This window comes from Xenopus tropicalis, chromosome 6 (assembly GCF_000004195.4).
Source record: "Xenopus tropicalis strain Nigerian chromosome 6, UCB_Xtro_10.0, whole genome shotgun sequence".
Classification (NCBI taxonomy): Eukaryota; Metazoa; Chordata; class Amphibia; order Anura; family Pipidae; genus Xenopus; species Xenopus tropicalis.
This window is the reverse complement of record NC_030682.2, coordinates 99,139,476-99,283,654: the sequence shown is the minus strand read 5'-3', so window position 1 is coordinate 99,283,654 and position 144,179 is coordinate 99,139,476. Positions and strand designations below refer to the sequence as shown.

Genomic DNA, 144,179 nt, shown 5'->3' with positions numbered 1-144,179 from the left:
CTACTTTAATCATCAGATTTCTTATTCTAGGAATTCCTTCTTCACTGCTTTTTAAGAAACTTATGAGGACATCAAAATAAAGGGATAAACATGTATGTCAGAAAAGAAACATGTATGTCAGAAAGAAATTTAAAAATGGTATTTAGAAGGAAAGGTGAAATAAAAACAGTAAATTAATAATGATAAATTAAAATAAAAACAGATACAAAGAAGTAACACTAAGAACACTAATACAGGTATGGGCAGGGTCGGACTGGGCCGCTGGGACACCGGTAAAAATCCCGGTGGGCCCCGGCGGCCCAGACCCAACCCTAGCGGCGCTCCCCCTGCCCGACCGATCCAGCCCCGACGCGTTAAATTACGCGCGCTCGGGGAAGGACGTCGGGTGGGGGGCCCTGCAAGGGGGGTTAGGGGGGCCACTCTGGTGGGGAGGCTATGGGTGCGGGCCATATGGGCGGGTTATGGGCGCGGGCCCCGGTGGGCCCTTCACCCCCCAGTCCGACTGTAGGTATGGGATCCCTTATTCGGAAACCCATTATCCAGAAAGCTCTGAATTACGGAAAGCCCATCTCCCATAGACTCCAATAGCTCAGACAGTTTTAAAATTGATAGATACAGTCAGAGCAAAAGATGGGATGTCAAGCTGACTATCAGGAGGACTCCTGTATAATATGCTTCCTATGGGTTATAGCCTTTGTAAACACTAGCTAGGGCTGTAGTAGTTATACATTTTGCTTAATTTAGGTCCTTTAGAGATATAATAAATGGGAAAAGTATGGATTCATTAAAATTAGCCTAGTGCTACATATTTGTGATCGTATTAGGTCTTACAGGTATACAGAGGCCTTATAAAGCTAACAATCCTCTTATCAATATCTCAGCTTCTAGTTGCCAGAGAACCATGGTCTTGTCCAACAATTAACCAGTATTTTGATTATTCATACTGAAAAGAGACCGTAATTTTGATAAATACAAATTTTTCGGGGTAAATTTCCTAAAAATATCAGAAAAATCGAGTACATGGCGAAAACCCATTAGATTTTTTTCCAAAATTGCTTAGGAAATGTGCCCCTTAGTTTTTTACATGTAATTCGGAAAGAGTAGTACACGCCTTAAATAGTTGCTGTGGGAATGTCTACAAAGGGCAAACATCACATAGGGATACAGAAGTGTAAAGTGTCCATCATGGAAGACCTATAATTACTGGGGCTTGGATAAGTGAGTTTATTTCCTTCTCATATATGGCCCCAGAAGTCCAAGTGGGTTTCAGATGATGGCCTTGTTTATACCACACAAAAGTAGGACTTGAAGACATTTCACCTAATAAAACCAACAAGGAAAATGAAAAACACTAAAATAGACTTCTGAGTGTCACTGTATCTAATTAAGTGACTGTTCTCTCTAATGACTAGAACTATGGAACTATAAATGTACAGAGATAAATATATTCAAAACTCTACATGAATCCCAGACACTTGCAATAAGTCAGATATTTGCAAGAGGCAAAAAGAAAAATATAGACTTATACAGATGGCCTGTCCCTCCTAATGAATAACAATTTCTAGTCCAGCAACAGGAAAGTGGTGAAGTCAATCATATTATAATTTAATATATACTTTGGAGACTCGTTCCTCCTTGCTTTCAGGAATAAGTGTATCTCATGGGTTTTCCATCAAAAACCTCTAGGAATGAAACAGTTTGATTGCTCTCTGAGGGACAAAGCTATGGCCCATCACTTCTGCCTAAAACGGTTTGTAAACTATTGCTAAATTCAGGTTTTTCCTCTGTCCGAATTCTTATAAAAATGCATGTATCAATCCCTAGTTTGTAAAGAACGCTTAAAGTTTGGTTTTGAAATCTGCAGTCCAGTTCAGTCCAGTTATTCTTAATGGAGTAAATTGACAGATGCTTTAACTTGCATGAATTACGAACCATTACAATTATTATTTGATTATTATTTTTAAACTAAAACCAGGACAATTTCTAAATGGCAAGATAATGGAATCATATCATTGTAATAAAATAATATAATTATAATAAAATATGTGACAAAGACTGCCCCTCAACTCAAGTCACTGAAGTATAAAGTGACTTTTGTTAGTTAAGTGACTTTGGTTAGGTTCAGTGATGTCAACCAACTATCTATCTAATCAGCAGTCATTTAGTATTTATAGTCAATAATGAGATTTATAAAACAGGGAGGTTCAGCTATAGATTAACACATTTTCATTGCATTTTTTAATTTCCAATAAAATTTTTTGCATATAGCCAAAAAGAGAAACGATCAAAGTTCGAGTGAGTAGAGCTAAAGGGAGCCAAAGAGCCCTTTACAATGCAATAATGCATGCAGTGTAAAGCCTTCTGAAAACTGAAGGTATTCACACGCCTCATGCTAGACCAGAGGCGGGCCAAGTCGCCCCAACCGCTGCCCACGCATGCAAGTGTGCACATGCGGGGACACCAGTAGCGGAGGGAGCACTTGCGCAATGCACGCAGATGCTGTAAGAGATCCCGGACTAGGGGTAGCAACAGAGGTACCTGCCTAGAGTCCCTTCACAGTTGTGCCCTAGGCAGGTGCCTCTTCTGCCTACCCCTAGTTCCAGCCCTGTGATAGACATGGAGCACTACATTAAAATAAAAATCAGAGGTTTTAACAAAAGGAAATATGGGCAGAGACATGCAAATTACTCCTTAATGTCCCTATGCACCCAGAACCACTGATTTAAAAGCAAATATACAGCCTAATCATTTAGAATCATAATCCATACATATTAGCCAGTAATGGCATGCTAATAATCATTGTTACAGTTATTAATACTGGAATGAAATGTATGACAAATAGAAAACAATGATGGGATTAACTTCCCCTTGAAGGTGTGTGAAATAGAAAACAATGATGGGATTACCTTTCCCTTGAAAGAGTACAACAAACGTATGTATGACAAATTTGTATTCAGATTCAACTAACCCACACAGGCTTTTGGCAACAAATTTCTCTAGATTAGAGATAAGAAAATTCTTTGGCCTGTACAATTTTGTGGTAAAGTTCACAATTTTTAAATGTGGTCTGTTTTACACAATTCCATCTGTAATCTGTCCCTTGCCTTCCACATCTGCTGCTTCTATGGACTCTGGAGAGACAGTAGCATGCACTACAGTGCATAATTAGTGGAAAATGAAAATGGAGTTTTGGTCAACCTGATATGGAGAAATGTTGGCCTGAATAACTGGAAGAAAGGATATCTAGATGGTGCAATATTGATGGAGATGTCACTGTCATGTTTGGAAAAAATTGGCAACATGAGAGCTTCTCTAACAACATAGAGCAAGGTATATGCTACTGCAGAGCTACAAATGCCATAACCACACTGTAATTTCACCTTCCCATTGACTCATACATGATACATTTTGTAAAGTTTTCTGCAAACTTTATTGAGAATCGAAATAGGTTCACTCATTACAATTCTACATCACCACTTTACAAATATTTCCTAACTTTAAAAAAATGTACAACAATGATATTTTTGCAGGCCCTCTCAATTCAAAAACATTCACATGCACCCTAAAAAAAGTAAGGCCCCACCATGAACACTTTGCTGGTTAGCTATTGTATTCTGATTGGATTTCCACATAGTGACTCACTGAAGGGTTTTTTCAAGAGATGTGGATGATTATAGGACAGGAAACAAAAAAGCATTGAATAGATAACGTAGAATCAACAAGTAGTGTTAGAAACCACAGTACAGCAACAAGTGCACCAGTGGAACAAAAATATAATATATTATCCAGAATGCTTGAGACCTGGGGGCCAATTCACTAAAGTGCAATAATGCTAAATAACGACCGATAAGTCACAGTAATTTTGCATGCGTTAAAATGCATATCGCATGCGCTAAATCGCGCGCTACTGCAATGCGTTATTTTTAACGCATTGCGTTAATTCTCGCATAGATATAATACTAACGCATGATTCACAAACATATATGAAGCGTTAAATGCACTAAATATCGCATTAGTCTGTGCGAAGATTAACACCTACTTGGGGCAGGCGGTACTTAAAGAAAATTGCGGTTTGTGAGCTTTTGCCAACACAACATGGAGTTTGCAGTGGGATTTATTCAAGTATGTGTTGGCCCTAGAGTGATGCAGCCTCCAGTTTTCAGGGAAATGGTCATTTTCAGAACAGTAGTTTTCCGAAAGTAATGGTTACGTGTGTAAAATCATGCGCTAATATAGCATACGGCGAAATATATCACGCGCGACAGGAAATAACGCACGTGGGGGAAAATAACGCAAGAAAACCGCTCATCGTGAGTTAAATAACGCAAACAGCATCGCGTCTAAATTATGACACGTGTCCTTTTAGTGAATCGTGTGTTAAGTCGCAAAAAATAAGAAGCGATAAAACTTTTAACACATGCTATAAATAGCGCTCATTTTAACACAATTTAGTGAATCTGGTGTTTTCTGGACAAGTGATCTTTTTTTAATTTGGATCTTTATACTATGTCTACTAAAAATAATTTTAACATTAAAAAAACCCAATAAGATTGTTTTGCCTTCAATAAGAATTATTTATATCTTGATTGGCAACAAATACAAGGTACTATTTTATTACAGAAAAAAAGGAAATAAAAAAAATTGAATAATTTCATTATGTTGGAGTCTATGGGAGATGGCCTTCCCATAACTAGGAGTTTTCTGGATAATGGGGTTCTAGTTCCTATACCTATATTAATATACAGGTAAGGGATCCTGTATCTGAAAACCAGTTATCCAAAATGCTGCATTACAGGAAGGACATCTCCAATAGCCTCAATTTTTATTGATGAGTGAATCTGTCCCATTTGGCTTTGTTGAAAATTTAGCAAAACTTTTTGGAAAAATTCGCAAAATGGCAAAATATTGATAAAATGTGGAAAATGGTGGACGTCAAAAAAATTGTTGTGTGCCACAAAAAAATTTGTTGTGTACAACAAAAATTTTGCCTGCACCAAGTTTTTTTTGATGTGTGGGATTTTTGGCTGCATGAATCGCAGGCAGCTAGAAATTCCGCACGTCAGAATAACTTATCACACATTTAATTTTTTTTACATGCATCATTCTTTGCCACAAGCAACAATTTTTTTTTCAAGAATTTTTTTTTGATGCGTGGCGAATTTTTCCGCTACAAATTTTTGCGGCCATTTTGTGAAACAATTCACAAACGATGAAACGTGGAAATTCATTGCAAATCCATGCAATTATTGTAATAATAGAAAAGTACCTTGTACCTGATCCTAACCAAGCTGCATGAATTCCTATAAGTGGCAAAACATTCCTAAACATTGGGTTTATTTAATGCTTAAAAGAAAACTGTTGCGAGAAAACATGTTTTTTTCAAAACCCATCAGTTAATAGAGCTTCTCAAGCAGAATCCTGCATTGAAATCTGTTTTTCAAAAACACAAACAGATTTTTTTATATTTAATTTTGAAATGTTACATGGGGCTAGCCATATTCTTCATTCCCCAGGGTGCCACAACCATGTGACCTGTGCTCTGATAAACTTCAGTCACACTTTACTGCTGAGCTGCAAGTTGAAATGATATCATCCCCCTCCCAGCAGCCAATCAGCAGAACAATGGGAATGGAGCAAGATAGCAAATGCAAACTCAATGGGAATGGAAAAAAGCAATTCCAAGGATTTTAAAATTATGAGATAAGAATAGTTAGCTGAGAACAAACACATTTGCAAAAGATTCAAAGGAGATGTTTCTTTGCCTTAAGCTGGCCATACACGCACCGATAATATCGTACGAAACCTCGTTTCGTACGATATTCGGTGCGTGTATGGCATGTCGGCGAGTCGACTGATATCGCAGGAAGCTGCTGAAATCGGTCGACTCGCCGATCGGCCAGGTTAGAAAATTTTGATCGGGCGCCATAGAAGGCGCCTGACCAAAATCTGCTGTCAGGGCTGAATCGGCAGAAGGAGGTAGAAATCCTATTGTTTCTACCTCCTTATCTGCTGTTTCAGCCCTGTATGGTGTGGTGGATCTGACGATCGTCAGATCGCCACGTGTGTGGCCAGTTTTAGTGTGGTTTTTTCCCATGCGCTGCCACCAGCAGGCACTACAAAACTGTTCCCTTTGTACTGTAATGGTCTTGAGATTTAATCCATATTTATCAAGTGATTGCATGTCTCTTGGATTTAAATATTGTTTTTTATATATTCTACAATATGAAGAGTCCCTATACTGTAATTGTTAATGTAGATACTCCCTAATGACAAATATAGCCCCTAAATGATTAATGTTCACTTGCCAACTCTACTTATTATAAAAATTCAGTTTTAGGGAAGCAACTGGAATGAAACAGGTTATATATAAAATCCAAGTAATGACTATGTAATCTGTAAAATGGCCCTTTTATTTATAATTAGCAAGCCGTCTTAGCGTATTATTATTATTCATATGAGCACACATCTTCCATTCAAAGTACAGTGCAGCTGATTTACATTTACTTTTCCTGAGATGTTTTTTTTTGTTCTCCATCTAGAAAGTATAACAATACATCTCCCACTTCTCACTCAGATCTGTATTAAATTGAATATATATTGACTGAGCGCTTACAAAGTCATTATAAGGATTCACAGAAATAGAAGCGGTTGCTAGGATTCTCTAAGCAACAGTGTGGAACATTACCCAATCTGTTGTTAACTGAATCCCGAAGCAATGTTCCACGGATATTTCCCAAAGCGAGTGCCAACCACACTTTAGTTAAAGGGGTACTTTTTACATCGCTGCACACATTAACACCACTAATCAAAAGCATATAAAACCAAAGACATTAACAAGCACACACGGGCCGCGTTTTCTTGTAAATTTCTTTTGAACCCAAGCTTAATTACTTCTCATTTCTATTGGTGGTACAGCCGGTTTTCTTTTTCTTCTTTTACTATATTGTTCAGTGTGCCAAATTATGTAAGTACCTAACAACTAAACAATAATAAAGAAAAACATCTGAAATATGTTTTGATCATAAACTAAATTTAAATGAACATTAATTTACATTAATATAACGTAAATCACTTACTGAAACATTTTCTACATCATCCCAAGTGGTGTAAAAAAACAAAAAGAGAAAGATGTGCAACTGATACGTTTCCATGTAGAAAGGAATTATCAATAAACCTGAGCAGTAGAGTAGTGTTAGTGACATCTTGTGGTAGAAGAAAAATTTGACACTCATTTTCCCCGTATCTCTCGAGGAGCAAAAACTGTCGCAAATGTTGAATGAAGACATTATTTATATATGAACAAAGAGTTCTGGGTATTTGCTAACCGCTGCCATTATCCACTTGCATATCTCATAGATATTTATTCTGTTGCTCAGTTATACTGGAAAGCATTTATCTTCTCTACAACAAGAAGGATTTTTTCCCAAGTATCTTTAACATGAAATGATTGCTATGCAGGTTGCTATAGAGCCTGCTCATAACAAAATGTAAAAGTCAGCCAAATGGTGTCAAGGCAGGAAGCAAGGTGCAAGCTGACTATTATTTTTAAAATTGTAAAATTAGTGAACATATTTAACTACTAAAATAAATTGAAAATATTCACACCCTGCTATGATCGTGAACTCTTTTCTTATTAAAATTTACATAATTAAAAAGTATTTCATTATCTCAATTATATACAATAACCATTCACTTATGGTCCCCAACACTCCTTCAAATAATAACGTGCCCTGACATGTCTGAATCTCATACACATTATCCAAAGGTACATTATAAACACAAAATCAGCTAATAAATTATTGTGGCAATTTCCAGTTGCTGGCCTTTAGGTCTTGGATTTATCAGAAAGCTTGATTGCAAAAGATTGATTGCAAAATAAATATCTACTAAAGACATGATAGAGAAAAACTGTCAGGATTGAATCAACTATAGGAAGTGTCAGGACCCTGCTACACAGCCAAGGGGACACAATAGAGTTTCAGAGGCCATTGGTCGTAGTGTATTCAGTAGAGACCAAGATGGAGACTGAGCTAAGAAACAAAGAGGTAGGCAGGTGATTGTCAAACAGAAAGAAGCTTAATTGCAACAACACAAAAAGGCTGGTATTGGCACAGGTAGGGTTAACTGAAAGCAATTAAATAGAATCACAGTCAGGTAATAAGACAAGGCTGAGGAAAAGTACTGACATAAGGATTAATAAACAGGCACGCTGGCTTACTGGCTAAGCAGGGAAAAGTACAGTTCAGCACACAGGAGGTTTCCCTGTACACAGTCCAGAGTCCAAGCAAAGCACCCCAATTCCCTGCAAAATGCCTCCTGTCTAGTGGGCATGTGCTTAACCTCAGTGCATGAAGACTTCAAGGAGCCACATTAGTTTAGTAATGTCATGACCAAGTGCTGGTGAGATCCCCACAGCTAGAAGGGTGGGCATCAGGGTGGGCATCTTATGTAAATCATTATTAGGGCAGTGTCTAAGAGTGAATACAGGAGACGTGCTTAATGGCAGGAGTGCCAGGTATAGATGCCAATTCAGGAGACAAAAGGAGATCATATAAACTGGCTGAAAATCAAGGGTAGACAGCATATAAGCATGATCGAGTTTGAGAAGAAACAGGCAGCAGCCAGACAAGGTCAGCAACAGATCTTGTAATAGTAAAGTTTAACCAAGACATTCTCCTAATATAGTTTAAATATGAATCCTTTCTCCTTTAGCCCAAAGTGTACTGAGATTGCAGCATAACAAATACGCTAAATAGTTAAAAACATGTGGACACCTACCTTCTCAACATCTCATTCCATATCTAAGGGCATTAATATAAAGTTGGTCATTTGCTGCTTAAACATGTTTCACCCTCTAGTCTTCTGGGAAGGCTTTCAAGTGGATGCTGGGACATTGTTGGTGGGATTTGCTCCCATTCAAACTAATGTTGGGCGATTAGGTCTGGTTTGCATTGGCATTCCAATTGCTCCCACAGGTGTTCAGCTTGGTTGAGGTGAGGTCCCTGTGTAGGTCAGTCAAGTTTTACACTTTTGTTTCTTCTAACCAATTCTGTAAGAACCTTAGTTTGTGCACTGGGCTATTATAAAACAGGGAAGGGCCTTTCCCAAGCTGTAAGGCCTGAGGCGTGTGGTCTGGCTGCTTTGCTGGTGCTGTGCCTGAGCCCAATTCTTACAAATTATATACAGTAAAGAGAGGAGTGCTCCAATGCAATATATACTGCTAAGTGATACTCTATTGAGCTGACATGTTTTGGGCTACATGGCACAGTAATGTCAGGAATGTCATTGTATGATATAGTGGCACCTGTGTTGCAATAACTTTATATAATTGAAAGGGCTATCCACATACTTTTGGCCATATAGTATTTTACACTGTTACAAAAGTCAAACTTCAAGTGGTGAACATATAATTAGTTCCATTGTTTATTGGCATTAAACACAAGCTTGTGTGATTGATTGAAGTTTTTCAAGAAATGTTTAGACATATGATTCAGCAACACAAAAAGAAAGATGTATACAGGCTTTACTGGCACAATTTTGAATCAATATAATTAACACAATGGCCTTGTATGAATATGGTAGCCAAAGAAGATGCAAAAAGGTACAACCAGCTGGCTGACAGCCATGCAAGCTCATTCATTCTCATGTAGCAACCACTGTAGAAAGGCCACAATGAAACTATAAGGCACAAATCAGGGTATATATAATAAAATAGAATGAAAAAAAAGTGAAATGTTGCACAAAACATTATTGTTATTTTTTGCAAATTTATATTTCTGCACAGCTTTTATCATATTCTACTAAAGGTTTTCAGTAGCAAGAAATAGGTTAATATGAGATGGACCTGTTCACACTTAATAAAGGCATTTAGTAAGGAAAGGCTAACACTGTAGGCAGTATGGAAAACATGGAGCACACTTAGGGCTCTGGCACACGGGGAGATTAGTCACCCGCGACAAAACTCCCTGTTCGCGGGCGACTAATCTCCCCGAGTTGCCTTCCCCTGCCATCCAACCGGCAAAAATGTAAGTCGCCGGCGGGATGGCACACGCGGCGGCGCGATTTCCCGAAATCGCTGAAAAAGACTCGCAAGGCTTTGCGTGAAATTGCGCCGCTGCGTGTGCCATCCCACCGGCGACTTACATTTTTGCCGGTGGGATGGCAGGGGAAGGCAACTCGGGGAGATTAGTCGCCCGCGAACAGGGAGTTTTGTCGCGGACAACTAATCTCCCCGTGTGCCAGAGCCCTTAAAGGGATTCTATCAAGTGAACAATGACTCCAGATCCTAAATACATTATACAGTGAGAGATAGGGGTAGGGAAGCCACAAATACAGTAAATACAGTGAGAGACAATGGGAACTTTAGCAAATCCATTATACAATAAGAAGCAATGAATCCTGACACCACAGACTCCCTTGCCTTTCCAAAAAGTAGATTACCCGAAGGATGGATAAGGTTTTAACATTATACAGCTTAGGTTGAAATAAACTCAGAAATCATTTGCATTCCTAAAAATGCTCCTATCTCACCTAGTGGTAGATATGTGAATAGCATCGAAGCAGGAGAGAGCCGCTATCTTGCTCCCTTCCCATTGCTCTGCTGATCGGCTGCTCGGAGTGGGTAATATCACTCCAACTTGCAGCTCAGCAGTAAAGTGTGACTGAGGTTTATCAGAAAACAGGTCACATGGCTGTGGCACCCTGCGAAAAGAAGAATATGGCTAGCCATGTGTAAAATTTCAATTTTGGCATATAAAAAAATCTGTTTGTGTTTTTGAAAAATGGATTGCCTGCCCACATACCAAAAAAATACACCTAAAAAATACATTTGTTTGTCCAAGAATAACATTTGAAATGGTAGAATAAATTATTTGCAATGTACACAGTACATTAGTAATAAAAACTGCACCATAAAAATCCCTTAATATTAGTATGTATAGTGAGAAGACATGCTTTAAAGGTTCAAATGGAGGCATTTACAAAGCCTGGTTATCTCAGTATTGTTCTAGCTTTAAAGCACTGTTGATTAGCTATTATGTTGAGCAAACTGTGCAATTCAATTAACATAATAACAAAGAAATTCAACCAAGAAAGTTAAATGCTGAAAGAGTACTTCTCGGTGAGGGCTCTGGCACACGGGGGAGATTATTCACCCGCGACAAAACTCCCTGTTCGTAGGCGACTAATCTCCCTGAGTTGCCATGACCCGCCATCCCGCCGGCGAACATGTAAGTCGCCGGCGGGATGGCACACGCGGCTGCGCGATTTCCCGAAAAAAGCTACTGAAATAATCTTGTTCAATTCAAATACTGGTGTCCAACTGGACCATGGGTTAAAAATTATGATGCACAAGAACCCTGATGCTGCTTTTTGAATTTATTGTTAAAGTAGGTCAAACATACGAGTGAGAAGCATAACTATAATACACACATTCTATTTTGGCAAACCAAAAGAAAGAAAAAATAATTAGACCTCATTTAAAAAAATTAGAGAATTCATAATTTCAACAAAAAATAGGCAAATGCAGTACAACAGTAAGTCAATGAAAAATAAACTAAATAGCAGTGATGAGCAAATTTTTTCACCAGGCGTGGATTCACCAATGACGAAATGTGGATATTTGCTGCAAATCCATGCCTGGCGAAAAAATGTGCTCATCACTGCTATTTAATATTTAAATTTGTTGCAGTTGCATTAAATTGGACACGGTCGCAGCAAAATGGGCGCAGTTGTGGCAAAAAAAGATGCGTGACAAAAAAAAGACACGGGTGACAAAAAAGGGGATTTTGCCATTTCACAACATTTTCTGATGTTTCTTCATTTTACGGCAAAGCAAAACAAGACAAAGGCCCAGTCTGGGTAGCCACAAGCTTTCAGTGCTCCTCTGAGATGTTTTTGTTCCTTGTCCTTGGACTCTGTATCAGTTGTTACACTTTCTGCCCTGTGATGTAGAGTTCTAATGACACCCAGTTTGTGTTCCAGCGGATAGTGGGAATCGAACAACAGATATTGATCCGTGTGAGTGGCTTTTCTGTATACTTCTGTTTTCAAGTTACCCCCCTCTTGGATGGATATCGAACAGTCCAAAAAAGCAAGTTTGTTCTCATGGACATCCTCCCTTGTGAACTTGATGTTATTGTCCACTGAATTAATGTGTTCTGAAAAGGCCGCCACTTCGTTGGATCTGATTTTAACCCACGTGTCATCTACATACCTGAACCAGTGACTTGGTGTAGTTCCATTGAATGTAAGTAGGGCCTTCCTTTCCACTTCCTCCATATACATGTTTGCTACAATGGGAGAAACTGGTGAACCCATTGCACAGCCATGTTTTTGCCTGTAAAATTGGTCTTGTATTTGAAGTATGTGGTGTTAAGGCACAAATCTAGCAATAAACATACTTGGTTAAGACTGAGTTTCATTCTGCTGCTGAGGGGGTTATCTTGCTGCAGTCAATTTCTTACAGTCTCAATAGCCTCTGTTGTAGGTATACATGTGACCAGTGCATTAACATCATTTGATACCATAGTTTCTTCTGCCTCTAGTTTAACTCCTTGAATCTTTGTGACAAACTCTTTGGCATTTTGGATATGATGCATTGTTTAACCTACCAATGGGGCTAAGATGTTGGCCAAGTATTTTGCAATGCTGTAAGTCACTGAATTGATGCTGCTGACAATATGAATATATACTGTATATACATACATATGCTGAGGACTTCCCATACCAGTCAGTTGAACTGAAGAAGCTGCTCGGATGAGTAGTGAAATGTCTTCAATGATTACCAAACAAGTCCAGTTGCTTTAGATTTATTTATACTAGATAGTATAATATTGCCTTTGGAAATGTAAAAAGTGGCTATCAGAATGAAATAAATAGGTACAAGGTTAGACAAACAAAGTTAAAACATTATATATTATTTGGCAACATTCAAGATGAATTGTTGGAAATACAGTAAGTGAATATGTCCTAGAGCCTGAATAAGAAGAAAAAGAAGTGTGTCTAGCATTCACACAAGTCTCAGAACAATGAAATATATTTAGTTCTCATGGAGATGTCAGCCTGTTTTACCTAGGTCAGGGGAAAATCACTTATTATTTGTGAGTACTAAAGACAGTTTTCTCTCCAGGGCAACTTCTTCATGCCACCCTTGTCCCAAGTCATTTCTTTACTGATATCTTTTTAATGAAAATATGTGCAATTTCGTGTACTGCAAGGAAAATGACACAATATGAAAGAGTTGTGGTATGAAAAGCCTTTATTTTAAAAGCTTTGAAGGTCCATAAAGGCTGAAAAGTCATGAAGGCTCTTAACTAAGTGGCTACCTTACAAAGGTTCTCTTACAGTATATTCCTAAATGTAAGCAATAGAGGTAACTTAATTATAGGAAGAGCAATTAAAGGCAAGCAGCGTGGATTACAGTCACAGTATCGTATATCAAGTTGATAATGCACCAAAGAGATATGGCAGAAATACCCCATAACTGGATCTACCATCAAAATCATTCATAAAGCACTATTGGAAGGCAGACTTAAGACATTTTTTTGACAGTGCATTATACTTTTTTGCATTAAAAGCTTAAGATAATCTGTTACTTTAGGAAAAAAGGTGGACAAAATGGATTTTCCTAGTTTAAAGTGTGAGAAGGGGAAAAGGGCAATTTATATATGGTTATTGCTCATTTTTAAGAAAGACTAAGTAGGTTTTGATAGCAACCAAGGAGAAACCTAAGAATATGTTATTGTAGACTAAATACCAGCAGCAATTATTTAAACTGAATTAAATATACTGTATATATGAATGACTTACTCCAGGAAATTCTAAAACACTTGTTGGGCTCCATTAGTTGCTTGACTTATGAATTTCCTTGATAGTTGGACACTGGGGAACACTGTTACTGTACACAGAGGTCATCCATACCAGGTGGACCCACCAAAGTCCATACAAATAAATTGATTTGAAAACATTTGGTATTCATTTTTTTCTGTTCCAGCACCTGAATGTCACACCCCCTACCTCCACTTACATTTTTATGGGGTCATTTATGAGCATCCATACGTAGTGAACACAGGAGGCAGGCTGGGGGGGGGGTGCAGTTATTGGTACCATTATTTTGAGAAGCTTACATTATTCTGCCCTCCGCTAATTGTGCTAATCTAGCACATATACCAGTAATTATAAAAACAGTCTATCTATGGCAGAGCATCATTTCCCAGTGGTTTCAAGTAGCAGTTGAGGAATCTATATAGGTTCAAGACAATGGGGCTGATTTACTAATCCAAGAATCCGAATGGGAAAAAATCGGATTGGAAATGAACATTTTGCAACTTTTTCGGATATTTTCGTCGCCGTCGCGACTTTTTCGTAGCCGTTACTACTAGCGCGAATTGTCGCGACTTTTTCGTAGCCGTTACAACTTGCGCGAATTGTCGCGACTTTTTCGTATTGAGCGCTAGTAAACGGCGGGCAAAGCTTTCCAATTAGTCATGAAAAAGTCGCGACGCTGACGAAAAAATCATAAAATACCGATCATTACGAAAAAAACGCATTCGGACACTTTCGATCCGTTCGTGGATTAGTAAATCGGCCCCAATGTATATCTGTTTTTGTATAGTAAAATGAAGTACATCAAATTATTAACCCTGAAAGAACTCAAAATAGCTTTATAACAAAAAATGTTACCACTTTCATGTGTTTAACCTGATTATATTTCTGTCCCACAAACATTAAGTTGCAACATCCACAGGAAAATGATATGTATGTATGTATAACTTTATTTATAAAGCACCACAAGGGTACGCAGCACTGTACAATCTTACAGAATACAAAATTACACGCAGGGAGGACAAGTGTTATAATAAATAAATACAATAAATATATATAAAGGCACAGGAAGTAAGTGCCATGTGGTATGAGACACAGTAGGAAGGAGGTCCCTGCCCGTAGAGCTTACAATCTAAGTGGTTGGGTAACATACAGGCACAAACTGGAAGGTAAGAGTGCACCAGGTATGGGCATTTGCCCTTAAGCGCAGGACTGGGCAAAATAATGTTTTAGTGCTCCAGAAGGTAACAGCTGAGCTTTTTCGATATCTAGGATATGTTTGAGCACCCTAGGCAATTTCAACACATTATATAAAAATACAGAAAATAATATAAACTGCAAACCTTTGCATTAACCAATCAGCCACATTTGCTGTTGTTAATTACTTTAAAACCTTATAATTATGTATAAATATAAAAGAGGATCATATAATAACCTCTCTAATGCTTTATTTACCAGTAGGTCCTTCCAACGCACACGAGGGCACCCACTCCATTTAGAACAAGGGAGGTTCCGTTTAAATATTTGGAAAGGATTTTTTACAGTGAGAGCTGTGAAGTTCTGGAATTCCCTCCCCGAATCAGTTGTGCTGGCTGATACATTATATAACTTTAAGAAGGGGTTGTATGACTTTTTAGCAAGTGAGGGAATACAGGGTTATGGGAGATAGCTCTCAGTACAAGTTGATCCAGGGACGGGTCCGATTGCCATTTGAAGTCAGGAAGGAATTTTTTTCCCCTCTGCAGCAAATTAGAGAGGCTACAGATGGGGTTTTTTTTGCCTTCCTCTGGATTAACTAGCAGTTAGGTAAGTTATTTATAGGCATTATGGTTGAAAGTGCTGGATGTATGTCTTTTTTCAACCTAACTTACTATGTTTCTATGTTACTGAGTCCTTTACTAACAATGGGTAGGCCCAAGTGCTGGAGGGCTGAAGAGTGTAAAATTGCATTCCTTAGAACCCCATAGAGTCCCACATTTGGGTCGAGCTATAGTACAGCGCAAGCCACACTGTGTTTAAGATTGAAGTCTCCAAAAATTAAGTCCCTAAAGCTTAATAATATGTTGCAGTGCTTCTGGAATTTTAGCATATCTCATCTTATAAACTGTTATCCATTTGTCAGTATAGCCAAAATACATTTTTAACACTCATCTCTAATGTGTCACTGAACTGTGCCATGCAATGTGTAGAGATGCAGGAGTTCTAGTTCATCAGCATCTGCAGAGCCACAGGTTGTAGATCTTCAGCATACTGTTTCACTTATTAAAGAAAAAAATAGCAATCTGTTCAAATTATTTGTAGTCTCCTGTGTTTTTATGTAACGGAAAACTGTGAAGGCTGAAAATAATACGTTTGTTCAGTGTGTAAATCTGAATAACTGTAGCTTATAGTATATATTTTTGTTTAAAAAATGTATCATTTGAAATTATTTATATACAAAACCCATTTTTTGAGAACCGTAAGAGTACATTAATGATTAAGGGGTATTATTTCCTGGAATTAGCTGAATTAAATGAGGTGATCATGGCTCCAATTGAATGTAGAAAAACGGCTATCTGCGTGCTGTAAAAGTACTTCTGCCCAGCTTTTCATTAGTCTTTTTCTGATCTTCCCACCTTAAAATGTGCCAGAGAACCTCTGAGACACATTAAAAGCTTTAGCACTTTTTATCATGCAGGTTTAATTAAGCTACCCATATTTTTTTTAATTTTTACCACCCATCTAGAGAATAAAGTTATCACTTTGTACTTCATATATTAATTGGACTTTAAAAATAACAGTCCAATTTAAATACCCACAAATTGAACTATTAAAACCAATATTTCTAACATATTTTAATTTATTCACATAGCTTTATTCAAATTGTAGAAATGTTCCAGTCATGGATAATTAAATTCACAAACCAAACAGTGAGTAATATGTAACATCTAAAGCCTTCAATCAAGAAACTACATGCATAAATATTTGTTTTTGTTATTTTCTAATCTATCTAATTTTATATATATATATATATATATATATATATACATATATATATATATATATATACATAAATATATAAATATATAAATACATATATATATATATATATATTTATTTATGTATGGTACATATATACAATTAGATATATTAGATTAGGTAGATATAGAAGCTAAATTTGTTAGCAAAATCATAAAGGTGATGAGAAGATGCATTGAAAGACTATATTGCTGGATCCAGATGGCGGGCAATTCAAATAACCAGGAGAATAAAGAACAAGACTACAGAACTGGGAAACAAACTAGGCAAGAGCAAGTAACATGTCTTCATAAGTGTTATATCAAGCTGATATGTCAAGGGTCAGTACTAGATGAACAATATGACAAAAACAAGCAATATGTAGGAAACAGGACAGGAATGCTCATTGTGCCCAGCAGTATCACTATGGTATAATCTACAGTACAGGTATGGGACCCATTATCCAGAATGCTCGGGATCTGGGGTTTTCCAGATAAGGGATCTTTCTGTAATTTGGATCTCCACACCTTAAGTCTACTAAAAGATTATTTAAACATTAAATAAACCCAATAGGCTTGTTTTGCTTCCAATAAGGATTAATTATATCTTAGTTGGGATCAAGTACAAGGTACCGTTTTATTATTACAGAGAAAAAGTTAGAATGATTTGATTATAATGGAGTCAATGGGAGATGGCCTTCCCATAATTTGGAACTTTCTGGATAAGTGATCCCATATCTGTACCTACTTTACAAACTATGCTATATAACCTGTACGAATCTTGCTAAGGATTTCACTTTCAGTGCCAATGTTTTCATTCTTATGGCATACCCTATAGTTTGACTTTTACCCTTTTGGGTTTAAAATATCCAATTCCATCCCTTTATTGGGCTCATTAGTGCAAAACAGGGTACAATGTACAGTGTAAGCAAAGTTACATGAAGAGCCCATCCTGCAACACTATGAAGGTTTTGCTCCAAAATTGTAGATTTCTTGGCCTCTTGGCTCCATGTGCTCTTAGGCAGTAACTTATGGCAGAGGCAGATGCCTACATATACAGTATGCTTATTAGTTGTGTCATGTTTAATCGTTTAAATGTTTAATTTGTTCATAAATGACTTAGGGGAGGGTATTATGAGTAATGTATCAGTGTTTGCAGATGACACAAAACTCTGCAGACCAGTCAATTCTATCCAGGATGTGACATCCCTGCAGCAGGATCTTGACCAACTGGCAATCTGGGCAGCTAAGTGGCAGATGAGATTTAATGTGGATAAATGTAAGGTCATGCACCTGGGATGTAAAAATATGCAAACCCCGTATACCCTAAATGGGACTGCACTAGGCAAATCCATAATGGAGAAGGACCTTGGAGTCCTTGTAGATAATAAACTTGGCTGTAGCAAGCAATGCCAGGCAGCAGCTGCAAGGGCAAACAAGGTTTTGAGCTGTATTAAAAGGGGCATAGATTCACGGGAGGAGGGGGTTATTCTTCCCCTTTACAGAGCGCTGGTAAGGCCCCATCTAGAATATGCTGTTCAGTTTTGGTCTCCAGTGCTCAAACGGGACATTATTGAGTTAGAGAGGGTCCAGAGAAGGGCAACTAAGCTGGTAAAGGGTATGGAAAGTCTCAGTTATGAAGAAAGACTGGCCAAGTTGGGTCTGTTTACACTGGAGAAGAGGCGCTTAAGAGGTGACATGATAACTATGTATAAATATATAAAGGAATCATATAATAACCTTTCTAATGTTTTATTTACCAGTAGGTCCTTCCAACGGACACGAGGGCACCCACTCCGTTTAGAAGGGAGATTCCATTTAAACATTCGGAAAGGATTTTTTACTGTGAGAGCTGTGAGGTTGTGGAATTCCCTCCCCGAATCAGTCGTGCTGGCTGATACATTATATAACTTTAAGAAGGGGCTGGATGGATTCTTAGCAAGTGAGGGAATACAGGGTTATGGGAGATAGCTCTTAGTACTAGTTGATCCAGGGACTGGTCCGATTGCCATCTTGGAGTCAGGAAGGAATTTTTTCCCCTCTGCGGCAAATTAGAGAGGCTTCAGATGGGGTTTTTTGCCTTCCTCTGGATCAACTAGTAGTTAGGCAGGTTATATATAGGCATTATGGTTGAACTTAATGGACGTATGTCTTTTTTCAACCCAACTTACTATGTTACTATGTTACTATGTTACTATGTTGGTATGGTCATGAAAGTATTGCTTTAAGGTGGAACTTGGGTTTCTTTAACGTTTTAACACACTAAATTGCCCAGGTAATGCAATCAGTTATTTACATTATATTAAAATATCCCCCATATGTAAAAAAAAAAGGTTTATCAACACTCAAATTCTACTTTTTGTCCCGATTTGAGTATTTTTGGAGCTAAAATTCCCAAATTGGAATTATAGTTTAAAAAACTTGAATGTTTGATATTTACTAATCACAAAAAATCTTAATTCTTGTATGTAACTTCATGTAGAAGTCAATGGGAGTCGTGCTAAGTAAGATTTATGCAGTTTTTCAGTTTGAGCTTTTCAAAGTTTTTGAGGGTTTGTAGACCCATTATAACTGATGGGTTTAACTGATGGTTTAAATAAATAAGCAAACTTTCAAGTTTGGTAAAATTTTAAATATATTTGAACTGAAAAAAAACCTCTGAAATTCACAAATTCAAAAATCTGTGCACATACATTAACCTATAGTAACCATTAAACGGGTGACCAGTAAATGTCTACTGATGTTTGGTTGCTATTCGTGATAAGACCAGTAGCAGACTTTGCACACTTTTTTACATTTCCCTTATGTCATTAAAATTGACATATTACGTGAAAAATAATATTGTGCCAATGAATTGTACTCATCTAAATATAGGCTGATTTATTGAAAATTTATTTGAAAACCCCTCTAGTGCTGCCCATCTGTTCAACTTCCTGCTGCCTCCTTTCCCAGGCTGAGCACGGGGGCTAGTGGCACTCAGCACAATGCACTGTAGGATAGGAACCAATCAGCAGCTAGGCTGACCTGATAGGAAGCTGAAACCGGGCTTTGTTTGTGTGACTGCAGTGCCATGCTTGGCTATTTCCTTACTACTGTGCTTCTAGCAGGGACAGTTAGGACACACTCACCCCTCATTTCAAACACAGACAGGGACCTGATATTCATGGGGTGATCCAATAAAGGGGCCATTTTTACAGATAGTATTAATTTTTAGACCAAACTAAAACCCGCACCATATATTATTCATAGTTGCCTACAAGTATAGAGTTTCTTCCTTTATCCCATATGTCTCCTTTAATTAAATTTGGTTTGCCCCACTAAGTTGTAATAAGCATTATAACACACATTGGTTTTAAAGTGCATTCCTTTCTTTACCTTATTAAATGTCATCAGTTCTCTTGAACTTTTTCAGGGTGGTTACACCCCAATCGGGCACCGTGCCAATGGGGGCCCCCGTGCTGCATTGACAAACAGCAGCTTTTACCCCTCCCTTCCCTTCCACAGACATTGAAGTTCATTTCTCCCCTGCTGAGTTATTTTTTTTTTTTAAAAAACTGTGCACAGACTTATCTACACGAGAGGAGAACTCCTTCACAGGGGGCTGTGCTGCAATGTGATTGGACAGTTTGCACAGAGTATTAACTTTGAACCTCTGCGCTCACCGTTCTAAGGCACGAGAGTTCTCCTCTCGTGTAGATAAGATAAGCTGTATGTAAGTAGCAGTCTGTGCACAGTTTTTTTTTGTTTTTTTTTTTTAAATAACTCAGTGGGGGAGAAATGAGCTTCAATGTCTGTGGAAGGGAAGGGAGGGCGGAGTAAAAGCTGCTGTTTGTCAATGCAGTGCAGGGCCCCTTATTTGGCATTCTCATCTGAGGATTGGTTCTATTAGTGGGTAAGGACAATGGCACCCATAGCTCCATTTCCACCTTAACTGCAGGAAAATGCAGGAGCAGGAATTTTCCAGTGATTATGCGATATTGCTGCTTATAGTGCCTTGTATGAGCCATTTCCCATTCTCCTTGATTAAAAGCAGCACAATTCAGCGGGAACAGCCCCCTAAGTTTGCTCATAGCCTGTACAGAGAGAGATACCATAAAACTATGGCAGCATAGGGATTCCCCTGTACTAAGCACAATTCAGCAGGAACAGCCCCCTAAGTTTGCTCATAGCCTGTACAGAGAGAGATACCATAAAACTATGGCAGCATAGGGATTCCCCTGTACTAAGCACAATTCAGCAGGAACAGCCCCCTAAGTTTGCTCATAGCCTGTACAGAGAGAGATACCATAAAACTATGGCAGCATAGGGATTCCCCTGTACTAAGCACAATTCAGCCGCAACAGCACCCTAAGTTTGCTTATAGCCTGTACAGAGAGATACCATAAAACTATGGCAGCATAGGGATTCCCCTGTACTAAGCACAATTCAGCAGGAACAGCCCCCTAAGTTTGCTTATAGCCTGTACAGAGAGAAACCATAAAACTATTGCAGCATAGGGATTCCCCTGTACTAAGTACAATTCAGCAGGAACAGCCCCCTACGTTTGCGTCATATGATGGCTACATGAAAGCTGGTCAGTACTGCTCTGTTCTGCTAGTGTTGGGTGAGTCTGAGAATGGGAGTACACTGCAGGGCAAACTGTATTCTTTCCATGCGCATGGCAAAAACATTTTTTGCCACACCAGAGCTTTTTGTCCATATTTACCTTTTTCTAAATGTTGCGAGGTGTGCCAGTATTAAGCACAATTCAGCAGGAACAGCCTGAAAAACTATAAAACTATGGCAGCAAAGGGATTCCCCAGCATGGGTTCCAGATCAGCTACTGTGTATAGTTCATAGATGGTGTCACTGGTTAGCCAATACATTCTCAAAATCTTATTTTCAGACAGGTCATGCAAAGTCAGCATGCGAGATCTGCAGACTGATCCTTATAGTAGAAAGTGTCTTTAGATTGTGATCCTTATAGTAGAAAGTGTCTTTTCATTATTCATTTTTCATCATAATACTGTAAGAAATGGTGTTTGTTTCTTTTTTTGTGTTAAATTTCCACTGAATAGTATTCCAGCATTGTAATGTTATTATCTGCTGTACGTTAATAAAAGCCAAGCCCAAACCATGACAGACAGCCTCCAATTATTCCTTCTTTGCAGTTTGTATTTTGCATTCAGGAGGTGGTTTCACCAGGCATCTGGGAAAACCCAGACTCATCTATGAGACTGCCAGATGTATTGGTATTGTGCATGGTAATGTTACGTTTCTGTGCAACTGCTCATGCATAAAAAACCCAAATTATTGATGAATAGTTCTTCTGCTCCATTGCTTTTAAAGACAATTTGAAAGTCTGCAGTATGTCTCCCACTGAATACAAGTTATTTTAGAATGGATTTCCACATTTTTCCCAAAAAAAAGTGTCCAGACACTTTTGATCATAAAGCAGTGGTTACCAAAATGGAGGCTAGCAAGGGCCTTGTGAGAAAAAAATGAATGAGACTAGAAATAGGGCAGAATTATCAAAGAATAGGGCTGATAAGGGCAGAACAGAGCAGGAGAATTAAGGACTGATAGTGAGAGGAGAATGAAAGAACAAGATGAAGTTGCAGGAGACAGACAGGACAGGAGGGGATTGGGCAAATTTCAGGGCAAATAGGGACAGGATTGAATTCCAAAGGTCAAAATACAGGTCAGGAAATAAGATACTCAGGATCAGGAAACACAGGCTTCTCAGGTTCAGAATCAAATTTGGTTTAGATACACAGTGTCAGGTACTCAGGTCAGGGTTTATTGGTAGGGACTAGAGCCGGGACAACCAAAGCTAATCACAAAGTGCTCAGGCCAATGTCCAAGCAAGAGGTGGGAACAAGGGAAAGAGTTTATATAGCCAGGTATTAGCTGTGATTTGCTGGTGCTAATAAGCCATTGAAGCTGCGGAAATTTACCGTAATACACCACAAGAGAAAGGAAGGTGGAATGACTTATATTATCAGAAAACTCTTGTCTAACATTCGACCATGGCCATTTACCCAATACATTAAAGTAATAATATTTTAAAAACAATCCATGAGAATCTGAAATTTAACTATTCAGTGTTTAATATTATTTATATAATAGTAATATAGGCAGTATATTACACTATGAATTTATTTGCATATTTCACAGATTTAAGTCTTGCTTTAAGTGATACTGACACGAAAAAAACAACTTTTCAAATTATGAATCTACATAAAAAGTTCCCTATAGGTCATGTTGAACTTTTTACACTGTTAAGGTCCCCATACACTGGCCGATAATAGCTGCCGATATCGGGCCCTTGGACCGACTCGGCAGCTTATCGGCCCGTGTAGGGGCAGAAACGAGCGGACTGGCCGACCGATATCTGGCCTGAAATTGGCCAGATATCGATCGGCCAGGTTAAAAGATTCAGTCGGATGCGGTCCCCGAACCGACTGCCCCATTGTCGCCTACATAATCCGGTCATTTGGCCCCAGGGCCAAACGATCGGATTATTTTTTTTTTTAACTTCAAGCTCTCCGGTATCACCCACCCGTAGGTGGAGATATCAGGGCAAGATCCGCTCGCCAAGCAAGCGGATCTTACCGTGTATGGGGACCTTTAGGGTTGGTTTTGTAAGGAATTGTTGCTTGAAGTTCCAAAACCTGACTGTTTTGCCGACCTGACTGTCCCTTCTCAGCCTGTCAGTTATACCTTCTAATGCTAACGGCCTACTGTTGCACAAATATGGCTGCCCCCTCACAGAAGAACATGGGGGATCAGATAAGGAATGGAAAAGCATCAGCAAATACTTTTATGGCAAAATTATAAAGCTCATGTAAAGACAATGTTATGAAAGAGGTTTCATTTCTGGTGTCAGTATCTCTTTAAAGGTACCATCATTTTGTTTGATACAAAATAACTGCTTTTTCAGTTAGACATAATACATACACTACACAAATGACAAACCGTGCAATTGTTTTTTCCATTGGCAGTTAAGTTGCTTCGGGTTTGCAAAACATGGAAACCCTGCGCAAAGGAAAAATTATTCACATTGCACATCCTTTTTCCATAAACAGCATTTACAGGTATAGGATCTATTATCCAGACTGCTCAAGACCTGGCGTTTTTGGAATAAGAGATATTCTGTAATTTATATCTTTATACCTTAAACCTGCTGAAAATGACTTAAACGTTAAATAAACCCAACAGAATTGGTGTGCCCCCCATATGGATTAATACAGTTTAGTTACCATTAACTACAAGGTACTGTTTTATTACTACAGAGATTAGGAATTCATTTAAAAAAATAGAATGATTTGCTTATAATGGAGTCTATGGGAGATTCCCATCAGTCTGAGCTTTCTGGATAAAGGGTTTCCATATAAGGGATCCCAAACCTGAATTACTTTCCCAAATGTGTGTATAATATTACTTGTACTTGTGCGGTTGCCCCCTTAGTTAGTATTCCTTATTGTCCCCAAAATGTACTATTAAAGAGTGGTAAGAAGTGACCAGCACTGTGCTCAGAGGTTGCACCATATAAACTGCTCATACAGTTTCATCTGTGTTTTGAAGAAAGTGCAAAAACTTTTAATATTTCCTGCTTTAAATTATTAGTAAAAAATACATTTAGATAAGATAGTAAAAGAAATGGTTGACAAAATTGTAAAATAATAGAATCCATTATTTCATAAGGAGAAAGAATATTATCTACAGCAGAGAAATGGGCTAAATGACAATTTGCTCCCAATTTTATATTTATATCCAATTCCATTTCTATGCATGCAGCATTCTGAACAAAGCAAATGTTCCATATAGTACAAAGTAATTCCATATTCTTAAATAATCTCTTGTTTAGATGTAAATAACCCTCATTGTGGATAAAGCTGCTCATTTTACACTCATTAGTGTCAGATATATGAATAGATAAAAACATAGGTCATTTACAGGAGGTTATTTCTCATGCAAAATACCCTGTGGTAACTGTCATTCAGAGAGGGTTTGTGTACGCCTTCAGTCATCTATTAGCAGGGCTTCAGGTCATAACCTTTTGTGGCATTTGAAATTCTGAAACCTCTTATTATCTCAATATTTACATATCTTTTCTTTTTCTACAAAAAAAAACTGTTCTTTGATATAAATGCAGGATATGTTGTACAAGTCCCTGGCCTTTTGACTGCAAAGCATAATTAGAAATTCTGTGGCTGCGCTGAAGGAAGAGAAAATTAAAATATATTTGTTAGAGAAATTCGTGCCTAATAGGATACTACCTAACCTACTGAAAGAAAAGCTGTCCAACGGAACAAGGATGTAATTTGAGATCACACAAATGGCAGTGCAAGTTTTTAGCCTATTATTTATAGGTGCCAGTTACAAGGTCTACCTTTTAGCACCTTGAACTTTTTTTATGTATTTTTTCCCTTATCAGGGGAAAAATTCAGGTCTATGCCAGACTTGATTTAATGGCCCCAGCAGGGTTCTAAATGGTGGAAATTTACTGGAAGTTGTAAGAACATTATTGAATTATTGCATCAGCACGTTCTAGGAAGGTATCACCAATCATGCACTTTCTGATCTTCAATAACATGGAAACATCCTTCACTCGTATTGCAGAATCAATAATGGGATTTTTTTTTTTTTTTGGTCCAGATTTGGAAATGAAGTCACATCACAGCATCCCACAAGCATAAACTGCATTATATCAGACATAATAGATTGATCTGTTGATTTATTTTGTTTCTTTCCTTCAAGTGTGATAATATTAAGATGGTTTCTCAGTGGCATACGTGTCAATCCAACAGCTACACAAGTTTTATGTTCAAATAAACCAGTGCCCAGCCTGGTGGTATATTCTAAGGGCTCAGTAAGGAGAAGGTTGAACTCAACATATCACCAATGATGCAGCAATGCTTGATTAAACTAAGAAATACATCAAAGTTATTGCACACTTGATAAATGAATGAAACAATCATTATAAGCACGTGTAAAAATAGATAATGCAAGAATCGCTGAAAAAGTCACTTGGATTGCACGGACTATAATTGTATCTCAATTTGTTTTATTGTGCATTAAGCTATAAACATCTAAACCTAAAATTATCCACCACAAATTATTTTGTCCACAAACCGGATTGGACTTATTTATTGTTTGTTTTCTTTACGATGAGAACCAACTGATCCAACAGTACAATGAAGACATTTATAGACATTAACCCTCAATGTTTTATTGAAGTCCTTTGTTACAGAGGATTGTATCAGCGCCATGATAATTCTCTTACCTTGTGCTGGAAGCAACATTTCGTAAGATGAATTCAGTTCATGTAGATGCATGGGGGCAGATTTATCAAAATGTGAATTCAGAGCTAAATACATAAAAACTCACCCACATTCTATTCATTCCTATGGGATTTTCAGATGCATATTTATCAAATGGTGAACGCTTACTTTCATCCACTGATAAATACACTTCTACAAATCCCATAGGATGTGGGTGAGTTTTTATATATTAAGGTATAAACTCACATTTTGATAAATCTGTCCCTATATGTTTATAAAAATGATACTTTTAACACAGAATAATATTCTTATTTTTCATCAAAGTTGCAAGGCAATTTTATGTGCTCTTGAATTATTCCTGCTTTACTAATCCACGAATCCGATTCCCGAATGGGAAAAAATCGGATTGGAAAGTAACATTTTGCGGCTTTTTCGTATTTTTTGCGATTTTTTTCGTCGCCGTCGTGACTTTTTCGTGAATTGTTGCTACTTTTTCGAAACCATTACGACTTGCGCGAATTGTCTTGACTTTTTCGTAGCCGTTATGACTTGCGCGAATTGTCGCGACTTTTTCGTATTGAGCGCTAGTAAACGGCGGGCAAACCTTTCCGGTTTTTTCGCAACGGCTACGGAAAAGTCGCGACAATTCGCGCAAGTCGTAACGGCTACTAAAAAGTCGCAACAATTTACGAAAAAGTTGCGACGGCGATGAAAAAATCGCAAAATACAGATCATTACGAAAAAAAACACATTCGGACGCTTTCGATCCATTCGTGGATTAGTAAATCGGCCCCCTGGGGTCCAATTACCACTGGCTTTAGTGCAATACCACCTTAAGGAGATAAATTTAAATTTCAGCACTTTCTTCCAAAATGGATCTTTAAAGAATTTAGAAAAAATATACCTGATGAAAGGACCTCAGGAAGCCAAAACGCGCAAAAATTTCCTGTGCAGTTTTGTATTAAAGATAAAATAATTTTCTTAATAATTTTCTTAATGAAATATTTGCTAGGAGTCATTGTTTTGGGCTACCAAAAAATTATATCATTTCTTCCTCTACTGATTTATAATAAAAAAAAAAGCCTAAAAATATTAAAGGGATTTTGTCATGATTTTTATGGTGTATGTTTTTATTTTTAAATTACACTGTATACATTGCAAATAATTCATTCATGCAAATAATTTTAAATTTTAGCCTAAAACCAATAAATGTATTTTTTAATTTGTAATACTGTCGTGTAGGCAGCCATATCAGTGCATTGTGTCTGATCTTTGTGTCTGCACTTCACAATGCAATTGCTTTCAGATAAGCTATTTTCACTATTGAGTGCTATTCTTATATCTACCAATAGATGGGGCATGGGAGCATTTTTAACAATGCATGTGTCAGGGAGCTTCAATCTTGTTACCTTCCCATTGTTCTGGTGGGGGGCTAGGGGGAAGGAAGGGTAGGGGACATCACTCCAACTTGCAGGGCAGCAGTAACATGTGACTGAAGTTTATTGGAGCACTGGTCACATGGCTGAGGGCACCTGGGAAACTAAGAACTTGTCTAGCCCCGCATCAAATTTTAAAATAAAATACAACAAAAAAACTGTTTCCTCTATTGAAAAATGGATTTAAGTGCGGGATTCTGCTGGAGGAGTGCTATTAAACTGAAAAAACTGTTTTCCCATGACAGAATCCATTTAACTAAACTATTTTGGATTAAATTCCAAAATAGAATTTTATTCTATACACTGTGATAGATTTTTTTCTGGCCCAAATAAATTGCTAAATAATTTTCTGTTTGTGCAAAATCTATTTACATAAAATCCTCTGCCTTATGGAAATATTTATGCCAATTACTTTGTTTTTACTTTAAAATATCAATTTATTAGCAACACAATAAACCTATAATGACAAAAAACATTGAAATATTTATTTATTTATAATAATAGTAACATTTTTGCTAGAGATAGTCAAAGAGAGTTTGTTCTTTCGGGTAGTAGCGCTGAGTACAATACAGTCGAGTACAACCAACTACATACAGAATAGCAGAGAGGACGAAATCAATCAATTATAGGCAAAAATAGGTAAAAAAAAAGACCCTTCTTCAGACAGGCCAGCCTAAAATCAAGCCTAACTATTCATCGGTTTTATAGATGGCCATAAATTTTCCCCCTTTGTTATAACAAGAATTTTAATAATTGCCATTTGCTCTGTTACAAATGAATAACAGCATCTGAATTGAGCACTCAAATTTAACGTGAAAGCAATGTATTTATATTACAACCTTTCCTGAGGAATAGACATATAAGTTTAAGTGCAGGAAAGAGCCTTCTCCAGCCACAGAAAATCATGCGGTTATAAAAAAGCACATAGAAACAACTTTATTTAGCAGACATAACCATAAACTCTATCCATTAGGATTTCTTTTCTGTTTCTGATTTCAGTTCAGTGAACTGGACATGTTTTCTTATTTTTTATTTTTTTTTTTGGAAATATCCTCAAGCACATAATTTAAGAGAAAAAGACATTACATGTGAATGTTGGTGGATATCCAGAAAACAGTGATATAAATCTACCAAACTATTTATAATATGGGTTCTCTTCTTATTTTATTGCTGAATTATTTCACTTTTAGGAACTAAACTGTATTTAACCCTGTACCAAAGTATAGTAGGAGATGGCAAGTATATATATATATATATCCTGATGACGATCCTGTGGTGATCGAAACGCGTAGATGGTATGCTGAAATAAATCACTGACCTGATTGATGCTGTAGCTGTGAGTGCTTTCTACTGTTGAGTTTGATGCATTATTTTTGTCAGCACCCAGCCTGTGCCCGATACTGGTGAGTGCCGATTCTTTACAAGACTATATATATATATATACACATATATAATATATATAAAGTCAAGCTGTGTGTCCACACTCTAAACCAGTTTAACAGATGGGTGCTTAAGTCAAAATATGTAAATACCTATGAACTGGTCCTTGATAAAGGTCCCAGGAGGGACCGAAATGTTGGAACGCACGGTGAATGAATAAATAGAAGAATTGCTGTGAAATGGTGTGTATATATATATATATATATATACTGTATATATAATGCTTCAGGAAATGACCGCTGTATGTCCCCTAAAATATAGCTGAATAGCTGTTTCACAAACAGATACCAGAATAAAATTGTACAGCCATAATACGCACAGACAGGTAGGATTCCATCATTATGCGCATATTTTGAATCCCCATGTCTATGACCTGGGGCCTACTGCTACCCTGAATATGATGGTAGCTCCAGGATTCGATTAGCCAGTTACATCAATAGGGGCACCAAACTTGTACTATACTCAGAGAATCACACAATAGTGGCATTTTAACAGCAGAAATAACACACTCTCCACTATAAAAAATTTAGATGCAACATGAGTCGAATTAATTAATAATTGCTTGCACCCATGTTCATTATTTTGTATCAGACACCAGTGGCGTTACTTCAGGAGCCAGGTCCTCTGGAAATTTTTCCTGCCTACAACCCCGTCTCCAGCCCCCTGGAGCCCACCAAAGTCACAGAGCCTGCCACCTTCATAGTTATGCAGGGCCGGATTTCTGTTCTGGGCGCCCCGAGGCCGCCCCTGTACGTCGCCCCCCCTCCACCCGTGCGCATGCGCAAACGCGCCCCCCGGCCCCAACGCCCCCCCCCCCGTGCGCATGTGCAAACGCGCGATAAACCCCCCCCCAAATTTAAAAATTTTCTTGCGGCGGGGCGGCATGCCGCCCCTAAACTTCTGCTGCCCTAGGCCCGGGCCTTTGTGGCCTCTCCACAAATCCGGGCCTGTAGTTATGCCATTGTTAGACACAATTGTGGTGAATGCAATGTCACTGGAATTATGGGGGAAAACCATATCAATTTATACCCAGAATTGCACTTGGCACACTGCATTTGTGAAAGTAAAGGAGCCATGTATGTATCTACACATAGGGGCACATTTACTAATCCACGAACGTCCAAAAAGCGTCCGAATGCGTTTTTTTTTTAATGATCGGTATTTTGTGATTTTTTCGTAAATTGTGGCGACTTTTTCGTAGCCGTTACGACTTGCGCAAATTGTCGCGACTTTTTCGTAGCCGTCGCGCCGAGTACAAAAGTTTCGGATTCATTCAAGCTTCGGTATCGTGACTTTCCTTGGGCCAGGTTGGAGCTGCAGAGTGCCATTGAGTCCTATGGGAGGCTTCCAAAATCATGCAAAGTCTGAAAGGTTTGCCCGCCGTTTACGAGTGCTCAATACGAAAAAGTCGCAACAATATATGAGCAAATCATAACGGCTAGGAAAAAGTCGCGACAAGTCGCGCAAGTCGTAACGGCTACGAAAAAGTCGTAACGGCAATGAAAAAATCGCAAAAAATACGAAAAAGTCGCAAAATGTTCGTTTCCAATCCGAATTTTTCCCATTCGGATTCATGGATTAGTAAATGTACCCCATATTGTATACTATATGCAGAGCTGTACAAATACAGGTATGGGACCTGTTATCCAGAATGCTTGGAACCTGGAGTTTTCAGGATTAGGGATCTTTCTGTAATTTGAAACTCCCTAAGTTAAATCTTTTAAAAAAGAATTTCAACATGGATTAAACCAGATAGGATTGTTGTGCCTACAGTAAGGATTATTATCTCAGTTGGAATCTTGTACAGGTACTGTTTTATTATTACAGAGAAAAAGGAAATTATTTTAAAAAAATTGCAATTATCCCATTAAAATGGACTCTATGGAAGATGGCCTTCCTGTAATGCATACCTTTCTAGATCACAGGTCTCTGGATAACTGATCCTGTACTTGTACAGTTATAGGACCTCGTATCCTGAATGCTCAAGACCCGGGGTTTTCCGGATAAGTGGTCTGTCCATAATTTGGCTCACAATATTTTTAATCTACTAAATAATCATTTCAACATAAAATAAACTCAATAGGATTGTTTTACCTTCAATATGGATTCTTGCAGCTAAGTTACCATCAAGTACAAAGAACTGTTTTATTATTACTGAGAAAAAGGAAAGCATTTTTAAAAATTTGAATTATTTGCTTATAATGGAGTCTATGGGAGATTCTAAGCTTTCAGGATAACAGGTTTCTAGATAGAGGATTCCATCCTGCACCTAATTAATTAAATCAACAGTGCAATAAAGAATATAATACATTCGTTCAAATATTAGACACAGGAAGAAGGTAGTTCCTTGCTCTGCAGAACTTGCAACATAACAGAGAAAAGGGGAAGGGAAATGGTACATTGAGGAGTTAAATGCCAAGAGGGGAGGCAAAACAGAATTGAAAACTTAATACACAAATGTCTGTGTCTAAACAATAGACTAGGTAACAGTATCTGCAGAGCTCAAGATGGAGAAAATTGTATCTAGACATTTAAGTGATGGCTGACCAAGTCGCACCATAACACTCAGTTTAAATAGTGTATGAGACCATTTTCATGTGAAATGCTGAGATATGTTTTGACAGATGGCACCTATACATGGCATGTCCAAAGAAACCAAATGCAGCCTATGTGACCAGGTAGGATAAGCCTAGTTTATCTTTTTGGGCTGGTTTCCTAGTTATGAAAAGATACAGAAATGTTTGGTGGGAAATCAAGTACAGAAAAAGTACAAAAGTACAAAATGGTGCTTTAATGGAATTGTATCTTTGCCAAAGCATTTGATACCGTTCCCCACAAACGACTGCTTTCTAAGCTAAGGTCTATTGGTCTTAGTGAAGTCGTTTGCACATGGATAGAAAACTGGCTACAGGATCGGGTACAGAGGGTGGTTGTTAATGGCACATTCTCTACTTGGAATAAGGTTCTCAGTGGGGTCCCTCAGGGTTCTGTACTGGGTCCACTTTTGTTTAATTTGTTCATAAATGACTTAGGGGAGGGTATTATGAGTAATGTATCAGTGTTTGCAGATGACACAAAACTCTGCAGACCAGTCAATTCTATCCAGGATGTGACATCCTTGCAGCAGGATCTTGACCAACTGGCAATCTGGGCAGCTATGTGTCCAACGGACACGAGGGCACCCACTCCGTTTAGAAGAAGGGAGGTTCCATTTAAATATTCGGAAAGGATTTTTTACAGTGAGAGCTGTGCAGTTGTGGAATTCCCTCCCCGAATCAGTCGTGCTGGCTGATACATTATATAACTTTAAGAAGGGGCTGGATGGATTCTTAGCAAGTGAGGGAATACAGGGTTATGGGAGATAGCTCTTAGTACTAGTTGATCCAGGGACTGGTCCGATTGCCATCTTGGAGTCAGGAAGGAATTTTTTCCCCTCTGCGGCAAATTAGAGAGGCTTCAAATGGGGTTTTTTGCCTTCCTCTGGATCAACTAGTAGTTAGGCAGGTTATATATAGGCATTATGGTTGAACTTGATGGACGTATGTCTTTTTTCAACCCAACTTACTATGTTACTATGTTACTATCTGTACCACCGGTATTCAGGCATATAAAATTCTTTGACATGTCAAGGTAATGCAAACATTTTGCATTAATAAAACTAAAGTCAATTACCAGAGCACCTGACCTTGATCAAAATGCCCAATGTGTCGGTACATCAGGACTTAATTAAATACAGACAAGATTTGCTTAATAATATGGGCACCAAGGTATTTCTTATACTTGGTGATTGTAGTGGATCTGTAAGACAGGCAGGCAATAAACATCTATCCCTTTGCTCAGAGCAACTGCCTTTTGCAGATGCTAAGAATTACTTCCTCAAATGAAGCAGATACAGATCTCGCTAAATTTATAAACTGGTTGGAAAAGTTTGACATGCTGAATTAGATTATACCATATAATGCATCACTAAGTAATTGATACATACATTATATGCAAAGAGATCCAGGTTAACTCAACTGTAAATTTTGCGCATCATTGTCTGACTTAGCCTTTAGTTCATTGCCAATTGATCCAATTCTTGAAGGAGCTTTGCCGGTTTATTAGCTGAATAAAAGCTCAGCTTGTTATAGCTTGGTGATTTTAGGAAACACGGCAATGTGCAAGTACTTTATGAGTCTCTGTAAATCATTTGGAGGAAAATATTTTTTGAAGTTTTACTTTTATTCAAATTTGTTTTATGAGAGGCAATTGCTCATGCTTAAATACATTAAAACAATTGCAATAAGAAGGCCTGTGGATTTTAAAGCACTTTTCACAGTACTAATTTAGTAAGGATGTTTGCATGCGAATGTAATTTAAACTTGGATGTCACATTATCGGAGATAGTCACCATTTGTCTGAATGTCAGTCCTGGTGGGAATATGATTTTATCACAAGGTCTACAATTATTCTGTACATTAATCAAAATAATATTAAATACTTGGGAGGTATCGGTACTGGGACTCAAGCGGTTACCAACTACAGTTCCCAGTATCTTCTCCCAGCTTACTCTGAGAATGCTGGAAGAGTCTAGAGACAGCTAAAATGGCGAAAATTGACTATGATTATATTTATACAGTATAATTGTGTTTCTAAAATACAACTTCTAATCATAGTAGTAAATAGTAAAAAAGAACAACAATTTAGGAAACAAGAAAAACTTTATAAAGAACTGAAAATATAAACAATATGCTAAATTCAGTACAGGTATGGCACCTATTATCCAGAATGCTAGGGACCTGGTTTTCCTGATAATTTGGAACACTATACTTTAAGCCTACTAAAAAAAACATTTAAGCAATAATTAAGTCAAATATGATTGTTTTAATCCATTATATTTTAGGATTATGTACAAACTACTGGTTTATTATTACAGAAAATCATTTTTAAAAAGTGAAATTATTTGATTAAAATGGAGTCATAATTCTGAACTTTCTGGGTAATGGATCCTATACCTGTATAGTAAACAAGTGTGATTAACAATGTTATTTTCATTATATTTGCTTTTGTTGCTATTGAAATGGTGCCATTTTTACATTGATGAGCTTCCCTTAGATGTAATATTGCATGAGAAATACCAGTTTGATCCTGTTCACTAACAGGTGCATTTTGGCAAATGCCAGAGGGGCTGGTATAACAGGCTATAGTCATTATTTAGTAAGCTTGAGGGGGCTGTTTTGGCCCCTGACTATTTGAAATGCCAGGGCCTATTTTGAATCCCCAGTTCATTAATATAAATAGCAGCCAAACACAAATGTACTTTTATTACTGCAGCAGCCCAGAAGATTAGCACTATTGATAAAGTCCTGTTGGTTACAGTGCGTGGACAACCTTGAGTGCGACCCAGATATCTACAGCACATACTGTATCATAGAAGATATGTCATTTTTAACAGTCATAGTGAAGTAATTAAATGAAATGTGTGTGTTTTTCCACTTCATGTTGCATTTCTTCATGTTGTCTGCATGTGTTTTTGTATATTATTATTATTATTAACATTTATTTATAAAGCACCAACATATTCTGCAGCGCTGTACAATAAGTATAGGTATGGGATCCATTATCCAGAAAGCTCCAAATTACGGGAGGGCCATTTCTCATAGACAAGAAGATATGGGATCTATTTTCCATGATGCTTAGGACCTTGGGCTTTCTGGATAAGGGGTCTTTTCATGATTTGGATCACCATACCTTAAGTCTACTAAAAAATCATTAAAACATGAATGACACTGGAATTAGACAACTTGCTATCTACAAAAATCCCCAGATCCTTCTCAATCAAGGATACCCCCCTCAACACACTACCATTTAGTGAATAACTCACATTTATATTATTTCTACTAAAGTGCATAACTTTGCACTTGTCAACGTTGAACCTCATTTTCCAGTTTGCTGCCCAGTTTTCCAACTTCAGCAAATCGCTCTGCAAAGCGGCAGCATCCTGCATGGAACTTATAGTTTTGCACAATTTAGTGTCGTCAGCAAAAATAGAAACAGTACTGTCTATGCCCCCCTCCAGGTCATTAATAAAAAAAGGACCAAGGTACTCCACTAACAACACTGCCCCAATTAGAAAATGTTCCATTTACCACCACTCTTTGTAATCTATTCTTCAGCCAGTTCTCTATCCAATTACAGATATTATGTTCTATTAGTCTGGAAATATCTGTTAGGCATTAAACCATGCTGGCACAAACTTATAGTACTGTGATTTGCAATGTATTCAAGAACCCTATCCTTTATTAGGGATGTAGCGAACCTCAAAAAAAAACTTTGCGAACCCGTTCGCGAACTTACGCCAAAAAGTGCGAATATTCGCGAACTTTGCGAACCCCATAGACTTCAATGGGAAGGTGAACTTTAAAACCTAGAAAAGCCATTTCTGGCCAGAAAACTGATTTTAAAGTTGTTTAAAGGGTGCCACGACCTGGACAGTGGCATGCAGGAGGGGGATCAAGGGCAAAAATTTCTCTGAAAAATACTTTGTTGACACAGCGTTGTGTAAAACCGCAAAGGCAGCTGGCAGACCTAGCGGATATACGCAACGCTTTTTGCTATTTAGCACTATTAGCACCATGGAAACGGGATTTGCTGAAAAACGTCATGTGTGGCTTGTGCAGCGTTTTTAGGCCGAGAAAAAACGCAGCGGAAAAACGCGAACCCAAATTGCGAACATAAGCGAAAAGTTCGCGAACTTGCGAACACCTGATGTTCGCGCGAATTAGTTCACCGGCGAACAGTTCGCCACATCTCTATCCTTTATTAACCCTTCCAAAAGCTTTCCTACTACTGATTTCAGACTAACAGGCCTATAGTTTTCATGAGAACAGGATCCCTTTTTGAATAACGGCACCACATTAGCAATCCGCCAGTCTCTTGACACCATGTCAGACCTCAACGAGTCCTGAAAAATTAAGTGAAGTGGTTTGGCGAGAGCTAAGCTCGCTTAATACCCTGGGATGAATCCCATCTGGTCCTGGACCTTTGTTTACCTTTACAGGTTCAAGTCTCTTTAGAATTCCCTCCCGAGTGACCCATGCGTCAGTAGCTAAATTACTAGAACTGGGCATATTAAAAGGGAGGCCTTCATTAGCTGGCTCCTCAGATGTATAGACAGATGAAAAATAAGAGTCAACCAAATGACCCCCCTGTGGTAATAAGGTTGCCACCCCTTCTTGCTTCATTTATTACTATTTACATATTTCAAAAATAATTGTGGATCCCTTTTACTCCTAGCTGCAATATCCCTTTCCATCTCTACCTAATCTTGCCTCATAGTTTTTTGCATGCTTTATTTGCTTCCTTGTACCTGATGAAAGTTTCTGCTATCCCAGCTAACTTGAATGCTTTAAAAGCAACTTCAACGCTAACACTTTCATTCAATCATAAAGGTTTTGCTTTTTTATCCCTCTCCTTGCTTACAAGGGGAATATACTGACCTGTATACTTGCTAAGCAATGTTTTAAAGATGCTCCATTTTCCTTCTGTGTTTAATCCTGTGAAAAGCCTTTCCCAGTTGATACATTGCAGAGATGCACTCCTAGTAGGTTCTTGAACTGCCTGCAATAAAAAGTTGTCATTTAGCATATCTACAAACCTACTAGCTTTTCCTGACTTAGCCACCCCATTACTCCAGTCAATGTCAGGATAATTAATGTCCCCCATGATAACAACTTGACCTAGTTGTGAAGCTTCCTCCATTTGCAATAGTATCTGGCATCCCCCTCACCTATACGGGGTGGTTTATAGTATACACCAATTATAATTTTCTTTGTAACCTTCAGCCCTGCTGAGTAGGAGTTGAGGCCCCCTGACTGCTTTTGTTGCAAACCTGGACCCATGTCATTTATGACTCCTTGATTAATTTGGTCAGTGTTGTTTAATTGATTGTTGGTTTATGAATTTTAAGTAATTTTACGTTTATCATGTTTATTCTAAATTACATTAAATTCATTTTCTCTTATATGGGATGACCTCCTACATTTGACCATACCTTAAGAAATGTTATTCTGATTGGATAGATGGGTAGGGTAACTATTTTTTTTATGAGCAAATGTCTGTAATACAGTTTCTTCTTTGATACATTTTATTTTTTTATTACCTGCCAAGATAGCACAAATACCCACTTTCTCAGAAACTCAGGAAGTTATAGAAATCTAGAAAATCATGAAAGGTCAGAGATATCAACCTCCAAAAATTGCTCTCTAGCAGAACAAAAGAAGGACAGAAAGCTCTCTGTACTGATCTTACTTTGATGGCAAAAATATGGGGAAGGTATAACAAATAGATAATCTTCCAGGTTCTCATGCGCCAGGCAGATGTATGGCACCTCTTGTAGGTATAACAAAGAAGAGAACACTGCCATTAGCCAAAACATAATGCAGAAAAAGGGCAAGCACACATGAAGGCACCACACAGGGTTGCCTTAAAATGTGACCCTATTGAAAACTGGGCAAGATCCTTCAATAACATCCATCACACCATAACATCACTGTAAAAAAATAGCATAATGCACATAACACATATACCTTCAGAAACACCATGCTAATTGAAGACTGCTGCTTTTTGAAGACCCAACTGTAAACCCTAACCATACAACAAATGCTTGGACCCCAAAATGCTGCAGCTCAGAGATGCAATGCAGATAGCAGAAAGGACAAACCATCCCTGGCCACCAACAGGAAAATCCACTACACCAAAATTTCCCAGCTATATCAGACAAAGATTTATTTCTTTTGAAGAAGGATCTGTTCAGTTGAAAAAATAGGGTGCTAAATGCTGGAGGTGTCTGTTTTTATAGAGATCTATTTGGTTTCTATTTTCCAAATAATCTTCCTTTACTGAAGGTATTGATAAACATGTCCTAGTTTAGTTGGATTGTGTGTTTATAATTGTGTGTTTGGCTTTGTGTGCTCCTATTCTGGGAATGGATTTATATGAACCTTGAAAAGAATGTATGCATTTTGGTTCGGTTAGCTTTCTCTTTAAAATTGCTTATTTGAATAAGATGACATTTGGCTTAACTGAATCACTAAACTATTTTCAGTCTTATTATTTACAGAAATAAGTATGTGAGTACTTAGAACTGAAATCAAATCTAGCAGTTTTCACATATCAGTGAATTTCCTCAGACTTGGGGCAATTTGATTTCTTCCAAAGAATGCACCACTTATGACATTCTATGCACAGGAATTATTTAATGGAATATGTATGATGTGATATATAAGAATTAGTATGTATTGTGTGCCTTCTTATGGAAATGACCTATATTACTTCAGCACGAATCATTATTTATAGGGATAGTTACTTACCACTCTAAGGACAGTATGCATCTACTTCAAAATCCAATTCACAGTGTGTGGTTTATTAGTTTAAATACAGTTTCTGAAGGTGGACACAATAACAGAAACACTATATATTATTGCTAATAAAGGTCCTATGTAGAACGCTGCTGACCAGTTATTTACATGTAGAGGTCCAAACCACATTGAAATTATGATATCTCTTGGAGTAGGGCTGCCCCCAGTCTAACAGAGTTAGAGACGTGCAGCAAAAAAAGTATGTATTTGTTTTGTGCAGGGTGTATCTGTTATTTGGAAAATAGTCTTGTGTTAATTCCAAATAGGACTGATCATTGGTGGCCATCTAGGCACCTGTTACACAACTGCTACTTTCTTATTTTCTCTGTCTGGGTACAATGAGAAAATTAGAAACATCGATGGAATTTTAGCAAATTTCTTTTACCAGATTGATTAAAACAATTACTAAATAACTTTTTTTTTTTATTAACACATGAATTTGCCATGTCTTAGCAGATAGAGAATGAACGTAGAGAAGCAAATGTATTTAATACCCTTCATGATGCTAAATTTATTAAAAGGGGACAATAGAAAGTACAGAGAAGGTAAAAGGAAAGCAGTTGAACATTTAAAGAAAATTTACAGGTATGGTAACTAACCTGTTATCCAGAAAGCTCTGCATTATGGGAAGGCCATCTCCTATAGACTCAATGTAAATCTATTACTACAAATGTTTTTTAACACAATTTCCCTTTTCTCTGTAATAATAAACCAGTATTTTGTACTTGACCCCAACTAAGATATAATAAATTCTTATTGAAGAGAAAACAATTCTATTGGCTTTAATGTTTAAATAATTTTTTTAGCAGACTTAAGCGATGGAGATCCAAAGTACAGAAAGATCCCTTATTGGGAAAACCCCAGCATCCCAAGCATTCTGGGCTACAAGTCCCATACCTGTACAATACAATCACAGAAAGAAGCAGGGGAAAGATAATGAAGGGGTTGTTTGGGATATTGGGAAAAATCAAATATGATTTACGAATATGTAAAAAAGGGATGTTGATCAGACAAGGTGTCATTTTAGACTTAGTTAGTTAGTTAGTTTCACCCTGGATTAGCTGAGTAGCTGATGAAGTGAGGGGCATATTTATTATAGTGTGTAAACCAACATCACCGGTGATGCAATTAGATCAGCAACATCAGCAATTAGATTTGAACAGTCTCCTATAAGTTAATGTGGCCATACATGGGCCAATTCTAGCCGTCGCTATCGGTCCTTCAGACAGATTAGGCAGCTTACCTGCTCATATATGGGCACGAACAATGGGCCTCCCCAACTGACATCTGGCCTGAAATTGGGCAGATCTCGATCGGGCAGGTTTGATTTTTATGTTGGATCGAGGACCGCATCAGCTCTTTGGCGCCGCTGTTCTAATTTGATCATTTTGGCCCCAGGGCCAAAACACAGAATTAGCCTGATATTGCCCACCCATAAGTGGGGATATTAAGAGAAGATTTGCTTGCTTGGCCTCGTCAAGCAAGTGGATCTTACTGTGTATGGCCACCTTTAGAACACAAAAGAAAAGATCTAATTGGTTGCTATTGGCAACATGACCACTGGTTGGTCTATACACTATAATAAATATGGCCCTGAGTGTACAGCCAGCTTTGTCTCACATATGCATCATAGCTGTTTACTTTTCTTTTTTTTCCAAGAAAACTGCTTTTGGGTAAAATGTTTTTCAGTATAAAGAGCCTTTTAAAGGAGAAGGAAAGGCTAATAAAGAGTTAATCTCAAGCTGCAGGCATACCTTCAGTTCTCTCAATAGTGCCCTTAAGTCTCCCCATATTTCACCTGTTCAGATGATCAGAAGCCAAACAGAAAGAAAAAACGCTAAGCTATGTAAAGCAAGTTCCCATAATGCCTCACTCCTGCACCGAGACTGAGACCAAGTGTACATGCTCAGTTTGTAAGACTATGGGGCCGATTTATTAATCCATGAACGGATCGAAAGCTGGCGAATGTGTTTTTTTCGTAATGATTGTTATTTTGCGACTTTTTCGTAAATTGTCGCGACTTTTAAGTAGTGTTACGACTTGCGCGAATTATCGCGACTTTTTCGTAGCCGTTACGACTTGCACGAATTGTCGCGACTTTTTCGTAGCCGTTAGCCCGCCGTTTACGAGTGCTCAATACGAAAAAGTCGCGACAATTCGCTCAAGTCGTAACGGCTATGAAAAAGTCGTGACAATTCACGAAAAAGCCGTTACGCCGACAAAATATGTTCGTTTCCAATCCGATTTTTTCCCATTCGGGATTCGGATTTGTGGATTAGTAAATCATCCCCTTAGAGTCAGCTTCCTGCTGATTGGCTCAGAGCCACATTCCTAAGTGGGGGGGGGAAGGAGAGAGGAGACAGCAGAGAGCTGAGTGGCTCTGGCACATGAAATACAGACACAATAAATCTTTTGAAAGAGAAGTCAGTGCAGCATTTCTGTAAGTGCTTATGGCTGTATTTACATAGACCTTTCTGATAAAGCTTACTTAGTTTTTACCTTTCTTTCTTCTTTAAGACATTTAAAACAAAATACCAACAGCAAATAATTTTGATAATATTGCTGTTTCCTTTGTGTCCTATCTTATTTGGATCGAAAATGAAATAAACTGCATTAATGGGTAAAAAATAGACAAATGCAAACAAAAAAGGATCAAAATGTGAAGATTTTTCTGCCTATTTGTTGCGCATACAAAGTAGAAACAGACGCAATATGAAACAATAAAAACATTCACAAACGTTTGCCCCATTTTTTGTTTGTTCCTTAATACATCTACCCTATATTTTCTAATACAAAGTCTGTTCTTTACATTCTATTTGATAGAGACCAAGTATAGACAATGTGTTAGCCAATAGCCATCATTTCAGATATCAAGCTGACTATTTTCACAAATCTGTGTCCCAGAGAGACCTACAAGGTCAGATTATTATATAACAAAATGTACTACCTACAGGAAGCCTTTGAGTCTATAACTTCTTTGGATTAATCTGCTGTGGATAAATACATACATTTTCAGGCAAGTCTATACAGTTTTTTAAATGTTAAGTACCACTGGTGAAAAGAGATTTGCTTTTATAACTTGAAAAAATAAGTGCATGAACCTGGTAATAGGATTCCCTCTGCCAGAGTTCCTTATGCTTACAGTTCCTGCAATTACTACGTCTGTGCTCAGAATGTACTTAGAAATTCTCAAGAACATGGTCACATGGCATAGAAAAGTGCACATTTTGCTATTCCTCACTGGTTTGCAAGATAAGTTTGGTTCTTTAAATACATCAGTTCCAGATTTGTCCTTTAAAATAACAAACATGTAGTAGCCATAGTGTTTGGCAAAATCCCTACAGGCTCATACATAAGCAAGCTGCATATGTTTACTGTTCTTAAAGGGGACCTGTCACGCTAAGAAATAGTTCCAAATCCTTTATTTTATCATGTTAGTTGATTCATTCTTGGAATTCATAATTACAGCAAGCAGATAGGCACCATGTTGTGGACACTGTCATTGTGGATATAGTTATTAGGGCAAGCTTTGTATCACCCCAATGTTTATTCGCCAGATCTAATTCCAATACTCATGTACAGGCTACACATTTATAGGATGTTATTATACAGCTTTCTGTCTTGGTGACAGGTCCCTTTTAACAGTAAAAACATTCACAGATGAAGGCAAATTCCTTCAACATCACAGGGCAGATTTATCAAAATGTGAGCATCCTTGAGAAAGGTCCCCAGATGGGACCCAAATGTCGGATTTTTTGTATTTCGATGTAATAATAAAAGTATAATGATTTTTTCATCTCAAGAGAGTAACTATCCATTCGCAATTCCTTATACATAAGAAGCATACGAGTGCTGGCATTTTAGGACTACAATTTTATATACAATATATATATATATATATATATATATATATATATATATATAGTGCTCCCAAATAAGCTGCTTCTGTCTCACCACTCTTATAACCCTGGTATTTACCATAATAACCCTTTACTGTAACCATTTACTGTGTAAAAGCAACATCAGCCCTGGAGTCATTTTGTGGCTTGACCCAATTACAAAGGGTTAACAAAAATATTTAAGGCATTGGGAGGCAACTCTTGCAGTTCTACTACTGATCATAACAACAGAAAAATGATATTGTTTGCCATTCAAAGAAGAACTTTTTTTAATATGAACATCTTCCGGTGATCTGTATTTAACATTAGCAACAGTTACATGAGGGACAGAATCTGGAAGGCTAGTTTCACAAATCTCAGAAACATAAACACCTTCATTTGGTCTCTCCGGAAGAAATCATTACATAGAATAGGAGGAATACAGTGATTCTAGATTCCCAAAAGAGCCCAATAAACTAAGCAAGGCGAAGAGAATGTAGGCAAGGTTTATGGTGCCGATGTCAACTGACTTCTAGATTTATTTCTTTGGCCAATCAAAAGCCCCACGCAGGCACAACTGAAGCATTTCTCTCTGTTATTTATTTTCCTCCTCACTTCCAAGATTTGTTTTTTTGACAGACAGTGAGTTTAATCACACCATTATCCAACCTGAAATCTTCTGCAGAACAGCTGATTTATGAAAATATATTCTCAATGTGAGATCTTTCATTCAAATGTGCAGCAAGCTGGCACCAATTAGAAAGCAACCTTTTTTAAACACACTACACCGCTGAGCTAATTGAAGGGGCTATACTACATTATGACATCTCTGTGGCACCATCCAGAAGCAGCACTCGCAGATGTCAAAACAAACAAATTCTTTTGGCAAAATCACATTTAAAAATAAGCTAAACAAATTGATGGTTACAAACTTCAATCTAGTAAACTCCAGGCATTCAATACCTTGATACAAATGGAGTGAGTTAAATCACTGTTAACGAAAGCTAACAGGAATTAAGCCCAGCAGGATCCATTTTAAAGACATGCTGTCGAGAAAAATATATTTGCACCTGTAAACATTGTGTACCATTGGGTAAAGAAGCTATAATATACACCACAGCACACCCAAAGGCCTAACAACGAAAAATATATTATTGGCAAAAATAGCCACAACTCCAAGTGGGAAAAGTATTATTTCATAAATATATGTTATATCAGTTTTATCCTAATTAAATAAATCAGTGCCCTTATTGCACTTATAACAGGTCTCACAAACCACATTTATATAGAAGGATGGCACAAATATATATATATTTTATATACGGGTAACGCAATGTGTTACAAGACCATATGTATGTATAAGGACCCGAGGGCCTGTGCCTAGGGCAGCAGCTTTAGGGGGGGAAGGGGCTAGGGTGCATAAATCCATATTGGTGGCAAAACAATACTATTTGGTTTATTAAATATTTAAATGTATTTATCAGACAAATTTGAAGATACAAATTACAGATCCTTTCTGAAGACCTCGGATCTTAAGCATTCCAAATAATAGATCCTATACCTGTATTCTTAGCAAGAGTGCAAGTAGACATTAATGGGCTTATTTATCAACTTCCAAGTTTGTGAATTTGAGTTTGCTTTTCTAAATTGAATAAACTTGCATAAGGAGCGCTTGCTTATTTATTAAATTTGTTTGAATGAAATACAGGTATGGGACCCATTATCCAGAATGCCTGGGACCTGGGGTTTTCCAGATAAGGGGTCTTTCCGTAATTCGGATCTCCTACCTTAAGTTTGCTAAAAAAATTATTTAAACCGTAATTAAACCCAATAGTATTGTTTTGGCTCCAATAAGGATGAATTACAGTATATCTTAGTTAGGATCAAGTACAGGTACTGTTTTATTATTACAGAGAAAAGGGAATCATTTAACCATGAAATAAACCCAATAGGACTGTTCTGCCCCAATAAGGGGTAATTATATCTTAGTTAGGATCAAGTACAGGTACTGTTTTATTATTACAGAGAAAAGGGAATCATTTAACCATGAAATAAACCCAATAGGGCTGTTCTGCCCCAATAAGGGGTAATTATATCTTAGTTGGGATCAAGTACAAGGTACTGTTCTATTATTATTAGAGAGAAAAAGGAAACCAGTTTTAAAAATGTGAATTATTTGATTAAAATGGAGTCTATGGGAGATGGCCATTCCGTAATTCGGAACTTTCTGGATAATGGGTTTCCGGATAAGGAGTCCGATACCTGTACCATGAAATTTGAAAATATGGCTTGACTTTGCCTCGGGCAACTCACATTGACTTCTACAGAAAGTTTCAAGCTTTTAGATGGCAAATTTTTACATTCGGTTTTTTTGCACTTACCAGATATTAGAGTTAAACTCGAATTTGAGATATTTTTATCGCAAAAACTTGAATTGTGAAAAAAATTCAAACACAAACATTGATAAATCTCCCCCTAAAAGTAGCATTTATGGGTAAGAGCAGTGGCACACGGGGAGATTAGTCACCCGCAATAAATCTTCACTATTGCAGGCGACTAATCTCCCCAACAAGAATGTAAATCACTGGTGGGGTGATATATGCATCACTTTGGTCGACCGAAGTTTTAAAATTTTTAAAGGTTTAAAACTCTGATACTGGTACCTAAATCCATTTTGTAAAAACCTTTACACACAGGCCATTCTTATGGCAAGTAATGAGATTGTGACAACTCAATTTTCACTCCATTTGACTTTTCGCCACAGCAGTATATTTTTGTTGACCTTACATGCCCTTATAACTACTTGGCAGAGCCCCACAGGTATCCTAATGATTCCTTATTTCAATTGTGCTCCATGCTTTGCATTATTCCATGCATAATTCCCAAGTGGCCATGTTTTTTACCCACACTGCAGTGTACTTTACCACAATTCCAGCATCATTGCAGCTAAGTACAGTTATGTGTTGGTCACAATTCTCCTATGCCAAAAGGAATAAAATTGCATGATATTTCATTCACAAATCGGGTGCAGACTGCTTTAATCAATACAATAAAGAATTATTAAAAGCCATCTATCAACCACTTACTGGACCTCATTTATCAACACTGGGCAAATTCACACCTTTGCAATAACCTCTAGCAAGCAGCCAGTAATTATCATTCTTTAGCCAGCTTCTGACAGAACAATGAAAGCAAACATTTGATTGGTTGTCATGGGTTACTGACCAGGTGCAAATTTGTCCATTGTACATAAATCAGTTCAAAACTATGCCATGTAAGCTACACCTGGGCACAGGTTATGTAAAACTCTAACTAGAACAGGGTGTAATGAAAAAGCATTTCAGTACTTTGTACAAGTAATTGCAGTCAGTCATTGACCACCAGTGTGCACCAATCTGCCTTCTTGCATGTAAATTAATAAAAAAAGTACATTAATATCTATTGAATACCCAATTTACATTAAGCATTGTTCACAAGTTCAAGGGTGAATAACTGCAGCACAAATGGGTGAATTTACTGCATTTAGTGACGCAAAATATATTACAACACCCCTTTGTGTAACACAGGATGAAGAACAGTGCATACCTACCGGCTAATTTTCATTTTGCTCTTTTTTTATTGTGAAATATTTCATGTTCAGATTAGTTGAACAAAATGAAAAATGTATTGTTGCTCTTTCAACATGAGAAAGAAGGCTGCTGGTCATACCTCATTGAGCTGTTAATTTGCTTCGTTAAGAAACACAATGAAGTTAATCAAAACATCACATCTATTTCAATAATAAATTAACCACATCTTTATTAAATTTAGACAAAGACAAGCTTCACTGAGCATTAGATAGCAAATCTTATACACTAACTTTAATATGACCAACAAAGCCCTAGGGTAATATGGTTACTAAACAATATAATCCACATGATAACAGTCAAAATGTGCCTTTAAAGAAAAGATATATCCCAGCAAAGCTGTGCGTTAGGCCTAGCTACACATTTCTAAAGGAGATCAAAGAGAATGGGCTTACATTACTAAAGTAGGCCATATCGATCCTGATTTGTTTGGGCAGTTGAGCAGACTATGATGCTTTGATGATGTATGGAATCTTGAGGGGGCCATTTTGATCAACCCTCATTTTATCCATAATAACAATTTAGCCTGACCATGCTCCTTCTCAGAAGGCATCAGCAAATGTAGATGTTAGAGAACCTGCAGGTCCTCCTCAATTCTGCTAAGATTCCCTCATTTTGTCAATGAGCCCAAACAAGAGAATAACCCCACCAGGAGCACTAAAGCACACAATATCCGACATTTCAACTGAAAATGCAAGGTTGCTTGTGCAATTTGTTTTCTGATTATACATCATTATTGTTCAATTACCCTACTTATTTCCCATAGGATTTCAGAAAGATTTGAGTGCAGTATTACATTAGTTTTATGAAGTGGTTCTCATGGAAGAAAGATTTGTTAAGCTTTGTCATGCTAACAGCAATTCTGTGTTTTTAAGGCAAAGTCACAAGTAATGTTTTTGACATCATAGACCAGTTACATAGTTAATTTGTGTTGAAAAAAGGACCATAATCTACCAAGTTTAACCCATCAAATGACCCCCAGTGCATATACATACCTATCCATTAAATCCACCTAAATATATACACACATACTGTATCTATACTTTCTATATCCAACTAAATATATACACACATATCTATACTTACTACTACACATATCTATACATACTTACTAACTAGGGATGTTAAGATTGCTGTAGCCTTGGATATAATGCTTGTTCAAGAAATCATCCAGGTCCCTCTTAAAAGCATTAACAGAATCTGCCATTACCACATCACTAGAAAGGGCATTCCATAACCTCACTGCCCTCACCGTGATAAACCGCCTACGCTGCAAATTAAAGTTTTGTTCCTCTAATCTAAAGGGGTGACCTCTGGTGCGCTGATCGTTTTTAAGGGAAAAAAGAACATCCCCCTATCCGCTTATAATCCCCTCTAATGTACTTGTACAGAGTAATCATGTCCCCTCGCAAGCACCTTTTTTTTCAAAGAAAACAACTTTCCTCATAGTTAATCTGTTTTATCTTTTACCAGTTTAGTAAGGAACTAGAGAGTAATAGAGATAGCATACAGATACAGCTAAGATAAATAGTACTGGGTGCCAACAGAATTCAAATCATAGCAATTAACTGTAGCTGAAAACAGTAAAATGAAGGAAGGAAAAGATACAGCAGTAAATGAGAAGGGAGAAGTAAAGATAAGAAAGTAAGGAACTGAAGGTATTGGGAGCAGGACTTATTTTACCTAGTACTGGTATGGGTCTTCTCAGATATATAGCCAAGAAATACATTTCTTCACCATTATATTCACATAAAGCTAGGATCAGATTGGAACAGACCTTTAACGAAATGGGAAACCCTATTAGAACCCCCAAAACCAATAGAAAAAACTATCTCCATCCTGTACAAACTTTTACTAAACAATGCCGAACGTCCCAATAGATACTTCTGCAAAGAATGGGAGAGAGAGCTAGAATTGGAAATACCAGATATAGCTTGGAGCAGAATATTTACAGCCATCCACAAATCTTAGAGAGCCGAGAGAGTTCGGGAAATGAACTTCAAACTAGCCACTAGGTGGCACTATACCCCCACAAAGCTCAAAAAAATGTACAAAAACACAAAAGACACTTGCTGGCGATGCGACAAAGACCCAGGAAACCACTTACACATATGGTATGCATGCCCACAACTGCAATCATACTGGCCCAAGATCCTAGAAACTATAACATACATTACCAAGGTAACAATCAAAGCAGACGAAATCTCCATACTACTAAACCTAATTCCCAAAAATAACTGTGTAATACCTGACAAACTCAGCAAGAACCCTTATCCCTAGACATTGGAAGGCCAAAGAACCCCCCACATTCTTAGAATGGGTACACCTAGTTGAAGAGGTTAGAAAACTTGAGGAAATAACCTATATGAACCAAAACAACAGCATAGCATATAAGAGAGTGTGGGAACCCTGGCTAGCATTTATTAACAACTTTCACACACAAACCCGTTGACACGAGAAACTATAACCATACAACCACTATTCTACAAGCTAACAAGTTTCTGATGACATGTCTTTTTCCAACTGTGTTTAAATTAATAGAAAAAACTTTGTGTTATCTCCTGACTTCATAAGCTGATTGTAAATGCAGACTATTATAAATGTCCTTACCCCATTCCCCTCTTTCTTTCTGTACCCCATTTCTTCTGAAAAACCAAAAAATAAAGAATATTTAAAAAAAAAAAAGAAATACATTTCTTAAAGAAACACTTGGGATGCATTTTGTCATATCTGTATCTGTATGGTATATGTGCTTATAACTGTGCATAGCTTAGCATTAAGCTTCAAAAGAAGCAAATTGTGAGTTCTAACTTTTAGCCATTGATAACCATGCTTCAAAAAATGTATAGGAATGAATAGAACGTGGGTGAGTTTTTATGTATTAAGCTCACATTTTGATAAATCTGCCCGTTAGTATATTACAGGTGCACAGTCCTGGAACAGAAACAGCTTCCAGAATCATAGATCAAAGTTTTGAGTAGCAATGTTTGATCTGTGGTCTAAATTTCCATTGTAAATTATCAGAATCTGAAATAACTAGCTTTATTGTTGAGAATAAGCCGTTAATTTGCCTCCACAATGCAACCAATTTGGTCAAAAAGTGACCAAGCATATCTGCAGTGTGGCCTGATTAAGAGTGACAGGATAGCTCTGAGACAGAAACAGTTTTAAAGAAGCTCAAGAATGCAACAGAAATATCACTGAGCATTTGTCTCTTAAACTTTCTATTAGACAAAGGAAAAATTAAAATGCCTTTAATGTTAGCAAAGTTTAACAAATGCTTGGAACAAGCCCATTACACTGAAAATGTTATACTGCATGGGATAAAACAGTTATATTGCCAAGCTTCTAATATATTTACAGATCAGTATGCAGCCAGCATGAATACCTAAACTACCTAGTTAGAAATAATTAAGCAAACAACTCAAACCAGTAATGTCCTTGTCACTTGTGCTAGTCCTCAAACTTCTTTTTGGCGATTGCTTCCCCTTACATTAATTGCTTTATGCAAATGATATCACTAGATAACACAAACTCAATAAAATATTTTACGTATGTTTGAGATATCCAGCTCTATAAGCCGTGTGTCAAGCATACCATTTTAGAAAATTTGTTGAACATTTGCACAGTCTCTACAATGCGGTTGTTCAGTTATCCATAAACATCTTATACAACTTTCAGCATAATATGCAATTCTCCAGCTAAACAAAGAAGGAACAGATTTTATTAAAGGGGCTATGTTGTCTAAACGTTGTGCTTTGTTTGCTGGACCAAGCTTGGAAATATTCTAAAGGTAAACATTACCCAGAGATATGCAACATATCTTAAATAACTGAAGGACAAAATCACCTATCCCTATTGATTTACAAATAATGCTGATAGTCTGGATAGATTATACTAAGGAAAAGGAAAGGTAAAAACTAAGTAAGCTTTATCAGAAAGGTCTATGTAAATACAGCCATAAGCACTCACAGAAACGCTTACAGACTCCTCTATCAAAAGAAACAGGATTTCTTGTCTCATTCTTTGTCTCTGAAATTCCAGTGCCAGAGTCTGGGCAGCTCTCCCCTCTCCTGCTCACCCTCCCTCAAGAATGCCCAGAACTCCCTCCCCCCTTAGGAATGTGTGATCTGAGCCAATTAGCAGGAAGCTTCCTCATAGTCTTACACACTGTGCATGTATGGGGGTCTTGGTCTAGGAGCGTGGCATTATGGGAATTTCCTTTACAGAGCTTAGCGTTTTTTTTTTTCCTATGAGGCTTCTCATCATCTGAACAAGAGAAATATGGGGAGACTTAAGGGCACTATTGAGAGAACTGAAGGTATGTCTGTAGCTTGAGATTAACACTTTATTAGCCTTTCCTTCTCCTTTAAGATTGCAATAACTTTCCCTTTCCAGGGGCTTTCTGACTCCAATTATGGATATACTGTATATAATTTAGTTTATGTGACTTTGCTTAGACACAATAGAAAAGTCTGCATACACACAAGAAATTGATAGCCTACATAACAATAAAATTGTGGCTTGTGCAGACATGTACAAAGAAGTAATAATCAGCGTTTTAATTCTCATCAATCATTTTCATGTGTTTTACGTTATTGGTCCTTTAAATAGATGTTTTAATATGAGGATATCGGTTATTAGCAAATCTTCAAGCAACCATCAGTGCAAATACATACACTCAAGAGTCAATTCGTATGTATATATATTTTTTATATAGAACTACTTGAACCTGGAGTGCTGTACATTTAGCAATAACTGGTGGTAACAATGCATACTACTCCTAAAATGATATAGATATTTTTCCTATACCTTTTCAGGGGTGAAAAACAGTCTGAATTGTTTCTCCCCCCACACTAATTTTGCATTGGGGAGCAAGCATTCAGCCAGGTGCAGAATAGGTATAAAAATCCATTGAAATGAGTATGTTGGAATGTTGATAAGTGTTCATTATCCTGGAAGTCCTGGGAAAGAGCTGTTCAATTTAGATTTGATCTGCTGAGAAATCATATTTGGGTTCAAGGGTCCCCCTTGACCCAATGTTTGGGCAGGGCTCCATTTTATGCTATAACAAGGTTAGAGACATATGAAAATATTGCTATATTAGTTCTCCTTCTGTACACCAAAAAAATAGTTAGAGCAGCACCACTCACCTTAACTGGCCCCAAGGCTCAGCTTTCTGGAATATCTGCAACTCTGAATAACCAATTTATTGCTCAGAGCATTACCCTTGTGAGATTGTATCTCATTTCTCTGTCTCTTAAGTTCCCCTGTTCCTAGGGATCTTTTCTCCACCAGAGTATTTCATCCAGCCAAAATGCACCAGAAACCACCTATGCCACCTCCTAGTCACGGTCACAATACTTGACAGCAGCTGTAGTGGCGCTTTTTTGTCTAAAAAAGAATCACTAGGACTCTCTTGGTAAGAATAGTGCATGTACTGGCTCTGGCAGGCATTTCCTATTAAAGTAATAAGTAGGCAGCAGACGGAAGGAAACAAAAAATCTTTTTTACGCTCATAGCTTTGTCTTTTTTAGGGGCAAATTTCATGGGTAAACTTTCACTCTGATAAATTATGCCCCTAAAATCTAATAGAAATAGAGAATGGCAGAATCTTATCTAACAGTGTTAGACTGTGCCAAGCTGTAATTTGCTCTAATAAACATGCTCTATGTCAACAAGCAGAGCAGGGAAAGAACGATTCACTTCCTAATCTGCTGATGCACACCACACAATGGCATATACGGTGCATCAGCAGATTACATCTTCAAACCTGCCAGATCCCCTAACTGAGCGATATCCATAGCACCTCGATCATGGTTGGCACTGCCAACAAAGGGGCGGTGCTAATTCCATTGTGTAATTACATTTGTCATTTCATAACATCTGCTAACTTATTGACTGATTTTGGATTCTTCACATTATTCACATTTCCAAAAATGTTCGGTCTTCTGGAATCAAATTACTGTTTTGTAGGTTTTACTACACACATTAAACATGGGTTAGATTTATTAAAAATTGTATTTGTGTCAGTTTTGTTTACTACAACTAAACTCACTTTTTAAAAAAGCATTAACTCATTTACTGAAAAATCTAACTATATAAAACACAAATAAAAATGCAGAATACGAATATGAAAACATCAAATCCTTATTTTTGTAAGAATTTTCGTGCAATAACAAAATGAAAGGAATCCCGAAGACCTCTAAAACCTCAAATAAAATAAAGATTCTACAATTTGTGTAGGACAGCTCTCACTGACTTCTACACAACTTCGCCAGCTTTTACAAGACAAAGTATTTTATTAGAGTTTTCTTTGGTTTTTACACTTAATAAATTATAAAAAAAAAATAAAAAAAATTGTGTTTTACAATAATAATTTAAAAATACAATTTTTAGTGCTCAAATGTTTGGGGAGTGTGTAGCGGAAGTAAAATACAAGCCATGAAACTATTAGAGCCCAAAGTATGTGGCAAGTTTCTTTTATCAACTGAATATTATTTTAAAGTTGACACATACTTTGTGGGCTCTAATAATTTCTAATTGAAAAGCCAATGTATTCTTCCTTGTGGGTTGGAGGGGTGCCTCTCATAATATTTTAATTGATTTAAACAATGAAATGCGTATGCAATTACCTATATATACCTATATTTTGGGGTTTCTACAAGCCAGATTTAGGTAGTTACCACAAAAAAAGCAGCAATTGGAATATTTTTTCCCCATTTGTTGACTATATGGGGTAAAGCAGTGATCCCCAACCAGTGGCTAGTGAGCAGCATGTTGCTCCCCAACCCTTTGGATGTTGCTCTCAGTGGCCTCAAAAACCAAGTATAATCCCAAACAGAGCCTTCTGTAGGCTGCCAGTCTACATAAGGGCTACCAAATAACTAATTATAGCTCTTATTGGCACCCCCAGGAATCTTATTCATGCTTGTGTTGCTCCCCAACACTTTCTACATTTAAATGTGGCTATAAAAGGTATAAAAGGTTGGGGATCCCTGGGGTAAAGCAATTGCAAAATACCAGCAAATAAACTGACAAATGTTTGCTTCCTTGTCCCCATTCTCTTTTTTTATTAATGGCAAAAATGCCTAAGAGCAAAAATGAGACTTGTGCACCTGCAGTGTAAACAATCAAACCCTTTATTGTGTAAATTACATTAGAGCGCTGTAAAAAATAACCTGTTAAAGAGTGAGAAACAGTAGGTTGGTAGAGGTAGTAGGAAAAAATGATGTAACAGTCCACAGATGGTTAACAGGAGTGTGTCAGGCTAAAAGTCATTTATTTAAAAGCTGATCAAAACAGGTCGACTAAATAAATAACAAACAAAAAAAATCATTTTAAATACTATAGCCTAGCTGATTTCTACATTAACAAATCAACACAATACTGATGATAAAAAAATAGAAAGAACACAAAGCTACACACTAAAGAAAAAAAAAAAAAAAAAAGGGGGTGATATAAATTTTTTTGTTAGGATCCGTGGAGATTGACTTTTCATGCTTGTTCAATTAAGTGAATATCTTATTTCTGCACTGTACACAGCATATAATTATCTGCAATAATTTTCCCCTACTGTTGTTCTCTATAAAGAAACATCCGCATTGTAAACTTCTGTGATTAATACCTACGTAACCTCACTGACAGTCTTGCTTCCTGTCGTTTGTCAGATGTTTTCTAAGACTACGGCAAGTGAAATTAGGAGGCCAATACAAGGCATTCAGCATGGTGGCATACTCTGCTTTATTAACAATGTGGTGTAGAAGCGATGTCCGGAAGGGTCTGATGCAGGTTTCAGTAGACCATAGCACTGAGCTGCTGTGCCTGTTTTTCACTGCAATTTTTTTTTTTTTTTTTCTTTTTTAGAACAAAGGACAACGGTGGCTATTACAAAATATTCTTCATCTCAAAATACTTGGAATTTATAAATATATCAGAGGGCGTCCAGCCTCTTGCTGTACAGCATCTCCTTGGGGCAGGCCTGGGATTTGCTCATGATCAGCGGAAAACAGTAGGTTGTACGCCTTTAATGTTAATACAAAAAAATTAAGAGTAAAATTCTACCCAATATAGAGATAGTCTATATAGTTCAAAGTTATTGGTTATTTATCATTCCTTTTCGGAGTTCTCCATCCAGTGCTGCAGATGATTTTTATGTAAAACTTTAAAAATGCAGAAATCATCTGGGCGGCCATTTGGATTGTTGGAGCTTATTCTCAAGTGCCTGATAGATCATTGTCATTCAGGATACTAAAGCATTGCAGGTACGACTGCCTTATTATGGAAAAGGAAAAGTCTTTTATCTTGTTCCTAATACTTAAATTTGTAGAATGGCAATGAAAAATGCAAATAAAATGAAAAATCTAATCTCTATGCTGCAGAGAGCGTGCTTATATGTGGCTTGTCCAGATTGTGCTCCTCTAGAGGTTTCTCCTAAAAAGTCATTATGGCTGCAGTGCTTTAACTAGAATTTGGTTTATTTTGTTTTCTTTCCATAGTTAATTTAAGCCTTTTAAAAATAATGGTAGGCCACAGAACTTATTTTTAACAGCTAATTAAGTCTAATTCATTTTTGGGTATAACGTGAAGACGAGATATTCTTTTTCTTATATAGAATACCCCCCCAGAAAGGACTTTAATAAGCTGTTCCAATATCCCTGTCAAGCATTCTAGTTTCCAGGCCAGCACCATGAATCTTAATGCCTAACGTAAAATGCTTTATATAGAAGAACTAAACTTAGTCTCTGGTACAAGTGAATAAAATCTAAATTTAATAGAAGGATCCAAAAAAAAAAATCAATAACTAAGTTAAAAATAAAAATGTTAAAAACAAAATCCCCCCCCCCCATCTTCTTTTAAACAAGTCTGTATCATAAGCCCAGATACTACAAAAACCAAGCACTTTTTTTTATAATACAAAGTAAACTGTTGCTCTCACCAGTATTAAAGGTTAGATTCATATCTGTACATGTAAAATTATTGCTTTTTTTTTTTTTTGAAAAATATATTTAGCATGCTAGGATTTATATACCCATTTCCTGCCTTTACAAAAGGTTACAATTAAAAAAAACACTAGTAAAGCTTTTTGCAATTTTTTTTTCACAGAACATTTTCTTTCAAGGCAGCAGTAACTTGGTTGATAATGCATAAAATCATATGTGCAAAATTTGAGACTCTCAGAGGCATTGCTGTTCCACACAGTGTCACCGCAATAAAGGAAAGAAATATTTATATCTATGGAATACATATGTATCCCCCCTGCCTGTACAGTGCAGTTCAAGCCCGCCCTGCTACAGTGTATGGGGTTAGAATTAAGTACACTGCTTGATTTCTCATTTATTTTACTCACCACCACCTCACCATAAAAATATCCTGCAGAAGAGGTATATATTTAATTTTATATATATATATATATATATTTATATATAGATTTTTTTTAAATCTTTTTCCCCCTCTCTCCCACAACCTGAATGCCACCAAAATATAAGAGATGAAGTAGTAAGAAATTCTATTACCATGCCATAACCTGGAAAATTAAAAAAATATTAAGACCTCTCTCAAGGTACCGGCATTGAGAAGGGTGGTTGTGCAACAGGGAAAGAAGATCGGGTGTCCCTGCTACATCATGCACAGCAACTATGTTGTGTCTAGTACAGTACGTCAATCGGCAGCTGATGTGTGTTTAGGTTATTACAAAGGAAAACAAAATTGCATAATTTCTGTAAGCAGGTTTAAGAAAGTAGCCCTATTACAAAAAGGTCCTGAGAGTAAAAAGGAGAAGCATTTTTAGATTTTTTTTTTTGTTTTTCTTTTTAGTGTTCCTGTAGCATAATGTAAGCGGTTTCATTGATCTTATCTGTGTCCCCAAAAACAGCGCAGCAAGGTGTGAAGCATCGTTTGATCATTAAAAAAACAGAAGACCATTTAAAACACGGAGCGGTCCCAAGAGCTGACCGATGCCTATTACTGAGTAACGTCACTGAGCAGTCTGACATTAGGCAATCAGTGGCAGAGTTGTGTTGTTTTTTCTTAGTCCTTTTTTCTACTGCTGCAGTTCATAGCGTAGATATAATATCAGTGCTTGCACTTGTAAGCTTTTAACATTTTGTTATGCTTCCAGTGTGTGTGTTTGTATGTGGTGTTGCGTGTGTGAGACAAGTATCTGCTTCACTATTGACTGTCTTTTGCCATCTCAAACTTTGCCATAGTTCATTATCCGGCAAACACTGAACCATGGGGGAAGACCAGATGCATTTTCACTCACATCTTGTCTAATAAGAAAATGCTAAGAAGTTAAGATCGACCCCTGCTGAGGGGGAATTTGATTGTGGATTGTTATTTCTCCTTCTTTACTTTAACGCCACAGCTCCAGGGACTTGGTGATTTGAAGGCAAATTTTCCAGCTGATCGTCCATGTAACTGTTATCATCGCTTTGAGGTTGAAGGAGCTGTTTGTCAGGGTACTCACTATTGTCAAATGGTACCCGATGTACACACTGTACGTGTGTTTTTAGGTTCCCTTTTTGAGAGGCACTGTATGGACAATATCTGCACTGGAATGGTCTCTCCCCTAGGAAAAAAAAGAACACATAATTATCAATAACTTTTAGGTGGATGTATTGCTTAGTCTGTTTTTGCAGCATCAAATTTAAATTCTAGTTCAAAGTTTGTATTCTTGAAGTAGTAGTTTGTACTAGTGAAGTTTGTACTCTATGAAATCATTTAAATATATTACAGATCTAATCTGTGTTTAGACAGGCCCAGTAAATAGGAAAATTTTTAGTTTGTAGCTCTATTAAAGAGGGCCCTCTTTACTTTCTGTATTGCTCAGTATTTGTAGATTTGATGTGTACACTCATTATAGCTCCTAAAGAGGGAAATGTAACTTTAAGCAACTTTCTAATGAGCATTCATTAACATGTGTTTAAATTATTTGTACATTTGTGTTTACCATTCTATTCTATGCACTGACTCTTGAAACAGTGTGACAGGAGTGAATTAGTTTTGGCTGGAGGTGAGCTGGCTACTGCTTTCAATTACAATTAAAACTATCAAATCAACTGAATGTATATCAGAAAGCTGCACAGAATTACATTTTCTTGCAAAGTTCCATTATGAGGTGACATACCCCAGTAAGGGGAGATTATGGGGTGATGCACTCCAGTAAGGGAAGCTCATAGCATAGTGAGCTGGCATGATAAGCAAGACTAACTAATACCCCTCTCAAACCACATGGTTAGGAGATAGGAGGGCATAAATGTGTTATGTAAATAGTTTATACAACAATTTCTATGAATCTAGTCTCTTTTGAATCTAATTTATTTAATGAATCTGAATTAAAGAAAAGAATATAATTGATTGAGCATATGTTTAATATTAGTGCATATTGTTCATTTACTAAAACAGCAAAGAACTGTTACTGCAAAGAACTTTTAAAGATACAGTCAAGAAATGTGATGAGCATTAAAATAATTTCCTTTTAGTGTGGGAAGGGAGCAGTGTTCCTGTTAAATAGTTAATTTGGGTTGACATATTATATATATATATATATATATATATATATATATATATATATATATATACATACACACACACACACACACACACAGGTATGGGATCCCTTATCCGGAAACCCATTATCCAGAAAGCTCCGAATTACGGAAAGGCCATCTCCCATAGACTCCATTTTAATCAAATAATTCAGAATTTTAAAACTGATTTTCTTTTTATCTGTAGTAATAAAACAGTACCTTGTAATTGATCCCAACTAAAATATAAATAATCCTTATTGGATGCAAAACAATTCTACTGGGTTTATTTAATGTTAAATTGATTTTTTAGTAGACTTAAGGTATGAAGATCCAAATTACGGAAAGACCCCTTATCCGGAATACCCTAGGTCCCAAGAATTCTGGATAATGGGTCCTATACCTGTATATATATCTATATAAAGGTCTTGGAAACTGAAATGTTGACCTGTTACTTTTAAATGGAACTTTGATTTTAAAATGTTCCAGGTGTGCACCTATTTGTTTTTGGACACACACATATATATGTATATATACACACACATATATATGTATATATACACACACATATATATGTATATATACACACACATATACACACATTTCCAAGAGGAACTATGCTTCTGACCCAACCTGCTGAAAAACAGCAAACATAACTTCATAAAGGGTTCATAGAGTGCTTGACTACAGGAAAGAGAGCTGTTATAGTGAATGTGAAAAAGTTTAGCTTGGAAGGAAATGTAAGCATGGTAAGGAATAGTAAAAGAGCAGTGCTACTTGTAGGGATCCGTGAGAGTGAAAGGAAAGGAGTGCTAGTCTCCACACACACAGGGCACAAACTGTACAAGCATGCCTAGAGTAGTCACAGTGAGGGATGTAGCAATTCCCATGAATAAATGCAGTGATGAAAAATAAAAGAAAGTATTATATAGAAAGTAAAGGGACTTGAAAGAATAAACGTGAGCCTGAAGCTTTCTTGGATTGTTCCATAATGGCATTGTGATTGGCACCAATTAGTATCCTGCTGCTTGGACAACATGGCAAGCCTGAATTTATTAATCTTAAGATTAGATACTCACAGCCTAATATATAAATTGAATGAAGGCAGTTGTTAGCATGGCACAAATAATACCTAGTACCTAGAATGAAAAGCTATGAACTGGCAGTGATGGGATGTAATTTACAATATATCAGTAAAGCTGGGTCACTAAAATCTGACCACAATGAGTCTTCCAAATTTGTAATTTTATAACCAAATAGAGTTGTGTATGTATTCATTTGCTCATCTCTGCTTAACTGCCCCTTAGTACCCAGGTTACTTTGGAGGCCTCCTCAGAACTGGATATTTACAAAAGCCACGCTGAAGCCATACCAATTACAAACATGACCTTTAAAGTGCAAAAAGACAGGAAAATGTATAATTACCTAACATAGCAAGAGCCATTCAACATCTGAACAGAAATAAACATGCACGAATAATAGGAGCATTCTATCAGAGAGATTTTAGTGATATTTGATGGGTTATATTCTGATCTCAGCCCACGAAGGAGATAAATTAGGCTGCCATTTTTGTTCATAGTGGATTATTTTGATTAATGAGAAGGCACATCCAGTAAAAAGGTTTGGAAATAACAATTAGAATTACAAGATAGAAAATGTTCCATTAATCATAAAATTAGCTTAGAGACTGAGACCCATTCCTACATGCCAGTTTACTGCAAAAAAAAAAAAGTGCAGGGTGGTATGGACAAGAAAGATTGAGTTGCTACACTTAGGGCATGAATGGGTTACTATAATCAAAATAACTGTTTTTTTGTGCAATAAAACAATGCGTATCTTTGGAAGACAAAAAAAACTGTTTAGAACAGCAACATTAGTGTTTCTTATTTAAAATGCCTTTATTGCATACATATTAGGGCATTCCATCTTTGGAAGACACTCTAGCTCAGGGGCTAAACAATTATTGGCCTTTATTTTAAAAACCATTATGTGAGTAGTGTAAGTTTTTACAATACTGTGCATGTACACAATTCCTGACAGCTGATAAAGGCCGCAGCGAAGTCACAGACTTTGTGCAACTTAATACTGTAATAAGTAGGGAGTGCCTTTAATGATATAATTCCAAAATGTTATCTCTGATATATTGCACTGGCCAATCTGCTCTATATTTGTGGCATTTTGTGAATTACTGGGGTCCTAGGTTAAATTTCAGCCACAGCACTATATCCATGGAGAACTTTCTTCCTATACATGCATTGGGTTTACTCAGAGTACTCAATTTCCCTCCACACAAACACACAGGCAGGTTCACTGGCACCTGATAAAACTGACCGGTGTGTATGTGTGTTTATGATAGAGATCTGGATTATAAATTCCACTGGGGGCAGGGGCTGAAGTGAATCCTGTATAATCTCTGAAGAGTTGAGGAATATGTCAGTGCCATGTAACTAAAGGCAAGTAACAATAATATAAGAATACAATTTAAATTTGATTAATTTTGCAAGGCATTATAAAAACATATAGAGTTGTTACCCTCAGTAATATGAATTTTGGACTGAAAGCTTTGGGAAGCAGGACACTTTTTCATATGTATTTGACTGCATACCTTCATTACTGTACATTGTTATCGAAGATGCTCAGTATAAAAATATGTCTCTTTTGATATTTGACTGGTGTAAGCACTTAGTTGTATTTGAGTTTTCTGCTGAATACGGACAAGCTCAGCTCTCTCATGTCTTGCTTTATTGTAGCTTGAAAGTCATGAAAAGGTCCTAAACCAGGGATGAACAGCATCTGTCCAGCCCCCATTTCCTGCTGCAAGGCACAGGCCATTTGATGGGGAGATACCTTGTTGCTATTAAGTGATCTAACCCAGATTTTCAAATTGTGCATGTAGGTGGGAGAGACCACAAATCAAAAGCTGATCCGGCAAGTTGTTAGAAGATGAAGTACAGGTATGAGACCTGTTATCCAAAATGCTCAGGACCTGGGGATTTTCGGATGAGGAATCTTTCCGTAATTTAGATCATCATTACTACTAAAAAACATTTAAACTTTAATTACACCAAATAGGATTGTTTTGTCTCCAATATGGATTTTAGAAATATGTGTTTTAGAAAGAACCAATGGGGCAGAGGGTTGGCTGAGGTCAGATGCACATAAGGCACATTCTCTGATGCTGTATTTCAACTGACAGAGAATCGCCAAATACGCCACTGTCTGTGCTTCACATTCATGAAGACAATGGCAGAGCCGAATTTAGGTGCTATACTCCAAAAGTGCACTAGCCCTAGGTATGGCCGGAATGACCTTTAAATGAACAGTAACACCAAAAAATGTATATATTTTAAAGAAATTAAACTATAATGTACTGCTGCCCTGCACTGGTAAAAGTTGTGTGTTTGCTTCAGAAACATTACTAGAGTTTATATAAACCCTGCTGTGTAGCCATGGGGGCAGCCATTTAAAAGAAGAAAAGGCACAGGTTATATAGCAGCTAACAGATAAACCCTGTAGAATACAATGGTGTCTTATCTGTTATCTGCTATGTAACCTGTGCCTTTTCTCCTTTTTTCCAGCTTGAATGGCTGCCCCCAGGGCTACACAGCAGCGTATTTATATAAACTATAGTAGTGTTCCTGAAGCAAACACCCAAGTTTTACCATTGCAGGGCAACAGTACATTATATTTCAGTTACTTTAGAACACTTTCATTTTTTGGAGTTACTGTTCCTTTAAGATATCAGTCAAGGATAATGTAAGACAGATATCAAGAGTCAAGTACTGGAAATGTTTATCAAGTGGTGCACATAAGGCACATTCTCTGATGCTGTATTTCAACTGACAGAGAATCGCCAAATACGCCACTGTCTGTGCTTCACATTCATGAAGACAATGGCAGAGCCTAATTTAGGTGCTATACTCCAAAAGTGCACTAGCCCTAGGTATGGCCGGAATGACCTTTAAGATATCAGTCAAGGATAATGTAAGACAGATATCAAGAGTCAAGTACTGGAAATGTTTATCAAGTGGTGCTACAGCTCAGAGCTATTTAATTAGTCAGTCACTGTAAAGCACATATCACTGCATTGAAGTCAAACATCTAGTTCAATTAAAGAGGGATGCCTTTAATACAAAAGACCAAAAGCACTACCATCTGTTTTATGCAGAAAACCATAGGTTCCATGAAAGTGAACTATGACAGATGGGTGTTTGGTTATGACGTGTGATCATTCATTGGTTCCGAGAATCCCTGTCGATCAGGAGAGATGAGCAAATCAATTCAGATGAATAGCATAGAAAGCACAGAAATTAGTCTTTTTGAAGGTGAGTCTTTTTAAAGGTGTTGCTTTATTTAAAGTAAATATTTTGTTCCTAGCATTCTGGTAGCATAGATAGTACTGACAGCACAGTTGTGTCACAGAAAATAAATATGGTATGTGTTTAAACCTTGGCAGGTGTAATTTAAAATATAATTTAGTTAAAGTGATACCGCCATATTATTTCTACCCTTTAATCCTGTTTTTTAACGGAGGCTTTAATGTTGTGTAATCTTCTCATGTACAGATACAAGTGCAAACTGGCTATTTGATGCACCTAAAGTGCAATATTTTGCATATGGCAGTACACTGCTAAGTAAAAATTAGATATATATGTCTATATTTTAATAAGGCAAATGGTGAAAAATTGAGAGATGGTATTCAGATATCAGTGCCCTTGTTGAATCAACTAAGGTATAATGACTATGAATTGGGAGCGCCTGAGCACTGTCCATTCTTTATAACAAACCTGCTTATACTTGATAACCACCACGTAAAATGGCTTGAAAAATCGATATTCAGTTACATAAATTCAGTTGTGACGCTCTTAATAATTCATCCTCAGTTATTCTAGCTGTGGCCACGGCGGACGCACTCTATTTTCTTATCCCCACTTCAAAAGGATGGTGGTTCACTGTATAAGTAGGCAACACTTCAATCATAGAGATAGAGGTCTCAAGTATTATAGATAGCACAAAAAATTTACTTTTCTTCTCATCCACATGTGGAAGGATCCAAAGGTTTATTTTCTTATTAAGTTACTCATCGCTCAAACCACATCTTCAAAAAAAAAAATATTTAAGGTACGAGGAGTCTTTTTTAATGATAAGTGGACGGGTTAATTTCCAGTATTTGTGTGCCGTCATTAATAACTGGGTTGAAAACAGAATTTAGGGATGCTAAATAACAACAATGTTTCTAGAATTTTTTTTTTATAAATCTTTTGTTTCTAACAAAATGCATGTAGACTGTCTAAGTAATAGACTGTGTTATCTCCAAAGGAAAGCAAAGCACAGCACGCCAAATAAAGGAGAAAAATTAACTTATTTTGGTAAGGCTTCAGGTCCGATTTATTCAGTTTTTTTCTGTTTTGTAAGTTAAAAGGAAACAGAGAGATTGAAAGGGAGTTTGTTAAGATAGTGAAGCTAGACATTAGAAACAGGAAAGCACACCACCACACAGAGTCCACAAAGGCTGCAAGATCAGAATAAGGAGTTGCTAAAAGATTCCACTTAAACCACTGGTCACATATACTCTTCAGAAAAACACGGACAGCTCCGATTAAAGTATGCGTCACAAAACTTCTAGTGTACTTAAAGGGAAACTATCAAGAATAAAATTACATGTGGTTGATCGTGCATCATGAATAGTAGTTTTTATTCATTGAGAGTGGGGTGCTTGCTATGTCTAGGAATATTTCCTAGATATTTCTAGGAATTTTAACTTTCCTTCTTGCTAACCAAATGTCACATATCTGGCCTTGCTACATGAAAGGGCTTTTTCTACTTTCCTACATATTAAAGTGAGAAGATACTATGTTTACTACTGGAATTTATTTTTCCCCCTGACAAACAGTTTAGCATGATAATGATATATATGTATTGGGCGCCCAGAACATTCCTTTAGGCTGGTGGCACATGGGGAGACTAGCCGCCTGTGATAAATCTTCGCTATTGCTCCTGAAATGCCTTCCTGCCGACAAGAATGTGAATCGCCAGTGGGATGGCATTGCTTCAATTTTCCAAAGTCACCTGAAGTTGCCACACGAAGAAATTTGGGCCACTTTGTAAAAGAGAAGCGATGCAGTGACGCATTTGCCATTCCACTGGGCATTCATTTTCCTACCGGTAGGAAAGCATTTTGGGGAGATTAGTTGCCGCGGTAGGAAAGATTTATCACAATCAACTAATCTCCCCGTGTTCCACAAAGCCTTAAGGGCAAAGACACAGTAGCTGTGACAAGTAACAACTACTTGTCACAGCTACTCAACGCCAGAAAATACCCTACCATAGACAATACTGAAAATGAACTTTGCTAAAACACTCATAGGGACAATTATCAGCACTGTCTAATTTTGTAGCCATGACAAGTAGCTGCTACTATTAGCTCTGTGTGTCACTCTAAGGCATATTTGCATTTTAAACTATACAATAACTGGAGCGCAATATGTAAGAGTTCCTTTTGGTAAGGCTGGGGGGGGTTCCTCTCTCTCACACACACACACACACACACATAACCCTCACTGCAACAAAACAAACTCAATAAACTCAAGCAGATGTCAATTTCTTCTGTATAAAGCAGAGGAGCACCCCAAACAATTGCTATAAAAGGGTAACTGCGCACGGAACACTCTCTAACCCTATAAATTTGTGGGCAAGCAGCAAAACCCTGGAAAACACCTTTGCATTGACAATTTAAGGTTCACATTGACCCTGCATACAGAAAATTTTCAAAAAGACCAACAGGGTCAGAGTGAGTACTATCATTGTAAACTGCAACAGTACTTTCCTGTGTTTTGCTGCCCATCCGTGAGATAGACACCATGCAAAAAGCTCATTGTGCCAGGTTTAGTAGCCAGCAGCCACCACAGAGACCAGATGACCAGAATATGTGGTTGGATGCTACGGTATAAGAGATCCTTTGTAAACTTTTACTACTTTGACTTTAATTAAAGGTTTGCACATGTCAAACCTCAAGTCTAGCACTGATAATAAGAAAAGAGATCAGAGAAGTCATGCAAGTCATTACCATTTTTTTTTTAATTTTTATTATTATTTCTGTGGAATAGTTTTAGTAGAAGGGCACACTACTGTCACCGCTGCAAACATGGTTCAACAACCGCAAATATAAAGAATTAACAGAAGTCCATACACTCATGGTTCCCTTTTGCAAAGACTTGATTAAGGGGCACTGCACCAGACAGAAGTGCAGATAATCAAGGAGAGAACCAAAGTAGTGGAGATGGGGGGCAGGAGGCCCTTGAAACATTTTACTATTTTGTGCAATATTTTTGGAGGTATTTTTTATGTGCGTCCTCTTGTTCTCTCTATTTTACAACCACTAGGTAGTTCAAAAGACCAAGGTGTTGCAGACCAATGATACAGGCCCACTTACTAAAAGCATGCAAAAAAAACCAAAAAAAACCCTTTTAACAAATACAGACACACACACGCATGCATGCAGACATACATACATACATATTTGATTTGTGCGTTCTTGCCTTAGCAGAGACACATACACCAAACCAACAGAACCCCTACTTTTCAAACCAGCCTTACTACTAACTCAGGCATGAAATATGGCACCATACTCTCATAGATAAAAATGCAAATATACAGAGAGAAGGAGCTTTGGGAACATCACTTACATAATCTAAACTTTTCTGTCAATTTAATGAAAAATAAAGTGACATTTGTCAATAGCAGCTATCTAAAAGCAGCGACTGGAATATGGCATGCTGTGATTAGTCCTCAGCCAGGGTTGCTGCCCAACTATGCACAGATGCCTTTTTAAGAGACAAATGCAGCTCAAAGGCTAATTAGCAGAGACAATGAAAAGCCCCATGAGCTATAGTCCTTAAAATATACTCAAAGGACTGAGAGAATAACTCTAATATAAAAAGGAAATCAAGCAAGAATATAGCAATAAGAATAGTGAGCCTTATTCTGACTGAGACATCTGAAATCTAAAAGACAGCTATGTGTTGGCAAGTGTAGCGTGCATAATGACATTTTTCTCAAGTGTCCTGCAGTATTAATAAAAAAAAAAAAAAAAAGAGGGGGTCTGTCCTCACCTTATTTTATGGCAAACAGGATTATATAATGCAAAGTTAAACAAAAATGATAGCTTCCCTTTAAAAGGATTCACATAGGATTTGTGTTCAGAGCTTAAAATAGACTATAATAAAACTAAACATGCACGTATGTTGTTCATCATAAGCTTGGATATAAAGTTCATTTAGGATCAAATGGTCAGTGCTTTACTGAGGAGTAATGCTGTGCAACTTCTCTCCCCAGAAACCAGAAGAAACCCAAACACTCAGATCATTGATAACATACTTGTTTTGGGGCATCTGCGGAGGTGGTGTGAACTTCAGTACCTCGGAGTCCATTAGACTCAAATACCACTGTGGGAACAAGGGGTCTTGTTAAACAGAGGAGCATTCAAGCTTTCGTTCGTTAGTGTGTGTACAATATTGAGTCCATTACAGTTTAAATACATAAAAAAAGAAGGGGGAAAAAAAAGGAAGACACCAGCGAGTAGCCGGTGGCCAGAACACACCAATTTACTGTAACACTTACAGTGAGAGTGTGTGCTAATGGCAGCCTAAGGCTATTGGCCTTTTTAATTCAGATTTCAGTGCTGAAGAAGTAATCACTGACAACATTAATTATCAGTCTGTGTGTAAAGGGACCCTCTTCTTGCATTACTTACCATTTGGCCTCTGTCATTTCATATCAGACTGGCTTATGTATGCATCATTCACACTTCTCAAGAGCAGACCCACAGGCCTAAAACTGCCATATAAATGCTCATATGACATTTGCCCATTAAATGGTTCACAATGCAATTTGTGCAAGGAGAAAATTGTGTCATATTTAAAAGACAAACAAATTTATTGATTTCAGTTGCATTATTCCCTATAATGAATGATTTCTTTAAAAAAACAAAACAAAAGCATGGAATGGGGATGTAAAATATAGTATAATGGTGTGCAGACATGATAAACCTCATTGTAGGGCAAACTGTTGCTCTACGTAGGATCAAGTCTCTAGGAATTTGGCTTATCAGAAATACAGTTCAGCCATGAATAATTCTAGGGCATATGTAACATCAAAATGTAACCTCTGAGCCTGAGGGATCATGCACGAATACTGCAAGAGTGAGAATGCCTATTATGCAATAGGCCAGACTGAATGGCAATAGGTGGCTGAGCAATTGTGCCCCAGCCAATATGTAGATAATAAACTGCCTTCATTCATATTCAATATTTATTCAAAGGGCAGGCCCTACCAAACTTGTAGATATTCAACACTTAGCCTGCTAACTAATCTTATTCATGCGCTCAGAGGTTAAATTCCTATGTTGTGAACAGTTTTGCATTGCAAAGACATTCTGCAAATCTGATCAGAATATAAACACAAACTGCTTCAAAATAGGAAAAGGTACCTGTATGGGACCTCATATGGGTTCTTAAGTGGCTTGGTTGGCTGAAACATTTTCCGCACTCATTGCAAACATAGTCTCCTTGCCGTGCTTGTGTCCTAAGCATTCCTGTGGTTGATAAACGAGGGGAGGGGGGAGAGGGAGACAGAAAAAGGGAGAAGTTGAGAGAAAAACATTATGCTAGAAGAAAACATCATTAGTATGTCTAATGTGTCATTATGTGAGGCTACCTTCAGGCCCTAGATGACAACTGTCAGCCTTCATCAAGGCTTGGGATGACAGGCTAGGCACACACAGGACTGCAAGAATGCATAAATTACATTGAATTAAAAAATGTTCCCCGTGATGTGCCCGCACCAGGACTGGCATGTCAGGTGTGCGCTTTTCAGAGCAGCTGGATCTACTTTTCAGCCATCACCCAGCTTTGTCAAGCAGTGTATCAAGCAAATCAAAGTGACTTCAGCGTGCCAGAGACAAGTCAGATGGATAATGGAAAATGAGTAGTACCAGAGCCAGCCTGTCCCCCCTGGGCAGACGTACCTTGGAGACAAATGCAGAGTGAGTGGAGCCATCACAGACTGATCAAACCTTTAGCCCCTACCTACCTGCCTGCTGGTGCTGCTTTAACCCGGGACCTCGCAGGCACAGACGGAAGACATCTGAGAATGAGTGTGTCATTCTGGACATTTTGAGACAGTAGAAGCATAACAGCCCTCTTCCTGCCTTTAATAAACATGTTTTCCGTTCCATTAGCATTTGCAGAAAACTACTCAACCCTCACTTTTTTTTTTTTTTTTTTTTTTTTAAAGGTCAGTTTACAACATCTGACTTAAAGGGCTAGCGGTTGTCTTTGCTGCTGATCAAGAAAGACATATCTGGCTTTTAGTTTTCAATGTTTGTTTTGAATATCATTTGCTCTTTTGTGCAGATTATTTCTGGAATAACATTTTGGATTTCTGTTAGTGGGTTTTATTTTTACCTTTTTACAATAGTAGTTAAAATCTTCATTTTTTTTTCTGCAACATGACTTAATTTACCCATTTTCAGTTTTACAAATGATCTCATTTCGAGTGTACTTGTTGCATGCTGCTCAAGTTTTAAAATTTGAGAACAATAATTATTTTACATATATTATACGTAAGTTTATGTAAATGAAGAACAGAGCGCCGCACACACAGGGACTTAAAAAAAGAGCAAAAAAATCTTTTTTAATCCAATGTTTCGAACACTTAGTCCCTGAAGAAGAACACCTTTAGTCTTTGGAACACTGGATTACTAAAGATTTTTTGTTCTTTTTTAAGTCCCTGTGTGCGCGGCACTCTGTTCTTCATTTACATAAACTTCTGGCCAGCACGGGGGCAGCTGATTGTTTGTAGGGAGTGCTCCTTTTGTTTCTTATATATTATATATATAAAATTACTTCTATACCTGTTTAGTAAAATATGCGCAAAAACAAGCTCACAAGTAACACTTAAGTGCTGCTGTGAATTTCCAGACATACATCGGCCATTATTTCAAGATAAGTTTCTGAGCCCCTAGAATAGTGTTTTAGAAAATTAGAAGATAGTTGTTTGTCTTTAGTTGGACCCTAGGTATGTCAATCATAACTCTCTCCACCTTTTTCAATTAAAAAAAAAAAAAAAAAGAAAAGGGGGAGAGGCTGAGCCAGGCAGTATAAAAATTGCTTAGCGTCCGACAGCGGCAGACTGATCCATGTATTGATGCTTCAATTTTTTCAAAAGGTTTACGGTTTCCACTTGTAATAAATAAAGCACTGCTTTCAGGGAACTTTATTTTTATAATTGTGTAGCGATACATACTTTTTGAAATGTTAATTAAGGTGAGCAGCTGCATGTGCTGTGGCCCTTCATTTGTCGCATGCTAAAACCCCCATTCTTTCAGTCTTAACTGCCTAGATTTTTATTAAAGTTATAATGTTAGTCAAGACCTAAAGAGGGCCATGCACGCACAAATATTATCAAACTTAACCTCATTTCGTACGATATTCAGTGCGTGTATGGCTGCTCGAAGAGGCGACCGTTATCGCAGAAGGCTGCGGATATCGCAGAAGGCTGCGGATATCGCAGAAGGCTGTGGAGCTCGACTCGTTGATTGGTCAAGTCAAAAGATTTTGCAATGGCGCCCGAGCAAAATCTACGTTCAGGGCTGAATCGCCAGGTGGAGGTAGAATGCTCACACGAAATATCGGAATTGCTACATGTATGGCCACATTAAAGGACATGTAAAGCCTACATTTGCCTACAATGCTTGCCAGCACCATCACATTTTCCTAAAGCAAATAGCAGCTTTCACCCGGTGGCCATTTTTCCTCTGATACATAATCAGATACATTTAAATCTGCCAACAGTATAACTGCACAAAGACCCTTATTCCGCATACATTTCATCAACAATACAGGCTCACACATGCAGAACTGCCTTTGATAAAGGTTCTGCTTTGTTTGAGCTGAGCTCAGGAGAGGAGGTTAGGAGAAAAAAGTTGAAGCAGACAGTTGGAGCTAAGTTTCTATGGGAACCAGCAATGCCATCTCTTCACTGGCTGCTAGACTGGGGGGCGTGTTTAGTAATCTGAGCTTAGAAAAACTGAGCATGCCCACAAGCCAACAGCCAAAGCAAATTCCTGAGGGAGGGGGCGGAGTGAGTTACAGTAGGAGAAGGAAATCTAAGTGATTAAGGAGATGTTGCCTCCTTACTATTAACCTCTGGACAACCAGTGTGGCAGGTATTGAAAGATTTCAAAGAGGCTGTTCACAGATTACATTTTTGTGTGTGGGGTTTCCATGTCCTTTAAGTCTTAGACTTTAGTCTACTGTTCTTTGTAAGCATTCTTACTATGTAAATGCATAAAGGGCATTTTTTTAAAAATGTTATTAACCTTTGACTGATCAGTTAATTACCACATCATGGCTGTTTTTTTGCTGTCTAAAACTGTAGTTTAGGGAAATTAAATTACCTGCATTATCCAAATTATTAGCGTTGGCACCCCAGCTTTGGTAGAGAGTAGCAAGATCCTTTGGAATGTAGGTCTTAAAGATATTTAAAATGTCCAGTCGTTTTTCATGGCCTTCAGATACTGGTTCTTGCTTGACCGGTTGAAAAGATTGGGGGTCACCTGCTGTACTTGGTTGAGAATGAAACAAAGGGCTTGTCTTCATGCCTGTGCTACAGTTGGACACTGTCCCTAGTTCATTGACAATCTTGCCCTGAGATTCCCGGTGAGGCACTGGAGGACTCTCCTGTTTAACTTGTGGCTCCACTTTGTGAAATGGGTACTGTGGCTGCTGAAGAGGAAATTTGGTTTTAATTGTGTCAGATACAGATAGTTTACTCGGAGATGCAAATGTACTAGGTCCACCTTGAGGCATCCCGTATTTCTCCACTTGTTTGCTACTAGAGGGCTGAAGTATTTGTCTTGATACTGATGCTTGAGCAGGTGAAAGGTTTCTACTGAAACTTGCAGCTTGCATCAATTTTGGACTAGTTTCATATTTAGATTTTAACAATGGTTGCTGTACAGCAGCACTATATTGGTCCCCTACCTTTTGGTGCCTCTGGACTTCAAAGTTTGCGGTTTTCGCCCCACTGAATCCATGAGGGCTGTCACGAACCTGAGATCCACATGCTGCCTTGGAAACACTGCTTAGATTTGCAGTATTTCCTTTGGATGTTGGAGGCCGAATTGGCATTTGAGTGCGTGAGAACCTAGCTATGGGTAAAGGCTGACATTCTTTACCACCAAGTGCTGGAGGCGGACCTGTACGCCCACTCCTAGTTAGGAAAAGCAAATTATTTTTCAAATTTTTGAAACCATTTTGCTGAATCCATTGAGGAGCCATTGAATTACAACTAACTTTATGCCAAATTCTTTTGTGCATCCACAGCACCTCAGGATAATAAGTATTGTGGCTGCAATATGGACACTGGTGAACCACCAACGCTGCCTGCAATGCAGAAATAGCACTTTTACTACAAAGTTCATGCCTAGTAGATTTTTCACTAAGATCCAAAGGAAGGTCGTGTTTTCCACCACTGCTTTTATCTGACCCACTGTGTTCCTTCAGCATATCAAGTGCCATTCCATTTGGGTGACCCTTTTCTGCTGAAAAAACTTTTTTTGCATCCACAATTACTTCTGAACTATGTCCCACAGAAAAAGATGAACTACTGTTCGGGGTATGCTTTCCAGAAGCACTGGGATCTTGATTGTACTTGAATGCTGGTATTTTCAAATCAGGGATAAAAGGAAAATCAGCATGCTTATTAGATATGAAGGCTGGAGGAGTCTGCACCTCTGGAATACATTTACTTCCTTCACATTTGCTGGTATCATCAGAAGTGAAGTTCTGTTGATGATTTACTGACATTTCCATGGGTACACCCTCAGAAAATGTAAGATGGTATGGTTTAATGCCTAAAAACAAACAAAAAGAAAAAAACCTTAGCATTCATCATTAAAAAATAAATTTTAAGATGTAATAGTTAATCACCCAAACATGTTCCCTAAGATATATCATTTACAGCATTGTTATGGAGTGTTGATACATTTCAAAATGCCTTTTGTACGCTTTTTTTTCCAGCAAATGAAATGCACCTCAGCTGTTTAATAGTAACTATTGGAAAGAAACCTTCATTCTTGCACCTGCCAAACCAATCTTGGTTTCTGCATTACATGTAAAGACAACTCATGTGCCTCAGACAGGAAATCAGTATTCTGTCTGTTTTGTCTATCTACATCTCACCTTATGGTTCATGAATACATAAGTAATTAAACCAGGGATGATAAATGCCTTAATTAATCACTTGTTGATGGTTACCCACTGTCTAAGAATTGGCTCCTGCAAAATCCCCATCTTAATGGTATCACAACATTGGACACAGATTGTGTTGTCACTACAAACTATAGATGTCATCAGTTTGGAAGTATATCAAGTTGTCAAAATACTTACATATTTCTAGTGTTTAATACAAGATAGGTTTAAGGTTTTATCATTTGGAACACACAAGGAAACAACCCTTAAGGCCAAATATAGGTTGGCTTGTTGTTAGATAGTCTCCTAACTGGCCATTCGCACATATTATTACAACATGTAATTATAAAGTTCCAACAAATTCTGCAGCGCTGTACAATAAAAGAGAGTGTATTCACATCTGAATAGCACTGCATCATAGAGATTCAATAGAACTATTAGTCTATTTTCCAATAGTTTATTTCTCTTTTTCTGTTTTATCTAATGTCATAGAGATGACATGGGAACTAGATACTAATCAAGGGAGGCTTTGGTGTCCTGGGGGGAATTTATATGCAATTCTTCATTTGGTAAGGTTTGCTCTACAGACCTGAAAAGAAAATAGCAGCAGCTGCCATGCAGAAAGGATACACATCCTACAGCATTTCTCAAATCAGAACCATGGATGATGCCCTGTACAAGCTTTAGTTGGCTATAGCAGTCCTTAGAAAGCATTAAAATACTGTACCTAGATCTTGAATAGGCCAAGTCTAACTACCTTGTTAGTGCTACATTATATGCAGCATCCCAATGAAAGCAGTAACTAAGTGATAAAAATATCAAACATCTGAGCTAAAATCAGTGTTTTGATGAATATATTTGTGTGGGTTTTTGAATCCTGGGTACAGGTATTAAGAGTCACGTGTATATAAAACAAAGGACTGCAACACAAAGGCTTTTATAGTACCATTAATATTATCTTGTCAAGTTTGAATGTAGATGTGCGACCTATATTACTGCAGTTGTTTAAAGGGGGACCTGTCTCCCCTAAGAAATAATTCCAAATCCTTTTGTATCATGCTAGTAGAGCAAAGTAAACTTTACTTAAACCATATAAATTATTAAATGTATTTTTCCTTCAGTGTTGGAATTGGTAGTCACAGCAAGCAGGCAGCCACCATTTTTGGAACACTTATTAAGGCAAGCTTTGTTTTATCCCAAAATCTTATACATTTGCCGTCTAGGTGATATCTAGGAAGTGCTAAATGGAAAGTTAAAGTAATCGTAATTAAAAATCTGAGCTGTCAGACATATATTGCCTGCCTGCCTCTATGTCTCTGGCATAGAGGCGTGGCAGGCAATATATGATTGACAGCTCAGACTTTCAAATACAATTTATAACAGGTATGGATGATTTAATAAAAAAAAGAGGGTTTTATGTTTAATTTTTAAAGGACTTTTATTATACAGCTTGTTATGTGTGGGTGACAGTTCCCCTTTAAAGCAGTAAGCAAAAATGAAGATTTTCTTCTATTAGCCATTTTTTTTTTTTAAACCAAACTAAAACAGGTTCTTGGTTTATAAAAAAAAAATATATATATTCTTGATAAATATGTATATAATCAATTGCAAGAAACTACCGCCTTCTAATTTGTCTTTTTAATATGGCCATCAATAAACCATATTGAAATTTCCATTTTTGCCTTCTCAAATTCATCACTGCTTCAAGGACAAGAGATCACAGGCCTGGTATGTTGGTCGAGCTATAAATCATTTAATCTTTATTGTTGGAGACATTTACAGACTAAAGATTACAGATTTTCTGTAGAGACAAATTTAAATGTGGGACCTGCTATGCTCGGGACTCGGGACTTTTAGTTATTTGGATCTCTATACCATAAGTCTACTAAAAAAAATAATTTAAACATCAATTAAACCCAATAGGATTGTTTTGCCTCAAATAAGTATTAATTATCTTAGTTGTGAAAAAGTACAAGGTACCGTTTTATTATTACACAGAAAAATATTTTTTTTTTTAAAAATTGGAATATATATATATATATATATATATATATATATACATACAAAAATTTTTGTATAACTTGTTGGTCAAGTTAGCTAAATGAAAAAGAATAATGTAAGCTAAGAAAGTTACCAGATCACTTGGAAATTCAGGGACACTTCTAATAAATGCAGGGCTACACTGATTGCATTTACTGGTGCAGTCCTTTTAGCTGGATATTGCAGCTGGATATTTTTTTTTATCTCGTAAGCCAAGTGCTCTGTTCTCATGTATGTCGCTATGACTGTTTAGAAAAACAAAGCACATTCATCACCGTCCCTTGGTGGACTAAAAAACCCTGTAAAGGCAAATTCCTCACGCAGTGTGAGCTTCCAAATGAACAAATAATTACTCGGTGTATTCAAGACATCAGTCAGAGTGGTAAAAAAAGGCAACGGGACTTCAGAGAAGTTTACCCAAGGAGTACTGCCTAGATACAAGGCCTTCAGTATGTCAAGATTTGTGGGAGATGCTATTCTTTTTATCAAGATCAACTTTATCTGGAAAAGATTGGTAAATGGACTGACTCTGCACAGGACCTATACCGTGCTGGAAAGTCAGATTCCTCTATATCAATTTTATTGCTTCTCTTTAGGCTCAGTGCCTGAAATGCGCTGGGTGCCATCAATAGAGCAGCAACAGAGATGACCTCGACAGCTGTGTGAAAATAAAGACTACGGCTGTAACCTACTTATCACAGTCATCGTCGCTGCATTTATACACAGAATAACTATCTATAGTGAGCAAAGGTCTCGGTGCTTCTATCTGAGCAGTATTGTTCCTCACAAGCAGTTCCTTGCACTTGCTGCCTATTTGACTGATGCTGCTTGTTACCAATATCACCATACTTGGAAAGAGACCACGGGCATGCAGAAAGCCTTCTGCTTATAAAATCTAATCCTACTATCTACTTATCTCCTTTAAGGTATGATGCCTCAAAGGAATTTAGCCAGTACATGTGGATCCATTAACCGGACACCCATTATCCAGAGAGTTCTAAATTATTGGAAGGCTGTGCCACTTAGAATTCATTATAAGCAAATAATCCTAATTTTTAAAAATGATTTCCTTTTTCTCTGTAATTATAAAACTGTACTTTGTAATTAATCCCAGATAAATTAGAATTAATCCTTGTTGGAGTCAAAACATTCCTATTGAGGGTAATTTAATGTTTAAATGATTTTAGATGGAAAGCCCCAGGCCCTTAACATTCTGGATACAAAAAACCAAATAGGTGATGGGGTAGATAAACAGCATTAGAATGAGCAGAGCAAGGGATATTGTTAATTGTTAAATGCATGGTGCTTTCCACAGAAGCCCTAGGGTCTTCAAATCAATACCAGGCTATAACATGACTTAATGTCCAGTGTGCCACTATCATTCTAATGATGCAATATAAAGGGGGAGGGTGCAATTTAAGAACCTTTAGGCGCTTAATCAATTCAGGGTCCCTAAATGATTTACACTTTAATTGGAAGGACCAGCATTTCAGATATAGAGTATGTGTACAAAATTACATGTTTTTCTGGCACAGAGTTTGGCTTGCTTTGCTCCGAACTAGTTTCAATCTTAGGATTCTGGGACTTGGGGTAGTTGTAGCAAAAAGCTAAGAACATCTGCTGCTCATCTTCAGAAATGACAATTACTTGTTATAGCTATTTTTCCCCCACTGGTGACCACAAAATAGAATGTCCACTGGCATAACATCATATTTACATGGAGGTCACCTTGTACAGAAAATAGCTCTCCCTGTATGTCACTTCCACATTCTATTAAAATAACTGATGAAAAGGCAGCAATACTGACAGACTGCAAAATAATAACAATAAAATGAATTGGGGGGGGTGGGAGTAAATAATAAAAAAAAAAAAAGCAGCATCTAACTGTAAATATGTATTTTGCTTTCATATACTCAAATCTTATTTTCATCTAGAGATGTAAAATGGATTCCATGAAGCTAATTTGGTAGAATACCAGAACTGTTCCTGTCTTTATTGTGTGGCAGAGAAGCAGAATTCAGGTGTGAAATTGGTTTCTTTCATCATTAGTTCAATTACTGCAACAGATTTAAGCAGCTGGCTATTCCGCAAATGAAGCAGAAATGAGGAAAGAGTGGAATTAGACTGCCACTAGCTGGCTCAAATCACAAATTGCACCAAATGGCATTAAAGGCTTTACCTGCAAGATAAAGAAATCAGCAGGGATAACAGCAACATTTCTACCTACAAAAAAGGAACACAATTTGAAGGACCCATTGTATATTAAATGCATGTATGCTAACGAATGAAGGGTTGAAATATGGGCAAAAAAAACGGCTTTATTTATTATGCTTGTCCTAGTCTGCAGCACCATTTTATTTCATGTATTTCAGATCTATGTAGTACAGGTACAGGACCTGTTATCCAGAATGCTTGGGACCAAGTGTATTCCGGATAAGGGGTCTTTCCGTAATTTGGATCTCCATACCTTATGTCTACTAAAAAAAAATCAATAAAACATTAATTAAACCCAATAGGACTATTTTGCATCCAGTAAGGATTAATTATATCTTAGTTGGGATCAAATACAAAGCACTGTTTTATTTTTACAGAGAAAAGGGAAATCAATTTTAAAAATCTGAATTTTTTCATTAAAATGGAGCCTATGGGAGACAGGCTTTCCATCATTCGGAGCTTTCTGGATAACCGGTTTCTGGATAACGGATCCCATACCTGTACTGCACCCATGGAGTACTTTAATTAACTTAATACCTACATAAAGCCATCCATGTCACTGCATGATCATTCAAACAAATCCACCAAATGGTAAAACTACAGGGGTAACATTTAGTTATTTATATTTTTAATATAATTGAAAAGGCAGCATGTGTTCCTAGTCTTTAAATACCTGTTCTGCCCCCAATGTCATATAAAAACAAGAAACAAATGTGTTGTTTCATCAGATGAATTTATTTTACATAGCATACAGTTCTCAAAATAGAATAGTTACTTTGGTCTTAGCCTATTAAAGCCAAGTAAATTAAACAAGTCTTCAGGGGGCCTAACAAGCACACAATAATAAAATCTGTTGCTCTGCTTCTATCATATCAGGCCTAGGTGACAGCAACTGCAAGGATCTGATAAGCCAGTTCTATCTGCACTAAGGAAACATGCTCTGTGCTAAATGGAAGCATGTTATAAGGCCAGTGTAAATGCCTGTGTTGAAGGTTAAACTCAAAGCAACACTGCAGTCACACAAGCAGAATTACTCCTGGTCCTAGTTACATGGGATTCTGAGCCTTGTGTTTTCACTCTGGCCCAGAATACTAAGCAAGGCAATGGAGTAGAGTTTATTTTGTGCTAGCTGCTAGTGTTTGGTGAGTGAACTATATTTCATCTTGCTGATCCCGTGTTTGAAATTCAACTTATACATTGTTAGATCAGTCTGTTATTGATCTCTTATGGCTAGTAGGACACCTGCAGACACCACCGGATATAGCATTTTTGTCGGTCTTTGGTCACAACAGGGGTTTCTGTGTTAGACTGAAACACTGAGCATTTTCCCTTCACTTGACTGCCCTTCTGTTAGGCTGATGGTATTATATAGTGGTATATTATACAGTGGTATATATAGCTGGTAGTTGGCTAATAGGTATGCTACATTGGTGATATAAGAGTGCTGACATAATTCTGCAGTGCTGTAAAGAGTTCTGGGATCCATTACCTGGAAACAGAAAAAGCTTGAATTATGGGAAGGCCATCTCCCATTTAACATAATAAGCAAATAATTCTAATTTATCTAATTAATGATATCTTAGCTAGGATCATGAACAAGCTACTGTTTTATTATTACAGAAGAAAAGGAAATCATTTGTAAAAAGTGGAATTATTTGATTAAAATGGAGTCTATGGGAGATGGCTTTCCCATAATTCTGAACTTTTTGGGTAGCGGGTTTCTGGATGATGGATCCCATACCTGTAATAAAACAGTACCTTGTACTTGATCCCACATATATATATATATAATCCTTATTGGAGGCAAAATAACCCTATTGAGTTTATTTAATGTTTAAATGTTTTTTTAGTAGACAAAGTATGGTGATCCAAATTACAGAGAGACCCCTTTTTCAGAAAAAAACAGGTCCTTAGCATCCAGGATAAAAGGTTCCATACCTGTATATTATTCACATCAGTCCGCTGCCCCATTTACAGACAGTTGGGTCAGGAACCAATTACCCTGCCTGTGTTTTTGTTTTTTTGTGGGTGTAACACTTAAACCCAGTGGACACCCAAACAGACCCTAAACTACCTTGCTGCTTGAGGGAAGCCATTTTAAATATTTTCATGCACAGAATAATTAAAGATTATAAACTGTTCTGATCATCTTGGGGTCATTTTGAAAGTTTATAGTATAATAAAAAATATTTATATAGGGAAGGGAGTTTTTTGTTTTTGAATGATTAGTTACAGAGCCTTACTTATCAATATGTCTCAATTATGGGTGCATGAGAAGCTGCTAACATGAAATATCATATAAGCAGGGCTCCTAGTAACCAATGTTTGGAAAGACTTGTTGATTTATCAACCTTTCCAGCTTTACACAAAATATACCTTAGAAGTGGAAAGTGGATTTCTTTGCTGAATTTCACTGGAGTCCAAACTGCTCAAACAGATTAAGACTATTTGTTTCTTTTTTTCAATCATAGCTACATGAAACAAAAACCATATAACCGCATAAAGAGCCATCAAACAGCCATAACCATATAGTTTATTAGTACACCTCAATGCTTCTGTAAGCCTTTTACCAAATGAGAAATATTATGTTCCATGCAAAGTGACAGGTAATGTGAAGTTATGAGTTTGATTTCTGCTTGTTCCCTAAAAGATATATTAATTCAGACTACTAAATTATGCATTCACAGTATAGCACTAGGCATACAGTGTTACTCACACCCATGTAACTTCAGTGAATAAGAAAAAGATCCCATAATATGCCTTATACTCACTTCCCATGCACAGAACACTATGATACTTAAATGCACGGTTTTGCTCACTCTAAGCAAGTTGTTCCTTAACTTTCTTCTCCTGGGGAGCCTGAAGCAGTGTTTTGGAGGCCTAGCCTGAAGGCTGTTTAGGTTGAGATTTGAGGATAATGTCTATTGGTACTATGCTAGATACTTATGGATGGGGTTTTCTGGATAAGGGATCTTTCTGTAATTTGGATCTTCATAACTTAAGTCTGCTAAAAATCATTTAAATATTGAATAAACCCAATAGGCTTGTTTTGCTTCGAGTAAGGATTAATTATATCTTAGTTGGGAACAAATACAAGGTACTGTTTTATTATTACAGAGAAAAGGGAAATCATTTTTAAAATTGTGAATTATTTGCTTATAATGGAATTTATGGGAGATGGACTTTCCCTAATTCGGAACTTTCTGGATAACGGGTTTCCGGACAAGAGCATTAGGCAATAATTGTGAATCACTTCTGCAAATTGTATCTGGAATGTCATCATCATCTATTTATACAGTACCAGCAAATTATACAGCACTTTATATTAATTTATAATGGACAGCAGTTGTACAGTAACTTAATCAAGGATTACAGAGTAAAACAAGATCAGACGACCCTACTCACAAAAGTTTATCAAAAAAACTGTGTTACTGAATTTACAGATTCAAAATAAAAAAAAAATATTTAGACATTGGGGTGGAGAACTATGCATCTCCTACTATCTCATTAAAACAGCGGAACCAAAGTGCTCAGTAGGTCTGGAAAGAATATTTTGTGTGTGTCTGTTTAATGTTCCATGAGCTAATATATGTCACTAAAAATAAAATGTGTTTTTAAATCTATAATACGGGAACTGTTCATAAGTACAGTTCTGATTCATTGTTTAAAAAGTGAATCTTTGAGATACAAAGCTTTGTAATGGACAATACTCTGCTTTGCCACTAGATGGAGACAACCTACATTATATTTAAGTTTTTTCCCCAACATTGCGTGGGCTTACTTATTTTTACTGCAACATAAAATAAACAAGTACAAAGGTGTATTGCAAAACAGGCCTACTTCCTACTAGTAGTCTCATTTGTATTATATATATATATATATATATATATATATATATATATATATATATATCACACACATGCTCATGGGATCTTTTATACAAAAAACCAAAAAGGTAAGAAATTTCTAACGTAATTTCAAATTACAGCCATCTCCAAGACACTCCTTAAAGCATAGTTTGTTTTTGTTTTTTTTTTAATTATATCCCTTTTCTCTGCAATAACAAAACAGTACTTGATCCTAACCAAGATGCACGAATCCCTGTTAGTGGGAAAACAATCCATTGGGCTTACTTAATGCTTAAATATTTTTTAGTAGCCTTAATGTAAAGTGATCCAAATTACAGAACATTACATAGTGATTAAAAGTAATGATATCAGATACTACTGACATGCAGCTGCGTAACTGGTCTGAAGTACTATGCAAAAACAGGACTGGTGAAAAAGGTAAAAAGGTCCCCTAGTAAAATTACCCATATAGTAAAAGATGCTTTTAAACCTGGAGAGATAGACAGGGGAAACACTGCATTTTGGAACTTCTCCCGAGTGGGGGTAAGTATTCACCAGGGACACTCTAAATGGGACAAATTTACAATGGGCAACTGGCTGCTTTAGTGACATGTTCCTTAACACTGCACTGCCCCCAGCCTCATCTATTCAAAATAAGGACACACGAAAAAGGGCTACAAATGCAACTGCCTTGAAATAAGAGAGACATTTCCCCCAAAAATATAGGCTAAGGGAGGCTGCAACTTCACAAAAATAAAATTGCTGAAATGCAACTTTTAAAGTTTAGGCATTTTAAAAAACCTGCAACACGCATGTACTTTAAAGGAACAGTAACACTAAATTGTCTTAAAATGTAATCCTTCTATACACTGCTTTAATAACAGATAAATCCCCTGATGCACGCACTCTGAATAGGGCAATGGACATTATACAAGTCACATGGCAGATTTATATTGGAGCAGCATTAAAATCCGTGGTATGAAGCAACAATCCATTACACATCCCTCCCAGAAACTCAAACTAAGGATAATGTCCCACGGATCTATTTAGTCCCGCTAGTGAAGGCGACTGCTTTAAAATGCCTTTCCACTGGCAACAAAGGCAATCAGCGGTGGAAAGCCCTACACATCGCTTTGTTTTCCTGAAGTCACGCAAAGTTTCCTCCTGCAGGTGACTTCGGAAAACCGATGCATAGGCCTTTCCACCGGCATTCCCTTTGCCGGTTGAAAGGAATTTCAGAGCGATTAGGCACCTATGGTAGCAGAGATCTATCGTGGGCAACTTTATCAGTCTGCGGAACATTAGCCTTAAGGTGGCCATACTCTCTGAGATACACTCGCTTGGAGGGGTCCAAAACAAGCAGGTTTTAGCCAATTTGGCCACCCAAGCAGGCCCAAATCAGGCTGATGACCTAATGATAGGATTATATTGCATGGCTCACTGAGACCTGTCTGACAAAAACTGTATCAACACTAATACCGTCCATGTAAAACTGGATTTTGAAACCAGCCAGGTTATTAGTTGGACAGGCCTGTCAGTGGGACCATACACTGGCCTGGAGGGGCTGGTTTTAGCAGTCCAAATATGGTCAGTTTAAGCTGGCAGGAGAAAGAGACATATTTACTTTGCAAATGCTGATTTTAAAGCTGCTCCACTGAAAATCTACAATTTGATGACTTCTGATTCAGGACTGAGAATGAGGATGCAAAGCTATGCAGGTTGTACTATGTCCGATCACCCTATTAAGAAACTCCCAAGCAAGGGTTGCCACCTTTTCTTCAGGCCTTTACCGGCTGATGACTTATGGGGTAGGGGGCAGGTTTGAAAGGGGCAGAGTTACGATGTCACTGGGGCAGGTCTGGACAGAAGCGGTCCAAATTCTGTGAGCAGGCTGGGTTTGGGGACATACAGAGGGAGGGATTGAGGGGATTGAGGCAGTTCTTAGGTGGCCCAGATAAATAGGGATTACAAATTACCAGCAGCTATATTCCCAGTAAACTTGTATTACCAACATTGGCCTTGGATGATATTTTAGCGCCTAGGCCAGTGAAGTACTGGTCAGGTGGCAACCCTAATCCCAGCACGTTTTTAAACATGAATCTATGGCTGAATCAGTGCAAATTAAGAGTGAATATGATCTATTAAAGCAGTTTACAGTAGGTTTGTATTCTAAAAAATGTAAGTGCTACCGTTTCTTTAACTCATTCACCTTTTCCCTGCATGTCCTTGAGAGCAATAATTAGGTAGAATTAGATACTCCTTCCATGAATCATTGTTTGTTAGATACTAGTATTTGGCTGCTGCCTGGCACTGCAGGTAGGTCTACTGTTGAGCGGTACTCCTAGGCCATTCCCCCTAGTGTAGCCAAACATCTTAGGGCAAAGGAGCAATACATCTGATCCCCCTCCATACCATTCCCAGTTTGCAAGGGCTGTAAGCAAAGGGAGGACAGTACAAAACTATACTGCTCTGCTTTAAATGTAAACCAGCACACAAAGCTGCACTATTTATCTTTAAGGGAGGGGGTGGGGGTTAATGGAATTTTGTTGCCTGTTGGATTGGTTGCTGTGCACATAAATATGACTCCTCCATTCTACCTCAATAATTCCTTTGTTACAAACAGCTGAGTAGTAGCAGCTTTGGCCTTTCACACACATTTATCTTTTCAGCAGGACCCAAGGCACATTTAACACCAGTGCATGGTACAACCAAGAGAATTGCTAGATTCATGAATACCTAATCTTCATGCAACTAATTACAATAAATTCTAGATTATTCCCACTTAACTGATATATAACCTAAATAAGAAGTTAGATAAGGGCTAAAGCACAACAGCACACATTTTGTAACTGAAGGGCTATCAATGATTAGCAATCTATCACAATTTACAGAAAAAAAATCTAGTCTTGTAACATGTATTTTCTAATAAACTGGAGTGCCTATTGATTCTAGTGGTTTTGCCCAGACCCAGTGCATACATGTGTTATACAGTCCTTTAACAAAAAAAAATAAAAAATCATAGCCAACTGTTAGCAAGCCCATCTCTTTATGAAATCTGTGTGCTTGGCTTATTAAAAGGAGAAGGAAAGTTACAATCACTGGGGGGTGCCAAAATGTAAGGCACCTCCCAGTAATTGTAAATGCTCACCTGAAACCCTGAAGCTCCTGTTAGGAAAATATTGCATCGGCCAGGGTGTACACGAGCGAGCTTTCCACTTCTTCCTCCTGTCTTCGCACATGCCAAGTAGAATGAAAAGCCGAACTTTAACAAAAAAAAACAACTCTTTTTTGCTAAACTGTGCATGTGTGGGCCCTGGGATCACTGCTAAAAGAGAAAGATTTCTCACCAGCATTTACCCCAGGCCAGCGCAGCTTTCCCCTAACAGAAGCACCAGCCTGGGATTTCAGATAAGTGATTACAATCATTGGGGGGTGCCTAATATTTGGCACACCCTAGTAATTTAGCCTCTCCTTTAAATCAGCCAAGCAGAGATTTCATAAAGAGATGGCCTTTTTAGGACTGTATAACACCTTTCCTTCTCCTATAAAGGGAAACATTGTGCATTTGTAGATTGTAAACTCTTTTGGGCAGGGCTCTCTTCAACTCTTTGTTACTCTGTATGTCCAATGTGTGAAACCCACTTATTGTAAAGCGCTGCGGAATATGTTGGTGCTTTATAAACTAATGTTAATAATAATAATAATCTCAGGGAATACATTTAAAGGGCAATAAACCCCTTTGGTCAACATGAGTGCAATAAATAATCCTTGTGCTGAACATACTTTTTGGTTATTGTTTTAATTAGGAACAACCTATGTTTTTTGTTATTTCCTGATCTAAATAGGACAACCAGGGAAACTGAAGCTACTCTATGTATGTTTCTTGCAAGGTGGTAAATTAGATTTCCAGTGCATAGATAAAAAGAAGTCTCTTATGTAGGGGGATTATATGTGCACTGGAAATCTAATGATCTACCTCGTAAGGACCAAAAATAGAGTAGCTTAAGCTTCCCTGTTTATCTTAAGAATTAACAAAAACTATAAATGTTAAAAGAATACAAAAACAAGCAAAAAGCATTTTGGCATAAGTCATATTCAACGAATATTCAATATTATACTGGCACAGAGTTACATGTGTCTCTTGCTTTAAAACAGAATTGCCAGTGTCCCTTTAATTCAAAGAAAGACGCATTCATTTCAGCATCCTACAGGGAATCGTTCGGGAAATTGTAACTCAGCAACCCCTGTATAACCCACATGTAAGCTACAGCTGATTATTTGTGTGTTTTTATTGCTAATACGTTTTTTGTGACTTATGACAGAATGGAGGGACTATGACACAGGGAGTAAACTTTCTTGAGAAACAAGCTGGCTGGACCCTCCAATCCAGTGGAAAGGAAATTGACCCTGTCTCTGCATCACTGCGTTATTAGTTTATTCTATTTATTAAATGGAATTAGCTCTGGCTGATGCTCACGGAGCCATGGCAGGCAAACCTTCACACAAAATTGCAATTGTTTTGTCTTGACCCAATCTCAAATAACCCATTTGAGGTTTTACTAAATATGCACAAAATCAGGCAGAAAAATGGCCCCAATTATTAGCCCACTGGTCACCTAGGTCTCTTGCAGTGGTGGGTCCTCTCGACAAGTAAAATAAAGCCTTAATGAAAAACAAAATGCTCCTTAGAATGCACACACTCTCCCCAACTATGCCAAAACTCTACCCTTGCACAATCTAATTACATTTCACAATCCACAAATTATTTCTTTCACAGGGCTCCTCTGGAACAGGGCCCTTGACTTTAGTGCCCCTTTGATGGTGGCCCTACCCTTAACTGTTTTGTTTGGTTTCACTTTACTCCTTTATTTTTATTAGATCAGTCTTGTGTTCTTGGGCTAAGAATGAATCAATTCTACCTGGCCTGCAGGTAATGTGTGAATAAAGCAGGGGCCACAGCCCTTACGAAAAGAAACAAAAGTGGTAATTTAGAAGAGACCTTTTTCAGCTATTTAAAATAAAAAGTCCCACCACACCATATTTCATTCAGACGGGGAGCTTCCCCTATTATTGTGACCACCTGTGCATCAATGTTTCTTGGAGCACAACCCTCCTTTCTGATCCAGTGTGCCAGGCCCAGCGCAGTCACCACTATTGGTATCCCATAGACAGCTGTGTTTAAAGGCTTAAAAATACTACTGCCCCCCACATATTTGTAAACACTGCTAATATCTTAAACCTGACAATATATGAGATGTGTTACAAAGGAATTACTCAGCAAACTATACATAATCATATAGAATAAGGCTGATATAAGCATTGCCTTAACAAGAGTTACAGAACAGCAGCACAAAGGCAAATCCTAGGGATAAAGACTATTCACTAGCAACCAGAGAACGAAGATATCCTGGAACTTAATTTGCTGGGTTATGCTGTGAAACTAGATTTTAGTCTCTATGTTAGCAGAAACCTTTGCTGCTCAAACAGCAATGGTTCCAACTGCAACAAAAAGTTGCAAACATGCAGGTAAAGACATTGGGGCTTTTTGGCCTCTAGCGCAAACCTGCGCAAGCTGGATTTGAAGCAACAGTGCCCTATACTGGCAGGAAGTTGTGCAGTTTGGGTTTAAAATAATTATTATAAATAAGGCAGTCAATAAATAGTTAGCATCTGCTGTATGTTATAAATGACTTTTTGTTCTTTCCAAGCTAATTCATTCCTGACAGAAACCTATAGATCTTACCTTTTATGGTACTAGCAAATGTATATATACAGATTTAGGGATTTGTTTCAGTTAATTCTTTTTTAAACACTGCATCCACAGGGCATTTGAGAAAGCTGGATACTGGATACTGGCCTCTGTTTGTCAGCAAGTAGCAGGTTAATCATTTTAGTAACATCCCCTTAGCATAAAGCAATAACACAGAGCAGCTGCCTATAATGCAATTACCATGTCCATACAAATGAGGAGCTGAAATTCTGCTCTCATATCATCACAGGCCTGTGCACAGTAAGTAAAGCTTTACCCCTCTGGGAGCCCCAAGACATTATTTAACTGCATTGAATGGCTAACTCAAATCTTGTACCAGAAATGCCTGACAAAATAAACTGCTGTGCAGTTATATTTAGGTAAGGAGTAGTGGGGATGGAATAATTAGGAAGTATTAGGTTAGTTTTCTATTATTTTCTGTATTATTTCGTCAGTCACACGATGAGTTATGCAGCTACCCAACACCTTTTTGTTTTTTGTAATAATTAAGAGTAACTTATTTTGGTACAGCTAATATATTCCCAGTACAGCATCTAGGTCAATGGCACAAGCTTTTGTAAATTGTTCAGACATATCCTAAATGACTGCTCTCCAATGGGACAACTGAATATATTAGTGCAATCAAACCACCCATATGGATGGCCGCATTGCACCAAACACCCTTATTCAAATGGAAGCCAGCAGAACCACATCCATCTAGTGACCAAATAAAGAATTGAGTCAGTCCATGCACTTAGCAGCTGCACCAGGGAGTAACAGTATCTGGTGCAAGTAGGAGAGCAAGTAGCAGATCACAAATAGTGTTAGAGCCATCGATGTCTATACCAAGCTCCTGCAGGCTGTTGCTTTTCAATACTTTTTGGTACCTGGTGCTTCCTTCCCTGTGCTAGGCTTTACATTTTTTGCATTTTCATACTGCCCCATACATTGCAAGTAAGCCTTTAAAGAATAAAGGAGGGTTAATTCATTACCCAAGTGTGTGTACTTATATCCTACAGGATGATTGTTTATACTGGGGATATTTAGCCAGTGGGAGTGCAAGAGTACTTTGGAAAAATTTAATTTAAGACACACTTGACTAGTAAGATTAATCATTGCTAGTTTGTTACGATTTCATGGCTCTGAATATGCAATGGATTAAACAGATGTGTTTGTCTTTGGGCAATATCTGGATTTTGAAGGAACAACCTTTACTAGTACTTGCAGAACATCTGGCACCATTCAACATTTGTAGGGCCGGATTACTCTTATCCTGGGATTTTTATTCTTTAAATTTAAACAAATCACTTGTGCAGAGGATAATAAAGGAATAAAGGAACAAACATCTCTACACCAGTGACACATTTTGAAGGCTACCTTTTTTAAATTGTGTGTTGCACTATTCTATATGAATAATTTGTACACTGCAAAATGACATGTATTACTATCTATTGATGAAGGCACTGCAAACACTTCTTTCTCTTCTTGTCTTAAGTCATGCTAGGTGTATGATCTGTCTGGCATACACTGAATTGAGGTATGGCATTTTCTGGATGAATGACCTTAATGTGGAGCACCATATTTTATAGACATGGACTCATGCTAGTTTAGTTACCATAAGTACAAGCCTGTAAAACATGAAAACATGACTTCCGACCTTGTGAATCCCTGCAGGTCTCTACAAAATGTGTCACTGAAAGGTAGGCAGGAAGGTGCCCCTTAGTGCTTTTGTACATCTCTTCATAAATTAAGTGTCTTCTTACTACAGAGAAAGGGTGAAACGGTCAAAAGTTTAGAATAAATTAGACTCTATGTAAAAATTACATTGCCATATTTTGCAGATTTCTTGAGAGAGTGTATAATAGGTCCCATACGTTTTGCTGTAATTAAAATATTCATTAGCTGCAAATTCCAACTTGTGGAATGAGAATCTGGAACCTACAATGCCAAACTAAAGCCGACTGTCTAAAAGTCTCTTGCCATTTCAGGAAAAGTGAGGATGGATATTTTACTCTGTACTATGGATCACGTGGTTGTCAGTTCTCGTTATGAATCCACTTTGTGCCCCTTTAGTTTAGATAGGTTGGTTTGTATTTTATACTTGTAAATGTAAACGATGAGGAAAAATGCATTATACTCCTTGTCTGATGTGTTACTTACTTCTTGAAAGTTGCTTGTAACTCTGCTTGTCTATAAAACCTATAGTCCTGTTTTTGTTAAAATTCCCACAAAGTCCCCCCTGTCAATTTACCAAAAGTCCTGACAAATCACTGCATCTACTAACACTAAGCAAATTTGCACTAAGGAAGCAATCCAAGGCAACCCGATCCATACTGGGATTCTAACTAGTTCCTTGCATTTTAAATACATGGAGGTCCAAACAACCCCCCCACAAGCACAATAAAGTGGTTGTCTGTTGCGTATTACATTATTGCATATTGTGGCATTTGCCACAATCCACCAAATGCCAGTCTAGGCCTGATGGAAACAAATTAAATGTCTGGTTACAATTTTCTAGCAGCAGCAGGCTGATTGAATCTACTTACCAGCTGCGATGGGTAGTTGACCATATGTAAAATTAACCAGTGTTAGTAAATGAAACCTAATTTTAAAATAACAAAACAATTTAACAGGTGAAATAACTATTGGCACAGATGCCAATTTAAAACGTTGTGCTCTTGAATCACATAAACTTTATTACAGCAACAGGAAGATTGATAAGTATCTAGCCTTTTCAGTCTCTTCATTTTTGGAAAAATCCCAGTAATTCTATCTTTGTGTGTCTCATTAACTTCAACTGTTGGAGAGGGATAAAACACTTGATATTGCCCCCAACTCACTATTGGTTTTATACCACGATAAGTGCCTGCACCAGGATCTTGCAGTGTTTATGCAAAGGGATCGGCATGCTACACTTTAGCATGCTGGATCTTTTTACCATCTTTCCTCCGCCTATCAGAGCTCTACAAATATTTCTGATCTACAGCTCCTGGGATTCATCTTTCCTTAGAGGATGCTTATGTGTGTAATAAAAAACAGATTCCTTTTATTATTTTTTAGTTCTTCTCTGTTTATCTATTATTTCTGTGTTTATAAAACAAGTGTTGCACTGTATAAGTAACACTTACCTGGTGAAGGAGTCGGACCTTCTTCAAAACTGTCGTCATCAGCAGCATCTTCTCCCATACCAGAGGCAAGAGAATCTTCTGGGGCAGAGGCAGAGTCTGGACTACTGGGCCGGCTGGCAGAGTCAATGTCACTGTTTGACCCATATCGATCATTGTGAGAAACCGACCCACTTTCACTGAGGCTCCTGCGGTCTTTTCTATGCACCCTGGAATGAAGCACCATTTGATGGTAAGTGCGGAACACTTTTCCACATTCAAAGCATTCAGTGGATTTATTTTGAGAGGAACGCCTGCTCTGACGAGAAGGAGGCCTAAACTCCAATTCATTGGAACCATCTACATTTTCTCCCGATTGTGTATTGCTACTCTTTTCCGATCGGCTAACACTTGAGGAGTTGCGTTTCTTTGGGTTGCTGGTACTTTGACTGTCTGGCTCTCGTTTTCGCTTCTCCTGATTAACAAGGATGTATTCTCCTTTGTCTTTATCATAAGTTACATCAGCATCTGCCATGGTTTCATCCCATCCCAGATATTTAACATATTCTGAGGGCTCTGCAACTTTTCCTTTTGTAGCCAATTGCCATGCTTGGTAGCTGTTGATTGGGTCAAGTTCTGGAACTCTTTTACCTTGTTGTATATCGGAAGGCTTATTAGCATCTTTTAAAGGTCTTAAATGAAGATAGTCAAGTAAAAACTGCTTAGCCCCCATTGAATTTGGGGTGTCATTTTCTCTATTTTGCTCTATTGGGTCTTCAAGAGAGATTTCTTCAGTTTTACAGTGCACTAAGTTGTGTGCATTTAGGCTTTCTAAATTTGTAAACAAATTCCCACATTTCATGCAAACTTCATAAAGGCTTAAGCCAGTCATAATGGTCTCTTCTTGAACAACATCATTAATAGTAGCTACTGGCTCAGAGTCAGACTTAGGTTTGTTTTTGTTCCCAGTTTTTGGACCATGAGACTTCATGTGGTTCTTGAGAAACCATGGCTCTTTAAATCTTCTACCACATATATGGCAGCCATGATCAAATGATCCTCGGTGCTTTTTCATATGAGCTTTAAGGAACCATGCTTGGCCAAAAGCTTGACCACAAACTTCACAAGGGAACTCCCCTGAATTGATTTCAGTCTTGCCATTCTCTGCCAGACCATCTCTGTTCAATGGTACAGCTGTAGTGATATGGTCTTTTTCTATATGATTTAACAGAGTCTCCTCTCTTAAAGTCATGTAGCTACAAAATCTACATTTATAGGGTTTGTGCACTTGTAAAAGATGTTGATCAAGTTCTTTCTTTCGGTCATATTTGTTTTTGCAAAATGGGCACTGGAAGTTGCCGAGTTGGTCATCATCCACTTCTTCAGCCTCTTCTGTTTGTAAGGTGCCATTAAGTATTTTGTTGCAAGCTGATGTGCTTTTAGTAGGGCTTGCACAACCTCCCATGCCCTCAGAAGCACCAAATTCTCCAACGTGTAAATCTCCCATTTCCATATCAGTTACCTGGTTAATTGTGCCACTTCTATGGGTTCTTAGATGTATTTTCAAGTTTCCTTTCTGGGCAGCCCGATGATCGCAGTAAGGACATTTGTATGGCTTTTCACCAGTGTGCTTTCGCATGTGTTGTGAAAGGGAGCTCTGGAAAGGAAAGCTTTTACCACAGATGACACAGCTGAAGCCTGATCCTTTGTCTTCTTCTGTATCATTTTTGCCTGACTTTGCAGAGGACTCACGTAGTGACATGTCAAATTGTTTCCTACGTTCCATAATCAGCAAAACATTAGTCAGGTCAGAGGGAAAATGACTAAACTCAATCCAGTAGGAGTTGGTAGGACAGTTGTGTTTTCAGTGACAATCTATTATCCAGCATAACTCCAGAAGTGATGACCTTCACAGATCTATGCCAACAAGCTGAAGATGGATACCTTAAAGCAAACAGAAAACAAGTTAATATGTAGAATCACACACTTCTGTAAACAAAACTTTCAGTTCTGACAATGTTTAGTATTTCAGCTAGCTAGGCTTTAAGTGAGTTTTAATGCAGAAGGCAGGTATGGGATCCCTTATCCAAAAACCTGTTATCCAAAAAGCTCAGAATTACAAGAAGGTCCTATAGTTTTTAGAAGTGATTTCCTTTTCTCTTTGTAATAATAAAACGGACCCTAAATAAGCTAAATTAATTCATATTGATGGCAAACAATCCTATTGGGTTTATTATTGAGCAATAAACGTTTCATTATTGCATTTTAGCTTTACAGTGAACTCAACAGATGCAAATGCAAGAACAGTACACGAGTTTGTAAAAGAAAAAGCGATCTAATGAAAGGTCAATCTCTTTCTTAATGCAGGAACCAGACTACAAGATAAGAGAACGCAAATCTGACGGAATGAAAATGAGAAAATACAACCCAATTCAGAACATGGACCTAAAACAAGTGCGGATTTAGAAAGCATAAAAATTTAATTTTTAATAAATTGAAAAAAGAAAAAACATCAATTCAGCAATCCATAGCATCTTTATCTCAGAGATGGGCCACCGGGATTTTTCCCGGTGTCCCAGCGGCCCAGTCTGACCTTGTTCAGAAAGATATTACAAAATACCACATAATCTGTATCAATAAACAAGACTCCAATACTATTTAATCAGATGCACGTACAGTAGAGATACACTGAATTCAGGGTCAAATACCAGCAATTCAAGGGTCAAATCTCGAGGCTTCAAAAAACTCAACAACTGAAGGCAAAAAATTTATGTTAGCAAATAGTAGAATTTTAAAGGAGACATAAAGCATAACTAAATATCCCTCCAATCTTGTAGACAATAATGAATAACATATGGTGCTCGTTTTACTTTGTGCCAAATAAGGGGTGGGTGTGTACTAATGGTACCTGCCAGAAGCACAGTAGGAGGGGAATAGCCAATCAAAACCCTGCAGTCACAGGCTTCAGTTACCTATCAGGTCATAGTAACATAGTAAAGTTGGGTTGAAAAAAAAACCTAAATCCATCAAGCTCAACCCTTCCAAGCAAACCCCAGCACACACACACCCATACCAACTTATCTATAAACTCACATAAATAAATTATATATATCTCAACATCAGTACTAATTGTAGATTTTAGTATCACAATAGCCTTGGATATTATGCTTGTTCAAGAAATCATCCAAGGCATTCTTAAAGATCCAAGCGATTGAATTAAAACGGCGAGCATAGGCATTGTCAATTGGAAGACAGCATCAACGAGCTTAATTGGAAAAAAAAAGTTGACCTGCCGATCGAGATCTGTCCAATTTCAGGCCAGATGTTGGTCGGCAAGGCCTGTCGTTTGTGCCGATATACAGGCAGATAAGCTGCCGAATAGGTCTAATGGACCGATATCAGTAGCTTAAATCAGTCCCTGTATGGCCACCTTTAGTTAGAGGTCATTACAACATGCTACCCATGAGCTACTAACATCCTGCTACTACAGATTATCCATCTGACAGTGACTCAAGACAGATTCATATTTTTATTATTTATATAATTACCCTTTATTCATACAGAGTTGACACTTAACAAAGACTTTTAATCATCAGCAGTCCTTGATGCAGCACAGCTTCCAATCTAATTTCTCAAAAATAGTAACTATGCCCTAGGGTTCATTTCACCTGGAGCCAATTATTCTGCCTGTATAATCTGTGTGGGAGGAAACCACAGAAAAGCTAAAAAACTTTCTGATTCTACAATGAATCAGTATAAAATGGGTAGCAAATCAGCAATTAGGCAGCTACAAATTCATGACCAGTTGGATGTGGAGTGGAATTGGATGTTGATTGGTAAATCAACCATTATATGTGAAATATCCACATTAAACTCACACTACAAATTTCCCTTGGCAGTTGATGATCTAATAAAGTTTATTACAAATTGATTTGCTTCAAACCATCTACTAAATTCATATGCCTCCTGCTGCTATGACCTACAGATGCCAATATTAGTATGGATGAGAACACAGATAGTTCACAATAGCTAGAAGATTGTGGGATTTACATTACTAACTAAAACAATAAAATAGCAAGGTTTCTCTAAGCAAGAGTCTGGAAGACTGCAGAGAAGGTTTTATTAGAGAGAAGTTGGAAGAAGCTATAATAGGGTTGCCACCTGTCTTAATAATAGGGTTGCCTCCTGTTTTAACCTGGACAGCCCGGTTTCCTGCCCAGTTGTCCAGATTAGGTCATGCCTCTCCTTGATTGAGGCAGTAATCAGTGATCCCTACATCATAGCCACGTCCCGACATCACTGGACTACCATCAACATCACACGTCCTGCCCATTACGGCACTGCCCCGCCCCAAGATGTCACTGGACCATCCCTTGCCCAAAATCAGAAAGGTGGTAACCAAACAAAGTGTGCCATGACTCAACACATGAAATACCTGCATCCATAATTTACAAAAAAAAAACATACAGGTAATTTCCATAACAAAATTGGTACTCATGAATAGCTAAACAAAATAAACTTTCAATTAATAATGCTGTCTGCATAACTAAGACCTATAAACATAAAAAAGTCTAACTGTGGCCTGGTCAGATAATGCTGTGCCACACACCAAGCATGGAAATGTCAGTCAGTAGTTTATTTTGAACAAATTGGCACAGCAATTTTTACAGAGATGCAATTTTCTATTTAAAACACTGAGGCTGAGACTCACACTATAAGTAACCAAACTGATTTGAACCATATGAAGCGAATCTAACAGAAAAATTAAAAGCTATGTTTTGACTTAAAATAAAGATAATATGTTCCATATTACAAAGCAAAAACTATAATTAACCCCTCTTTAAAAAGTGTTCTTAGGAAAAGTATCTTTAGAATAGATAAATTACATACTGGAAATAGAAAACACAAAATTCAGTATGTTAATATAGTTTTTTGGGTTTTTTTTTTTAATAAAGTTAATGAAGATGTTTTAATAGATTAAACTTAAAGGCATTCTGTTACAGAAAATACACATTTTTTTTATAAAATGCATCAGTTAATATAAAGTACCTAGTAGAATTAGGTCTAAAGCAACTGGACATTTGTTTCACTACTCATCCGAGTGGCTTCTTCAGTTCAAGTTTATAGTGCTACTCCTGCAGAATCCTGCACATCATTTTTAAAGTTTGAGGTGGAGCTAGCCACAATCTTAGTTTCCCAGGTGCCCTTAGCCATGTAACAACTTCTCTAATAAACTTAACTTTTTTAGTCACTACTGCTGAGCTGCAAGTTGAAGTAATATATCACACACACACACACACACACCACCCTTTATCCCCACCCCAGTAGCTGATCCGCAGAACAATGGCCAGGTAACAAGATTGCAACTCTCCGACACCTGCATTGCTAAAAATGATCCCTACCTAGTGGTAGATATGGGAATAGCATGCATAGTAAAAATCAAAGTCTGGCTCATCCAAGTCATGGCACCTACAGTTGCATTTAGTAGAAGCTTATCTAAAAGTAGTTCTAGAGTGTAGTGCTGGAAAAGCTCAGTATCAAGGACAATGCACTGAGATGGTCACCTGCACGCCAACATTACAATTAAAAATATATATACTTATCAGTTGAAGAATAACATTTTAAATGGTAAAATTAATTATTTGCAATGTACATTGTCATTTAGTGATAAAAAGTACATCATAAAACCATGACATCATCCCTTTAAGGTTGAAGTCATTTATTTTTACAGAAAATGATTTAGCCATCTTTAAATACTTTTTTTTATAAGAACAAAAAAAAAAATCTCTCCTTTATAGACAGTGCCATTTGAGTCCATCCCTTCCTGTGTGTACAAAACATTCCACCTCTCCATACTAGGGAATACATTTCCTATCATGCAAATAGTTACAAGAGTAACAACAGATTTTCGTTAATGATGCAGTAACAGAAATAGGAAAAATTATGGACATTTAAATATAAAACATGCTTAGTTTTAGAATTGTGGACTTATGTGTTTGCTTCAAAAGGGTCAAAAAGGTTAATACCTATTAAAGAAATAGTCAAGAGATCCATGTAACAGAGTTGCCTTAAACTGTCAGAAAGAGTGCTGATCACGGTTGTTGGGGTGGGCAAGTGAACAATGAAATATGCAATGCACTATAATGTAACCTTTCATGTCACTAGAGGGCTTACACAGAAAGGCTACACCACCAAGCATCTTCATTCACTTCCTGCTCAGCTATCTGTTCAATGGTGAATACAGGCATCCCTATTTCTCTACATATTTGCAGTTATATGTAAATGATGTGCTGATGCCTTACAATTTACCTTTAGAGGCTTCTCTTGTACATAATGTAACAAAAACCCTTGTGCCCATAAAATGATCTCACTTTACTACTAATGTAGTCTATGTATTAAAGCAAGTTATGTAGAAATTCCTTCTTGTGTATAAATGCAAGTAGGCAGAGAAGAAATATTCTCTGCACACAATGTCTTCCCCCTTATACATCACAATCAGTTTATGGTTTATATTTTTTGTTTGATTGCAATTTGTCTTGTATATGCCACCATATATTATATATATATATATATATATATATATATATATATATATATATATATATATATACATACATATACATATATATGCTGAGAAATGGTATTTTTGACCCACATGGTGATCGGTGTGGCATAAGATGCTCTCTTAATAAAATGCAATATTTTTCTTTGCAATTATTTCTTATATTTAACATATTTGATACAAATACAACTGTTCTTGAATAGTACACTAGAACTGGTGTTTCAGATGCTTTTGATATTTTGACCAGATTTTTAAATTTAAGTTTAAAGTTTAATTTTCCACCCATGGAATTTCCCAAGACCAAAAACAAATCAGATATAATTTTTGACAGCAGCAACCTCAGCCCCTACTGAGCATGTTCCATAAGCTTAACTTTGTCAACTGTTAGCAAGTGATACATTAGTTGCTAGCATGCCTTTGATACTACCGAGAAATGCATCAGCTAATAGAGCAGAGAAATTTCATTTTTTCAACCCTGAAAAACTTCACACAATATCCAATTTAAGCAGAGTGGAATAAAATACAATTTGTGTTTCTTATCACAACATTCAATGAAAAATAAAAGGGTTTGTCCTAAAAAAAATATTATTAGCAAAACTGTTACTGGCCAAGTATGTAAGAACAGTACTGCTTTGTGCAAAAATATTAATAAAGCCAGACAGTACAAAACACACTGAATTTACTATACTGTAGCCCAGAAAATACTACTATAAGAGTGCTGGTTTTATCATGCTGTTCCCTCTAACAAAATCTTATTATAGGGCTTGTAAGCATTGGGTTAGGGGCTGATGATCCATACCATACAAAGAATATGGATTGACAGGGGAAACTGTAGAAATAATGAAATGCTAAGTCCTAGCTTACCAAGGGCAAGCCTGAACAGCAGCCATATAACACTAGATTACTTAAAAAGAAATGCACTCAATGACATTAGCAGCCTATAAATTAGACATAGGTGTGGCCATCTATTGATAATTAGAGACAGATGATGAAAAAGAGTGTGATTTTGGGAGTAAATATCAGAACACAGTGCAGAAAATGCATTAAACAGATCTCTTGCTAATCAGTGTGCACATTGTCCTTAAAAAGGGAAACTGATTGCTTCTTAGCATGTGAAGCTGCAAGCTAAGTACAAATTTGAACACATAAAGGGGTGCAGTTATATAACAGGAAATTGTATAGAGCTGTTTTAGGTTACAAAGGCAAACACAAAACTTTCTTAAAGGTAGACTAACCGATTCTCTTTCTCCTTAAAATAAATATTTTTCAACAAGGTTAAAAAAAATCACTAATTCTTGAGTTGAATTAAATTTGTATGTAAAAACCAAATTTACTTAACCAGTGGACCCAACAATAATGATTACTGCTAACTCAACAAATGGAGAATTTCTTCTTGCACACTAACTGGCACAAGACAAACAATTAAAGGCTTATGGGTCCAAAATAGCTGTATGAAGTGATGCATTCAGCATTCGAAGAGTAAGTACCATTGATGACAAGGCCTCAGGGCTTCTGCTGTTCTCAGGCCAATCAATAATCCATTATGAGCAAAATACATCTATATGCTAATATGAAGGAATATATAAAGACAGTCACTATGTGCATTCCTTTAAAAATAATATAAAAAGCATTGCTAATATCACAAATATGATATTACAGACTGGTCATCAAGTAATCATGGCAAGCATTAAAGGATACGTCTTTTATTATTGATCTTTATGTTATGCCACAGCTGCACTCGAGTAATGTAAATACACTTCTTTGTATACATACCACATCAGTTCAGAGATAATTCTAAACGCTGGAAATGTTCTAAGGAAGACTCATTCAGTCGCATATAGGAGACGTCCCATGCCTACACATATCTCAAAGAATAAGGCCATTATAAAATAAGGGACAGAATATAAAAATGTGGCATCTGCACAAATTATTTTAAATCCATCAGCCTCAGCCATTGAGGTCTGCCAAAGAGCCGTGTGGCATGTGACAAATGTGAACACAATGATGTCATAAGTATACAGGGAATGTTTACTAAGAACATATGCACTGTCATCTGGCATGAGTGCTGAGAATAGGATGTGGTGTCCTTTGCAAATCACAACTAAGAATATTTTGAGTTAATAATAAATAACAAAAATAGGCACCCGACATAGCCTAAGGTGGATAGGGTGGCAGGAGAAATAAATCTGTAGATTGAATAGTGCTGCATCATTTAAGTCACAGAAAGGCCTGGGTATAGAGAAATAGACAAATTGTCCATATTGATCACTTTACTAAAAGCCTGGTTTGTGAATATAGCTGACAGACCAAATTATAATTATAGATAGGTATTTGTTCATGCAGCATTGCCTTCCAGATTTATTTGTACACATATGATTATTTTAACAAGATGCCCATTTGAAAATCCTGTCCAAGCCCCTGCTTTGTTTTAATTCAGTTGCATATTCCATAATAAAAACAAAAGTAGTACAATTAAAGCTACTATATCATAACATAAAAATGCAATGTATGATAAGGGGTAAAATGTCTTCTGATATATCATACAACCCAATGGAATCAGAACAAGGTTAACGTCACACTAGGTGGACTCTCCGGTATCTAAAAGCCTAAAATCTCTCGTACCTCCTACCAAAGCCTGTTTCAGTTGGTGCAGGGTTTTAGGTCTGAAAAAGGGTACAAGCATTTTTGGATCAAAAACTGCATGCATGAGCTGTGATACACAGTTTCCATAAAAGCCCATGGGAGCCACCACAAGGAGCTTCAGGGGTTTCCAACTAGTATAACAATCTGTACAATAATAATAATCAACATAAAGGGGAGGAGAATCATTTTTATATTATCCTTTTTCTCCGATGAGGCTCAAAGTGCTTTGCAGCAAGCAAGGGAGCCATTGTAGGCATAGTAAGCATGCTGGGACACCAGGAGATTAAGTGATTTGTCCAGGGTCACAAGGAGTTGCCACAGAGAATCAAACCAGGGTTTCTAGCATAAGAGCTCATATTAAAAGACAACATACAATAACTATTGTATGTTATTTACTTTTCTTTTTTCATACCAAAAATAATTTAAGTAATTCCAATAAGATAAATGTTTTTTTTCCAATTTGACTTTGAAATCCGTTTACCTAGTACCTATGAATAAATGTCCCATTTTTTAGGATAACAGTTTCCTTTGTAGTGAGCCTAGTATGATATTTGAATTTGACCCTTGTACTATTCTGTGTAAGATCTAAAACTGCAGCATTCTATATGGCTTTTCTATTTTCTGCTACATAAATGTGTGCCCTGTAGCTCAATTTCCACCTGATTTCCTGCCCCAATGCCTACACAGTAGGTTATTTATAATAACTGTAGTAGTGCTGCAGTAGCAAACACAATTTTGACAAGTGCAGGTAACTACATTACATTTCAGTGAATAAAAAATGTTAGTTGTCCTTTAAATGGGCAGTATTGTACATCTAGTTATCAAAAATAGAAGCCAATTATCAATGGATCTAAAAAGAAATCCTCAGCTTAGTTATACAGTCAGGTACTCTATAAATGCAAAAAAGAAAAAACAAATGCAATCATTTACTGGGAAGGTCAAATAAAAAGTCCTATGCTTTTGGGAATGACTCCCAGCACGCTCTGCCTTGAGTACCACTAGAAGAGATCATCTCAAATCCCACACAAGCTGCTATATCCATTTTACCGACTGCACTATTCATTAGTCAATTAAGCAACTGAGAGGGCCACCGCACGCAACCTACATTTATACATTTTGCAGGTACATAATTACAGAAAAGATTCAACACTCTTTAATAAGCTTTCATGTATATTCTTTTGAGGGCAGATTATTGCACATACTTAACTGTGGAAAAAAGGCATTGTTTGGCTAGGGATTTCATGCATCCAGTGACAAAACTGCATTTCAGTGGTGGGTTGAATTAAGTCACTTCTAACTAAAAACATAACATTTAAAAAAAAAAGTGCCAGGTCATACCCTAAGCAGTACCACATATGGAAGTACAATCTGGTGCAATGAGCCATAAAAACACAGTTAAACATTACCAAACCTTAACAAGAAAAGTGGTTTAGGAATAAAGGGCAGGTTATGTATCTGCTAGTTTTTTTTTTTTTTTTTTTTTTTTATTGCTTCTTTTTCCCTCCTAACATAATTGCTGAAAAGAAATGTTGCACAGGAAAGCCGCAATGTGGAAAGAAACAATAGGATCATCATACAGGAATGGTGCATGCAAGATGCCTGCCGTACACAGTCTTTCCAGGTATTGTCAGAACTCCGCCAGTTAATGTGACCTAGATATTAATGATGTGTCTATCTCAGCGGACTGCACAGTACATCAGCAGCTTAGGCAAGGAGAAATAAATCAGCACAGTTTTACACAAAACCATTCTTGACATATCTGTTATGTAACTTCATTTTAAACCTACCTTTCCCTTATTTGTCAATATGATGTTGCCCAGGATGTGCTGCAGCAATGGCTTAGCTTAGGCTCCATGTAATGCATATTGCAAACACTTCCTGGGGCTTTAAGGGCTGCACATTATTTAGATGGCGGAAGGAAGCAATTAAACCTACTACTGAAGGACAAATCAAAAATCAGAAACAAAACAAAACAAAAAAAAAAGTCTCTTTTTCCCTGTTTTCCTTACTACTTGGCTATTAACAAATAGAATTTGGGGGAAGGACATAGAAACATATTTTTCAATGAGTTCTAGAAGAGCTGAAATAAACTTGCTAAAAATAATGATGCTTTGCATGATGCAGAAGAGCAAGCAGATAGTGTTAATCATGGTTTGCTGCTAATGCACTCCCCACCACAAACAGAATCCCTGTCTCCTGGTAAATTTGCTCAGTATTAATGTTGTGAACAGATCTGCAGTTCATTGCTAGGAGACAGATAAGAGATTCTAGATGGCTGTACACAGCGACAAAGCTATAGCAAGGAATGGTAAACACAGCAAACGAGATGGACCACTTCCTATTACAGTTTAGCTTTAATATTCACAAGCTGGTGTATTAATGTACCAATAAGAGCACCATCTGGTTATCTGCTAAGTACATCTTAACTTATGTAAGAGTATGGGTTGAAATGAAATAAATTGCAGCTAGAAGCTTTATATGCAGGTGCAATTTCATTGGGTCTTCATTTGAATGGCAGTTATATATGGACTGACGGGCAGCATGTGACAAGGACACCCTCAGGGAAACACACATTTACAGCACCAACAGCTGTTTGCATTGGCTGTACCACAGGGCTCAGTTGAAAGACCGGCTTCATTCATATAAACCGAAGGTGTCTACTTAAATTCCGACATTCTATTATTGCTTTCCATTTATATACCTTGGAGAAAAAACAAGCAAAAATAATTTGGAAAAAAAATTTATATAGGCTCAGAGAACTGGAAAATTATACTTTTATATAAATCACATTTTTGGATTATGTCTATATAATGGGACAATCACAAATTATTTGGCCATCCGTAGCACTCAATGGGTCATTAAAGAAGGCTGCTTGGTTCACAAACAGCAATTCCAATTCAATAGCTGCCAGAAAGGACATTACATATATGCATTATAGATTATATACATATACACACATACACTTTTCCCCCCCACTATTACTTGTTCCAAAATATAAACCTCAACACTAAAAAACACTGATCTAGCAAGGCTACTATGGCCCCATCCACTTGAACACCAGTAAGGAGTTAATATAAGGGACACTCTTTGCAGAGTAAAAAAAAAAAAAAAGAAAAAAAGATACTTTTGCCTTACTCGAATTCAAAGTGTATGGCTTTTGTATACAGAATGCTTTTCTCAGCAGTGCTACTATTGATGCTGAATGGGAAACAAGAGAGTATGTTTTGTGCGCCCCATGTGCAATCAAATTCAAAATGCTAATAAATAACAAATGTGAGGCAATGTAGCGGATTTAAACTTGCAGCTTGTATTGCTATGTAATTCTACAGTGGAATGATGTGGCATTTTTTATGTAACATGTATAATAGTTTATTGAGGTGCCCATCAATTTGTTTGACAAGAATGCAAAAGTGGCACATTGCATTAGGTGATTGTTTTTTTATTTTTATGGGGGAGTGGCAAGTATATAAAGATACTTCTAATCACCCAAATAGATCAAAGGCCACGGCCCCCTGAGTCAGTACTGTATGCTCAATACATTACAGACTTTAAACAAGGGTTAAATGACATCAGTTCTATTTATTTTTTATCTGTTGTCTTAATTTCACCTATAACAGTTTAGAATTAGAGCAGGAGCACTTTGGATGATCTGCTATTTGTCCTTAAGGGTGACGACACACTGAGCTACTAGTAGCAGCTACTTGTTCGTGACTACTAAACTCCAGAAAATACCCTGCCATAGAAAATACTGAGAATTGCCTCTGCTAAAACACACGTAAAGACAATTATCAGTAAATGATCAGCATTGTCTATGTTAGTAGCCATGACACGTAGCTGCTACTAGTAGTCCTGTGTGTCTTCACCCTAAAGGCCATTTGCTTGTGAGGTTTTTTTCTTACCATCTTTCCACAATGATAAAGGGACTGATAAAACAGCTGAATTTGCCTCTGAGAAATTCTCTGAGTCTATGAGAATGGATGAAAGTATGGCACATGCAAGGAAATTCTCACCTCAGAACAACATGTTGTTTAATATGTCTCCCATATTTATTATATACTTTCTCACAAGAAAAGTGGAATATAACAAGAAAACAGACTCACTGTGCCATAAATTAGGGTTTATTAAAACTGTCTTATAAAAAAAAAAAAAAACAATTATTTTTGTAAATGCTCTTCTGCAGAGTTAGCACCATCGCCAAACTATGTTCTTTTTCTGTTTGTTAGAAGCTAGCTGATTGGCTGGAAGTAAGCTTGTTCCAAAGTCTGATTAATCCCAAATCTCAGGCTTGCTGTGTAAATGCTCTTGTGCAAAGTTAACACCATCACCAAATAATGTTCTCTTTCTAATTGGAAGAAGCTTATTTCCAGCCAATCAGGTAGCTTCTAACAAAGTCTAATTAATCCCAAAAATCAGGCTTGCTGTATTAAATGGTCAAGCCATGAACTTGCTGGGGAAGCAAAAGAGTCTGTATTTTTCCTATGGAGATGGGCTAACATTAGTGCTATACAGCATTTAGCTAAGCAAGTCAGAAAATGGAGTAAAGCAAACAAAAGGCAATTCAAAATGAATATGTTTATTTTTCACAAATCTGCATTCTTACAGTTAAGTGAACAGTAAATAAGTGTTAGTTTTCAACTAAAAAAATAAGAAAATTGGTATTTATTCCCTGTTCAATCTCATTCATAAATATGCGCTAGGAAAGTATGTGATAATTTTACAATACAAATAACATTTGTGCATTTCCTTGTTTGCAAGCGTAGGAGCTCTGCCGTACCACTAACTAGATTTCTTTGTAGAAGTAAGCTGTTCAAGCAGAACCACCCTCTGCTATTCTGAATGCCTGAGTTCAAGCAAAGCACTCATTCTCTGTGACCTTGCTAAATTGCAGAATCTGAGATGATTATTAATCAGACTGCAGAAACCAGAACAAGACAATCTAGGTCAGACATCTTGCAGCTTATGGCTTGCAATTGTTGCTGGACAACAACTCCCAGCATCCCCTGAAAGGCTTTCCCATTTGGCCTTAGTCAGCTGAAGGGTATCAGACAAAGATTCAGCCATGTACAGATAAATCTTTACTACTCAAATGAACAAAGACCTTGAGAAACACTTAGCACATGCCATTTGCAGGGCTAGAAGAGCGGAGGATAGCCACAAGGAGGCAAACAGCCATGGGCAAAGCTCCTCTCCTTTGTAGTAGTCTGCATTTGATCCATACACAAAGCATAACTATTATAAACATTTACATAAATATATTACTGGCATGTTAAGCTGTCCTTTGTGTCATAAAATAATCAGTTATCAGAAGCCAATTAATCTGCCTGTGTGGTTTTGAGTGTACTCAGAGGGGACCAAGTCAGCACTGAACTCAGGACTACAGTGCTACAAAGTTCTTATAACTGAGCCATCTGCCAATAAGCAGATAAAGAATGTCGTATGCATTATCTACACTATACCTACTGCACTGTACATAAATGACTGGAAAATGTAAGAATATTGTAATTCCATAACAATACAATGGCCATAGGCCACGTTTATAACCAATATTATCACTAAAAATGTTAATAAGGACATACTTGACTATTTATACATGTCTCTCATATATAATAAAATGATTATTCAGGGCTCTGCTGATTTAACTATGTTCTTCATAACCTTGTTTGATAAAGAATATAAACTAAATATAACATTCACATAAACTATCTATAGAATCATAAAGCATATTACAATGATTGGCATAGCTGCCAAACCAGTACAATTCAAGTACTTAAAAGGGAAGATAGATGCAGAAATTGCCTTGTACTTTTAGTTAAGCATTAATGCAGAAATCCTAGAAATCAGAACTGACTTGTTTTATGCAGGAAAGCTGTAATGAAATGAAAGACTCTTTGCATTGCTCCACCTATAGAATATACCTGCTGGCACAGGAGATTTGCAGTTTACTGCTAAAAACTCCTCCATCACCAAAAGCTTTTATAAAAAGCTCTCCATTTATACAGGCAGTGTTTTACTATAGCACAAAATCCTGTTACACAACAAATAAGCATGGATTACTGAATGTACTGAATGACCCAGTGAGTCCATAGAAGATTTTTTGAATTTCTTTTTTCCTATGCAGTTTCTATTTATTGCTTACTTTAGCAGCTTTGTGAGAGTATCAACAAAAGGACACCTACGCCACCTGCCCCCACAGAAACATAGAAACAAACTCCCTCTGAATGTGATATCTTGCTTGTTCTGCTAGCTTTGGCCGAACTACAATGCCCAGTAAACAAAAAGTGCTTTCTTTTTAAAGATAACATGGAGAATTTGGGAGATTTTTTTAATGAGTACCACTATGTCAAGATATAAGAAGCAAGGGAAATGGTGGGGGGGGGGGGGGGGGGGGAAGACCACACTCTATCTAAAAAATTAAAACCAGTCTTATTTCTTTGATAAAACAATGGGTGGCTGCTGAGGTGCAAAAAAAAAAAAAAAGTTAACCCTTAATCACAGGCTAGGTCAAGAAGCACAAATGGGTCTGCTGTTTAGGGTAGATCTCCACAGTGTACCCTAATACGGCACCTTTTCTTCCAAACTACAAACAGTAATTAAAATAGCATCCATAATTAATTCATAACAAAAGGTCTCAAAGTTACCCCTATGTTTTATTTAACCATACATGAAACTATGAAAACTCATCCACAGAATCAGATTAGTACTGGAAATGGAAGAATTATAGCCTATTTTTTTAAAGGGCAACATATAAAGTCAAAACAAAGATATGGTATTTATTTATATCATATGAGAAGTCCTACATGAGCAAGCAGAAATCTGAGCATGCTACATTCCTATTGTCTGCACATTCTATAAGTAAAATTAGTCATGTGAAATCTCACCCCAAATACAATTCTCAGGTGTGTTATAATAATTACTGCAACCAAATTCCTAATTTAGAATTATAGTTTCCTTTAATGAGGCTAAGATCAAAAAAATCCATCCAACAATTGCCAATTCAAAGACAGAGGCATGGGATGATAATATTGTTATTAAAGGTTTTGTCCACTTTAGGGCTCTGGCACACGGGGACAAAACTCCCTGTTCGCGGGCAACTAATCTCCATGGATTGCCATCCCACGGTGGCGCGATTTCAGTGAAAACGCGCCGCCGCGTATACCATCGGTGGGCAACTAATCTCCCCGTGTGCCAGAGCCCTTATGATTATCAGTTTATGCCATATCAGAATGTTAAACTCATCCCCATTCAATAGATACTGCTGAAGGGCACAGATTTTGACACTGCATATTTATCATCCAGTACTACCTTTCACATCCAAGGAGAACTAAAGCCTGAAAGCTTAACAAGGAAGTAGGTTAGAAATGCTACACATCATGTTTAGGAGTTCTGCACCAGTCAAAATAAACTACAGCTGTTTAATAGTAAAGACATGCGCCAGTGAGTCCATCAAAACAAATATTAATATGAAAATAAGATTTATTTGGCTATCCAGTTACAGATCTTAAAGAGATACTGACACCAGAAATTAAACCTTTTTTTACATCTATCATAACATTGGCTTTGCATGACCTTCATTTTTGCCATAAAAGTATTTGCCCAATGCTTTTATATTACCTGTCTGATCCCCCATGTTCCCCTATAAGGGGGCTGCCATGTTTGTCCAGCAGGAGGCTGTTAGCATTAGAAGCTATAACTGACAGGCTGAGAAGGGACAGTCAGGTTGGCAAAACAGTCAGGTTTAGGAACTTCAAGTAACAATTATTTACAAAAGCAAATCTCTCAGCGAAAATCAATCAACATGACCTATAGGCAACTTTTTATGTACATTCATATTTTGAGGAGTCATTTTTTAGTGTCAGTATCACTTTAAAGGGCATGTCAACCCCAAAAATAAGTTTTGCCCAATAAAAGAAAACCTAATACTAAGTAACTATCCAATATGAATTTATTAAAAATTGTCAGGGTTTTAAAAGTTATTTGTTAATGTAATTGCTATTGAAAGCATCATTTGCTGATCCCCTGGTTGTGTCTTAGCCAAGAGGGCAGAGAAACACTGCTTTTTATAGCAGTTATATATAGAAATAATTTAAAAACCATTACTAATTTGCAATAAATGTATATTGCAAAGTTGCTTAGAAGTTTGTTCTCTTTCATTAGGCAAAAAATTATATTCTGGGTTGACTTGTCCTTTAATGTTACTGATTAGACAGCTTGATTTTAGCACAATAGAAGCAAATCTGAATCTTAACTACAACTAATTTAGAAGCATATAATATGCAATTCAAACACCATTGGGTGCTAGTTGCATTTTTTTTTTGTAGTATACACAACCTACAATACACAAACATCATAACTACTGTTTTATTACACAGAATAGTCCCAGCAACCTATTGTAAAATATAAAGAAGTGTCACTATCACAAATTTCTAGAACATAGTCACAGGAAGCAAGCATTCATATGCATAGCACTTTACTTGTTTAGGCAGCTGCCAGTATTCCAATTGTTGTCAGTTGTAGAGTGCAGTAACTGAAGGTTTCATTTACTTTAATCAAGAAAATGCCAATTAAAGCATATAACAACTAAAACGATAAAACCCTCCAAAGGTTCTTTAAATCCCAAAGACTGCTCACTGACATATAATAATGCAGCATAAGTATTTTGATTCTGGACATTTGGTCCACTAGAATTGGTTTGCTGAAATGGCATTGGAAAAAAGTGTGACTGGCCTGCATAACGCACTGACCTCAACTCAACTGAACACTGGTGGGATGAGGTGGAACTCCTACAGTAAATCAGGTCTGGTCCTTCAGTATCAGTGCCCATGTGTCTGAATGGAAGCAAATCCCCCAAAAATTAGTCCTATATCTAGTTGTACAGGCTTTTAAAGACCATCTTTAAATTAATACTTTTGGAGTGTAATGAAATAAAAGGTACAAAGTTTTTTTACAGGTCTGTTCAGTTATGGCAACCAGGCAGAGTAGAAGAAAACAAAAAGGTCCTTGATCAACTCCAAAAAATCAGTTAAAAAGGCCAAAAGACAGCAAAAAATTCAGTGAAAATAAAACCACATTTTAATGGCTCAGAGATTTTTTCAAGACATGATACAAAACAAATTCAAATGTATACTATACCACACAGTGACAGGGTACATCCTAGTGCCTCTCCTAACGTGTTTCGCACAAAGTGCTTCATCAGAGGAGGTATTGTGTGCTGATGTCACTTCCCTTTTATACCAAACAGCATATCTCATATACAGTGTGCAGGGTTAATGTTGTACCTTATAGTGAGCATATATTACAATAATTCTTAAGATATACACATTTCAGGGTTTAAAATTACCCTGTATTTAGCATAAGTTATAACAATTCTTAAAACATACATGTTCCAGGGTCTAAAATTGCCCTGTATTCAGCATAGATTATACAAAACCACATAAAAAAACTTCATAGAACTTATCTATTTTAGAAAAAATCTTTTCAGTAAAAAACTTTAGCTTTTTCAGTTTTTCTAACCACTATAGTGGATATTATAGCCACAGTGTTAAAACATCACACACAATAGAATACATTAGTGTAGTTTAGTGCAAGTTAAAATAAAATAAAAACATTTACTTGTTTATTCTCTTTTTCTTGAGAATAAACAAGTAAATGTTTTTATCTTAAGAATTATTGTAATATATGCTCACTATAAGGTACAGCATTAACCCTGCACACTGTATATGAGATATGCTGTTTGGTATAAAAGGGAAGTGACATCAGCACACAATACCTCCTCTGATGAAGCACTTTGTGCGAAACGCGTTAGGAGAGGCACTAGGAAGTACCCTGTCACTGTGTGGTATAGTATACATTTGAATTTGTTTTGTATCATGTCTTGAAAAAATCTCTGAGCCATTAAAATGTGGTTTTATTTTCACTGAATTTTTTGCTGTTATTTGTATATTGGTTCAGGGCCTATCAGTGAAATATAAAATGTGATTTCCTTTCCTAATTTATACTGTTGCAATTAACTAAAAAGGCCAAAAGGACCCAAATGCTGTCAATAAACAATCAGTTGGTAGCATTTACTCGATACCTGTTTATTTCCTGTATTCGTATAGTGCCACACATTTCTGCAGCGCTATACATCATTCACACGAGCCCCTGCCCCAATGGAGCTTACAATCTAAGGTCCCTTTTACATCCACACATAGAGGGGGACAATATTTCTCAGCAGCCAATTAACCTGTCTGTATGTTTTTGAAGTGTGGGAGGAAACCGTAGTACCCAGAGGAAACCCACCCAGACACAGGGAGAACATACAAACAGCTTGCAGAGACTGGCCAAGCTACCGTGCCACCCAAGTTTGAAAGCATGTCTCTCTAGACATGAGCAAACTTTGTGCCTTGTATTATATTACCCCTGGGAGGGAATAAGATGTGCCATGATACATTTATATTAATATAATCTATTTGGTTATTTAAGACAATTCAACAACAGCCTGAGGGTAGCAGAAATGATATACCTGCACTTATACTAAAGTTAAATCATATACAGGCTGGCAGTGTATCTAATTACAGCATAGTGTTAAATAGGCATTAGAACAAACCAACTGACCTTAGGTCTGAGCAGACGTCATGATGATTTCTTTCTCCATTTCATGAACACTCCTCGGAAGCTTCAGCTGATCCAAAGCATGGATTAGCAACGCTAGATTGCTGAAAAGACATGAGTTGCTATGTTTACTCCAAAGTTAAATAAATAAAGCCTGATTTAAAAAAATAAATAAATAGGAAAGAAAATATTTTGCTTTTACAATAAAAAAAATAATCCATATGGAGTTTATTACTTTTGCCATAATGGTTATGAGTGAACCTCACACACACTACAATGTATATATTAAAACCATCTTAAAAATATATATATTTTTTTTTAGAAGATAAAAAAAAAGCTATGTTCTTTTCAATAATGCTTATTGTGTGAACCCATCAAATTCCTATTTGGATAAAGGTTCAGCCTATATGTTTATATGTTACATTTCTTTATAATGCAAGAAATAATCACCTCTATAGTTCTCCCCCATGCTGCACTGCTTGCACTCACCAGAATAGAGGATTGTTGTTATGCAGAGTTATTTCCAAGGGTAATGATAATATTATAGATTCTTTAGTATCCTAAGTATAAAAATGTACATTTTCTTTACACTGGTTCTAGCTACCAGCACAATCAAAGGCAGCTCTTTTTCCATCACTTTTGCCAGACAGGAGGCATTGCTGCGCTAAGATAGAAACAACAAGATTTCAAATTTAACTCTGTTTCTTGCATTAAAGGTCATGTCAACCCCAAAAATATTTTTTTGCCTAATAAAAGAAAAAAAAAAAAAAAATATATATATATATATATATAAGCAACTTTCCAATATTCCAATTTATTAAAAATAATTAGTGCTTTAAGTTATTTGTAAATGTAATTGCTATAGAAAGCAGCATTTGCTGAACTCTTGGTTGTTACTTTTTAAACAATATTGCAAGTGCCAGGCTCCTCCAGCAAGTCAGGTCTGTAAAATCTGCTGGCGTTTGTTAGATTGTTTCAAATGCCAGAGCCACCAGGGCAGAGAATAGAAAGGAAAGACAGACACTGCTTTTAATAGCAGTTATATATACAAATAACTCAAAAACCATTAGAAATATGTAATGAATGTATATTGCAAAATTACCTTTTCTTTTATTGGACAAAACAATATTTTTGGGGTTGATGTCCTTTAATGCAGGAAACAGAGTTAAATTTGAAATCTCTCCAGAAACTATAAAACAAATCCAAAAAGAGTCCAAACAATAAATCATTTTGCCTTACATAAGGGTTTACAGAATTATTCACCAGTTCATGTTCAGCATTGTTACTGAATACACTAATACTGAAATGAACATTATGTTCTGGCAGTTATACTGAAGCTTTCATAGGCTGACACTCCTACATATTTTATACTTTGCTGCTGCTTTCAGAATGATCCTTTAAAATGTTTTAACCATGAGTCGTGCCAATTCAAACAAAATGGTCTTTGATATCTTCTTTTCTATAGTAAGAATCTCAGCTTACTAATAATGTTAGAATACCTGCAGAAGTAGACTGAAGGATGCTCAGTGTTATAGTTCATAAGAGAGTCTGAGAGTCACCAGATTGACATCCCAAACTGAAACAAATGAAAACTGCTTACCTTCTGTTGCTAGGGATGTGCTACATTCCAGCACTGCCTAACAAGCTAGACTAGAAAAACAAGAGGCCCTATTTCTACAGGGGCTATGCCAACAACTATCAAACAGTTTTTTTATGATACTGAAACAGGGAGAGATTATTTTTCATTGTTTTACAAAGCAAGGTTTATTTTTCACTATAAAATGGTTACTTACTCATACAACTTTGCTGTCCAACAGCTTGGATCCATAATCATTCCCATTTTTCCCACAGGGCTTCCTTGCCTTTAGTATAAGAAATGCTAACAGGACAACACACCACTATACTGTGTGATTAAGTAACTGAGCATACACTACCTATTTGTAATATTTAAAAGCAACAAATGTCCTGTATTTTAAAATCCCAGTTCTTCTGCACTACAACTCCAGGCTTTTTTATTCAGCCACAAGACAGGCATCAGTAGCCTGTATGACTTATACATTCAGATTTTAAATCTTTCACTCTATAACCCAAAATGGTCTACGGCCAAATGCAAGATTCCGCAAGAACCCTAGAACAATAAGTTGCCCCTCCAGAACAGGATGTTTTTAGCTAGCATCAACCATTTAGAGAGAAAAATGCTCTAGATTTATTATGCAAAGAAACAAGGCTGAAGCAGGAAACTCTACCAATACAGATCACCTTACATTCCCTTTTATGGACTATGCATACCAAATATATTTAAAGCATCAAGACATCTCATAGTGATATAAACAGAATAGATTTGGAGACATAAAATGCTTAGCATATCTTCAACAGGCTGCAGTTGTTCAGTTCCTTTATGAAATCCTCCATGAGAGAAGGAAACCTGCCCTCCATTTCAGGCATCTGTAACTAACAAGGAATGAAATGTTCCATGCTTTCCTATTCTGCATGTGTACAGTTAAAAGACAAAACAACATCCATACATTTTTAGAATTGATTGGTTCCCATATAATTATTATTGCTCTTCAGTAAGATAACCCCTGGAGGGGCAAACTGCAGCTGCCATGCATGAAGAACGACTCTCCAATGCAGAACAAGCAAATATACAGTGAATAGCAGGCAATTAACACTTTCCCGTGTTCATGTTTCCCTAAAAACATACAGATAATGCTGTACAAAGAGAACTTTTTTTTTTTTTTTTTTTAAATATTCTTTCTTTATTGTTTTTCAAAACAAATATAGGGAATACAGAAGGAAAGAGGGGGGGGGGTCATCAAGACATAACAAAATCCAAAAACAGTTACATTAACATCAAGTCATGGCGACAAGTGTATATCTAACCTGCGCAGTACATCTATCTTACAGTCTCGTTATTGTCAATGGTTTCTCTGCCTATCTTAGTATACTAACCAGAAAGAGTTTTATTTGATGAAATTATGCCAAGGTTCCCAAATTTTCCAGTAAAGCGTGCTCGTTTTATGCAGAATGTGAGTAATTTCTTCCATTTTTCTAGTATCTTCCACTAGGTTAACCCACTCCGTATAAGACGGGGGAGTCACTGATTTCCAGTTACGAGGAATTAAAGTTTTCGCTGCATGGAGTAAATGGAGAGTAAGTGGGTCGGATAAAACTAACTTTTCCCGGGGGGTAAAGTATAAGAGAATCATCGAGACCTCTGTATCTTGTAGTACGATCCGAGTAATATTAGATATAACTGAGATAATTTTAGCCAAGAATTGTCTTAAAATAAAAGAGAACTTTTTATCTTATTTTATATTTTTTTAAAAGACAAGTCAATCCAAAATACAATTTTTTATAATAAAAAAACATAATTCTAAACAACTTTGCAATATACATTCATTACAAATTTGCAATGGTTTTTTACTTATTTGTAAATATAATTACTATTAGTGTTTGCCAGTCCTTTTCTATTCTCTGCCCTGGTGGCTCTGGCATTTGAAACAATGTAACACAGACTGACGGACCTGTCTTGCTGGTGGAGACTGACCATTGCAACATTGTTTTTACACATGTTTTTATTTACTGCTGGAAATGTTACTGGCACTTTCAATGGTTAGGCAGGTTTACTGGCTATTGATGAAGTGAACCCTGGTGTTAGAATGTTATAAAGTACATAGACTGAAGGCCCTTTTGGGGGAGGGACAAAATGAAGACAAGCCCTGTGAAGAGTTCTGTTGGCACTATACATAAATAATAGTTGCATAAAGAATCCATTTCCTGGAATTAATATTAACTACAGTATTGTATGCAGAGCCTATGAATGAATGAGATAATTGAGCAAAACAGACAAGGATAATGGCACATGAGTCAACTTCCCTACAGGCATATTTCAGCCAATAAAGGAACACCCAAAACAGTTCATGTCATAGATTTTAAAGGAATTGTTCACCTTAAATGTAACTTTTAGTATGACGTAGAACTGGATATTCTGAGACAATTTGCAATTGGTCTTCCCTTTTAATTTTTTTATTTTTTATTATTTAGCTTTTAGTTCAGCAACTCTTCAGTTTGGAATTTCAGCAGGTATCTGGTTGCTAGGGTTCAGATTACCCTATCAACAGGCAGTGGCTTGAATGAGAAAGTGGAATATGAATACGAGAGTGGCCAACAGTTTTTTGGCTCCTGGCATACTAAACATTAACTTAAAGGTGAACCATACTTTTAATAGAAACAACCTGAGACCACAGGTACTGGAGGTTCCCTGCCCAACAACATACAATAGAGCTTTTAAGGAATATAACCTCCTGTACTACTTGTATCAGGTGGCTTCCATTGAAGTTTGTCAACCAACTAAAAAACACCACTCCATGTTTCCTTAACTAATAGAGGTTTAACTGATGCACAGCAAACAGAAGCACTGAACTTAAAACAGTGACAAATCGAGACCACAAATACTGCAGTAAAGAAATGACAGAATACAATGTGAATGCAAGTTATTAAATGGGATTATATTTAAATAGGTGTTTATATAATGACACAATCCCTGTAACATAACTGTGAATGGATTGTGGATTATTGTGCACAATGAGCTTCATTTATTTTTACATTTGTATTTAATCAAGGTGAGCGGGGGCTGCCAAATTTATTTCAGCATTAAGGTAAAATAAATAGCACCCCACAGTCTCATGTGAAATAGTCACACCGCTAACACTGTTTTTCCTAGAAAGAGAAGCTTTTCAGATAAAATATTCTTTCATGCAACGAAATTCCTTTCTAGGCATCACTGCTGCTTTAATTAAGCATAGAAAGAAGCAGAGTTAATGACAACGAATGATTTGTATAATAGTCTATTTCTAAATATTAATATTACAAGTGATTTTGCAATTTTTTGTGTATGATTTGCATGCAAGCTCTATGTATATTATCATTAGCAATGCCAATCCTGGAGTATTGTTTCAATGTTGCATGCTACTAAAAATGATACTGACATTATATAAAAAAAAAAAAAAAACTACTCTTCAAAATATGAATGTACATTAAAAGTTACTTATATGTCATGCTAAACATTTTTCACTGCCAGGGCTACAATTGTGAGTAATTGTTACTTGAAGTTCCTAAACCTGACTAGTCCCTTCTCCGCCTGCCAGTTATAGTTTCTAATGCTAATGGACTCCTGCTGCACAAATATGGCAGCCTCCTCATAGAGGAACATGGATAATCAGACAGGTAATGTAAAGAATAGGGCAAATACTATCAAGGCAAAATTATAAATAGCATACAAAGACAATGTTATGATGGATGTAAAAATGGTCTAATTTCTGGTGTTAGTAACTCTTAAAGCAAGCTACATGGGACAAATTCAGTGGGTTTAATTTTGAAAACTGGCATGTTGGATTTTCACTTTAAAATGCTTCCTGGGACATATTAAGATTAAAACCATTGGCTAGAGCCAGCACTAATTAGTTGTACTGGACTCCCATAGGCTGGAACACTGTTCTTTACAGCCAGGTCTAAGTGTCTCCTGCCAGTTGGGCCTTTTCTTCACCCACAAACCCACACTGTTACAAAATTTTCAAAATGAAGTTGACATGTTCCTGCAAAAACCTGGAATGTGTCACTTTAATTGCCCACATGGCCCTGACTTTACTTAGATCTCTATGTAAATGAATACAGAAGGATATGTTTAGTATGATTATTGGGACATGTACAAGACAGCAAAAAACATCTGTGTACCATGAATATTGGTCATTTCTTGGGTTTTAAAATTGTAGATGGCTCTGCTAATGATACCTGTTCATGTATAGTACAGAATGTGCTTTCTGTCTGGTTCCCAACTAGTGTCTTTAAATGCATGGCCAGTGTGTTGTATATTATTAATTATACATCCATACTTGAACATGCAGCACTATATATTAAAAATAAAAGTGTGTGTGTGCGTCTTTCTCTCTCGTCAGGAAGAAATAATAAATGCAGTATAGATGTAAATGCATAAATAGAAAGTGTGCTTTATTAAAACCTAGTGAACTTTCATTAGATTTTAGTTTTGTTGCAAAGCAAAATTGTTTTTCGTAAAATCAGTTCACATACATTAGTGATTGTCCTGAAGTGTGGAGCTTGAAACTGTCTGCCTTGGCAAAAGCTTTATCTATCTCAGAGTCTAAGTAAACCCATTATACCTTAAGTCTGCTGAAGTCAGCACTGCCATATCATTACCTGGACACAGTAACCCTTTCAGCATCAGAGGAGTAGCAGGCATATTAACTTGTCAGCAATTCTATGACATGACCGAGGGGAGGTATCAAATGTCAGGCAAATTACATCCAGTTTTTAAATCATCTGGCGTAGGGAGTTAATTTACGGCACTTCCTGTGGGGATGGTCTTCAAGCACTTTAAGATCACGGTTATTTAGGGAAAGAGTAGCCATAATAACCTTAATAAAACATTTACGACGTATGCTTTTCATTATTACTCATTTTGATTTGTGTAGTAGCAATACACAGACTTTCATAAACAAGTGATTCATGTACAGCCGCAATCCTACCAGATATATTTTAACAATGACAATGCGGCAAAACAAGATCCTGAGTGACAGTGATAGTTTTCATCAGATTTAATTACCATTTTTTTCACTTTGTTTTGCAATTATTGACTTTTTACTTCTCTCCCTACATTTTATGAAGCTGGTGTTTGAGGCAACAAACTGTGGGGGTCATTTCTAAAGTTAGTGCACAGAATATTTTTTATTAGCATATGGGTTTTTTTTGCACATGTTTTTCCCTAAACGGTTACATTTTGAACTGCTGTGCCAGTCCTTTATTGTGAATTCGAAAATTGGGAAATGGCTAACAAACGAGGTTGAGACTTGCGAAATCCGTTTAGGGAATATTTCTTTACAAAAAGTTGTCGTGTAATTCAGAGTGTGTGCCTAAATATTCACAATCTGCGATTATGCCACATTTAAAAAGCTTAAAAAGGACAAACACACTGCAAATAAAAAATTTGCAATTATGTCTGTACATTAAATACACCAATCTTCTCCAGCTTTATAAATATCAACACAGGCAGGGCAAATATGCCCACTGTGCAAATAATTCTGTGCAGCAAGAACTTTCAAAATGAGCCCCTTTGTTTAATAACAATAGTGAAGCCCATACATTATCCTTTGCCTGTTTGAGCTTGTTCAAGACCAACAGGATATCCTTAGAAGGAAAATCTCTCTGTTGAGCAAAACATAAAGAAGAATGGTTAGTAGACACCAGTTTCCTATAAAGGGAGAGGAAGTCACATGCAAAACTGACAGTTTTGCGAAGTGATTTCCTTTTTAAATCAGTATTTATAATAGAGATCATTATTACTGCTTGGCTTCCAATACCAGGATGTATATGCCTGCCATATGATGGAAACACTAATAAACTATTGCAGTACATATATGAAGTCAGGCACACTGACCCAGTACAGAGACTGACATGCAGTTATACATCCCAAAGGCACCCCACTACGGGGGTTCAAGGGTTCCCCTGCATCAATAGATGCAATGGAGCAAGGTTCATTTGACTAGGCAGGCACAATGGTGCAAATATGAATGTCACCAATACATGCAGTGACTGCATCATATTTGCACACCACAAATATAGCTGTGTTTGTAAATGAGCCCTATAACGTCTTGAGACCAGACTTTAGCTAACACTGTTTCCACAATAGTAAAGGAATCAAAAGCAAATCACTGGGCAAATGTACAAATGCATAAGTTAATAAAGGACTGTGTCTGACTTTTTCAAAAACCAATTGCTGACTGGCTGCTATGGGCTACTGCACAAAGCAAAATTTTCCCAGTGTTAATAAGACTTTCACCAACTCTTCACAGCAACACTTCTGTGAGACCCAGCCAGTCCTGTCTGTCTAGTGTGCGCTCACTAATCATTTTGAATTCAGTTCCACATTCAGGGACTCAAGATACAAATTCAAAGGTGCACTGAACTAACCATAAGAAATCATGCAACCTAACTAACTTGAAATTAAAACAAAAAAAAGGAGGAGTTTAAAGAGGATTCCAAGGCTAAATAATTATACAAATACAATGAAAGTGCTACTGATCTGGCCAAATTAGCTACAAACTTTCAAAAGAGAAAGTGGGAATGATCAATGTACATTTCCTGGTCCCCTATTTTCTAGGTAAATTAGTATCTATGCTAGTGCATGTATTTTCAAAAACAAGGGTTTTAAGTCACTAGCCACCATACCACATCATGGTAAACCCCATATGGTAGTCCTAAAATAAGAAGAAACATTAAAAGGGATGTCCACCAAGAAAGTGGTTTAGCACAATGAAAAAAAATGTTCTTCTAATAATAGATAACAGGTCTTAGGTGGACATCAATGTTAAAGGAAAAGTTTTCAAAAGTAATCCAAATTATTATATTTGATTGGAAATGTTCTGTATTACTGCTAACAAGAAGAAGGCCGCAGCAGCTTCCTGTTCTAAATATCTGATAAAATACCATGCTAACTACTGTTCATCTGAGGGAAACTAACTTAGTCAACCTGGTTAGCACAGTAATCACATGCACTGTCCTCAGTAAGTCCAAAGCTATAGTCAAATGGACACTCATATGTACAGATTGTACTTTCAGTGTTATACCTATAGGATTTAGGCCCTCCAAAGGATTTTTACAAAGCTACAGTTTTCCTAAAGCCATATATATATATATATATATATATATATATATATATTATATATATAGACTACTGTATCACTTGCATTATCAATTTAATATAACCTTCATTCATGTTAAGCAGCTCAAGAGAAAAGATGTAAAACGGCAATATTTACTAAAATATATATTTATATAAGTGAAAAAACATTTAACTAATCCTTGGATTAACACTCAATTACACAAAATCTGCAATTCTGTATTTTCTCATTCGTTAAAAATGGCTACCTTTCTGGAACATTGCAACCCCATAAGGAAGACAATTCCACTGGTATAAAAAAAATCTCTATAAAGTAGTGTTTGTCAAACATTTTCAGTTCAAGCCCTCTTGAAGGTCTCTATATTTATTTATTACAGTTATATTATAAACCTCCTTTTGCACCTCTTTCACAATGCAAACCTACCCAACTTTGCCACTCTTTTGAAGTAAGATCTTCCTTTAACCTTATTTGTTTTGTTACCTTGCTTATGGCTCTCTCCAGTTTTATAATATTCATTCTGTGTAATAAAGATGCATGATTATACCCACCAAATGCCACAAATCAATGAACAGACTAGTTTTGTTTGCTATTAGTCTATTACATACTAGTACATACCCCTAGCTCCTATTCTATTTATTCTGCATTCAGGATTGCACTATACTTGGGCTGTAGTGCACTATACCTGGGCACTTTTTGTTACCATTAAGTAGACTTGTATAAATCAAAATTATGGATAGAGGGCATGTTCCTATGATTATTGCTAGCTATAGTCTATCTGTAGTCAGTGGGAAGAAACACCATGTTTTTGAAGGCTGCTACTAATTAGTGGTAACCAAAAAATCCATACCCTGGGGTGTATTCAGTATGTATATTTATAGATCCCAGATACCTTTGACTTGTTTTCTTGTACTTTGAATTCCATATGCTGTTTAAATTTCCAAATTATCAATTTGACCTGCTCCCCAAAAATATTTTTTTTTTTTTTTTTTTATTTTATTTTATCACTAGAGGTCTGGATCATTGGCGAAGAGGCAACTGTCAACCTATAAGCATAAAGGACTATTCAGAACAACTGACCTTAGTTAAATTAAGTGGAGCTTAGCTAAAATAACTTGCAGAATCCAAGTTGATCAAGTCTTCTGTCACAACACTGAGCAACTTCTAACTTCTGCATAACAGAAAACCTTCCTGAAAATTCTGTTTCGCATACAATTATGCTGACTGTCGTACACAATATTACTGTGGTCTTACAACAAACTGTCAAATATCTTCTCTGCAACTCATGCCAAACTAAAATCTATAATTACTCAAATGAGACCTAAACTACTGTAATTTCATTGGCTTCTCTTCAAAAAATTGGCTTAATCCCAGAGAAAATAGTGTGTAAGAATTTAAAAATATTGCTTGGCTAAAATCTAGCTAAACTAAGCTGAGGACACAGTTGTATCCCCATATTCCTGGAGCTCTCTTCACATTAGTGGACCATGACTTCTGTCAAAAAAGCAAACTTGTGGCATCTACTATTACTAAGTAAACACTATTGGTTACTGTGCCTGTAAGCAGAGGTGAAACTTTTCAAGGGATTGCCATGGGCTCTGGCACTGCCAAGGGCTCCACAAATTTACTTTTGTGATGTAATTTTTGTCCTTAAGATTTAGTATCCTGTGTACTTGGCCCACTATGTGCAGAAACTTAGACAGCACTACTCTAGTCTATTGTACATACTGAGCAAATAGGCATCCACTATAAGTCACATGCAACTTTATGTAATAGACCCACACACTTATTTATCTTCTAACTATTTCTGGTGGCTGGCAATTAATTTTTGCATTCTCTACTTTGAAACCTTGCTGTTGCTTTGAAACACCGGTTGCATTAATTACAATTTCTTAATGGCTCTTCTCTCCTCTTCGGCTTAAGTACCAGAACTGTTCTTTTTTAATTGCAAAAGGGCTCTAACTTAATAACAATTGTAGTGCTTTATTTAAGAGAAATACTGCTTTCAGTATTTTAAAATAAGTGCAATTATATGATAATCCCTATTTCAGATCAATGCACTGAGGCATATATATACTAGAAGGGTAAAATTTGATTTCCTGATGCATTAAGTCTTTGTGCAAGTTTGGAAAAAAGTTCCCTTCAACCTTGTGCTCTGTAGCATTATGTGTATGTGTCACAGTGTATAAACACACACTCTTACAAATACATGAACTATGTTTTATTGAAGAAAATGTAGCAGATTGTATTTAATCTTTAGTTTCCTTTAAAGGAGAACTGGATCCATTGAAAAAGAAAGGTTCTTTAGATCAGGGCCGTGGAGTCGGAGTCAGAGGCAATTTTGGGTACCTGGAGTCGGAAAAAAATGAACCAACTCCAACTAAATTTAAATGATAATAAAAAAAAAAAATAAAGCAAGTTTAAATGTCCCAATTCACAAACAGTCATAATTTATTACTTCTCTGCTATAAGAATAAAGCCCAATGCAGGCAGTGCATAAACGAACACGTTGAGTGACCATGAAGCATGCTTTTCATTGATTTTAATATGCTAATGTATTTTATACATTCATACAAACAGAGGAGTCGGAGTCGTGGAGTTGGAAGTATCAGAAACTGAGGAGTCGGAGAATTTATCTACCAACTCCACAGCCCTGCTTTAGATTATGGGCTTCTGTGCAGCCATTAACTCATTGTCTCACCATCATTAACTTTCCAATCTCTACTTGTCCTGGAAGTAGTGCAAATGTATATGATGCCTCAGCATATCAGCCTGTACCCTGCATTCTGGGGCAGTATAGTATGGTGAGCAAGAAATAGAGGTGAACGAGGGCCATGCCAGTTGAACCCAAAATGGGGTTATGTAATAAAAGTCTACAAGAGTCTACAAGCTATACTGGACCCCAATGTAAGCGACAATGAAAGCCACATCTGTGCAGAGCAATATGTGCCCAGTTAACTCTGAGGAAATGTATGTGCCATTTATAGGTCCATCATTTCATAAAAAGACTATTCTTTTTCCATTTTGCAACTAGATAATATGAATATATGGAAAACAGCCACCAGAAAGTGCAAACACCCCTAGTGTAAGCAAAAACAGTACTTGACATGAATTTACTTCAGGTAGTGTATATTAAAATGTTTCCAGACTTTCAACTGGCACCCTTAAGGGTGCCTATGGTGAAGGTGGTCTGCCTATGACATGGGCCACTCCCCCACCCCCTTTAGGCTGGCAGAATCATTTAACCATTCCTTTACCTTTTTAAACATGGAAAAAGTTGATGAGGGGGTCAAATGACTCTGCAAGCCAAAGGGGCTATGGGAAGAAAGGTCTCCAGTCAGAGACATGAACACAACACCATGCTGATGTCAAAAAGGGGGATACTTTAAAAACATGCATAAAGGCCACTTTGTGGCTCTTTTCTCACAAACAATTCAGATTCACAGCGTTTTCTCTTGATGAGACAAAGTCAATAACAATTGCCCGTGGTTAAGGCCTATGCAGCCAATTAGTGACTGTGTTTTGAGGGAATAATTGATTGTATGCTCCATAACCAAAAGTGATTGTTGTTGACATTACTGCCTGGCTGCCATTATGATTAAGTAAGCCCATGAGCCAGGCTACACAAAAGATTTCCTAACAATAATGCCTTACAAATAACATTGTTCTAATTCCCATAAATGTCACTACCCAGCACTTCTTTTTGCGGCTATGTGCATTTCTTTTTACTGTTTGCCATTTTTATTGGGGGATTCTTTATGCAAATCATTTTTTTAGGTTCTATCTTGGTGTTCCACTCAAAAAGTTATTTGTAAATGTACTTGCAACTGAAAGCTGTGTTATTTTATTCCTTTTAGTTCATGCATTCTGTCCTGGTTCTGACTCAGCAGAAGCAAGTTCCCCTCCAGGTCTCCAGATTTGGGGGGTTGAGAGGCCCCTGTAAGCAGTCTTTTGGGCAGCAATGTGTAATATCAGCACTTTATCGGTGATTGATAGGAATAGTCTCTACTTCCCATATGCAATGGCAAATGCTGCATTATAGAATACATGGTATGCATTTTCAGAGAACTCATTTTGTTTCCAAGGGCAAAGGACATATGGCATTTTACTAAAAGGTTTCTGCCCAATACTGGCAAAACATCTACTGTAAGAAAAACCCATAGAATGATTTCCAGGAACAAATCTCTCAGTTTCCAGTTTTATATATTATTTTGCATTATAGGGGCATGGTATGTTTAGAGCAGTAGATTATATATATATATATATATATATATATATTACACACATACATACACACAAACACACAAAGTGCATGAATGAATCACAAAGCATGTACTGATTCAGAGAAAGAATAGCTTTTGTGCTCTCATAAGGACATTTTGATCACTGCTACAAGAAGCAGCAAGATAAATGCCCAATGTGCCACAGCCCTAAGGTTAAGACTGCACAAAACAAGGAGTAAGAATAGTCAAATAATAGAAATGCTTTAAACCACACTGACGTTTAGAAAGTCGATTTAGTTGCAGAATTGTGTTGCTTTGGTCTGCTCCAGGCAAGTGGATCTACACTGCATGTACTATTGGTGCGGTAGTACTGCATTTCTACAGATATTCTATTTTTTTATATTTCTTTGTAACTGCAACTAGTTGCAACAAACTGCTGAAGAACTGCTGCAGAGACTACTCTAAAGCTGGTTTTTATCATTTCAGTTTCACATGCACTGCATGAAAATTTACCCCAGCTTCGATGACTGGCAGAGTAGTAAAGCAATTGAGGCCCTGGCTGCCTAAGGGTATAGGAACAGTAGAGCATATTATATATTTTATATAAATTCACACAGTTCTGTTAAGTTTAAAAGAAGCAGAAAACAGAGTACATACTCACTACATGAAAAGAGATTATATATCAAATAAGAAATGTGAAACTACATTGCTATTAGTCATTTGAACATTCACATCTGTTTTCTAACACAAGCTATTTGAGGGGGGTTTAAAAATTGTGTGCCCCTAGGTCCCCAGCCTGCATTTACCCCTGGCTGTTCACACCACCCTTCAACTACCACAGCATGTCACCCATTCCCCGCCGCCGCACACACTTCTAAATAATCGTCTTCACTGGGTTCGCAATGTGGTTAGTGGGCGGCATGCCACCCCATATTTCTGCCCCCAGGTCTGGGCATGGCTTTTTGCATCACATCTATAGTGCTGCAGCTGCTGAACTACAACTCTCAGAATGCCTGTGTAGGAATTAGGGTGGATAATAGAAAAAATGTTTTTCCAGGAATTCTGATTTGTTTCTTTAAATAAAACTTGCACAACATGTTTGTATTTTTTCCCTGTATTTTTTACCATGTAAAAATGAAAGTGTACCAGTCACTAAACCATCAAGTGTGGGGTTTTTTTTTTTAACCACCCTCGCCCCCATTTCGATCTAATAACCTGACACTTAAGTCAATTCCATCACTGTTACATTGTACAGAAATTCTATTTAAAATGTACTTCTCTTGCCCCTGTAACCCTATATGGTAAATACAATGGCCTGTCTGTATGGGACATAACAGAAAGCAGAAACTCTCTACAACAGGTGTTCAATATGCTCTGTTTTCTAGCAAATATATTCAACGATACATCCTGCCACATTCATTAAATATTTACATACATTTAATCACCCACTATAAGGGAAAAAGGTTGATCCTCTTTTCCCAAACCCTTTACAGACAGATCACACACATAAATTGGTAGCTCCCCTTATTGTGGGGCTGGCAGAAAGTCAATACTAAATGATTATAAATTGCATCTAACATTATAAAACCTTATATGACAGAGTGCAACTTGAATATAGTATTTTATCCTACAAGCCTCTAAGCCTCTATCTACCCTTGAGAATACATAATGGCTGCCACACCTGAGCACATCACATTATCTGCTCACTTTTTGCCTCACTGAAAAGCGTTAGGACAGAAACAGCTGTCATCTGCCATGGATACCCTCTGCTGCATTTTGTGTGGATTTCACATTGGTGGACTTGGCTAAACACCATATGCATGGCTTTAATATCACAGGATTTAAAAAGAAGAAAAGTGCATATACACCAGTCCTCTCAAAGCCTATACCTAAACAGGGATCATCCAAAGGCCCTGTTAAAAAGGTGAGATTTGCTAATAATAAATAGTAATAATAATAATTGTTATTAAAATCACACATAAAAAAAACAAAAAAATCACAGTGTGCTTAGTTTTCTCAAATTCTCCCATTAACCCCAGCAAAATGGATAATTAAAAATGTAGGAAAGAATATTTAATGGGACTGAGCATTCATTTTCTCCCTTTCTTCTACAATCTGTTATGTAACAAAATGCTTATTATGGCTTTCTAGTAGAATGCTACAAGGCAGACATATAGGAGCTGTATTTTTAAGCACTGTGACAGTTTGTGTATTACAAAAAGGAAGAGTTTATTTTAAAATTGCTCTAGGAAGGACAACATTTATCAAAAAAAATCTAAGTATTTAAAGAGATACAGTAGGCATAACACAAAAGGTACTAATTTTATCTTTTAGCATTCACAATAAAGCCTTCCTTGTCTCAGGCGGCTAAGTGAATTACACATAGGACATATAAGCGTGTATACACAAAGCTCAAAAGACTCCCACTCAATCAGATTAAAACACAGTTTAATAGGTATTTCAAAATAACAAATGTATTTAAGAAGCAGTCAAACAACCATAGTGTGATTTTACAGATAAAAAGAGGTTCCTTGTTTTAAGTTAAAATCTACAGTGAGTGATTCTTATTTGCAACTGTGAAATTACTCAGCCATACTGTTGGCAAGACCCAGTACACAAACTGAATTATACTGAAGGTTCACTTTCAAGGAGAAACAGAAATGCTGACAATTTGAATTATCTGGGATGCTGTGGCTTTAATTTGAGGAATGCAGAAGTAACTGATAGCTAGGATAGCAATAATTGTTGTAGGCATATGCTTGTATCCAAGGACAAAAAGGTAACCATAACACCAACAGTAAAATGGTTTAATAAACCATGGAGATATCACCAAAAAGAAAAAGCTAACCAGAAGCTAATCAAGTACATGCATGATAACTTTGTGCTATTCTTTTTGCTATGCAAAGTTCTTTGAATATTGCCCAAGCCACAAAAACTACAGAAATAAATAAATCTCAGTTTTTTGGAGCATGCAAGTCAATTTATAACATAGCTGTAGCTGTACAAGTTCAGCTAAGCACAGTTAAAGGATGATACCAATGAGTGACTTATTGGTAAGGGAGTAACTTTGGGAATCAGTAGTCCTTTGACCCGAACACCAGTTTCTTTCATCAGCCTGTCCTGAAAATGAAGTGTTATTCAACATAAAAATATAACCAAGCACTACAGTAGTCATATTCCTTCTGCAGTCAGAATATACACAAAACTGAAAAATACCCACCTGACCCCAATAATCATCACTGGACTAGCTAATTAGGAGGCAAACTATAATGCCCACAATTGTCTGGGAAGGGGAGAGGATGACGTTTTTTTGTAACAGGGTGATACTAGGAGTTTAAAATAAACAACTGCTGGCCAAAGGTTTTTTTTGTAGACATGAACTACTTGTTCTTTTGCTATCAGAAATTTAGCAAGGCTTAGTCATAAGAGTATCTCTTGTAAAAACTGGAATTTCAAATACACAGAATCATTATGTTAAAACTAGTTTTATTTGAAATAAGGAAGCTCCTGCTTAAGAATCTGGAAATGTGCCTCCTTTTCAGGCAAATATAATTAAAGAGATACACGCCTCACTTATAAACAGGGATCATCTACCATTTACTGTTCTTAATATAGAATGAAATGCTTAGCTTATCTTAATCTCTGCACAGAATACTCCTTTTTCTGTATTTATACCTCTGAAAGACTGGCTTTTTTTGATGCAGACATTCACTACAAGCAACAATGGCAACTATGCTTTACGATACGCTAGTCTATTTGAAGGAATTAATTGGAAGATAAGAAATAGTTATAAATAGGATAAAATTCCCCTGAAAGTTGAAAAGCAGCTAATGAGCTGCAGACTATGGCTGCAAGGGGTTGCTGCTCTATAGAAGCCACAAGGAGAAGATCCACACAAACTATGATCTCGCACAACCAAAATTCATTTGTAATAATAGTAACACCTAGCAAATACTAGGAAGCAGGAAGTTTTTTTTCTTAAAGTATTACAAAAGATAATCACATTTGGCAGATTATATTTTTAAATATATTTATTTCAATACTGAGTTCCTCAAGCACAAGGCACTTAGGATATTTTTCTATGAAATAAGATTTAAAAAAAAAAAAAAAAAAAAAAAACAACAACATACATTGCATACATTCTACTACTTGTACAATCATCCCACTAGACTCTCCCCACAAATCAGTAATGTGGATTTCATTTAAATATTATTATACTGCTTCTCAGAAGGATGCAGCTGCTCTCAAGCCATTATTCTTTACAGTCAAATTATAGACTTGGTACAACAATACACCCATTCGCAAACTGGGAAACAGTGTTTGCTTGATCACTGGATAATTTAACATATGACGCAATGGTTCTGTCCTGTACGGCTTTTACAAAGCTGATTTTGCATTAAAAATCCTTACACATCAATAACACTGCTTTCAGAAGCATGGCTTTTCAGTGGGTAACACAAGATTTTTATTAAAGCCTACAGGGCAAATACATTAACTTTCCAAATTATTATATAACTGCACAATCTAGGGATATCTTGCAGAAAGAAAAAAAAAGAATTCTGCAATCTGCCGGTATTGCACTAATATCTAAGCTACTAAGCTTTACCAAGTGGTTAACTTTAAACATAGTATCTCTCTGATTTGTGAATACTTGTTTTGCATGGCTAGGTGTACTTTTATAAGGCTACAAAAATATTGTACAGGATTAAAAATTCATAATTGATCATTACAGTGTCATCTCTAGTAGGCATGCATGCCTAAAGGAGTCAGCCCCCCACTCAACACAAAGACACCTGATCATTCAAGTCCTCAGAACAAACATTTGTCAAAGGCGATTTTGCCCACACACATAGCTGACCAAACTGGTCTGTTCTAATTATGTGGGCTCCTGATAAGATTGCCAGGGAAGTGCCGTAAAATGCAACTTCAGGTCTTTAAATGTACCCCTAGAAGTGCCAATGGTGTGTCTTCTGCAGGAGATTTTTTTTTTTTTACAGCCTCAGATAAAATAATGGCATTCATAGCTGAAATAAGTTAGTAGTAATGCACCTTTCAAATTCAGCAAAGTCAAACAGAAAAGTAAAACTATGTCATGTACATCCCTTTGTTATAAAAAACAAAATTGGTTCTTACAAATTGGTATGAACAGCATCACAAGGGCAAGATCACCTGAACTATAAAACCATTTAAAGCTTTGCATTCAGTATCCAATGAGTGCCTGTGAATAAAGAAATAGGCACTATTTATATATTACACACACAAACACACACGTCAACTTGCCAGAAACATCTGACACCCAATACATTTGGTCTCAACTCAAATGGCAGGCACTGGAAAAACAAACCTAAGAACTCTAGTCGGATAACAAGCAGCACTGCTCAGCTTAACAGACATTGTTTATGCTTCAGTTTGTCGAAATGAACTAAGAAACACTAACACAGTTATGTACACAAGAAAGAAAAAGCAACAGGTCTGTGCTGTATTCAGTTTATTCAAAATCTACATTATACAGAAACAATGTGGCAGAAAGACCTTTCTGGCTACATTACAATCCTCTTTTGCTAATCATTGTATTTGTAATCAGAAAAAAACTAATTTGCATTCACTGAAAAAACCTACTCCCTTGAACCTCTATATTTAAAATAAAACACACTGAATGAACAAATTTAATATGGGAGCCCTTTTTTTGCCCTACCCCCAATAGGTGGCTGGAAAAACAAAAGAGACACATGACAATTCCCCCTGTGACAGACATCACTGGTGAAACAAAAAAAAAAGAAAAAACACAAGCAACCAAACTGGGCACATCAGGAAGCTGTTGTATCTTTTTGCTTTATTAATATTTAGGGATAACTCCTTTGCCAAGTTAAAGCATGAACCTACCTTTGAGTGAATATTCTAATCCTAGCCCTGCCCACTTTAAAGTTGCAGACATACAGACAAAAGAGGGATTACAATAGGCGATCACACCCTAGTGAAAGCCCCTAACATTGAATGCATGCATTCAGATAAAAAAAGCTTACTTCAGTAAATACAAGCATTATTTTCAATCATGTAAATGTGTATTTGAAAGAATGCAGCCCATAAAACGTGGTTGCCCAACTTTTTGACTCAAGTACTACCAATATCCAAATGTAGAGCTTTCTTTTCTTTACATTCCTTTTAATCAAGTGCTTCCCTAACATTTTTCTGTCCCTTGCACAGACTTAAAGACTGAGAAAACTCTTTGATGTTCTGCCAGGTTGTGTATGTACTGAGGGATGAAGAAATCTGGATGAATGCATTCCTACAATAACCATTGTGAATAGCCCCCAACAAATAATGACACCAACACCTAATGCATAGCAGTACTAAATAAATTTAACAGGATATGGTTAATCACAGCAGATTCAAAATGTGTAGTGTACTGTAATATGAATATTATGTGTAGGGTGTGCTTTAAAATGAAACAACATATTAATCAATTGTAAGTAGCAGGACAGCTTGTTACCTTCTGCAAAAACGATTTAGGAAATACATATACATTGTATCTTTAATAAAGAAAAATATAATGGCAACAATATGTGTTTTGATTTTCAATGGATTATGTTACAAGCACAATATAATAAATGCATTCTATCTATAGTCATTAAAGTGTATACAATGTTCTACACCTCTACAAGTGTCCAGGGTAATTCTGGCAAGGCACTGACCTAAATGAAAGCCAGAAAGCTTTGATGTACAGAGGATTGTCCAGCAGTAATACCAAGAGAGCTGTAGGCTCTAATGTGCATTCCATAGGGCCTTTAGGAGCTCAGCTTCACAGTCAGCATACCAGAAAGAGAAATTGGAATGTTGCTTATTAAATACACCACTGAGCACCACATTGCACAATAAGGGTAATTTTTACCCTTCTGTGATTGTGTGGGGAATTGCGCATTTTGCTCACTGGATTAACTTCTGAAAGACACTTAACTCAGCCCAGTCCTTAGTGATGATCAATATATACACCACCACCCATAGATATTATTATTCAAGGTGACAGCATTTTCTGCAGCACTGCACACAATGGGGGATATAAAGTGACAAATACTGTTAGCAGGCCCTGCTCATGAGATCTTAAAGCAAAAACTAAGGTGAGTAATATTACAGAAGACTCACACCATCTTCTACAGAAATTGTACTGCAGAGATTTTTCTAGATTGCAAGCTACACCCACTGTTAAAACAATTGCTTAAAAGGAAAATGTAAAATGAAGGCAAGCACACTATGCAGGATCCATGCAACAGAGATTTACAGCCCACATATATACAGCAAAAAATCTTATCAAATGCAAATTTTAAAATCAGCTTTCTAAGTATGCACCAGATATGGTTAATTAAATTCTGCTAATACTTTTAACATGGCCATACATAAAACCTGCACAATTTACCCACCCCTGGGCTGCGTCAAATTGGGCTGATCTAATTTTGTTGCCCTTTATACTGTGCAGGATGACCTGCAACTGGAGGGTTGGGCAGGTTCAGTTTATAATTTGGGCAACCACTGCAGCCTATGGAGGCATGTCAGGCAAGAATTACATCAGTATGCCAATCTGATCCTTGTGCAAGGTGATATACAAACATCCCTGATATTGCCAGATATTGCTCGAGAAGCACATCCCCAGGACCCCTTACTTGGGTCAATAAGCAGCCAAATTGGTAACCATAATTAGCCTTTAGGGAAAATGGTTGAGGGATGTACACATCAAAAATCATAAATAACAAGTGGGTTTATTCCAACAGATCAGTCACCAATAATATCTTGATCTAAGGCAGGGCAAAGAATTCTTTGCTGGTCAGATGTTGCTGAACTACAGCTTCCAGAATCCACCTCAACTGAAGAGAATTCTGAGCCAAGAGAAAATTTTCTAAGCAGAATGCTTAATATGACTGCCCTTTTTTATGCTTCAAGAAATACTAAAGCACATTTACTTGGCTGATCCTGATGTTCATCCACTGCTAGATTCATGTTTTAAACAATTTACTTTACAAGCTTAATAAAGGACACAAAACTACAAACTTACATTTTTACCTAAGAACATAGACTAATTAATAACATTTTACACACTAACCTTCACTTGCTGATGTATGCAACAAGCAAGGACTGCCCCCTGACCAGGAAGTGAGGCATACAAAGAAAGACATGCCCCCACCTTACGTTAATTAAACAGAAAGTATTGTGTGTCTGGGTATGGGATATGCACAAAATATGGCATGTCTTTTCACATTCCCCCTTTCGTTACTGAAAGTGTATTAGACACTTACAATAAAATAAAATCAGGTCACTAAATTGAACAGTGCTAGATACCAAACCTACAAAGAAAATGTTGACAAAATACTAAGCGATAAACTCATTACAAACATGTAGCTTCATGGAATATTAATTCTACAGAACTTATTAGACCTATAGCATCAAACTTTAAAACACTGCTTTGAAAGAAGCCTGAAATGTGATTAATCTCCAGTGTTTGCCAGTATCTTGGTTATGAAAGGTCAGCTCATAACAAAAGCAACATTAATGCAAGTGATGTCAAATGATTCAGTCACTCACTGACTGCACATTACTGTTCCATATCTCTGATCTAGTACTATGCATTTTCACAAAGGTCATTATGACCCAAGTTCCCTGGTTGATGCCAAACTATTCTTACTGTAAGGAGAGAAAGGGTAAATGCCACACACACAGTAAACAAAACTGTTCATGAGAGACTAGCTTATGAACAATAAGTTTAGCAATCATTGGCAACCCATTAAAAGCCCTTTTAACGTGATCTGTAACTGACTTGTTGGCAAACTGTTGTCATTACGTTACTAACAAATTGGAAATTTGCTAGCTGCTGTATTACCAAGTACTAAATTGGGAGAGGGGGCCCAACAGAAACAAATGTGATTAGGTCTTATAGCCAAGATTATTCTAGATGGCTATAACCATTACCCTAGGGAAGCTAAACCTGTCTCTTTGAATTGCTGAACCGTACTGCTAATTACACCAAAGGGGCCACAGCTCAACTCCAAGAACAAAATTAAAATACTTGGTGGTAAAAATATCTAAATTGCCCCTACACAGATGGATAAATAAAACATTATCATAGTAAACAATACAAAATACTTTGTTCTTCAACTGTTGTGAAGCACAGCCCATAAAAATAGCCAGTATGTGGTATTATGCAATACTCAAGTATGCAAAACAAACGCTCTGGCAAAAGTTTCACTATGCAAAACACGTATTTGTGGCAGGTTCCCCACTAAACCTTTATTACAAGCAATGCCCTGCTGAGGATATTAGTGTGTGTGTGTGTGTGTGCTTGAAGAAATATGCTGAGGGCTGCAGTATCCATCTCACTTGAAGAAACACAAGCAGGCTGTTGGATTGCTGCACCAAATATTTGGGCTATTGTAAACAACTTCAACCTGTGGTTTTCCAGCTGCTGCTGTTGAACTACAACCATTCCCAACCTCAAATAAAGGGGCTGTAGTTTAGCAACAGCTGAAGAGCCACAGGTTGAAGATGGACGATTTCTAGCTACTCTGAGAAAATGAATTATTAATGAGCCTATGGCTCTTTCAGTTACCGAGCATTCCAAAGATTGGGCTTCTTTTCATGGGCAAGGGAGGAGGAGAAATGATCAAGTTGCACCACTAAATAGGTGACCCAACAGGAGCTTTCAAACAAAACCCCTCCAGCACTTATCAGACACACTAAACACAGAGGAAACAGGCAAGGAGTGTTCTTTTTTCAGTTAGGGACATAAAAAGACAAGCTATGTGCCACCCTTCCCCATTGTTGTATCAACTTGATATTGTTTCCCTGACATGCGCCCTGCCATGGAAAGTCTACAGCCAACAAAGTTTGAAGGGCGGCTTATTTTTATTTGGGGGGGGGGGTGATTAGGAACAACGTCCATTTACAAACAATACAGTGGCCCTTTATAAAACTATACAAAAATACACTGGTGAGTAAGCCCTCCCACGTACTTGACTGGAGCCCCAAGACTGCCACGCCTTGCACGCACCCCCGTACAGAACAAAACATAAACTCGCCCAAGCCTGTTACCTTATTTTCCCAAATCACTGCGCTTCGGTAAACACCATTCCAATGCCACGACTTTCAGCTCCAGCAACACCCGCGGCTTTAATCTCTCGACTGCCCAAAGATCCTTCGATATTGGATACAATATATAAATATATATGGCAAAATAGGAATTGGGTTTTGTTTCCCTGCAGTGAGACAGTCCCGGTGAAGTAATGGGCAATACCCACGCCCTGGCGTATGAATTCCTGAGTGGATTCGGCTTTGTTGGGGGTTCCAAGTTGGGCTCTGCTTGTTTGCCTTACTCTTGCTTGTGCTGTTACAGTACACTGGCTGACGTCCTCACAGGCAGCGCTGCATGGGGGGGAGCTGCTTGCAAGCCCGGGCCCGGCTGCTTGGGAACGCCCTCCCCTGCCCAAAGCCCCGCCTCCTCTCTACACTGCCATAGACTCACTGCAAAGCTGACTGCACAGTAACAGCTACCGGGCTCCCTCTAGCAAGCCAGGTGCTGGAGCAAGCGCAGGAGAGCTAATACTTATAACACTCCATGTAACCTCTATTACCAATATGCATGTATACTATGTATCAACGCTTAGTACAACATTCATAACAGAAGAGTAGGGGCAAACCCTGGCCAGCACTCAACTTCAAGACGCAGACTTGTGCCTTTTGAGAGGTGTAGTTTACCAACGACTGCGGAGGAAACAGTTGACTTTTAGGAATACTTAGAATCGCAATAATGTGACTGTACATACCGGTTCCATTAATTTCTGCATGTTACTTTGCTTTGAGTGATATGTATACACACACATTAAATAAATATATCCACACACATATATTATAATATATATATATATTATATATATTTTTTTTAATTTTTTTTCTCAGAGGAGTTAGCTTTTCCTTGGTATTTGGGAAAATGTTGCTGTGAAAGCAATATGAAATGGCCTCCTCACGCCCCCCCCTTTCCCGTATCGTGTGCTTGTCCTACAACATACATAGAAAGAAAGTCTTATGAAAAGTACAGAAAGGGGCGGGGCAAGCACAAGAGGGAATGGGGGAGAAGCACAGGCGGGTGGGGGGGGAATAATGCAGGCTCTCTCCTCGCCTACCCCTTTCCCAACACAATAAGCCTCTCATTCAGACACAGGCCATTAGGGGGTGGGCATACAGATAATCCAGCTATAAGAAGATAGGTTGAAGCTGAGCTTGAGGAAAGTATTAGGGAGTTGTGACTGCTTGTAATACTGTTATTAGCCATAACACAGTTGGGGAACAGGTATTGCTGAATAGAAACAGCACTAGTATTGGGCTGTGTGCCACAATGACAAGACAAGTGGCTGGTTTCTCACAGCTACATAGTTTCCTCCACTTTTTGCCAGAATGTTGCAGCCTGCAAACTTCAAACAGCTATCAACTACAACTCCCATCATCCTTTCACAGCCTGACAATGCAAGTAATGTGCTTGTATGCCTCATTTGTACTACAACTTCTGTCAGACTTTTTCTGACAGAATGGAAGCCATCTGAATTGTATGGTTGCATCCAAGAACTATACCTGAAATTTAAGTGATTTAGCTATAACTGACTGTATCAATGTATTTATTGTTCAATATACTACAATTCACATTACACGGAAATGTTTTAACCATAGAACTAAGTTACACAGTTTCGCACAAATAACGCCACCATTTTTAATTTGATGTTAGTAGTGCCTGCAAAATGTCATTAATAACAGCAACAAACTTACACCAGCTTCAGATTGTCTCAAGCTGCTCTAAACAATGTCTCCAAATTAATAAAGATTGTGTCCAGAATGTCAGTTTACTCCTCCACCCCCCAAAAGTGATTCAGCTTAGCTCAACTGATCAAAGTTTGTAGCGTGAACAAGACTGAATTGGTGTATCCTGCCAGGATCTTACAGCCTGGCCCTAAATACCCCTCCCCACCTATAATTAGGGCAGCCACAAGTGTCAATCTGGAGAAGGAAATGCACAAACAGAAGAGATTTTTTTCCCCCTTTTCAAAACACCAAATACACTTGGAAAGGCTGTTTACAATATGTGAAGCATTATGAAAGGGTTACATATTTCAAGCAAAGTTGAGGGGTGGGGGGCAAAACACTGCATAAAACACAGTTTGTACTCATGACACAACATTCCTTTGCTTGAATGTGCTTTCTTGTGCAGTTCACTAATGATCATGGAGGCACTTCCATTCTGCTACACTCGTTCTTTTAGGTTAAAACAACTTGCAGTTGGAAAACATATGACCACCCCATCACATTAGACTATTCATTTGCCTTTCTCCAACATCTGTAGAGATAGTATGTTAAAAATATGATGATATTAGAAGTCACATTTCCACCACCAAATAAAGACATGAGGCCGAAGGCTGAATGCTTTTATGCAGGTCATTAAACTCCTCCTTATGGCTTCATACTCTACAAGGGATATGCTATTTTTTAATACAAAATACAAGTTTCAGCAAGTCATGTGACAAATCACCCATTGTAACTGATTCAATTTAGCAATGTTTTTGATATATTTTAAAGGCTATTCATAGATATTGTGTATTATATAGCAAATACATATCAAAGAAGAGTGCACTGCTTTACCAGGTAGTGCCATTTAAAAATAGTTTTCCCACAAACAGCAAGAAGTACAGTAGCCAATTTTATGGCAACTCCCTCAGAATGTTTATTCACACCCCACTGCATATTTCAGTAAGTTTCAGTGTGCCCTGCCTGCTTCTCTTTGTCTGTAATAGAGGAGAGGGTGTCTGTGCAAGGAGCTTTCTATGATACAGGCAGAATTACAAGTAAATACAGATGAGCTATTGCTTCACAGGTTGGGAGGCTGGGGAAGAACACAGTGTGAAGTAACAATAAGCTGCCAGGGATTGGTGTGATACCTTGTCCCTCTTCCCAAGAGGAGGGGATAAGCAAATCGCAGCTACTTTGCATGGCTGTGTAATTTCTTTTATTCACTCACATATATAAAAATCCATTTGACCTTCTATAACTTTGCCCCTTGTGCCCATAACAAGCGGGTGCCCCACCAGCCCGGACAACAACAAACATTTATTTGATAGATTCTTTTGTCTCTCCTGTGGCTGCAGGAAATAGTCGATTGCAGCAATGAGAAGTGGGGGGATGGGACATGGAAAGGAGTTGTGCCTCTGCCTAAAAAGGGACTTTGACCTTATATTGATCCCAAAAGATGTCTGAATTAAGCAAGAAAAAGGACAACAGTTTTCACACGCCAATCCATAACTACCTGGCAGTGGCTCGTATACAAGTGATGTCATTTCAGTATTTTACCAGAGCGATCAGCAGTCGCGTTTCCTTAAGAAAGGACTGACCTATTTCTGGTTAGAGATAAACGATCATGTTAACAGATGTTAATCTTGTAATCTGTTTTTCATGTAAGCACTTCACATACACCCTCTTTTAAACATTAAAATTATATATAGTCATGTATATATGCATTCTGGAGCCTGACGTCATCACTCAATTCTATTGGCATTCAAATAAAAAAAAGCTTATTCCATTTCGACCTCACTTTATAAATGCGGATTTGTTCTGCCTGAACTCCCACTGGCTTTTATTTGCATTTCAAATTCCACAGGTTAAGGCAAACCCTATTCAGAAAAAAATGGAAGCCAACATTGCAGATCGCCAGCCATAAATGCACATATTACTGTGCTAATAGTTCAGCTCATATAGAATTGTTCCCTTGCACAGAAGGGGCGGAGCTTGAGCGTCTAATGACTTCCAAATAAATAATTCAGCCGTGAACAATAGGTAAATATAGCCCCAGAAATGGCAGCCTTTTTAGTATGGGGGGGTGGAGTAATTAATCGACTGTGCTAGAGACAGAACGACACTTTTCTGCTAAAATAAAGGCTCCTCTTTAATACTTCATTGGCGGATTTGAAGCAAACAAGGGCTGATTGTCATTCTACACCGACCTGCATACATACACAGCCCATTTCCATACCCCACCCTGTTAGCCTCTCACAAAGTTACTACCCAGGCAAACTTTCCCCAACTTTTCCAAACCGACATATTATAAAGTGGTGAAATCAACATCATAGTATACATAGCAGTTACATTAGCCAAAGCAGTATTATATATATATGTAGACATACACACACACCCAGACAATAACTGTATTGCAAGCCATAAATGGCCATTGTATTATCAGATCATGCCATGTGTTCCAAGCCAATATCTGCTCTGTAGCAACAATAATAGATTCAATAAGCTCCTACAACTTCCTTAGATTAATAAGAGACTTGCTTGGGGTTGTGGCTGCGTGACGTAAGCAAAATGATACTTTAATGTAGGTGAAATAAAGAAAGAAGGAGAAGCAAATCGCAGCATGGAATGCGCGCACCGAATCAATACTATCAGCAAAGCCCCTTAATAATTTAAGTAGCTCTACCATCTCCAGAGCCAGAGATGAACCGTCCCCATCCTCCCAGCATTTGCAAACAGTTTAACCCAGTGAGTACAGGCAAGTGATCTGTTTCCCCACTGCGGTAAATCTGCCTTTCCTTTTGTAAGAGACAAGACAAGAGGCTAGAAAAGAAACTAGCAAACTTAACATGGATAAGTCAACAAATTGGCTGATAATTGGGCGATCAGAGTTTGCCTTCTTCTCATAGCCCCTATAAACATGAGCCAGGATCGCCCACCGGACTTACCTTGCACTGCAGAATATATATAATTTATTCATTTATTGAGGACACAGACAAACAGGAATCTGAAGGTGAAACCATGCGCTGAATGCAATAAGGAAAGAAGTGCACATGATTGACTGCGCCCATACCACTTTCTCAGAGGGGACACGGCTTTCAGCCGGTGTAATTCACCAATCACGTCGCTTCCCCCAGACAATTCTCAAGAGACAGAATAACAAGAAATGCTGATTAATTCACTCCTGTATATCTGGAACTTTGTCCCCATTTAGCGGGCAACACGGTTTTTGCTTTTCCCCAATGTATATGTTACTGCCTCCCCCCGCTGGCTGACAAGTGGTTTGTCCTATATTAAATGCACACACACTATCTACTATTGTCTCATCAGCACAAAGTTCTGCTACAACGCGGGGAAAGTCTGCAGCCACTGAACGACTCCCAGGGCTTGGACTTGCAGTTTAGTGATTAAAGCACACAGTAGATCAGCAATAGCTTGTCGTGTTTATTCTCATGGAAATATGCATAGGGAATCACTCACAGGAAATACACTTTGTACCAATATTTAGCAACAAACATATACATAATGTATATCATTTTTATAGTTTATTATCATTTATTTGTATATTGTGGCTAAATACTTATGGGGCTCCTTCCCCACTTTACTAGCAGATGTTGTCCCACTTGTTACACATGTGTGCAGGCAGCCAGCGACTCCTCCCCATCGGGAGAGGTTTAGTTTAGAGACAAATATTGAAGCACTTAGAAGTCGAGAACAAAAAAAGAGTGATGAGAGCGCTCAGTTATCGCCCGCGTTTTATCACAAAGTGTGCTCAAATGCCCCCAACCCCATATAAAAGCGAATCTATGCCGCTGGGACCTTATTTTTAATGATAGACACTCTTATAATCTCCTTGCACAAAGCTCAACATGGTTTCCCAAAGGTACTTTGCGCATATTCAGTCTAGGAGAGGTAATGTAATCCCACAACCACCCCCCTTAAAGTGCAGCAAAGGCATAAAAGGTGGTGCAAGTTTTCATTGTGAAATAATTAAGAAGGGAGAAGTGTATGTGCAAATGATGCTTTCTCTTAAGCTTGCACAGAGCCCGCCTCGATAAACTGTGTTTGTTTTGCCATTCGCTTTCTATTTTTAGGGCCAAGTGTGCGTACAGTGAATTTGTGGAACTAACCCACTCTTCCCCTGCCCCCCTCCCGATGTCGTTGATTCAAAGCAATCCGCTTTGCAGTGGGAAGTTACCTAGTGCTTTGGTATTATTTAGTTTCTGTAGCTCCTACACCAGTTCTACACCAATCAGTCTGCAAATAACTGCATTCAAGCAGGAGCACATGATAAGGGCTTGGGAACCTTTAATCCATGACAGGCGCCTTTCATCAAGCAATATTTAGTATGGACTGTATTGTCAAGTCTTTTCTAACATTTTATTTATCTTTTATTAATTACTGACTTTAATTTTATATATATATTTGTGATGTGATTGTCTAAATTCATGTTTAGTAATCAATGAACAAAGCCTGGGTGGAGCCAGAGCTATAATATAAAAAAAAGTACATTTGTAAGGGGATTGAAAGTCACGGATTGCTAATGTGGTGCCGTTATTTAAAAAGGGATCCCGTTCTCAGCCTGAAAACTATAGGCCTGTTAGTCTGACATCAGTAGTAGGAAAACTTTTGGAAGGGGTAATAAGGGATAGGGTACTTGAATACATTGCAGTTCACAATACTATTAGTTTGTGCCAGCATGGTTTTATGCGTAACAGATCTTGCCAGACTAATTTAGTTGCCTTTTATGAGGAGGTGAGTAGGAACCTTGATGCTGGAATGGCAGTTGATGTCATCTACTTGGACTTTGCTAAAGCGTTTGATACAGTACCTCACAGAAGGTTAATGATCAAATTAAGGAATATTGGCCTAGAACATAATATTTGTAATTGGATAGAGAACTGGCTGAAGGATAGAGTACAAAGAGTGGTTGTAAATGGAACATTTTCTAATTGGACCAGTGTGGTTAGTGGAGTACCGCAGGGGTCAGTCCTTGGGCCTTTGCTGTTTAACTTGTTTATTAATGACCTGGAGGTGGGCATAGACAGTATTGTTTCTATTTTTGCTGATGACACTAAATTGTGCAAAACTATAAGTTCCATGCAGGATGCTGCCGCTTTGCAGAGCGATTTGACAAAATTAGATAACTGGGCAGCAAACTGGAAAATGAGGTTCAATGTTGATAAGTGCAAAGTTATGCACTTTGGTAGAAATAATATAAACGCAAACTATCTACTGAATGGTAGTGTGTTGGGGGTTTCCTTAATGGAGAAGGATCTAGGGGTTTTTGTTGATAACAAGTTGTCTAATTCCAGGCAGTGTCATTCTGTGGCTACTAAAGCAAATAAAGTGCTGTCTTGTATAAAAAAGGGCATTGACTCAAGGGATGAGAACATAATTTTGCCCCTTTATAGGTCCCTGGTAAGGCCTCACCTTGAGTATGCAGTGCAGTTTTGGGCTCCAGTCCTTAAGAAGGATATTAATGAGCTGGAGAGAGTGCAGAGACGTGCAACTAAACTGGTTAAGGGGATGGAAGATTTAAACTATGAGGTTAGACTGTCGAGGTTGGGGTTGTTTTCTCTGGAAAAGAGGCGCTTGCGAGGGGACATGATTACTCTGTACAAGTACATTAGAGGGGATTATAGGCAGTTGGGGGATGTTCTTTTTTTCCCATAAAAACAATCAACGCACCAGAGGTCACCCCTTTAGATTAGAGGAACGGAGCTTCCATTTGAAGCAGCGTAGGTGGTTTTTCACGGTGAGGGCAGTGAGGTTATGGAATGCCCTTCCTAGTGATGTGGTAATGGCAGATTCTGTTAATGCCTTTAAGAGGGGCCTGGATGAGTTCTTGATCAATCAGAATATCCAAGGCTATTGTGATACTAATATCTACAGTTAGTACTAGTGGTTGTATTTATAGTTTATGTATGTGAGTATAGATTGGTAGGTGTGGGTTAGGTGTGCTGGGTTTACTTGGATGGGTTGAACTTGATGGACACAGGTCTTTTTTCAACCCTATGTAACTATGTAACTATGTAACTATGTAAAAGTAAAACAGAGTGATTAATGAACAACACTTATTTGAATAGCTAGAATGCTAAAGGTCAGTGACCAGTGGAACTGCTCATTGCTTGAATGCCTGACTGCTCTGCAGGCTGGGTTTTAGATATATTTCACACACAAAAAAACCTTTTAAACAATTTCTCATGGATCTTTTCTTGGATTGTTTCTTTTCCAATGCAACATAGTTACACTTTTAGTGATCCTAATGTAGTTACATTGTATGCTTGGCCTGCTTCAAGGGTTTCCATAAGATAACAGTGTGCAGTCTCATATCTTCTAATAAACCAAACAGGTATAATTAATTCTTCGCATAGCATGCTTGGTTTTACTAGCTTTTTAACTCGTATGTGTGTATGTATGTATATCTTTATTTATAAAGTGCTACTTATGTATGCAGCACTGTACAGTAGAATACATTAATACATACAGGGGGTTAAAGATAATGGATAAATACAAAGTACAACAATAAATACAAATAAATACAAGGTACAGTTGCAATAAGAGTCAGAAACACAAGATGAAGGAGGTCCCTGCCCCGTAGAGCTTACAATCTAAATTGTATTCAGATATAATCAATCTCAAAGCTGTTGAAATCTAGTGTAGCGATTCTTATGAATATTTTTCCTGTGGCTGCATAGAATATTTCCATCAGCTGACATGGCCCTAGCAAGGCTCTTGTGGCCTCATGTTCTATTTGAATACACAGTGTCCTGTGGGGTATTCACTAAAAGTTAGGGTCACAGGTGGAAAACTACAACTCAGGGGGTTAAATAACATTATAAAACCAATTAAGAAATGATTACCATGAAAACCACATGTAAAGTGTTTTACCTGCAATGATTCTAATGTATCAGGAGGAGATATTTTTGTGTCCATGGGTGACAAAGCACCCCATATGTCTTTGTACTCAAAAGGCATAGTGATACAGAAAAAAATGGACATAAAGCTTGTTTTAAAATCACCCATATCATGTATTATAAATAATATATGCTCTCTCATGTCTCTTGTCTAGACATATATTCCCATAAAGCTCAGGATATGGATGTTTTAACCTTTAGCCAATCACAACATTGCCCTAACACAGGGAACAATATATTGTAGATCCTTGTCAGGTCCACCAAGCCACTGGCTGGCCACCCACATGATGGGGATTGGTTGGCATCCTATAATGCAATGTGGTAAAGGCTTCCAGCTTTAACAGCCTCTTAAAGCAGCCAATGAAGTGGAAATTCTAGTGTTAAATTGGCTATACATGCCCACAACTGATTGGGTAGTTGACTGATTTTGACCATATTGCCTGATCATCTAGGCATACATGATGTCAGGTGACAATTTTGACTGTGATCATGTCGGATGACGGATGAGCAGTAGTGTATGAAAGTTTCATCTATTGATGCTGCATGGCATATTCACATTCAGAAATTCTGATTGTTGTCATCACAAGTGAATGGAACAATGGGTGTATTGCAGTTCATACACTATCTATCCACTTGACCTGTGGGATGATGAGTTGCATACCATACAGGATCTGTAGTTAGGTTAGTAAGGGTACATGTTAAAGGCACATTGCTTCTATTTTAAGAGGTGTATAATATGTATGCATGTATATTTCAATTTATAAAGTGCTATTTGCATAAAAAGCACTGGACATTAAAATGACGTATTAATAGAACAGACAAGGAACGATAATAAAAGAGTTAAGAGAAAAAAGAAAGGAAGTCCCTGTCCCATTGACCCTGTTATCTAGTGTGATGGAAAATACTGTTTTATAATTTTTAAAAGACTTATGGAGGAATGTAATAAAAGTCATTAACGGGACAAAAATGCACAAAAATAAGAATTAAAATTTACATTTCACAATGTAATATTGTTCATTAGACTGTTATTGCATTGCAAATTTTATTGCGCATTGCATACTTTTTAAAGCATGCTTGAAGGAGGCGTAATCTTTTGGAGTAAACTTAACAACTTTCCAATAAGAAGTTTTATTACATACACTGCGCAGTGTCGCAAACAATAAAACTCTCTTACTTTCTTTCACGGAAGCGGTCACTGAACAGTTTCCGCGTTCCCAAAACCCATATAAAATTTGCGCAAAGGCCTCTGTTCGCAAAGAGGCATACATTTTTGCATTGCAAATAATTTTTCTTTTACCAACTTTATTACATTCCCCCCTTTAGTGGTTTAAAGCATTAAAAGGCATAGTCACACTCAGCATTGAAAAGTGCAGGGACACAAAGCATTTGAAGGCACAATGATTCTCTGCACTGAAAGGCACAGTGGCCATCAGCATTATATTGCATTACATTGCAAAGTGCCACAGCATGAATTGGCACATTGTCCCCCAGTATTAAAAGGCACAATTGCTGCTGCTAGTGCACTTTTCTATTAAGAACTGAGCTGCAGATGATAGAGGGATCTAACTGGAGTAAAGCTCATTCCTGCGTAGACGTAGCAACTAGCCTATTACAGCAATGGGGCCTGGAGCAGGGTCTTGTACCCATACTGAAAATGAATGGTGGCCACACTGCAATATTCTATGTAGCTGCAACAAACACCATTGGTGAAAACATGTAGATACTAGTGTCCCTTGTATTTCTGCAACTGCATCAAAGTCTTTGAACAAACAAATTTGTTTCATGCCTCAGAATTTCACTAGTTTTTCATTAACTTTTAAAAGTACAGCCTTAAAGTAAAAATATTTTTTGACGCCTGTTTATTTTTCTATATAAGATCTTAAATGAGACCTAAAGCTTAATTAAAGAAGTAGGGCAGAAATGTTCCACATTATGTTTTGGCCTTCTGTACCAGCCCAAGGCAACCACAACCCTTTAGCAGGGAAAATCTGTGCCTCCATAAATGCCCCCAGTAGCTCCCCATCTTCTTTTCTGCTCATTCACTGCACATGCTCTGTGCTGCTGCCAATTACCTGAGCTTAGGGACCAACTCACAATATACTGTATATATAAAATGTAAACATCACAATATAATTGTAATTAGTAATCAATATAGATAATTATTACATGTTAGTTCTGAAACCAGCTAGCTTCAGATTTTTTGCATGATATTTGCTCTGACCCCCTTCTCAACAGCTTCCCAGAGCGCACTGAGCACGTGAGTGTCACTGACACTTCTAACAGAATCCAAGGTGGGAGCTTCTGTTACTGTTATAGATGTGCTGAACCTTTAGGCTGGTGCAGTAAGTTCATCATTTAGCTATATTTATTTTTATTGTATAGTTTTTCTTTAAACCATTGACCGTATGTGATCTATAACCACCTATAACAGCCCTACAGCCTCATTTTTAGCAGTGAAGGTATTCTAGTTCAACTCACTGCATTAATACTGTATATAACAGACCTAACCTACCAGACTTTATTCTGTGAATATTGTATATATTATACAAAATTATTACATCTCCAGTTGTTTGAAGCCTGAGATTGTTTTCCAATGTCAACAATCTTAGGCTGGCTTTCACTGAGCTCTCTCTAGTTCCATTTTGTGCCCTGCATACCAAGCACTACTAGCCTGAGCCTATACTCAGTCTTGAGTACGAGTTTTTTTTTATAGAGGATATTACTGTATGTTTCTGTGCCTAGATGCTGCAGAATGAATCTTAAGTCCCTCTCTATCAAGGATTCACTTATAAGTAATGCTGATACCTACAATTTTAAACTTCTAGTACCCTACATACTTCACACTCACAAACACTGTTGTGATGAAGGTAACTAATGACATACACAGGGCTTTGCATTTTTGGTACTGCTTTAAACCCCTATTTTTTTTTGTTATTCCTTTATTTGTTTTCTTTCAGTTGTTTATTCTGAATGTTTAGTCGAGAAATCACACCTGTTGTTTTAGCTACGCTGAAGGGACACTAGCATATGACTTTAAATATCGCCTCTACATAGAGGGCAGATTTGTACATGTATATTTTACTGGAAAAACATTATAAAGGGAAAATTAGTGGTAAATTTGCAGATTCTTGTTTTACCAAATCATTTTAATACAGTAACTTTACAGTTCATCTAGGCTTTTGCTCATTGTATTAACCTGTTGTTTTACTACCAGTCAAAATGCACAGGGTCATTTATAAATCTGTGTTAAATGACTAACCCTCAATAATAGTGTAAATGGTAGAGTAAAATAATTGGTTTATTTACTGTATGCATGCATCAGTACTATGCATTCCTGTAAGGGCTCTGGCACACGGGGAGATTAGTCGCCCGCAACAAATCTCCCTTGTTGCGGGCGACTTATCTCCCTGATATGACATCCCACTGGTGAAAATGTTAATCGCCGGTGGCATGGCACACGCGGTGGCACGATCGCCGAAGTTGCCTCTCGAGGCAACTTCGGTGATTTCCGCAAATTGCACCACCGCGTATGCCCTCTCACTGTCAATTTACATTTTCGTCGGTGGGATGTCACATTGGGGAGTTTAGTCACCCGCAACAAGGGTGATTTGTTGCGGGCGACTAAACTCCCTCGTGTGCCAGAGCCCTAAAGAATAATACATAAGAAAAAGAGAGTATGGTATTTATAAATATAATGCCAAAGTCATTTTTTTACACCACCTTAGACCTAGAATAAGCCATTCAACTGCATCCAACTAATTCAGATGGCAATGAAAATATGTCTTAAAGAGGGGAATTGAAAGCTGTAAAATCTGTATAAAAAACCAAATGAACAACACCATTTGTACACTTCTTCTTACTATCAAACCCCTTTTAATGACAAAATCCCAACCCCCACACATGCACATGCCAAAATTTGTTTTGCAGTTTAATAACTATGCTTAATTTTATTCGTGTACAGTGCAGTTAGACTGGCAATGTGTGGAGTATTCTAACACCACTTGTTTTACACAGCTAAATAAATATGCCCCTTAGTGTGCCATTGAGTAAGCACACACATGGGGATTTGTCAATATTAACTCTACAAGGTTCTTCAGAAAAAGCCTGTGTGTACAGTGAATTGGGGTTGAGCTTTCCA

The 144,179-nt window shown here is 37.3% G+C and overlaps 1 protein-coding gene across 4 annotated transcripts; it reads right to left on the bottom strand.

Moving 5' to 3' along the window:
* Positions 1–52,985: 52,985 nt before the first annotated feature.
* Positions 52,986–136,125, bottom strand: znf516 (zinc finger protein 516). Of its 4 annotated transcripts, none has more exons than XM_031903140.1 (7): positions 131,385–131,838; positions 108,398–108,498; positions 106,546–106,629; positions 88,624–90,543; positions 69,850–71,307; positions 66,880–66,984; positions 52,986–56,434 (listed from the first exon to the last, which is right to left on the bottom strand). In XM_031903140.1, the coding sequence occupies exons 4-7, from the start codon at positions 90,383–90,385 to the stop codon at positions 56,214–56,216; spliced, it is 3,546 nt and encodes a 1,181-aa protein (XP_031759000.1). In that variant the 5' UTR covers positions 90,386–90,543; positions 106,546–106,629; positions 108,398–108,498; positions 131,385–131,838; the 3' UTR covers positions 52,986–56,213.
* Between the last annotated feature and the right edge of the window lie 8,054 nt (positions 136,126–144,179).

Bases quoted from the DNA above. Each gene is read 5' to 3' on its own strand.
- znf516 (XM_031903140.1), bottom strand. From the start codon at position 90,385: ATGGAACGTAGGAAACAATTTGACATGTCACTACGTGAGTCCTCTGCA. The intron at 66,985-69,849 runs GTAATTTAATTT...TATCAACCACAG, and splicing joins TAATAATTTGGATAATGCAG to GAATGCTTAGGACACAAGCA. The intron at 56,435-66,879 runs GTACCTTTTCCT...TTTTTTTCCTAG, and splicing joins CCATATGAGGTCCCATACAG to GGGAGAGACCATTCCAGTGC.